At 44.9% G+C, this 144,179-nt stretch overlaps 5 protein-coding genes across 10 annotated transcripts; 3 read left to right on the top strand and 2 right to left on the bottom strand.

Moving 5' to 3' along the window:
- Positions 1–47,323: 47,323 nt before the first annotated feature.
- On the top strand, positions 47,324–63,039 carry KDF1 (keratinocyte differentiation factor 1). Of its 3 annotated transcripts, none has more exons than XM_069971539.1 (4): positions 47,324–47,647; positions 51,809–52,765; positions 54,816–54,893; positions 61,048–63,039. In XM_069971539.1, the coding sequence occupies exons 2-4, from the start codon at positions 51,826–51,828 to the stop codon at positions 61,128–61,130; spliced, it is 1,101 nt and encodes a 366-aa protein (XP_069827640.1). In that variant the 5' UTR covers positions 47,324–47,647; positions 51,809–51,825; the 3' UTR covers positions 61,131–63,039. The 3 variants fall into 3 exon arrangements, with proteins under 3 accessions (XP_069827640.1, XP_069827639.1, XP_069827641.1); XM_069971538.1 differs by having other exon boundaries at positions 47,324–47,860; XM_069971540.1 differs by having other exon boundaries at positions 47,325–47,860; positions 54,819–54,893.
- A 294-nt stretch (positions 63,040–63,333) lies between these two features.
- NUDC (nuclear distribution C, dynein complex regulator) lies at positions 63,334–81,905 on the bottom strand. The gene is made up of 9 exons (XM_069972604.1): positions 81,751–81,905; positions 77,845–77,922; positions 77,561–77,761; positions 76,431–76,490; positions 71,351–71,476; positions 70,661–70,855; positions 67,857–67,940; positions 67,650–67,768; positions 63,334–63,698 (listed from the first exon to the last, which is right to left on the bottom strand). The coding sequence occupies exons 1-9, from the start codon at positions 81,826–81,828 to the stop codon at positions 63,647–63,649; spliced, it is 993 nt and encodes a 330-aa protein (XP_069828705.1). The 5' UTR covers positions 81,829–81,905; the 3' UTR covers positions 63,334–63,646.
- A 329-nt stretch (positions 81,906–82,234) lies between these two features.
- Positions 82,235–91,604, top strand: GPATCH3 (G-patch domain containing 3). The gene is made up of 6 exons (XM_069972603.1): positions 82,235–82,782; positions 85,683–86,101; positions 88,293–88,467; positions 88,828–89,006; positions 90,144–90,271; positions 90,432–91,604. The coding sequence occupies exons 1-6, from the start codon at positions 82,323–82,325 to the stop codon at positions 90,592–90,594; spliced, it is 1,524 nt and encodes a 507-aa protein (XP_069828704.1). The 5' UTR covers positions 82,235–82,322; the 3' UTR covers positions 90,595–91,604.
- A 1,961-nt stretch (positions 91,605–93,565) lies between these two features.
- GPN2 (GPN-loop GTPase 2) lies at positions 93,566–102,218 on the top strand. Its single transcript, XM_069971537.1, has 5 exons — positions 93,566–94,056; positions 95,063–95,219; positions 96,727–96,887; positions 99,660–99,787; positions 101,357–102,218. The coding sequence occupies exons 1-5, from the start codon at positions 93,634–93,636 to the stop codon at positions 101,427–101,429; spliced, it is 942 nt and encodes a 313-aa protein (XP_069827638.1). The 5' UTR covers positions 93,566–93,633; the 3' UTR covers positions 101,430–102,218.
- A 14,379-nt stretch (positions 102,219–116,597) lies between these two features.
- PIGV (phosphatidylinositol glycan anchor biosynthesis class V) lies at positions 116,598–125,251 on the bottom strand. Of its 4 annotated transcripts, none has more exons than XM_069971535.1 (4): positions 124,799–125,251; positions 122,064–122,200; positions 120,891–121,976; positions 116,598–116,906 (listed from the first exon to the last, which is right to left on the bottom strand). In XM_069971535.1, the coding sequence occupies exons 1-4, from the start codon at positions 124,800–124,802 to the stop codon at positions 116,664–116,666; spliced, it is 1,470 nt and encodes a 489-aa protein (XP_069827636.1). In that variant the 5' UTR covers positions 124,803–125,251; the 3' UTR covers positions 116,598–116,663. The 4 variants fall into 4 exon arrangements, with proteins under 4 accessions (XP_069827636.1, XP_069827637.1, XP_069827635.1 ...); XM_069971536.1 differs by having other exon boundaries at positions 124,957–125,251; XM_069971534.1 differs by lacking the exon at positions 124,799–125,251 and adding an exon at positions 124,059–124,427.
- Positions 125,252–144,179: the final 18,928 nt, after the last annotated feature.

The raw sequence follows: 144,179 nt of genomic DNA, 5'->3' as shown, positions 1-144,179 counted from the left end.
TCTGTAAGTTCTTCCGGTGGTGAGAGGATACGACCTTAGTCTTGGGTACGGGGAGAGGGTACACCTCGGCAGAGAAGGCATCCGCCGAGTCTTGGTCTTCTGCCGGTAGGCCGGATAGAGGCTTGGCCGGGACAGGAAATGACATAATACACTTGGTCTGAGGTGACTTGAGACACTGGTGGGAACAGTCCTGACCCCAACTGAGAATCTCCCCGGTTCTCCAGTCCACCTGAGGGGCATGTTTTTGTAGCCACGGGAGTCCCAGGAGGACCGCGGGGGAAGAATGGGGCAGGACGTAGAAGGATATCTCTTCTTGATGTGAAGGACCCACCTGGAGGACTAAAGATGCGGTCTGGTAGTACACGCGGTCGGTAAGAATTTCGCCTGTGACCGAGGAGATAGTCAGGGGCCTGGCTAGTCGGGTCACGGGTAGCCGCCATCTTTGGACCAATGTTGCCGCAATAAAACTGCCTGCTGACCCAGAATCGAGGAAGGCAGTAGTCTGATGATTTTGTCCTGAGGGAGTCCGGATGGAAACTGGCATAGACAGACTTGGAATGGTGGCATTCACACCTAGGGACACCTGTCCCACCGGACCTAGGTGCGAGCATTTTCCGGATGTTTGGGGACGTAGGGGACATCCCAGCCGGAAGTGATCGGAACCACCGCAATAGAGACAGAGATTCTGCTCCAGGCGCCGGATTCTTTCATCAGGCGTCAGGTGAGCCCGTTCCACCTGCATAGGAATCTCAGGAGAGGGTTGGGACATCGAAAGGTCAGGATTCTGGAAAACTGGCGCCAGCTGGGGATGGCGACGGGAACGGGTTAGTAAATGTTCATGCCGAACCTCCTCCTCCCTCTCCGAAAAACGAGTATCAACTCGGGTGGCCAGTAGAATGAGTTCGTTCAGGGAGGTAGGCAGGTCTCGGGCAGCGAGCACGTCTCTCACACGACTAGACAGGCCCTTCTTGAAGGTGGCCAATAGGGCGGCCTCGTTCCAGTCCAATTCGGCTGCCAGGGTGCGGAACTGGATGGCGTAGTCACCAACAGAGGAGCTGCCTTGAGAGAGATTGAGGAGAGCAGTCTCGGCTGAAGAAGCACGGGCAGGTTCCTCAAAGACGGAGCGAAACTCAAATAGGAAGGCCCGGAGATTGGCAGCAACTGGATCATCACGGTCCCACAGTGGCGTGGCCCAGGCCAGGGCTCTACCTTCTAATAGGCTGATGATGAAAGCCACTTTAGAGCGCTCGGTGGAAAACTGACTACTCAAAAGTTCAATGTGCATGGTGCACTGAGTCAGGAATCCTCTGCACAACTTAGAGTCCCCAGAGTACTTGCTTGGGAGAGCCAGTCGGAGTGAAGAAGCAGCGTCAGGAGATGGTGTGCGCTGGGCAGTAGTCTGCTGCTGTAAGGCGGCAGTGAGTTGCTGGATCTGCTGTGACTGTTTCTGGATTTGTTGAGCCTGTTGCGCGACCACTCTGGCGACGTCACGGAGATCTGGCACCTCGCCGGGATCCATGGTTGGAGCCTACTGTAACGCCCGGAGTAGTGGATCCACTGGACCGGCACCAGCGATGGCACAAACCTCACCAGGGAGCGGAGTCTAAGGGGCCGCTGGTTTTCACCAGAGCCCGCCGCAAGGTGGGATGGACTTGCTGCGGCAGGCGACCCCCAGGTCGCTACCCCTGGCTTGGTTGCTGGTGTCGGCAGGCGAGGCGTGGCAGGAGCAGTAGGCAGGAGATGGCACTGGCAATGATCTGCAGGTGAGAGCGCACGTGACAGGCTGAACGCAGGAACAGATGGAGTGACAGGGAAACAGGAACCAGGAACAGGGACTAGGGACCGGGTAACGGATAGGACTCAGGAACAGGGACTGGGACCAGGTAACAGATAGGACTCAGGAACAACAGGGGGCTGGGCCAAACGCTATGGGAAGCATGTAGAGGCTCCAACACTAAGGACAGGGCATGCTGGGATTTATAGGGGAGTGATTGGGTGCAACTACCAATTAGGAGCGCACTGCCCCTTTAAATCTGAGACAGCCGGCGCGCGCGCGCCCTAGGAGGCGGGGACGCGCGCGCCGGCCGGCACAGCGGGAGACAGGAGCGTGGAGAGGTGAGGCGCCCCCCGGGGCCGAGGTGACAGCAGCGCCGGGTCCCCGACTATGGACACCGGCTGCTGCATAGGGCAGGTAGCGGTCGCGGCGGCGGGCCGGAACGCGGGACGCCGCCGCGGCCGTAACAAACATTCAATATATGAGAAACATATACAACATGATGTGTTAGTTGTCACCAACTAGACCCCCGTCTTCCCGGTTTATGATTTTAGGAAAAGTTAGAGGAGGTTCCAAGAGCCACATGAATTTGAGGAAGGCCTCCGAAAGAAATACCAGAAAAAGTGTAGAAAAAAAAAGTAGGAGAGGGGAAAGGGGAGGGCAAGGAAGGCCCACATCTAGAGGCCCAAAATCCCTCAACCCCAAATTTCGTGTGGGTGGCACAGGATGAGGTGAAGAAACCCCTCCCCCTGGGCCCATGGATAGGGTAAGTGCTTACCTCAGATCGGATATAGAAGGGGGATCTCCAAGGTGAGCGAGTGTGGATGGGTCATTTCAGCCTGAGTCCCTGAGAAGGGAAGGGTAATCAGACAAACCATTGAAATCCTTCCAGGCAGACTGAATAAAAGGTTTAGTGAACATGTTAGATCTCTGAAAACTGGATCAGCCACGTAAATGAGAAGCATAATGGTGATGTTGAATCCTTCAAGTTTCTAGGGTTAAAACACATTAAAATAAATAAGGACTCGAATAACAATAAAATATTACTCCAAAGTGAAGCTAAATTCTGGCCAACAAGGCTCAGGTGGTGAATGGCTGAAATGAACGGACTGAATTAAATATGTTCTTACGGCATTGTTGGATTTGTAGTATGTTTTGTAATGTCCTCTGCATACATGCCCATTACTAGGTATTTAACTTAGGATATGTGTGATTGAACGATATCTGAAAAAACACGTGGGAAGCAGCTGTAACTATGTTGCTGGCGTCCTTGCTGCTTCCACAAAATGTTTTTATGATGTACTGAGCAATAATGGGGTCACGAAGATGTCGAGTGCCGTCTTTATTTTTCTGTCTTCCATTTATACATGTTTTCCACACTATGAAGACTGAGCACCGTTTGGCTGAATATTTACTCTGTATGCGTTGCCCTCCAGTGTAGTTCTAAGTAAGACTGTTGTCTCTCTATAGCAGGAGTGCTCAACAAATTTTAGTGAATGTCCACTTACCGGGGTCTATTGTCAGGTGAAGGTCTGAGTTGAACATCAGTAGTAAACGTGTTTTGTTAACGTTTCACAAATGTCGTTGAACTATTTACATGCAGAATTGATGCTTATTAGTGGGGAAACTGCCATTTTTCTCTCTATCACCAGCCCTTATATAGTCCCCCTGTGTTCTCCCCAGTAGTATATAGCCCCCCCTGCGCAGTCCATCAGTAGTATATAGCCCCTCTGAGTGCTCCCCCAGTAGTATATAGCCCCCCGTGCGCTCCCCCAGTAGTATATAGCCCCCCCCCGGTGCGCTCCCCCAGAAGTATATAGCCCCCTTGTGTGCTCCCCCGTAGTATTTTTTTTTTTGCTCAGAGGGGGTGTGGTTTTATGAAGGAACTTGTAGAAGTCGGCACTTGCTGGTAAATTTTTCGTTTATTGATAATCTTGATTAAAAAGTCATCATAAGTCCATGGAAATGCATACAGGACACAGTATGACATGTTTCTGGCCTTACCCTCCCTTAATCATAGTGTGTATGAGGCCAAGCAGGGAATTTGTGAGAATGGGAACCTCCCCTCCTACTCTCACCTGCTGGCTAATTAAAGGACAACTCCGGCGAAAAAATTTTTGGGCTTATTTAACACACATTACAAAGTTATATAACTTTGTAATGTGGTTAAATACCCGGTCTGGCCCCCTTCCCCCACTTTCCGACTCCCGACCCCCCCCCCCCCCCCGGAAGTTAAAGAATGTATACATTACCTATTACGGTCGTCACGGTCCTCTTCTCCCGGGCGGCATCTGGTGACGGGTGACATCAGAGCTGGGGGGCGGTCCGGGTCTTCTTCCTCTTCGGCGTCTTCATTGAGAGTGAATGGGAGAGAAAAGGCTGCTGGTGCACATGCGCACCAGCAGCCTTTTCATTGGCTGGAGCGCATCACATGGCTTCCAGCTTGCTCAGCCCTGATTGGCTGAGCTTGCTGGAAGCCATGTGATCCGCTCCAGCCAATGAAAAGGCTGCCGGTGCGCAAGCGCACTGGCAGCCTTTTCTCTCTCATGGACCCGGAAGCAAGAGACATCGCTGGACGCAGGTGACGGTGAGGCGGACGGCGGGCGAATGGAGTGGCGATCGTCACCGGAGGGATGATGAGTATGGTGTCTGTGTGTTTTTTTTTTTTTTTTTTTGGGGGGGGGGGGGGGGGGGGCGTGGGGGGGGGGGGGGGGTCCCGCCGGAGTCCCGCCGGAGTTGTCCTTTAATGCTTTACATAGATAAACACTGATACAAAACTAGTATAAAATACACATAAATACAAGTATCTAATAGTTTAGTAAAAGATCCATTCTATGATTTAAGCCATTTGGAAAAGCTGTAGCTAGCATAAGTATCCAAAACCCCTCGCAATTAAGTAATTTTTGTCTTCTATCTCCTCCACGGTCGGGGCAGGACACTCTTTCTATGCCAGTGATACTTAGTGCGGACACATCACCTGCGTGAATGGAAGAAAAATGTTTCGAAGCATTTCTGACATTATTGTGGGTTGCTCCATAAATGTGTTCTCTTAATCTGTCTTTCATTTTTCGTTTAGTACAGCCCACATACCGAATCCCTGCAGCCGCCCCGCCTCCGCCGCGTCACAACTGTGCTCAGCCGCGATTGGCTGAGCACAGTTATGCTCAGCCAATCGCGGCTGATGATGCGGCTTTAATTTTACATAAAGACCTTTGTCCAAAAGGACCACTGCCCCACCCTTGTCCGCAGAACGGACAAACAGATCACTGTTCTTTTTTAAAGAATTTATAGCAGTCTGTTCACGCTTAAAAATGTTGGAGCGCTGAGATTGTCTCACCTGAGTCACCTCGCGATTAAAGAGGATGTACCACCAGGTACATCTTTAACCTGAACCCACTGATCGAACGTATGCACCGGAACCGGCCGGTGCTCAAGCACTGGAGGCCGGCCCGCCCGCCCCCAGTGGGAGGGAATTCCCTCCCCTGTATGACGCGGCTCCGTTCATTCTAAGGGAGCCGCGTCATACAGGGGAGGAAATTCCCTCCCACTGGGGGCGGGCGGGCCGGCCTCCAGTGCATAGAACGTCGCCGTGCACGGGAATCGGGCCTCGGTCCGAAAAACGGACTGCGGCACCGGCTTCCCCGTGCCGGTGCCGTTCGATCAGTGGGTTCAGGTTAAAGAGGATGTGCCTGGTGGTACATCCTCTTTAAGTTCAATTAGATCCTCCTGGATAAGGTGTTGAAAAACATCCAAGGAATCAGTTCTTGCTTGTAGTGGATAGAAATGGGGATTTTTCACTGTAGCAGGTATGTGTTTATTGTTATAATCCATATTTTGGTTCTCACATAAACTTTGTAGAGTAGATGTAGCAACACATTCTTCAAAGGTGGTAAACGCCATGGTCATGTTCACACTAGGATCCTCAGTATTTTCTGTGATGAATTCCTGGTTGATTTGCAGTTGGTCCTCATTAGAAAAGTGTTATTTAACCGTGATCAGGCGTGCAAATTTGTTTACATCCATGATAGTATTATAGAGATCAAAGTCATAAGAAAATTCAAAATTCAATCCTCTACTAAGAATTTTTTCTTCTGAAGAGGATATAATGTAGGAAGACAAATTAACCATATTTATTTCTTTTTGGTGTTTGTTTCCCTCTGTGGATAACGCCTTGCGGTGTTTTCTCCCTGCTCTTCTCGGTCGTTTTTTTTTTTGTATTTTTTTGGTTGGTAAGAGGGTGTGTTGCGTTTTTTGTTGTTGCAATAGTATGTGTTGGACTTGGGAAAATCCTTAGCACGTGAATCATCTGACTCACTGGTCGCTCCATCTGTTTCACTATCTTGTTAGTTCTCAGTAGAGCTGAAGCCGACTGTCTTTTTTGGGGTGTGGTTTTCATCCTTTGCGTTTTAATTATTTTTCTTTAGTATAGGCTTAGGGGTATGTACTTCCCATCTTCCCCATTCGTATACCGTATCTGTTTCAAAGTCCGCAGTATCACGTTGGAATTTTATTGTTTTTGTGTTCACAATTATATCTTCTAATTCAGCTAACTTTCCTTTTATTTGTTTGTTCATGTCTTGGAAATCCTGCTGTGTTTTTTATGCTTGTAATTCAGCTTGCGTTTTTTTTTATGTGTGGTTTTATGTTCGCTACTTTTTTTATCCAGATTTATCATGTGTTTTTGCACAGCAATACTCTTATTCAGGGTATGTGCACACTATGGAATCCCAGCGGATCACCCATCGCGGATTCTGCAGCTCACCCCTGCACGCAGGCGCTGGTGGCCGCGCATCTTCGCTGCTCCCATAGGCTTCATTCTATGGTTTGCCAGATTACGCCGTCCGTCGTAAGGGCGTATGGAGGAAGCTGACAAACCATAGAATGAAGCATATGGGACCAGCGGAGATGCTCGCGGGTGCAGGCTGCAGAATCCACAGCGGGTGTTCCGCCGGGATTCCGTAGTGTACTGTAGTGTTCCGTATTATACCCAAGACCCTGGCGTAGTGTTTTTAACCAGACTGTTAGCCAAAAATTGAGTAATATTTATCAAGGCCCGTGCTCTGAATGGGTACTGGTTACGCATGGACAAGAGATTTTTGCCTAGCATGTTAAAAGTGCAATTGTGCAAAAATTCTTGCGCAAATAATAAAAATTCCCCTAAGTTCTATCTTGTATCAGCAATCTATCTATGTATCGTGCATTTTTATTTTATTTCGGTAATTTTTCCTTATACTATACTATGGGACACATATTGTGGTCACAGTCTGTGAAAAATTAGCTTCTTGCCTTTAACCAGATAAGTTTGCTTCCATTCTGTCTGTCAGCAATCTGGAATCATTGCTCAAGTATGATAAATCAGTTATTGATTAACCTGAATATCTGAAGTAACTGTACTGATAAATGGCTGAACAGTGTGATAATACAAGATCTGGTTCAATAAGCTGGTCTTGCCTAATACAAGAAGGGTTAATTAACAAGTTGGTTGTTCCAGACCTCTCCCCCGTTCAGGATTCCTTGCATTGTATCTTAGTGAGTAAGACGATTAATACTGCATATGCGGCGGTGACAGGAGCACAGTGTTTATATTGTGCAGAATGGCCCTTATATGGCCGCTCACGGATCTAATGGACACCAGGTTTGGTATTTAATATGTTCATTTAATATTCATGTGGCGTGATACAGACAGTTAGAAATATATATTTGACAAGACATTTTTCCTCTTTTTATATATTATATCTGTTTAAATATAGAACACTAGTCTGCTTCTGTTTGAGGCTATGTTCACACACAGTATTTTTGCTCAGTATTTAGCAACCCAAACCAGGAGTGGATTGAAAACACATAAAGGATATGTTCACACACACTGCTGAAATTGAGTGGATGGCCATCATTTAATGGCAAATAACTGCTGTTATTATAAAGACGGCCATTATTTGCCATTAAATGATGGCCATTCACTCAATTTCAAGAGTGTATGAACATCTGTGTTTTCAATCCACTCCTGATTTTAGTTGCAAAATACTGAACAAAAATACTGTGTGTGGTGAACATAGCCTAAAAATTTTCCAGTACTTATCCGCTGCTCTATGTTGTGCAGGAGGTGGTGTATTCTTTCCAATCGGACACAGTGCTCTCTGCTGCCACCTCTGTCCATGTCAGGAACTGTCCAAAGCAGTAGCAAATCCCCATAAAAAAACTTTTCTGCTTTGGACAGTTCTTGACATGGACAGAGGTGGCAGCAGAGAGCACTGTGTCACACTGGAAAGAATAAAACACTTCCTGCACAATATACAGCAGCTGATAAGCACAGGAAGACTTAACTTGAAATTTTTATAAATAGAAGTAAATTACGAATCTGTATGACTTTGACACCAATTGATTTGAAATCATTTATTTTTCACCAGAGTACTCATTTAACCCCTTAGCGTCCCATGACGTACCTGGTACGTCATGGTGGCGCAGGGGGAGTTCAGAGAGGGGTCCCGCCGGGACCCCGCTCTGAACGGCACCGCTCCCGGCTGCAACCTGCAGCCGGGCAGTGCCTCTATTAGCCGGCGTGGGTCCCGTTGCCGTGCCGGCTAATTAAGCACTTCAATGCAGCTGTCAAACCTGACAGCTGCATTGAAGTCCTTTGTACTGCACGTCCCTGGTGTCTAGTGGGTCGGATCTCCCCCACCCCCCCCACCCCCGCCGCGATGCGATCGCGGGGGGGGGGGGGGGGAGATCCGTTCTTCTGGGCCAGCACTCAGCATCGGAATGACTCTGATCACGGCTCGGCAATAGATTGCTGTGGCCTGCAGCAGGCCACAGCAATCTATCACCGAGTACAATGACTTTTGCTGTGTATATACACAGCATTGATCTCTATGAGAGATCAGTGCTGTGTATATACATGTCCCCCAGGAGGACTTTAAGTTACAGTAAAAATAAAAGTAAAAAAGTGTTTTTATTAACAAAAAATCCCCTCCCCTAATAAGTCCAACTCGCCCCCTTTTCCCATTTTACAAATATAAATAAATAAATAAAACAATAAACAAACATGTTTGGTATTGCCGCGCGTAATCGCCTGAACTATTAAATTATCACATTCCTGATCTCGCACGGTAAACGGCGTAAGCGCAAGTAAGTGCAAAATTGCACATTTTCGGTTGCATCAAATCCAGAAAAAATGTAATAAGTGATCAAAAAGTCGCATATGCGCAATCAAGGTACCGATAGAAAGAACACATCATGGCGAAAAAATGACACCTCACACAGCCCCATAGACCAAAGGATAAAAGCGATATAAGCCTGGGAATAGAGCAATTTTAAGGAACATATATTTGTTAACAATGGTTTGAATTTTTTACAGGTCATCAGATAAAAGAAAAGTTATACATGTTATATATCGTTTTAATCGTAACAACTTGAGTAACATGCATAACATATCAGTTTTACCCCAGGGTTTACTGCGTAGAAACAAATACCCTCCAAATAAAAGAAATGCGTTTTTTTGTTGTTTGTTTTTTTTCAATTTCACCACATATTAAATTTTTTTCTGGTTTCACAGTGTACTTCATGCAACAATTCAGCCTGTCATTGCAAAGTACAATTAGTGAAGCAAAAAAATAAGGGCTCATGTGAGTTTCTAGGTGAAAAAATGCAAGTGCTATGGCCTTTTAAACATAAAGTGGAAAAAGCAAAAACGAAAATTGGCATTTACCTTAAGGGGTTAATGACTTTTAAGATTATATAACAGCACAATCTGTAGAGATGATTTCAGACTACATACATGTTTTGATTTTTTTTTTGCCAGTGCTGCAATTTCAATGATAGGACTGAATATTGCAAGTTTTTTTTTTTTAAATATAAAACTAACTAAACTATAAAGATAACATAAACTATAAAGATAACATAAACTATAAAGATAAACTATAAAGATAACATAGGTAGTGGTCATCCCAAACTGGTTTTCATCTGCACTGTTCCTGTACATGGCAGACAACAGATAACATGTTAGGAAGTTTTCACTTTTCCTTAGATATTTGCATTTTCTGCTTTGCCCATTTTGTTGCAGGATTACGATTCTAAAGTCTAAAGGCCCTATTCCACCAACCGATCTGACGACAGATTATCTGCCAAAGATTTGAAGCCAAACCCAGGAACAGACTATAAACAGAGAACAGGTCATAAAGGAAAGCCTGAGATTTCTCCTCTTTTCAAATCCACTCCTGGGTTTGGCTTCAAATCTTTGGCAGATAATCTGTCGTCAGATCTGTTGGTGGCCTTAAGGGCCTATTACACGGGTCGTTAGGAGAGGCAAACGAGCGCTTCTCGTTTGCTGCTCGCTGCCGCTGCTATTCAACGCTGCTGCAGCGAGCGGGTGAGTGAGGGAGGGGGCGGCGGGGAGCTGCGGGGGGGGGGGGGGGGCGGCGGGGAGCTGCGGGGGGGCTGCCCGGGTGATCGCTGATCGTCCGGGCAGCCCATAGGATATAGCAGCGTCTGCTGCCGATGCTCCTATTCAATGGAGCGCCGGCAGCAGATCGCTGCTATATCAGTCGCTTGTTTTTCAACATGTTGAAAAACAAGCGACTGCAACGATCAGCCGACATGAACGATGTCGGCTGATCATTGCACTCTATTCCACGGGACGATTATTGTCCGTAGCGGCCAATAGGGCCTTTAGTTGCATTTGTCTGAGCACTGTCTTACTACTCCTGTTTTGCTGATTGATTCACCGGCCACACCCGTCTCTCCTCTGCTAAGTTTCTTCTGGCCACTTCACGGTTAACCTCTTTTTTGGTTAGGTGATTGACATCTGTTTTCTCTACTCTTGCTGGATTCTGGATCTCTGGTCCAATCACATTCAGACCAGACCCCTAACCTCCCCTAATATCCTTAGTCTGTTAACCCCTTGCCAGCTATTAGTCTTCTTTGCTGGTGTATCTTGTCATTATTTCTCTGCCTGCTTTTTCTGGCATATCCTGACCTCAGCTCTGGTACCTGACTATTCTCTTGGACCCTGATTTTGTACCTTGCTGTCATTTTGGTTTTGACCCTGGCCTGTTAACTACCTCTTGTATGTTAGTTTATCTTCTGTGTTTTGGTATCATGTTAACACAGGTTAGAGACTGTTGCCCAGTCACCTAGGGCTGTCCAAAGCAAGTAGGCAGGGACAGTGGGCGGAGACGAGTTCAAGCTTCACTGTCTGCGTCCACTGACTGGCTGAGCGGGCAGTTCATGAACCGGCTTGTGATGTTGGAAGTGGAGATCCTTGAGCCTGGCTGGGGTCCCAGAGTGGCGATCCAGCACTAGAGAAGCATAAGCAGAGGTGGAATGGAAAATTTTTCAAATGGCCGAAATTCTCCATTACGGCAGCGTCTCAGATGCGTTCCTGTGTACAGCTGCTGTCTTTTATTGGCCTTTTGACAGATGTTTTTTGTTTGGCCGCCATTTCACATCCAAATAACGGCTTTCAAACGGCCAAAAAACGTGTGTGTGGTTGTGGCCTAAAAATTCCTGTTGCTGCATACCCCGTGATACCTATAGACTGCTGGCAGCAGCATACATTAGTCAGTAGCAACATTGCGACACTGACCGGCAGGTAATAACAGCCTTGATGCTTTATTCACACATGGAGCAGGAAAGAGATAAGCAACGCCTCTGCATCCTCTCTCCCATGTGTGATAGTCCTGGACATGGAGTGTGTACACATTGTCCTCAGAGGACTTATTCATCCTGGCAGCAGAGAATATATCACCAGAAGGGTGCTCAGACCAAATAACAGAGAATCAGCATATGCACAGTCAATAGCCGCTGGAGGACGATATGTTGGGCTCTTGTCTGATATTGCTTGAATCCTGTGCTTCTGTTCGAGCTATTGACTGTGCATATACAGTAGTCTGTATTCAGCTATTGGGCCCCTGTCTACGTGTTATACCTGCAGTGTCTGCACTTATGCTAATAACCAGGACCTGGGGAGTATCAATACAGGAAGGAACTGTACTGTCTTCTATATCCTATCCAGCTTCATTTCACTGCCAGGTGGACTGATCAAAAAGTGATTTAATGTCAGTTGAAATACAGGTTTGGAAACGCAGAAACACCCATTTAAGACATGCAACAACCTGACAATCTGTTCTGTGTGGACTGGCAGAGCACAGAACATAGTCTTAGGTCTTATGCATATAAGGTCTTAGTATTTGCAGATCTACAAATAGAGTACTTTGTAACCCATTAATTCCTATGGTTCAATTCACACATTCCCTATTCCTGTGGATCCACAATCTACAATGTAGAAAAAAAAAAGGACTGGTTGTAATGCCCACAATTGGGGGACGGACACTCCAATTGAAGTGGGAGCCTCCGCATTTTGCTTTAAAGGACAAGTCTGGTGAAAATGAAAAGTATTGTATTGCCCCCCCAAAAGTTATACAAATTACCAATATACAGTACACTTATTATGGGAAATGTACATAAAGTGCTTTTTTCCCTGCACTTACTGCTGTATCAAGGCTTCACCCCCTGGATACAATGGTGATGTCACTTCCTGGATAACATGGTGATGTCACAACCCGACTCCCAGAGCTGTGCGGGCTGTGGCTGCTGGAGAGGATGATGGCAGAGGGATGCTCAGTGTCCCTCCAGTGCCCTGTGTCCCTCAGTGTCCCCCGGCCATCATCCTCTCCAGCAGCCACAGCCCGCACAGCTCTGGGAGTCGGGTCGTGACATCACCATATTATCCAGGCAGTGAAACCTTGATGCAGTAGTAAGTGCAGGGAAAAAAAGACTTTATAAGCATTCCCCATAATAAGTGTATATTGGGGATTTGTATAACTTTTGGGGGACAATACAATACTTTAATAAAAAGCACTGCCCGGGCTGAAGCACTGGAGGCGAACCAGGCCCCAGCAGAAGGAAAGCCCCGCCCCCTCTATGATGTGGCTCCATTGATTCTAATGGAGCCACCCAGGCCACTATTTAAAAAAGGGACCGCTGTTCTATTCATGTGCAAAACTTAAAGCAAATGTACTAATGGTACATTAAATTAATTTTTTTTATTTCTGCAGGTCCGCAAAATACAGAGCACAATATGGAGCATAATACAGATGATATTTTGCGGATTGCAGAGAAAAAAATACTGATCACGAATTTCATCCTTATTATGACTTGTGACTGTAGCCTTAGATAGCAGGCCCGGATCCTACAGTTGCATTGTGCCCAGATTGTTAGGAATATATTTTTCTGATGTTTTGCTAGTTCACAGTTGTCTTAAAGCGACTCTGTACCCACAATCTGATCCCCCTCCCCCAAACTGATTGTACCTTCAGTTGGTTGCTTTTAATACAAGATCTGTCCTGGGTTCCGTTCAGCAGGTGATGCAGTTATTGTCATAAAAAATAACTTTTAAACTAGCAGCCCCGTGCCATTTGGCTGTGGCTTAGTTTGTGTATGCATTAGGCTGGTACACCCTCTCCGTCCCTCCTCCGCCCCCCTTTTCACCATTTTTCCTATTCCTCTACAGTGAACACTGCACAGGTGCTTAAACAATCCAGTCCATGTGCCGTCCTCTCACAGCTGATGAATAGGAGACAATCTGCCTGGAGCATTCCTAATGATGAGGAGGGACAGAGGGTGTGCCAGCCTAATGCATACACAATCTAGGCCACGGCCAAAGGGCAGGGGGCTGCCAGTTTAAAAGTAGTTTTTTATGACATTAACTGCATCACCTGCCGAACGGACCGCAGGACAGATCTTGGATTAAAAGCAGCTATCCGAAGCTACAAGCGTTCTGGGGGGGGGGGGGGGTCAGATTGTGGGTACAGAGTCACTTTAAAGATACATTATTGTCTAAAACCGATTTTATTCATTTACAAGTCAGTGCAAGTCTGAGAAAGTCCATACGCATTAGCTAGCTGACAACTAACAGCTCTCTCTCCCAACTCCCCTATACACATGCACAATTGGCTTGGCCGAGTGTGCGTATGTTCTGGATTTGGAGTGACCATAGAACAGAAGGAAGAATGTAACCTGCTCTCATAGAGCAGGAGATGCTGAGGTAGCGCATCTTCAGTCCCGTTTTCATGCAGTCCTGCACTTTAATAATATGTAAACTAGTCGGGTTGGTGCTCTGGGGACGGGACTACAGCCCTGGCCACACATATCCTTTTATACAGAGAGATGAGTTGTTGATAAACAAGGATTTTTTTACCTGCTAAAACAAAGCAATTGGCTGACCAATGAGTGTTTTCTCACTGGGCCTATTACACAGGGCAATATCATCCTGTCTGCTCAGTAATGACCCTGTATAATGGGGCCCTGAGAAGCAACAGTGCTTAAAATTTGTAAAATATTTTTGCAGGTAACCCATAACCAAACGGCAGGAAAAAGGTGGTGGATCAAAAAAATCTTGTTACTTGTAAGTAATTAAAGTGCAACTCCAACTATTTTTTTTTCTTTCAAATTAGCTAGTGTGAGAAAGTTACATAGATTAATGTAATTTACTATATAAAAAGTCTTCCAGTATTTATCAACTGCTCCATGTTGTGCAGGAAGTAGTGTGTTTAATAATAATAATAATAATAATAATAATAATAATAATATTATTATTATTATTAATAATGATAATGCTTTTATTTGTATAGCGCACACAGAGTCCACAGCACTTCACATAGTTTGGTTTTTTTTTTCATGTGTTCTTTTCATTCTGACACAGTGCTCTCTGCTGCCACCTCTGTCCATGTCAGGAACTGTCCAGAAGAGTAGCAAATCCCCATAGAAAACCAAATGTTGTACAGTTCTAAGTTGTACAACTGTTTTTATTTGGAAAAGTTTGTTAAAACCTAATAAATATATTGAAACAGAAAACCTCTCCTGCTCTGACAATTCCTCACATGGACAGAGGTGGCAACAGAGAGAACCGTTTTAGACTGGAAAGAATATACCACTTCCTGCAGGACATACAGCAGCTAATAAGTTGTGGAAGACTGTAGATTTTAAATAGAAGTAAATAACAGATCCATACAACTTTCTGACACCAGTCAATTTGAAAGAATTATTTTTTTTGTTACCTGAGTTGCCCTTTAACATTTGTCTTCCACAGTATTAGGGTATGTGCACACCATATCCTGGATATCAACTACCTCTGCGGCAGAACTGCACAAAGACATACTGTATGACATTCAATGTATTTTTTTTTATATAAAATAATATTCCTGGAGTTATGGAGTTCCCCTTTGGTGGGGTTGTACAGCCACAGAACAAGGATTGTTAGAACGGCATCTGTGTGAGATAAAAAAAAAAAAAAAAAATGATTATGCCTTGGTTTTTTATTTTAATGTCGCCCTAAATTCCAGGCTGGACAACCACTTTAACTCTTTTTAGCCACAAAATTGGAGAAATATATTAGGGGATTTGTTCTAACTTATTTCTAGAAGATGAGCGGCTCATGAAACCTCTTGTCTTTTTATATAAGCTAAAGTTGTTGTGTTGTCAGATGTCAATAGGATACTTGACAGCCAAGAATTTCCTCTTCTTTGAGGAATGATCTTTTTCTCAAGATTCCTGAAACACTAGCTGCCCTGGATATGCTGTACACCCCACTAGACTAACATCTATGGTTAGGATTAATTGATCTTGCAAAGACCATTGACATTGTTGCCTACAGTCCCAGTTCTGCCCGGACTGTCCCTATTTTGAAGAAAAAATCCAGGTACGTCCTCTGAACTTTCACCTCCAGTAATGTGAAGAGACTGCTCTCTCTTCCAGGCTCTGCTGCGCATGAGTGATGTCACTTGTTAGATTGCAGTGCAGGGAGAGAATTTCCTGGAAGGTTGCGGTGCTGCAGCCATGTGAGTATGGCTTTTTTTAAATTACACAGGGGGATTCCTATATGGGGGGCAATTTTATACTGGGGGGCTAACATACACTGGAGGCCCTACTACACTGAGGGATACTACGTACTGGGGGGGCTAACTGCTAGGGGGATTGGCTACAGAGGATGCCTATTGGGGAGGGGGATTACACAGGGATGTCTGCATGGGAAAAACTAGATTCCGGGGGTGGGGGTTACCTACTGCGGATGCCTACCTTCCATGGAGACTACATATGAGGGGGGAGTTATGTACATGAATCCACAGATGGGTCTAACTACTATATAGGGGCACAGAGAGCACCTAAAACATATGGAGGTACAGAGAGGCCTAACTGCTATATGGGGGACAGAGGAGGGACTAACTAATATATGGATGCACAGAGGGGTGCTATCTTCTATGCTGAGGTACAGAGGGGACTTATCTAAAAATCTGAGGGCAAAGATGGGGGCCTTTTATACTAAGTGAGTGTGTAGAAGGGGCCTAAGTACTATTTGGGTCTAAATACTTAATGAGAGCATAAATTGGGAACTGTTACAGTATGGAACAATATAGAGCAAGGAGCCTGCCTGGCAGATTCTGCGGGGACGAGTTGTTGCTGGGAGAACTCTTCATGATTGCCGGGCCAGATGAAGAAGAAAAGGAAAAGTGAAACACTTCAGTGAAAACGTCCCCCTGTGAGTCACTGGATGCACCTGCACTGTTATCACTTATATAGTGTGCAGGGCCTGTGTACATTGGTATCTACCTCTATATGGTTCAGTGTATGGGGGATACTGATTTGCGTATACTGGATGTTATTTAGTAATAGTATGATGAAGGTGCTATTGGTCTTGTTGCTGGTAGTTTTGGTCTTGCTATAGTTACATAGTTACATAGTTAATACGGTTGAAAAAAGACACATGTCCATCAAGTTCAACCAAGGGTGGATTTTAGTAATGGTATGGTGATATTAGTGACTATGTGGTGGTATTAATCACTATGTGGTCACAGTGTGGTGATAATGTTTCTTATATACTGATATTACTGGCAATACCAGTCTTGGTTTACTGGATTTGGTTAGTAGTAGTGTGACCAGTAGCGAAAATAGGTGGGGGCAAAGGGGGCGGTCGCCCCCGGGCCCACTCAGGCAGGGGCCCACTGAGGTCTCAGACAGATTAATGCTGTCTGCAAAAGCTATTGCTTTTGCAGACAGCGTTAACACATGTCTGTAGTGGCTGGGGCCCCCAAGAGGAAAACTGCACCTGGGAATAGCGGGCCCCTGCTCCTGAGGGGCCCGCTCAGCTGTCGGATGCCGAGCCCGGCCAGGGCTGGATCTTCTTCCTGCTGCTTCCTTCTACACGCTGCTACAGGCTGCTGCTGCTGGCCCCTCCCCCTCCTCTCCCTCACTGGCTGCAAAACGTTGTGTGAGGAGGGAGGGCGGCAGCTAGAGGGATCCTCACCGTCTATGGCTGCCAGGGGGGAGGGGGCTGTGAAGACGTCCAGCAGCAGCTCTGGACGTTGTCAGGTACAGAATGAGGACTGTGTGAGAGGAGTGAGGGCTGTGTGAGGGGAGTGAGGGCTGTGTGAGGGGAGTGAGGACTGTGTGTGGGGAGTGAGGACTGTGTGAGGAGAGTGAGGGCTGTGTGAGGGGAGTGAGGGGAGTGAGGGCTGTGTGAGGGGAGTGAGGACTGTGTGAGGGGAGTGAGGGGAGTGAGGACTGTGTGAGGGGAGTGAGGACTGTGTGAGGGGAGTGAGGACTGTGTGAGGGGAGTGAGGACTGTGTGAGGGGAGTGAGGACTGTGAGAGGAGTAAGGACTGTGTGAGGGGAGTGAGGACTGTGTGAGGGGAGTGAGGACTGTGTGAGGGGAGTGAGGAGTGAGGACTGTGTGAGGGGAGTGAGGACTGTGTGAGGGGAGTGAGGACTGTGTGAGGGGAGTGAGGAGTGAGGACTGTGTGAGGGGAGTGAGGACTGTGTGTGGGGAGTGAGGACTGTGTGTGGGGAGTGAGGACTGTGTGAGGAGTGACAACACACACACACAACCACAAAAACTTATTACCTATACCACTATTATTTTTAGGCAAAGATAATCTAGTTAAAAGGGTTCTCCAGAATTAAAAAAAAAAACAAAAACATAATTGTTTTCTTCCAAAACAGCGCCACCCCTGCTCTTAGGTTGTGTGTGGTATCACAGCTTGGCTCTATTAACTTTAGTCAAATACCACACACAAACTGAGGACAAGAGTGGTGCTGTCTGTGGAAGAAGGCAGCTATATTCTTCTAATCTTTTTGTGGCTCTATATTCCAGATGTAGAAGCCTCTTACACAGCTCTGTATCCTTATTCACTATAAGTAATGTAGAAGAATATTCCCTTTATTATTCAAAAAGCCTTGCCACCTGCTGAGGTTCCCTATGGGTAATGTTGGTTGGGGGCCCACTCAGACTCACTCGCCCCCCCTAGGCTGAACCCCTAGCTACGCCCCTGAGTGTGACAGTATGGTGATATGGTCTTCCACAAAGAATCCAGTGTACAATGCACCTAGGACCCTCCAACTACAACAGCCGCAAACACTCCCAACATTTACTCAGTCTGCAGCCCAAGGGCTTGTCCTTTCTGAAACTAAAACTCCCAGCATACCCTGAGAGTTGTAGTAAAATCTTGTTATTCACAAGGGAGTTGTGGTCACAGATACAGATCAGGATGGGACTGGGTCAGCATGTGGCTTCTCACTGGTTCTTCATTGGTGGCCCTCAGAATTAGTTCCATTGGTGGGTTCCAGGTATCCTCGTCCCACACTAAATAAGTATCCAGGCTGTGAGTAAGGATAGTCCGACAACACAGCTGGCATGTTTAGAGATTTTATAAAAGGAAGCGTAAGCCCTCTGGCAACAGCTGAATGGCACCAGACACCAGAAAGACTATAAAGGAAGCCTCCAGATACTGAGCCACAGACAGATAGACAGGCATAGATAGACTGACATACACTCCCTAGTGAGACATTAAAATGAAGAAAGGAGTTTCTTCCTTCCCCAGCAGTTCCCCTGTGCTCCTTCTTCTTTTACTCTGCCCCCCTAACTTAGGTATTCCCCCCAAGAGCTAAAGAAATGAAATGCCCCCAAACCTAGATGGTCTTACTCACCAAGTTCCCCTGAGTATTTGAGACACCTCCCGTCTTTCTAGCTACTACCGTTCCTAGTTACAAGTTTTTCTAAAACATGGTCTATATCCAAGATGGGAAACTACATTTCCCATTGTGCATTACTTCTGCCTGATTGGTCCATGATGTAGCAGAGCTGATATCCACATAATACAGCAAGGTTGAGGTAGCAGTGTTGAGGCAGTGACATAGCAGAGTTGAGTTCTACATCACTAACTCAACTCTGCTATGTCACTAAGAGTTGACTTAGTGAGAGAGAAGAGTTGAGGCAGGGGGTCAAAGGGTTATTGGGGGGGCTGTGCAAGGTGAGCGCTGGGGGGGGGGCACAGTGTGGGGGCTTCTCACATAGCGATAGGGCCGGGATACATGTCGGAGGGCCGGGGGAATGTGGGAGAGCACGCGGGGAGGGGCGGGGCCATGGTGCAGTGCCAGGGGGGCCGTGGGAGAGCACACGGGGGTGTTTTACAGTTGGGGGGGTGTCGCGGGTGAGCGCCAGGACAAGGCCACAGTGCAGTGCGGGTAAGCGCCGAGAGGGGTGCCGCAGGTGAGTGCGGGAGGGTGGGTTGGTTATGCAGAGTGCGGGGGAGAGCAGAATGCAGGGGTGCCGCAGATGAGTGCGCGGGGGAAGAGCTGAGTGCGGAGGTGCAGCGAGTGATTGCGGGGGGGGGGGGGGAGCAGAGTGCGGGGCTGCCGCGAGTAGGTGCGGGGGGGGAACAGAGTGCATGGCTGCCGTGGGTGAGCAGAGTGCAGGGGTGTCGTGCGTGAGTGCAGAGGGCAGGAGGGCAGAGTGCGGGGGTGCCGCGGTTGAGAGCGGGGATGCAGCGGGTAAGTTCGGGGTGGGAAGCAGAGTGTTAAGGTGTGCAGGTGAGTGTGTGTGTGTGGGGGGGGGGTCCACAGTGCGGGTGAGCTTTGGGGCTGGGGGGCACACAGTGCAGGTGACCTCAAATTTTTCCAGACATTTCCGTTTTAGGTAGACTCCCCTTTCAAGTCAAATCGATGCATTCATTCTGTTTTTAAATTCGCCGAGCTCAGGCGGGTCAGAATGAGTCCACTTAGAGGCCATAGTTTTCCTGGCCTGGTAAAGGATTCGTTGAATCGTTTCGTTGATCACGGTGTGATCGTCAGGTTGTACATCCCCTATTCGTAGTAAATAGTTACTTGTACTTTTGTATAGACTTAGTCTGACCAGACTTTGAGAATAAAGGGCCTTGTGTAAGTTCCTTCAGCTGGAAATTTGAAAAGATGTGCCTCCAGCCTTGTACAGCGTTTTCTTCCTGTTTCTTACAGGGTTTTGAGAAAAGAATAGTGCCTAAGCAATGGCCCTGGAGTTCCTGGCATGGGCTAGGGTGTTCCATGGCTACTCTCCCTTGCTGTTGCATAATAGGACTAGCTTCTTGCTTAGAATAAATCTTTGTCTTTAGCGGCATCTGAGCTTGGTTCCTATCAGGGGTCCTGGCAGGGGCGTAGCTAATGTCTCTTGGGCCCTGGTGCAAGAGGTCAACTTGGGCCCCCCCCCCCCCTTACCACATACTGACTAACACAACCGCTGCTACTGAATAAAATCCTCTGTACATAGACCAATATCACCTCATCCAGTCATATAGAGGTGGCCCCAGCTCTACACAGGCTCTATACACCATATACATTACAGTGCAAATATATCAGGTGACTCACAGGGGACGTCTTCTCTGATCGGAGTTCTTCCCTTTTCATCTTCTCCATCTGCCCAGGGCCATTATGAGAACTTTTTGGAGCCACGAATCCACAGAATCTGCCAGACAAACATATTAGGCTCCTCACACTGACACCATCCTCATCTCTCTACAAACTGCACATCTGTATTGGCCCCTTTACACCCTCATTTAGTGGGTAGCCTGACTCTATGTGACTCCCTTATAGTACATATCCCCCTATTGTATACACCCCCTGTGTAGTCCACCTTATAGATGGCCCCCCAATGTTTCCCCCTTATAGATGGCCCCCTGTGTTGTCCCTATTATAGATGCCCCCCATGTTATCCCCCATATAGATTGCCCCCATGTTATCAACCATATAGATGCCCCCCATTTTATCCCCCTTACAGATGCCCCCCATGTTGTCCCCTCCTCCTGCCCCTCCATCATCATACTACTACCCCTTTCATCCTCCTGCCCCTCCATCATCATACTACATTCACCTCCACCATAATACTACTACCCCTTCATCCTCCTGCCCTTTCATCATCATACCACTTCACCCCTCATCATCCTCTTGTTCCATCATCATCATACCACTACATCCTCATCATCCTCTTGTTCCTTCATCATCATACCACTACACCCCTCATCATCCTCTTGTTTCATCATCATACCACTACACCCCCCATCATCCTCTTGTTCCATCATCATCATACCACTACATCCTCATCATCTTCTTGTTCCATCATCATACCACTACACCCCTCATCATCCTCTTGTTCCTTCATAATCCTCTTGTTCCTTCATCATCATACCACTACACCCCCCATCATCCTCTTGTTCCATCATCATCATACCACTACATCCTCATCATCCTCTTGTTCCATCATCATACCACTACACCCCTCATCCTCCTCTTGTTCCATCATCATCATACCACTACATTCCCATCATCCTCTTGTTCCATCATCATCATACCACTACACCCCATCATCCTCTTGTTCCTTCATCATCATCATCATCATACCACTACACCCCCCATCATCCTCTTGTTCCATCATCATCATACCACTACATCCTCATCATCTTCTTGTTCCATCATCATACCACTACACCCCTCATCATCCTCTTGTTCCTTCCTAATCCTCTTGTTCCTTCATCATCATACCACTACACCCCCCATCATCCTCTTGTTCCATCATCATCATACCACTACATCCTCATCATCCTCTTGTTCCTTCATCATCATACCACTACACCCCTCATCATCTTCTTGTTCCATCATCATACCACTACACCCCTCATCCTCCTCTTGTTCCATCATCATCATACCACTACATTCCCATCATCCTCTTGTTCCATCATCATCATACCACTACACCCCATCATCCTCTTGTTCCTTCATCATCATCATCATCATACCACTACACCCCTCATCTTCCTCTTGTTCCATCATCATCATCATACCACTACATTCCCATCATCCTCTTATTCCATCATCATCATACCACTACACCCCCATCATCCTCTTGTTCCATCATCATCATACCACTACACCCCTCATCCTCCTCTTGTTCCATCATCATCATACCACTACATTCCCATCATCCTCTTGTTCCATCATCATACCACTACACCCCTCATCATCCTCTTGTTCCATCATCATCATACCACTACACCCCCATCATCCTCTTGTTCCATCATCATCATACCACTACACCCCTCATCCTCCTCTTGTTCCATCATCATCATACCACTACATTCCCATCATCCTCTTGTTCCATCATCATCATACCACTACACCCCTCATCATCCTCTTGTTCCATCATCATACCACTACATCCCCATCATCCTCGTTCCATCATCATCATACCACTACACCCCTCATCATCCTCTTGTTCCATCATCATACCACTACACCCCCATCATCCTCTTGTTCCATCATCATCATCATACCACTACACCCCATCATCCTCTTGTTCCTTCATTATCATCATCATACCACTACACCCCTCATCTTCCTCTTGTTCCATCATCATCATACCACTACACCCCTCATCATTCTCTTGTTCCATCATCATCATACCACTACACCCCCATCATCCTCTTGTTCCATCATCATACCACTACACCCCCATCATCCCCTTAAAAACAAAAAAATCTATACTCACCTGCATGATTTCTGTAGCCACCAGGTCACACGCGCTGGCGGGCTTCCCCCGGCGGGAGGCGGGGCTTAGCGCGGAGGGGGCGGAGCTACGCGGGACCTGTTTTTTTTCATAACGCGATGCTCCCTGCGCTGGAAGTACTCCCCCCCCCCCCCCCCGCCGCACACAGAGCTCCCTGGGGGCCGCAAGACAGCCGGGGGCCCCTGCCTCTTGTGATCGCAAGCAAAACATTGCTTGCGGTCACAAGAGGGAGTGGGAGGCGGGCAGTGCAGTGGTAAGGGGGGGCCTCGCGGGCCCCCCCCTTGGTAGCGGCCCGGTCGCGGCGGCGACCCCTGCGACCGCGGTCGCTACGCCACTGGGTCCTGGCATCTACAGCAGGAGGTCTTTTGTGTCCTCTCTCTGTGAGAATCAGAATAAGACTGAACTGCACTTCCTCCACAATGTAACTCCTCCTACAGTGTTCCTCTCTGTTAGTGGTGGGGATAAGTGTGTACAGAAGAAAAGAGATGAACGGCTAAAAAGGAAAGAGCACCTCCTATTGGTCAGCAATAAACACATGGTACAACAGAAACATTAACCCAATACTGACTTCAGCTGTGCATATTTATAGACATATTAAAGATACTGACATCTAGTGGTAAAACCTCAGAATACCTCATCACCACTTTAACTTGAAGGAAAAGGCTTTTTGACAGGTGCACAGGAGAGAGAAAAATACCTGTGGGACACCACATAACCCCTTAGTGATCCATGATGTACTTGGTACCTCATGGCGCTGCTAGTGGGGTACAGAGCCCTCTCTGTATCTTTTTATATATAACATTAAAAAATATTGTATATGTACGTCTGGTGCCTGTAAGCACAATATTGGTTTAGCAAACCGGACCATTTACCATTTGGATTTCCAACACCTCAGTCCTGGTATTTTTAACCTCTTTTGTGTGTATTAGTTTACTTGTAAAAGTTACGTTTTAGCACTTTTATGGTAATTGCGAAATAAAGGGCTTTGTTTTGTTTTACTTACATTTCATGCCATTTGAGTATGGAATGCCTCATTTGTTTTTATTACATGGCCAAATTGTGTGTAAACCTTGCTTGGAAATTGTAAAATGTTTTTGTTTATAATATTTTAGGCTTATGCTTGTTTATTTTATAAAATTTTTGAAATTTTAGACAACCCTAGTTGCTTTCTCCCAGTAACAGCACTTCTCCTGTTCTCAGTTTGGGCAAGGGTTTAGCAGCTCAGTGCCATTTAAGTGAATGGAGCTGAACTGCAATGCCCCACACAACCTGGGGACAGGGATAGAGCTGTTTTTTTGCAAGAAAGTAGCTGTGTTTTTTCTTATCCTGGATAACCCCTTAAATCTACAATAGTAAATGTAGAAACAAAAAAAACATGTTTAAAACAAACAAACAAACATTCTTTTTCATCAGGAGTACTCTAGCAGCCAAAGGGTTCTAGTTGGAGTGTTTGAGAGTGTAGATCAGGGATGTGAAACTCAGGCCCTCCAGCTGTTGCAAAACGTCCAGGCATGATGGGACTTATAGTTTTGTAGTTTTTGCTGGAGGGCCTGAGTTTGACACCAGTGATGTAGATAGAAACCATCTGTATGTCTAGAAAATGCCCTTTAATGTTTTTATAACTTATTTGTTATGTTATGTTCTGGTTCTTAAGTTCTGTAAATATGTTTAAGGGTCCTGTTTCACCAAATGTTTAGCGGCCATAGTTGGCTGCCTGTTCCGACCAATAATCATTTGGTGTAATAGGACATGTTATAAGACCACGATCAACTGAAGTGCACAGTGTTGGCTACGAGGGATAAGTGAGCGCTGACCTGACAGGCCATCGCTCGCTTCTTCCTCAAAATCGTGCCATGTAATACGGGCTTTATTCTATTACTATCTGATATGCAAGTTTCTATCCTCCACAGGGATGTTACAATGTTTAGTGTTTTTGCTATTCATCAGTGTATCCAAAGAACACCTGCACAAAATTATGTAAGCAGGGTCTTTTCTAGCGCCTACAGCTAGGGGCCGTGCTCAGTTGAGCGTCCATCACAGCGCTCACCACCCGCCCAGGCCACCCGCCATACCCCCGGATCTCATCATGGCACGCATCTTCTCCCTCAGCAAGGCCTGGACATGATCTCTCCCTCCAGCAGGCGCAGTGATATGAAGTCATTGCGCCTGCTGGAAGATCTGTCCCGCTCCTCACAGGCTTTTCTTTTTTTGTGTTGGGCAATGCAGGGGAACATTATTACTATGGGGGCGCAGCATAGGGAACATTATTACTATGGAGGCACAGCACAAGGGGCATTATTATAATGGGGTATTACTATGGGGACACAGAACAGGGGGCATTAGTACCATGGGGACACAGCACAGGGGGAATTATTACTATGGAAACACAATACAGGGGGCATTATTTCTATGGGGACACAGCACAGGGGGCATTATTAATATGGGGAAACTGCACAAAAGGCATTATTACTATGGGTAGACAGCACAGGGGGCATTATTATTATGGGGGCACAGCACAGGGGGGATTTTTACTATGGGGACACAGTAACGGGGCATTATTACTATGGGGGAACAGCACAGGGAGCATTATTACTATGGGGAGACATCACAGGAGGCATTATTACTATTGGGGTACAGCAGGACAGGAGGCTGTTAGTGTGGAGGCACAGTACAGGGGGCATATTACTATGGGGGCACAACACAGGAGGCATTATTATTATGGGGACACAGAACAGGGAACATTATTACTATGGGGACACAGCACAGGGTGCATTATTAATATGGGGACACAGCACAGGGGACATTATAACAATGGGAGACGGCACAGGAGGCATTATTACTATGGGGATACAGCACAGGGAACATTATTACTATATGGGAGCAGAGCACAGGGGGCATTATTATTATGGGGACCCAGCACAGGGGGCATTATTACTATGGGGACACAGCACAGGAAGCATTATTAATATAGGGGCACAGCAGGACAGGGGGCCGGTACTGCGGGGGCACAGCAGGAAAGGGAACATTGACTATGGCGGCACAGCAGGGAAGAGGGCATTATTACTATATGGAAGTACATCAGGGGCGTTTTTACTATATGGGGGCACAGCAGGAGGCATTATTACTATATGGAGGCAAAGCAGGGGGCATTACTACTATATGTTGGGGCACAGCAGAGCAGTGGACATTATTACTATATGGAGGCACAGCAAGGGATCCTACATACAGGGGGGCAACCCATATACCTATTGACTTTTTCTAACACTAGTTTATAGTTTCCTCAGGGCAGCATAAGCCTAGTGACAATGCTGTGTTAAACTGAATTGGCCCTAAAAATGGGGATTACCAAATGTGAGGTCATTAGCTAGAGATATGGTAAATGCTAGTTATTCATTATTTTGTGATGTCTGTGTATTCTTTCCAGCCTGGAAAACAGGAGAGATTTTCTATAGGGATTTGCTACTACTATGCACAGTTCCTGACATGGACAGAGGTGGCAGCAGAGAGCACTGTACCAGACTGGAAAGAATACACCACTTCCTACTGGACATACAGCAGCTGATAAGTACTGGAAGACTAGAGATTTTTTAATAGAAGTTAATTACAAATCTCTGGCACCAGTTGATTTGATTTTTTTTTTTTTGCTGCATTAAGTGTAAAATTGGCTGTGGCAGTAAGGAGTTAAACAGGTTGTCTGGGGATTTAAAAATTTTAATAATGGCTGTGCTAAAAAATGTAAAAACAAAACAGTACTTAACTGCTGCAATCCCACTCCATTCTATTCCAGCAGTGTCCAGCCCCCACTGCTCACCACTTCTTAGTGATGTCCTGACACTCTACCAGTCATCAGAGGCAATGACCAGCAGGACAACCCCTATCAAAAAGTTTCAGAGAAACAAGGAGATCTAAGGCACCTGATAACTTTGGTCCCTGCATCTTCTTCCATCACTGACTCTCAGCCATCTAATAAATATGACCCCCCTGCAAAATAATAACCCTGGGGTCATCAACCTCTGCACTTGTGTCTTGTTATTTGGCTCTTTTTTTTTTTTTTTTAGCCATAGCACATGTAATGTTGCTGGCTCTTCCCATCCAGATGATGCGTATGTAGTTTGCACAAAAAAAAAAAAAAGGTAGTGTCACAATTATCTCAGAATTGACCACTAGTGGCCGCTGTTGTACTGTAAAGGAGATGTGCTGCATTTTTAACCTTGACCACTAGAGGCTGTCCTTATTTATTTATTTTTTTTTACCAGTATAGCCAATGTTTTTTTGCTAATAGCAGCTATCTTGCTTCCTGTTTTGCCCTACTTTGCCACATTAAACTTTTAACAGTGCTTAAGTATCGTGACTTGCTCCAGTCTCCAGAATTTACCTCTGTATTGTGTCCAGCATTCATGCTTTTACTTCAGTCTGTAGGATTCCAGCAATGTTTTACCAGTATAGTGACAGATAAAAATGAAAAATTACTGTAGAGTATCTCTTATACTGAAGTGTGCAGAAAAATAGACTTTACCTGCCAGCGAAGGCAAAATACTTACTCAGGTGAAGATAGAACAAAGGTTTGTATTCAGACATTAGCAGACAACAATAAGGCGGCATGCACAGGTCTCTGATACATGGTCCACAAGCTGACTGGATACCATGGACTGTACTCTTGATCAAGTATGGCATTATGGTGCCGGGAGCTCTGAAACAGCTGAAGTTTTATACTGCTGAACTAATGCGGCTATGTGAATACAGGAGCACAGAGCTTTAAAGGGATTATTCAGCAAAAATCTTTTTCTTTCAAATCAACTGGTGTCAGAACGTTATATAGATTTGTAATTTACTTGTATCAAAAATTCTCAAGTCTTCCCATACTTATCAGCTACTATATGTCATGTAGGAAATGTTGTTCTATTTTTAGTATGAAACATTGCTCTCTGCTGACATCTCTGGCCGAGACAGGAGCTGTCCAGAGTAGGAGAGATTTTCTATGGGGATTAATAGAAAACCGAGACAGAGTTCCTGTCTCGGCCAGAGATGTCAGCAGAGAGCGATGTGTGACTGAAAATAAAACAACATTTCCTGCATGACATACAGCAGCTAAGTATGGGAAGACTTTAGATTTTTTTTTATAGAAGTAAATTATAAATCTATATAACTTTCTGACACCAGTTGACCTGAAAGAAAAAGATTTTCTCTGGACAACCCCTTTAAATGTTTCAGAGCTCCTGAGAGAGTTCCATAAGCGGTCGAGAGTGCAGACTGTGATATACAATTAGCTTGCTAACCCTATATCACGGACATGTGCATGGTGCCTAAGGGTGGGTTCACACTGAGGAATTCTCGCGGATAAATTCAGCGGAATTCCGTCGGCTGTACGCGCGCCTTAGACACCATTCTATGGGACGGCTGATTCCGCTGAAAGAATTGACGTGTCACAGAGACTTTCCCAAACTTCTGGTCTGCTGCAGGCTGTGATCTCCTAACTATCCCTCCTATAACTGACCCTGCCTGGAGCTCAGCTTGCAGCAGACCGCTATCAAGCAAAGTCAGAGATGGGAGGAGAGGAAGCATTGGGGTATAAGCACACTAAGGAATTTGTGCAGAAATTTCAAGTGCTTGAAGTTCCACCTGTCCCATTGTCAAGCTCAGTCTGCCGTCCACCCAAAGAACTCACATGTCAACTCTTTGAGAAGACTGCGGATTGAGCTTCAGAATGGGACAGGCAGAACTTCCAGACTTCGCTTAAAATTTCTGCGCAAATTCCATTGTGTGCGCGTACCGTTAAAGCCTGCAAAAGATCATGAACTTGGGAAAGTCTCTGTGAAAGCATTTTTCTATGTTCTAGAAGCACGAACAGATATATGACCTTGTCCTAACAGCTATTTTAACCCCTTCAAGACCAAGCCTATTTGCACCTAAAAGACCAGGCTCATTTTTCAAAATCTGACCTGTCTCACTTTATGCGCTTATAGCTCAGTGATGCTTTAACGTATGCTAGCGATTCTGAGATTGTTTTTTCGTCACATATGGCACTTTATATTAGTGGCAAAATTTGTGTGTTTTTTGTGAAAAACATTAAAATATCATGAAAAATGAAAAAATTAGCATTTTATGAACTTTGAAATTCTTCTAAAAAAAGAATGTCCTATCACATAAATTAGTTACTAAGTCACATTACCGATATGTCCTCCTTATTCTAGCTTCATTTCATAAACATATTTTACTTTTTTAGGGTGTTACGGGGCTTAGAAATTTATCATCAAATTACCACATTTTCGTGAAAGTTTCCAAAACTGATTTTTTTAGGGACCAGTTCTTTTTTTACGTTGATTTAGGAGGTTTGTATACTGGAAACCCCCATAAGTGACCCCATTTTGAAAACTACACACCTTAAAGAATTAATCTAGGGGTATAATGAGAATTTTAACCCTACAGGGGCTGGAGGAAAGTATTCACCATTAGGCCGTAAAAAAATTAAAAATTAAAATTTCCAATAATATATACGTTTAGATTAAAGTTTCTCATTTTCAAAAGGAACATGAGAAAAAAAGCACCCCAAAATTTGTAACGCAGGTTCTCTTGAGTACTATGGTACCCCATATGTGGGTATAAACCACTGTATGGGCACACAGCCGGGCTCAGAAGGGAAGGAGCGCCAATTAGCTTTTCCATTGCAGATTTTGCTGAAGAAGTTTCTGAGCGCCAGGTGCATTTGCAGAGCCCCTGTAGTGTCAGCAGAGAGTAAACCCCCCATAAGTCACCCCATTTTGGAAAGTGCACCCCTCAAAGAATTCATCTTGGGGTAGGATGAGCATTTTGACCCCACAGGTGTTAGAGGAAAGTATTCAAAATTAGACAGTAAAAATTAAAAACTCTAATTCTTCCAATTATATGTTTGTTTAGTTTGAAATTTCTCAATTTCACGAGGAACAAGAGAAAAAAATTACCCCAAAATGTGTAATGCAGGTTCTCCTGAGTAAAAAGGTACCTCATATGTGGGCATAAACCACTGCATGGGCACACAGCGGGGTTCAGAAGGAAAGGAGCGCCAATTAGCCTTTTCAATGCAGATTTTGCTGAAGAAGTCTCTGTGGCTAGGTGCGTTTGCAGAGTCCCTGTAGTGCCAGTGGACTAAAATCTCGCCATAAGTCACCCCATTTTGGAAAGTGCACCCCTCAATGAATTCATTTTGGGGTGTGGTGAGCATTTTGACCCCACAGGTATTAGAGAAAAGTATTCAAAAGTAAACAGTAAAAATGAAAAACTCGAATTTTTCCAATATGTTCCTTCCTTCAATTTCACAAGGAACAGGAGAGAAAATTCACCCCAAAATCTGTAACGCAGGTTCTCCTGAGTAGAACGGTACCCCATATGTAGGCATAAACCCCTGTATGGGCACATATCCGGGCTCAGAGGCAAGGTGCGGTGGTCAGAGGCGACGTGCGGTGGTCAGAGGCAACCTGCGGTGGTTGCGTGTAATCTGGCATGATTACGGGCAACCTGGGGTGGTTATGCGCAACCTGCGGTCGTTACGAGCAACCTGGAGGGGTTACAGACAATCTAGAATTGTTACAGATAGACTGAAGTGCTTATAGGTAATCTGGGGTGTGTACATGTAATTTGGGGTGGTTACAGGCAATCTGGGGTGATTACAGACAATCTGGAGGGGGTCACTGGCAACGTGCGGTGGTTACGGGCAACGTGCGGTGGTTACGCGCAACGTGCGGTGGTTACGCGCAACGTGCGGTGGTTACGTGTAATCTGGGGGGTTACATGCAATCTGACATGATTACAGACAACTTGGGGTGGTTACGGGCAACCTGCGGTAGTTACGGGTAATCTGGGGGGGTTAGGGGTAATTTGGGAGTAAACTGCAATTATTACTATAATAAAAAGTGTGTGTTTTATTTTTTTTGTATGTTTTTTACTTTTTGCACTTTTACACCTTTATTTTCTCTATAATACTATGATTACTGTGATATTTTCTATCACAGTAATCATAGTTCAGTGACAGAGACCAAATTGGTCTCTGTCACTTTAAATTTTCAGAGTTGGCTGGTTGTGGAGTGCATGCGCACTTCATAACCAGCCAGGACGCCGAGGAGGAAGGAGCTCCAGGATCAGGTGAGTATATGGGAAAGGGGGGGTGGGGCACAGTATCACTTTTTATCCCCTGTCACCAATCATTCATGGTGACAGGGGATAAAAAGTGCCGGGGAGCACATGGCACAAGTGATCAGCGGTATATAGTATATACCGCTGATCACTTGTACTGGGACCCCACAGGGGGGTCCCCGATCACTGCCCCATGCTCTCCGCTACCTCTGGTGGCGGAGAGCATGGGGCTTTCATTCATTTTTACTATTTGATCACTGTGAACAGACATTAGTCTGTTCACAGTGATGGCGGCAGCCATCTTGTATCTGATGGCCGCCTCGGGGAGGGGGGGGTTAGATACTGGGGCACTAGGGGGGCTGATCTGGGGTCTGTTTTCACTTATTTCATCTCCCCCCATTCACGGTGGGGGGAGATGAAATACAGCGGCGGCACCGGCCCATTAGTGACCGCCATATCGGCGGTCACTAAGGGGTTAATGGGGGTCAGCTGCAGGATCACAGCTGATTCTCATTATCTCCGGTGCTGTACTCAGATGAGAGCGGGATTGCTATCTCTGCAGCGATCCCGCTCTCATCATAAAGCCCCGTCAGAGCAGGAACGTATTTATACATTCCTACTGCACTACCCCGTGCAATAGGAACGTATATATACATGTTACTGACGTGAAGGGGTTAAGGTCCGTTAACACAAAAATATTATCTGACAGATTATCTGCCACAAATTTAAAGCCAAAGTCAGGAACAGACTATAAACAGAGACCAGGTCATAAAGAAAAGCCTGAAATCTCTCCTTTTCCAATCCATTCCTGGCTTTGGCTTCAAATCCTGGCAGATAATATTTCTGTGTAAATTCGGCCGATTATCGCTCCGTGTAATAAATACAACAATCAGCCGATGACAACGATCATCGGTTGATCGTTGATATAGGTTAGAACCTATATTTGTCGGGTGCCGACCACGCACTGCTATGTGTAATAGCGGTGCACGGCTGGTGACTGACGATATACATTACCTATCCACGCTCCAGGGCTGCTCCTGCGATCCGCTTCTCCCTGGGTCCCACGCGCTCTAGCTTCGGGTTCCGGCCTGTGATTGGCTGAGCGGCCTGTCAGCTGACAGGCTGCTCTGAAGCTACAGCGCGCGGGACCCGGGGAGAAGCAAACCGCAGGAGCCGCCCTGGAGCGTGGATAACCTCCCGTTCAAACTTGCCAGTAATTCAGTTGTTTTTCGAGGGAGGGGTATGGTGGTTTTATCCAGTGACAGTATGGTGATGTTGTTCAGGTCTGGTGTGGCAGTGTTAAATGTGATGCCTGGAGCCAGGGCCGCCATCAGGAATTTCAGGGCCCCATACAACCAAAGTGTCTGGGCCCCCCACATTAATAAAAAAAAAAATTGTGTGTTCGACCCACGCCTTGCTGGGAGGTATAATTTGGATCAGATCAATTCTAGAGAACTGGCTCATATACCCCATTTTCCCCAGTGGCTTAAAATGTAACCTCTGTTATACAGTTATAAGATTGTAGAAACTAAATGTGAACAAGGTGCAATTTAAATGTCACCATACAGACACTTACTTGTATAGCTGTCTCTTGTGCTCTGTATGCAGTGCATTATATTCACCCCTGCAACGTACAATTTATAGCGTGTCTACAAGCCCAGCGGGGCTCATTATGATGGAGACTAAAACTTATACAAGAGTGGGGTAGGGGTTCCCCTGTATTCAGAATGCTGTTGAGTACTAGGCAATGCCCCGTTTGGGGTTATTGAATTTCGAGGGTCTGGGGGGGCTGTCTGGTTTGTATATGTTCACCAATATCCCCCCCCCCCCCCCGGTATGCTCACTAACATAGAATATGTTGATAAGGCTAATATAATGAGGCTGTTCCATGTTAGTGAGCATATACAAATCGCACCCCCCCCCCCCCAGGCAGACTAGTTTAGCTCACCCAAGACAGTGATAGCGAATACATGGCGGTGAGAACGCTTTCTAGGAGATCCTGTTTGTGCAGCAGAGGTGTCTTTATCCTGCTCTGCATAGACCCTCGAAATTCAATAATCCCAGACGGGGCATCGCCGAGCACTCAACAGCATTCTGAATACAGGGGAACCCCTACCCCACTCTTGTATAAGTTTTAGTCTCCATCATAATGAGCCCTGCTGTGCTTGTAGACACGCTATAAATTGTACGTTGCAGGGGTGAATATAATGCACTGCATACAGAGCACAAGAGACAGCTATACAAGTAAGTGTCTATTTGAATTGCACCTTGTTCACATTTAGGTTCTACAATTTTATAACTGTATAACAGAGGTTACATTTCAAGCCACTGGGGAAAATGGGGTACATGACATGAGCCAGTTCTCTAGAATTGATCTCACACACAGACACCAGCACACATGTATACAGACACCAGCACACATGTATACAGACACCAGCACACATGTATACAGACACCAGCACACATGTATACAGAAACCAGCACACATGTATACAGACACCAGCACACATGTATACACATATACAGACACCAGCACACATGTATACACACATACAGACACCAGCACACATGTATAAAGACACCGGCACACATGTATATATAAACACACAGACACCAGCACACATGTATATATAAACACACAGACACACACTTACTCTGACCAGGGAAGCTCCAGGTCCCAGGTGCTGCAGTCCCTCTCCTCACACAGCGGCTCCCTGCCCCTCCTTCTCTGACATCCCAGCACAAGTGAAAGCAGGAAGAGGAGATAGTGAGGGGCGGGGGCCCTGTGTCTCTACTGCTTCCTGCCTGTGCGGTACAGCTGTCAGTAGCCAGTATGCAGGGAGGCTGGATGGCCAGGCCCCCCTGGATCCTTGTTTGAGCTCGGGCCCCTGACAACTGTACCCAGGGGCGTAGCTAAAGGCTGATGGGCCCTGGTGCACAATGTTAGCTTGGGGCCCCCCCATCTCACCCGATCAGGCAAAGTCATATCTAACGTTATATCCAATTACTCTAATGTGCCACGATGTTCTAATGCACTGTCACTGCCTCCACCTCATGTACTGCACTACTGCCCCCTATAATTAATGGACTGTACTGTGTCATTGTCTAATCATTGTATTCCAATCAATCCAGCTGAAAAACTACAACTCTCATCATAAACTGCCAGTTGGAAACAATGGGGGTTGTAGTGCTGCAACCTGAAGAGCCACATGCTGCAAAACTACAACTCCCATAATAAACTGTCAGCAGGGCACGATGAAGTTTGAACTTCTGCAACCTGGAGAAATCACCTGATATCACCTGCAGTCCTATGTAACACCACATAACACAGTGGTATCTCTGAGTACAGATAATGTAGTAGATTTCACCTGCAGTCCTATGTAACACCACATAACACAGTGGTATCTCTGAGTACAGATAATGTAGTAGATTTCACCTGCAGTCCTATGTAACACCACAGATAACACAGTGATATCTCTGAGTACAGATAATGTAGTAGCTGTCACCTCGGGGCGCCCCTACTAAATGATGTTCTACAAAATAAGAAAAGTGTCATACAGTGACTCACAGGTGACGTCTTCTTTGATCTGAGGTGTCACTTTCCCTTTTCCTCTCCATCCGGCCCAGACCTCCATGATGATTTCTTCCAGATATGTTTCATCTTTTCAGAACCTGCGAGACAAACAATTTAGGCTCCGCACATTTCTAGCAGCTTCCTTTCCTTTCTCCCCCCTGTAGGCTCCCATAGTAACTGCGCTGTTTGGTGTTATGTGCAGTAAAGCGAGTAGGAATGTGGGATGCCCCCTGTATGTAGGATTCCCTGCTGTGCCCCCATGAGCTAATAATGCCCCTAGAGGTGGCCCCCATGAACTAATAATGCCCCCAGAGGTGCCCCCATGAAATAATAATGCCCCCAGAGGTGGCCCCCATAAGCTAATAATGCCCCCAGAGGTGCCCCCATGAGCTAATAATGCCCCCATACACTAATAATGCCCTGAGAGATGCCCCCATGAGTTAATAATGCCCCCAGAGGTGCCCCCATATACTAATAATGCCCCCAGAGGTGCCCCCATGAGCTAATAATGCCCCCAGAGGTGCCCCCATATACTAATAATGCCCCCAGAGGTGCCCCCATGAGCTAATAATGCCCCCAGAGGTGCCCCCATATACTAATAATGCCCCCAGAGGTGCCCCCATGAACTAATAATGCCCCCAGAGGTGCCCCCATGAACTAATAATGCCCCCAGAGGTGCCCCCATGAACTAATAATGCCCCCAGAGGTGCCCCCATGAACTAATAATGCCCCCAGAGGTGCCCCCATGAGCTAATAATGCCCCCAGAGGTGCCCCCATATACTAATAATGCCCCCAGAGGTGCCCCCATACACTAATAATGCCCCCATATACTAATAATGCCCCCATACACTAATAATGCCCCCAGAGGTGCCCCCATACACTAATAATGCCCCCAGAGGTGCCCCCATATACTAATAATGCCCCCAGAGGTGCCCCCCATGAGCTAATAATGCCCCCAGAGGTTCCACCATACACTAATAATGCCCCCAGAGGTTCCACCATACACTAATAATGCCCCCAGAGGTGCCCCCATACACTAATAATGCCCCCAGAGGTTCCACCATACACTAATAATGCCCCCAGAGGTTCCACCATACACTAATAATGCCCCCAGAGGTTCCACCATACACTAATAATGCCCCCAGAGGTGCCCCCATACACTAATAATGCCCCCAGAGGTTCCACCATACACTAATAATGCCCCCAGAGGTTCCACCATACACTAATAATGCCCCCAGAGGTGCCCCCATACACTAATAATGCCCCCAGAGGTTCCCCTATACACTAATAATGCCCCCAGAGGTGCCCCCCCCATGAGCTAATAATGCCCCCAGAGGTGCCCCTAAAATAACAAACATCCTACTCACCTAATTCGCGCTGTGGCTGCAGGCAGCAGCTCTTCCTCCTCTTCGGGCTCCATCTTGCGAGCCGCAGGGACGGGACTTCCGGCAGGCGTGATGACGTCACATCATCACGCCTGCCGGAGAGAGGTCACGTCCCGGCCTCCCATAGGCTGCTGGTATGAAGTGCCAGCAGCCTATGGGAGGGAATACAGGAGTAGGACGCTGACAGGTCCTGCTCCTGTATTCTGATCACTTTAATGTTCCGCCCGCTCACTGTGCTGCGGCCGCAGCTTCTCGGGATGCTCAAAAACAAGTGGCAAGGGGGGCCGGGCGGGCCCCCCCCCCTCTTAGGGTCCGGGCCCCATACGGCAGTACCACTTGTACTGCCCTATCGGCGGCCCTGCCTGGAGCTATTACCTACCAATCCTGTGGTGAGAATTCCTTCAGACAATATGCAGACAGCTCTAATCATTGATTCAATGTGGACATTTGTTTATGTTTTAAGCAGTTAAAAACCATGAAAAACGCGATTCAGACAATGTCTACATGTGGAGAAATGAATGTGGCCAAAACCAGGTTCCCATTTCTTCCCCAGTAGTCATGTGCTGTTACCAGGATTATTGGCCACATGCCTATTGGTTACCGCATGAGGGTCTGGTTTCGGCTGCACGTGCAAGTTAATATGGGAACACGGCCTAAGACTGATCAGATATCAATATGATGTTCAGAAACTAGAAAACTATCCAGGGAATCAAATTTTCTCTATTATCTCTTTATGGAGAACTCTATCAAAGGCTTTGCTGAATTCCAGATAGGCCATATCTACGCCATCACCTTTATTCAACACTTTTGTGACATAATCAAAGAAATCAATGAGATTAGTCTGACATGATCCGCCTATCAAATTGTTGATTCTCAGGTGATCCACCATCTTCTTTTTTAGAAGAGTTTCCATCATTTTTACTACTACAGATGTTAGGCTAACTGGCCTGTAGTTACCTGGCTCTTCTCTATTATCCTTCTTATAGATGGGTATAACATTGGCTGTTCTCCAATCATCAGGAACATCTCCTGTAAGGAGGGATTAGTTACACAGGGGGCAGCATTCACAGATCCGAGTTCTTTTGGGGAGGACCCCATCACGTAATTTAACTTCAAACAGGTAAGTTCCTCTGCAACTTCAACCACTGAAACCATTGGGGCTAAACCCATATAACCGGAGGCTGTGCCCAACCATACTGTGATTGTGAAGGCCTCCTCCTGAAAACACTGAGCAGAAGTAGCTATTCAAATAGTCAGTGACCGCCTAATCTCCATCAACAAACATATTCTCCCCATTACTTATTTTAGCTCTCAGCTATGTCAGCTCTCCATTCATTTTTATATGAGGCTAACTGTGGTGTGAACACTGCCTAAACAGCAGTTTGGAAGGTGAATTGCAGCTGACAGAATAACTTTAGATACACAAAATACACGTCATTACCTCTGCTGAGCATCTAATCTTGTAGCTCAATTTCTTTTTAAAGTAAATGATTTACATACATTACTATAAGAACAAACACTTGTGAGTAGCAAAATAAAACTTTATTGAAGTGAAGACTACAACTCAGGAAAAGCACAAATTTATTATGTCTCCAAATATCCTTTGTACATACATTCATACCAAATAGTTTAGTAGGTTTATTGAGACGATCAGGGAGGTATAAATGCCCCAAGATGTTGCTGACTGACTTGTGATGACTTTCCTAAAAAACAAGTGGTGTAGTATGAACAAGCGGCTAATAACCCAATACAAAAAGCAAACGTGCACCACCATATCCTAGAGGCATGAATGGCTGACTGTCACACCCTACAGAGGACAATAGAAATTGCTTTGGTTTTCATTGAAATTAAGTTGTACAACCTGAATTTCGGTATGCGTCTTGGGTTCCACTTCGAGATCTCACCTTTATATTAGCAGCAGACTGACACTGTCCTACATAATAAAGTATCATAAAGCAATTCATAATGGATATGTATCTGACTGTATCCGATTTCATAGAGGTTGCTGCAATGTGGACAAGCGATTACGAGGAAAGCAACCTAAGATATTACAATGTTTTCTGTTGTGAATACCAAATTCAGGTTTATACTAATACAACATGAATATGGACATCAGCACCATTACTTCTTCAGACCTTCCTATGGTTAGATGGGTTACAGCCTGTATGCTAGTTGCACCCTTTAAAGGAATAATTTAAAATTCTTTTAAATCAACTGATGTCAGAAAGTTATATAGATTTGTAATTTACTTCTATAAAAAAATCTCAAGTCTTCCAGTACTTATCAGCAGCTGTATGTCCTGCATGAAGTAGTGTATTTTTTCCAGTTTGACATGGGGATTTATACTGCTCTGGACAGTTCCTGACATGGACAGAGGTGGCAGCAGAGAGCACTGTGTCAGACTGCAAAGAATACACCACTTCCTGCAGGACATACAACAGCTGATAAGTACTGGAAAACTGGAGATTTTTAAGTAGAAGTAATTTACAAATCTGTCTAACTTTCTGACACCAGTTTATTTGCAAGACAAAAAAAAATCCCCCTTAAATACAGAAGGCAGCCTTTTCCTACGTCTGGGTGTAATGGGTCTGATTCCATTCTTATACAGTATTAGTTTAGACAACAAAGTTCCCTGCACTTTGGGAAAACATTCTGTCTCCTCATTCCCATCAAAATCCCTGAGGTGACACTTTGTCCATGATCCCACAGTTGCGTAAAAAATAGTAGTTTTTGTAAGTGATTTTGGCCTAAAAAGAAAATCTTGTTTTTATTTTATTTATTTTTTAACTCGATGGTGATTCTTGATTTTAGAGAATCATTAGAAGAAAAAAAAAAACTTTTGACATATCACAAACAAGTCAAAAGTATTGATCAGTCAGGAGGGTCTGAGTGTTCAGACAGTGACGGGAAAATGAGCCGGGGGAAGTCCGTGCTTACTTCCGCTGCTACTGCAAATTTTAAGAAGAGCAGCAGTCTATATGATTGGCGGGGGTAAAATTGAATTTACAAATCAGGTGGCAAATTAATCAAATTCATTTCATTAATCACCCAGCCCTAGTGTTAGGTTAGTTTTGTAACAGTAAGCCAATACTAGGAATTAAAAGGGTTTTCCCACCTCGCCTTTTTGCTCTTGGCCCCGCTCTTAGGGTGGGTTTACACTGAGGAATTCTCGCAGATTTTCAGGCGGATTCCACGTCACAATGCGCGCGGAATCGCACGGCATTCTGCCCATAAAGAATGAACATTGTGAATGCACATTGGCTTTAATGGGCTTTCCACTTATTTGTTCACACAGCAGAATTTCTGCGCTGAAAATTCCGCCGCGGATCCGCTTTCCGCCTGAAGAATTGGCATGTCTTATCTTATAGGAGTCAATGGGGCTTTAATTCTGCTTGAAATTCTGCTTGAATTCCGCTTACATTCCGCTCAAATTCTGCTCCTATTCTGCCAGAGCTGAAAAGGCGAGGAATTTCAAGCAGAAACTTTCCTCTACAATTCCTCGAGAATTCCTCAGTGTGAACCCACTCCTACTTCCAGGTACATGCAGGGGGAGCGAGGGCAGGACGCAGCAGTGCTAAGGTGAATGTGCTCGTCTCTGCTGCCTCCCTCTGAATTGTATATTGTCCAATGACAATCCAAGCCCTGGAGACATGTGGGAGAGGGAGATGTAAGTAAACTAAAGGGCCTTTTACACTGGCCGATTATCGTGCAAAAAAATTCGTTGATCGCAGCTGACCTCAAAATCATTGTTAATTGTTTGTAAACTCATTTGTAAACACTCATCGTTCACAGTATATAGATATAAACGCAATTATGACCGTTCACAGTATATATATACGAACGCAATTACGATTGCATTAACAACTTTTCATAGTGATTTATCTTCTCGTCTAAACGCCTATTGTTTAAAAGAATAAAATCACTGATTGCCGTTCGCTAAATAAGAGAGAAAGCGATTTTTCTGTACGTGTAAAAGGACCCTGTAAGTATACAGCTCCCGACCACCAGTCCAATCACTGCTCGGCCACTTCTATCATAGCTGAGTGCAGTGGTCGTGATTCTAGGCAAACGCTGTTAACGCCACAGTGAGACAGAGTGGCCAAACTTCAAAAGAAAGTAATGCATTTGCAAAATTGTTTTGTTTTGCATTTCCCATCACCTAACAAAAGTTTACGTAATGAAATACCCCTTTATGGTGCGTTCACACCTACAGGATCTGCAGCTGATTTTCTGCAGCAGATTTCATTTAAATAACTGAACACAGCATCAAATCTGCTGCAGATCTGCTGCAGATCCTGTAGGTGTGAACGCACCCTTAAACATAAACAGAGAAATAGTTTAATGGAACCTCTTCTGCTTTTGGCAAAGAAATACTCAAAATACTGGTCTACTGCCATGTAAAAGTGGCCTTACTGATACTTAAGGGCATTATGGCAGCAGACACTTACTAAAGCTATCTTTGCATTATAGATTGATGTTTTTGGGACATATTCTTTATTCAAGTTCAACTTCAAGGGAAAAAATTATCAAGAACTGCACCCAGTGTAGACCGGGAAAAGTTGCGAATGTTTGTACAAAAACTCAGAGACTTTGCCCCAGTCTTGAATGTGCTTCTCAATAAATCAAGGGGAAAATTTCAGAGCCGCTCTTAAAGGGGTATTACCACCACCTAAACTTTTGTTAGGTGATGGGAAATGCAAAAGAAAGAAATTTTGCAAATGCACTTCAAAATTGCTTTCTTTTGAAGTTTGGCCCCTCTGTCTCGCTGTCATGTTGACAGCGGTTGCCTTGGATCCTGACCAACACTTTCAGCTATGGTGGTCGGGAGCTGGTAAATATGTTTGCACTTATTTTATGTCTCCCTTTGTCATCCCACATGTCTCCAGGGCTTGGATTGAAGTAATTGGAGATGATCGAACAGCGCTGATGTTCAGGTTTGTACGAACTCGAACCATCAGCATTTGACTCCCGCAGTCTTCCCGTTCCGTGGGGAAGACAGCCCGAGTCCCGCCTGGAAAACAGGAATGCAACCTATGGCCCAGGCTGTATTCCGGTTTTCCAGGCGGGACTCGGGCTGTCTCTACCTTCTCCAAGGTACAGGAAGGCAGCAGGAGTCAAATACCGATGGTTCGAGTTGGTACAAACCTGAACATCAGTGCTGTTCGATCATCTCTACAAGTAATGGCAAAGGGAGACACAGCTGAACCGAGCTCATTCAGCTTAGCGCCACTGAGTGCTCATTCCCCCATGCACCAAACCAAGAAGTGTAGGACACAGTGGGGCCGAGCTGAAAAAGAGATGGGCAACCCCTTTAGTAAATTCCTCTGTAAGCTTATAATGTGACACTCTATGTGCCAAAAAAGTGTCTAGTGAGCTTGGTAAATGTGGCTTAAATAAAGACAATCCTTGGCCATGCTGCTTTTGGTGTGAGAATATGGAAAAAGTGTAGACCGTGGCACGTTTTAACTTTTTTTTTTTCTGGCACAAACATATTAATCTGTCACCCACAATAATGGCTTGTGTGGCACCAAATACCAAACTAAATGTGGGCCCATGTCTTTAGTTTGGCCCAAGCTTCTTCAGGGTGTGAAGCCAAAAAACATGCAGGTAGTGTAGGAGCAAGTCCACATTTCTCATCCTTAACCCCCAAATTATCCCACATCAAATGGGGCAAGTCTTGCTTTGTACAAATTCACTACATGGAATAGCTTTTTTTATTTAAAAAAAGAACACACCTTGAAACTACAGTGTGAAGCTAGATTCCCTTTGTAAGTTAATAAGCGAATAAGTACAATGAGTAACAATGTAAGCTACAGTATATGGTCATCAATAATTCATTCTAAGCATTTTACTGTCATGCAATGGATAAATATCCCACCTACAGTAGAAGCTTACAGAACCCTGAAACATATATTTTCACCTGGTACTGAGAGTGGAAAGGTCAAATCAGTGTATATTGTACATAAAATACAGATCACTTATATAAAGCTTTCATATCCTTCAGAAAGTGCTTAAAGCAGTACTCCGGTAAAAAAAATGTTTTTCAAATTAACTGGTGTCAGAAAGCTATACAGATTTGTAATTTACTTCTATCTCCAGTCTTCCAGTACTTATCAGCTGCTGTATGTCCCACAGGAAGTGGTTTATTCTTTCCAGTGTGACACAGTGCTCTCTGCTGCCACCTCTGTCCATGTCAGGAACTGTCCAGAGCAGCAGTACTGTGTCAGACTGGAAAGTATACACCACTTCCTCCAAGGCATACAGCAGCTGACATCTATAAAAAAAAAAAATCTGAAAAAATCTAAAATCTATATAACTTTCTGACACCAGTGGATTTAATGGAATTTTTTTAACATAATATTACAATACAGCCTTAAAGAAATCCAAGAGTCCTTGTAGCCATCTTTCTGCAGTCTATTCTCTCTATAATCCTCCCTCACTTCTTATATGTGACTTTTGCCTTGCACGTTTCTACATTACTTTGGCCATAGCAAAGGCTGGGAATACATTCAGATTTAGTGTTTCCGCCATACAAATATATCACATTTCCTGTTTAGATAAATATTAAATATTCTGAGCAGAATCACACTGGTTTGTATGTGTATATATATCATCTGTATTATATATAATAGTTATTCTGAAAATAATCTACAATCGAACTACTCTGCATATATCATCTGTCATAGCAGCCAGGCAAGAAAGTACAAAGATCTGACTCTACTGTAATGTATAGTTCACTGTATATACTGAGCGATCAATAAAGCCTGAAAAGCACTTTCCACATTTGTAGTTGCTTAGGTAGCAGCTGGTAAGCGTAATTACTAATATAATGGCTTCCTGTACTAAAAAAAAAACCTTCTTCTTCCTGTTCGGAAACCAGAAATCTTACAATGCCACAATGCACAGTTTTCTATTTTTGCCCTATAATTGTCATGCCCTGTAATGTTCTGCCCGGATGAATCACATACAGGTATCTCCAGTATAATTAACTCCTCATATCCTTATATCATTCTCACAGGGGACTGGAAAGCTGGGATGTGAGAGAGTTGAAAAGCCACGATTAGGGGAACAAAGTGATCAATAGTGATTTTCTTTTCCTTGCTTATTTTTTCACTTGCAGGCCCATCACTTTGCACACATCTGTCACAGGGCTAGTGGGGAAGGGAGCATGACATCTGCCATGTTCCTACCCCATTAGGGTATGTTCACACTGAAATACACCGGTGTATTTGATATATAATGTTGGTCTGTGTAGGATTTATTATATGTTCACACTGAGTAAAATAGGCGGAATTCCGCCTGTCTCAAGTGTGTCATAGCATCTCTATGGGAGAGCGAGCGCTCCTCCGCTACTGCCACTCATGTCACTTGTCATTTCTTTGAGCGGCTTGCAGCGGAGGAGCGCGTGCTCTCCCATAGAGATGCTATGACACACAAAGAAAGGCGGAATTCCGCCTATTTTACTCAGTGTAAACATACCCTTAGAACCATGCAGGAAGCATTGCTGCAGATGTGTTTAATAAAGATGGGCCTGACTCGTGCATGCTCCGGTCCACTCGCATTAGAATACCGGTCACTGACAAAGTTAGATGCAGGGCTGCATTCAACTTTGTCAGTCACCGACATTCAAATGCAGGGCGAGTGGACTAAAGCATGCACAAGTCCCGCTCACCTCAAATGTTTAATCCTAAATCCTTTCCCGATGCTGTAGCTAATGTTGCGCACACTTCACTTTTCTTGCAAACAAGAAAGATGGAAATTACTGTATAGGTGCCAGTTCTTCCTGCTTGTCAGAGAATACGATGCTGCTGCTCTTCTTCTATGACAAAGAAGCCAAGAATCGTTGCGGAGCATGCTAACCATTAGGGATCCCTCCGCCTCTCAAGTGAATGCATTAAAAGGGCAACAGACAGTACTCACATGGCTATTAATAGAGAGTACAGAATGTGGCGGGACTGAAGGTGGGGCAATATAACAACACTGGAATGAGTATACGCTGTATCGGCACAGAAACAAGATAAAATGTACACGCAAGTGTTTTCTGACCTAAAATTCTATGACTTTGTGGGATAACCTCTTTAATGATCACTTGCTTGTGACATGAGACTAGAACAGCTATCCCCTGATAAAATCCAGCCAAACTTCTCAGATCTCTCCAGCATCCTTGTGAGAAGGATTCAAAGCTAAGTTAAAGGTAATATGTCATCAGAAAATGACCTAAGTTTTAAACCAAGTCCTTACGTTAAACATATTTTTTATTTTTTGGTGATTTTTTGCCCTAGTTTTTTATTATACTATCTATATATTTTTTTTTTTAATTCAGTTTTTATTTTAGGCTTAAAGAGGTACTCCAGGCAGGGGTTATTTTCAGTGTACGGCAGGGAAGGGGGTTATATAGAAGCCTCTGGTCACTTACCTCCCAGGTTCTAGCGCCGGGTCCCGGATCGTGCCGCCCTGTTCTCCGTTACGACCACTGAATGGCTGAGCTGCCTTGAGACGTCACGTCTCAAGTCGAAGCTCAGACCAGGAAGCGGCACCGGGACAGGAGAGCGGTGCGGCACAATCCGGGACCCAGCGCTGAAACCGGGGAGGTAAGTGACCAGCGGCTTCTATATCCACCCCCTTCCCGACCGTACACTGAAAATAACCCCAGCCCAGAGCAAAATTGCGCAGCGGAGCTCTCCATTGCGGAATCCCGGAATTGTCTCAGTTTTAAACAGTGTGTCTACAAGAGGGCTCGTGGCTCTCCGCTCAAAGAATTGACATGTCGAACCCTCTGTTAGACAAACTGTTTGACAGTGAGGCAGGCGGCAATTCCGCCAATTTTACTCAGTGTGAACATACCCTAACAAAGAGCACTGTCTTGATTTAAAGATAGAAAACTTTAACTGTCAGTGTCATCATAGAAAACTTTTGACATGTCATAGAGACATGTGAAAAGTTTTGATTGGTCCGCGTCTGAGTGTTCACACCCGTACCAATCGTCAGAACGAGTGGGGAGAGGACGCTTTGCGCAGTCCCTACCACTTGCTCTCCCAAACGGTACAGGTCTGAACACTTTTTCTTGACTAAACTGAGACTTCCAGATCATTTCCCTATAGTACAGTGACTGGTGAAACCAGTATATAGATAACACAGACTGGAGTACAGTGACCAGTGACAGCAGTATACAGATAACACAAACTGGAGTACAGTGACCTGTGACACCAGTATATAGATAACAGACAGAAGTACAGTGACAGGTGACAACAGTATATGGATAACAAAAACAGGAGTACAGTGAGCGGTTACAGCAGTATATAGATAACACAGACAGGAGTACAGTGACCCGTGACACCAGTGTATAGAGAACACCCACACAGGTACACACAATAGCTGCTACTCCCAACTCAGCATCCCCTGCCTATGGCCCACTGTGCTTTACAGCATATACAGCATACTAAATGCTGGAATAATAACTCAGGCAAGACAGCAGCCCCCATAATAATGAACAAAAAAATTACAATCAGAAGATAGAAATAGATTAGAAAAAGAGCAGTAAAAGATTCTAGGTGATACATTACCTTTAACTCTGTTAAAGACATATGTGAGACATTGACAAAGTATCTTGTTACAATCTGCATGCACAAGCCCAGAGCAGAATCGTTCTAGTGAAAAAAATAAGTGCTCAAGTGACCATTTCACTAGTGGACTGTGGAACTGCACAATTCATTCTGGGTAAAGAAGCAGTATCCTACATTCACCAACTATTCCAGGGTTCCTTAAAAGAAGGTCTAGAACGAGCACTGAAGCACAAGCAACACTGAAACGGCCAACCGTCTCTATAAGGAAGGTTCCGAGAAGAAGTCAGCTCCAGTATATATGGTATTCTAGCCCGGGGCAAGGTAATATGATATGTACCGCTATACGTCCTGAGGGCACATCTGAATATTATCTAGTAGCATTAGTGGAATATCTTAATGCCCAGTTATTCCCCACTGATACATGCTCTAAGCACTTGACTTCTACTGGGAAGAAAGGCACAACGTGGATGTCTGGGATGCTGTCCACCACGTCGCTCCTGCTTACTAGGCCATGGGACACACAGTGCACAGGCAAGGAGTCGCGGTTTCTGGTGCCGAAGGGCACGTCTAATTCTCTGCCCATGAACAGTGGTCTGCACCTCTGCCCGACCTGCAGCCTCCACCAGTCTCGCCAATCCTTCTTTTTGCCTTGCCACTCGTAGCTCAGCTTGCAGAAATACACAATGGACCTGTTGTACCCGCATCTCTAATGCGCACAGCGCCCTTCTGCGGCCTTCTACCGCCAGTAACCTGCGCCGAGCCTCTATAAGTTCCGACCACGGTGGACTCGGGGCGACTGGAAAAGGTTCACCTTGAGTAGAGGCTCTTCGGGATGAGGGCGGGAGCGGAGATTTAAGAGGGGACTGAGTAGGAGAGGAAGTATGTGAGGAGCCTGATGATGAACGCTTACAGGGGGTGGTGCAAGATCCATTCGATTTTAGCAAAGATGATGTGGGAGGCGAAGAACTGATGGCTGTATGATCATCAGATGATGGATTCACACGCCGGCTCTTACTGCCTTGTTGTGGCGAGGGCAATTGTGGAGATTTTAAGTCAAAATCAGAAAGAATTGGGAAACTATCGTCTGGGTTCTTAAGGGGCTCCGGGGCTTTTTCTGCAGGAATATCTGAGACAAGGGGACTGGGAGAAGAGGGAGAAGGGGAAATGTCACCCCCTGAAGAAGACAGCGTACTGCTAGATGATGCCTGCTGGAGGGACTGGGGAGCGGCCTCAGGTAACTGAAGGCTATGAGGCTTCAAGGTGAAGGTGTGGGGGACGGACACGGACTTACTGATACTCTTCTCACAGACACAGTCCTCTCTCTTTGAAGATGAAGGATTAGGAGACGGATCATTGCTTGTGCTGGATGAAGGCTTTTCAGGTATATCAGGGATACCGTGGGGGGCAGAGGCTGAACGCTTGGGGGAAGCACAAGGCGCAGAGGAAAGTTTTCGCAGGAAGATGCCGGGGCCGCTGGATGACTTCCAGAAGGAAGAGCCCTGAGAAGGCACAGGTCTGGCTTCTTTGGTCTGAGGCTCTTTGGAAGATCTTGGATGGTTGAAGACCCTCTGGAGACTCCACAGAGCACTGCCCTGCACTAAAGGCATTGCAAGAAACAGACAAGAATGCAAAGGCAAGAAAGAGAAGAGCTATGGGAGTCAATGTGGCAGCTCAGTCAGGATAGTGATGTCACCTTCATAGTCCCAGCACCATGTCTCTCACCCTGGACTCCTCCGGGGATGCAGGCACTCGGGCTCGGGCTGCTGACTCTCTATCTCCCGCTATAACCCGCTCTCATGTGCAGATCATCTCCACTCTCTCCCCATCTTCCTTCTTCTCTGAACATCTGCTGCTCTGCAGGTCTCTATTGGCAACATGTGACGTCATCGCCCGAATAGAAGGGGTGGAGATGACGGTGACCGCTAGAGGTCGTATCGCACCAGTGTGTGCGTATAAAACCATTTTTCACTGCATACAGGTGTAGGGAGCGGCCATTTTCCCGGAGACCACCATATTCGCCGAAGACAAATAGTTTATTTCATAGATGCACATACATTTTTGTGAAAACGAAACGTATCTGTGTCGCCAGAATGAATGTTTCCACTCTCTCTAGTGATACGTTGAAGCATTTGTATCTATTTGGGTGGGACCACTTAAGTATGAGGGGACGTGACTCCGGGGTCTTTATTGCCTGCAGACACTTGTGTAGGGGCGGTAGGGGGCGCGCCAGCCTGCCAGAAGCATGACGTAGTGCGCAGGTAGGGGTGTGGCCGAGGCGCTCACCTGGCCGACAGGTAGAGGCGGTGGTGACCGGAAACGGAAGGTGGCGGCTGCGGGGAACCCGGAAAATTCCGGAACCGACCCCCAAACTCTTTGTGAAGTTGATGAATGTAAGTAAAGTGGCCATATAATGCTGAGAGGAGCGGAGGAGGCTGGAGAGAGAAGCGCCAACCCGGGGACAGAGCGCAGCTGAGGAGAAGCGTCGGCACAAAGGGTGGTGCAGCTGAGGGGGCACTGCCGGGGAACGGACACCGACACCGGGGAGAGAGCAGCCACACCGACAGTGTATGCGGGACGGAAAGGTTTCACCACTTTGAGAACAGGTCGGAAATCTCCTCTATTCTTCCTATATATTATATGATCTGTCTGTGGCAGCAGGGGGGCATGTCAGGTGGGATACAGGTGACCCAGGGAGGGAGTGCAGGGCTGAGGGACACAGAACCTGGGGGAGAGAGAAGCTGGAGTAATATGGGGGACACAGGACCTGGGGGACTAGAGGAAGCTGGGGTAATATGGGGGAGAGAGAACCTGGGGAAGCAGAGGAAGCTGGAGTAATATGGGGGACACAGGACCTGGGGGAGCAGAGGGAGCTGGGGTAATATGGGGGAGAGAGAACCTGGGGGAGCAGAGGAAGCTGGAGTAATATGGGGGACACAGGACCTGAGGGAGCTGGAGTAATATGGGGGACACAGGACCTGGGGGAGCAGAGGGAGCTGGAGTAATATGGGGGAGAGAGAACCTGGGGAAGCAGAGGAAGCTGGAGTAATATGGGGGACACAGGACCTGGGGGAGCAGAGGAAGCTGGGGTAATATGGGGGAGAGAGAACCTGGGGGAGCAGAGGAAGTTGGAGTAATATGGGGGACACAGGACCTGAGGGAGCTGGAGTAATATGGGGGACACAGGACCTGGGGGACCAGAGGAAGCTGGGTTAATATGGGGGAGAGAGAACCTGGGGGAGCAGAGGAAGCTGGAGTAATATGGGGGACACAGAACCTGGGGGAGCAGAGGAAGCTGGAGTAATATGGGGGACACAGGACCTGGGGGACCAGAAGGAGCTGGAGTAATATGGGGGAGAGAGAAGCTGGGGGACCAGAGAAAGCTGGAGTAATATGGGGAACACAGGACCTGGGGGAGCAGAGGGAGCTGGAGTAATATGGGGAACACAGGACCTGAGGGAGCTGGGGTAATATGGGGGACACAGGACCTGGGGGAGCAGAGGGAGCTGGAGTAATATGGGGAACACAGGACCTGGGGGAGCAGAGGGAGCTGGGGTAATATGGGGGACACAGGACCTGGGGGAGCAGAGGAAGCTGGAGTAGTATGGGGGAGAGAGAAGCTGGGGGACCAGGGAAAGCTGGAGTAATATGGGGGACACAGGACCTGGGGGAGCAGAGGAAGCTGAAGTAATATGGGGGACACAGGACCTGGGGGACCAGAGGGAGCTGGGGTAATATGGGGGAGAGAGAAGCTGGGGGAGCAGAGGAAGCTGGGGTAATATGGGGGACACAGAACCTGGGGGACCAGAGGAAGCTGGAGTAATATGGGGGACAGAGAACCTGGGGGACTAGAGGAAGCTGGGGTAATATGGGGGACACAGGGCCTGGGGGAGCAGAGGAAGCTGGAGTAATATGGGGGAGAGAGAAGCTGGGGGACCAGAGAAAGCTGGAGTAATATGGGGGACACAGGACCTGGGGGACCAGAGGGAGCTGGAGTAATATGGGGGACAGAGAACCTGGGGGACTAGAGGAAGCTGGAGTAATATGGGGGACAGAGAACCTGGGGGACTAGAGGAAGCTGGAGTAATATGGGGGACACAGAACGTGGGGGACCAGAGGAAGCTGGAGTTATATGGGGGACAGAGAACCTGGGGGACTAGAGGAAGCTGGAGTAATATGGGGACACAGAACCTGGGGATCAGAGGAAGCTAGAGTAATATGGGGGAGAGAACCTGGGGGACCAGAGGAAGCTGAAGTAATATGGGGACACAGAACCTGGGGGACTAGAGGAAGCTGGAGTAATATGGGGGGCACAGAAACTGGGGGACCAGAGGAAGCTGGAGTTATATGGGGGACCAGAGGAAGCTGGAGTGTTATGGGGGACACAGAACCTGGGGGACCAGAGGAAGCTGGAGTAATATGGGGGGCACAGAACCTGGGGGACCAGAGGAAGCTGGAGTTATATGGGGGACAGAGAACCTGGGGGACTAGAGGAAGCTGGAGTAATATGGGGACACAGAACCTGGGGATCAGAGGAAGCTGGAGTTATATGGGGGGCACAGAACCTGGGAGACCAGAGGAAGCTGGAGTGTTATGGGGGACACAGAACCTGGGGGACCAGAGGAAGCTGGAGTAATATGGGGGGCACAGAACCTGGGGGACCAGAGGAAGCTGGAGTAATATGGGGGACAGAGAACCTGGGGGACTAGAGGCAGCTGGAGTAATATGGGGGGCACTGAACCTGGGGGACCAGATGAAGCTGGAGTAATATGGGGGACCAGATGAAGCTGGAGTAATATGGGGGAGAGAGAACCTGGGGGAGCAAAGGAAGCTGGAGTAATATGGGGGACCAGAGGAAGCTGGAGTAATATGGGGGACAGAGAACCTGGGGGACCAGAGAAAGCTGGAGTAATATGGGGGACACAGAACGTGGGGGACCAGAGGAAGCTGGAGTAAAATGGGGGACAGAGAAGCTGGGGGACCAGAGGAAGCTGGAGTAATATGGGGGACACAACCTGGGGACCAGAGGGATCTGGAGTAATATGGGGGACCAGAGGAAGCTGGAGTAATATGGGGGACCAGAGGAAGCTGGAGTAATATGGGGGACCAGAGGAAGCTGGAGTAATATGGGGGACCAGAGGAAGCTGGAGTAATATGGGGGACCAGAGGAAGCTGGAGTAATATGGGGGACAGAGAACCTGGGGGACCAGTGGAAGCTGGAGTAATACGGGGGACACAGAACCTGGGGGACCAGAGTAAGCTGGAATAATATGGCAGACCAGAGTAAGCTGGAGTAATATGGGGGACAGTGCACCTTGGGGACCACGAATTCCAGAGGAAGCATGAGCTGGAGTAATATGAGGGAACATGGCAGCAGACCACAGGGCACCCTAACAGGTTCCCTATAATCCCTAAACAGTATAAATCTATAGAGATATGTATTAGGGACACACATTAGGGGACTTTTAGGAACTTTTGACATGTCCATACTTCTGTCCGCAATTGTGAATGAAATATAGGACCAATAGATTTCAATAGCCTAATTCACATGTCCGTATGTGTTTACGGGGCTGTGATTCATCCTGTAAAAGAAATGGACAGGTCTCACTGCCAACCCGGCATGGATCACTATCTGCTGTGTAGTGGTCTGTGAATTGTGGACCACTACCACACCAGTATATTTTTGCTGACCATTTTTTGAGCCTACTAAAATTAGTCGGTAGTGCGTCTTATAGCATCGTCTGTATGTTTTAAGAATCCATAAAAGTGGAAAGTACTTGGGGGGAAAATAAAGGAATGGTCAAAATGACACTAGCTAGAATTGCAGATCTGTATTTTTGCAGGTGTTACAGAGGTAACGTCCTCAAGAAATGCAGATCCCATAGACTCTTGGGGGTGTCCGGGCTGCATTTACAGTCCACGCTAGGATATGTTTTTGTTGTTTTGTTTTTTTTTGATGGCACAGATGTGTGTATAGACACTTATAAAGCAATGGTATATACATTTGCCCATAATTGCATATCCGCAGTTACGGACAAATTTTACGGGCGGGTGAATGAAGCCTTACATCAGGGTAGGGAACCTTGGGCCCTCCATCTGTTGCAAAGCTTCAGCTTCAGCTCTCCAGGCATTTGCAACAGCTAGAGGGCCTAAGGTTCCCCACCTGCCTTACAAGCAAAGGGAAGACATCTTGTGTGCCAGGTGTATTAACGCATGGTGTATATGTATGTATGGTGTATGTGCTGTGTCAGGCTGGATTTAGGTCAGTATGTATAGCCTAAGCCGACACAAAATAAAAATACAATGAAAAGATGTTTACCTTTTATGTGTGTTGGACCCACTTCTGGTTTTGATTAAAAACAAACAAAACAAAAAAAAACACTGTTCACGATAATAAGTGTGAACTTACCCTTAGAGAACCAGGATCAAGGCTGTATGTTGCCGAAGAGCAATAAGAGAATAATCACTTGTTGTGTCTCATATGAAAATGTGGTGGGTGTAAGCGTTTTTCATGAGAATGTAAAAATGATTATAGTATTTTGCTTTTCCCATAGGACTTGTTCATGAAGCAATGCCGCGACCCCATCCTGTGGCTGTTTCTCATGGCCGGGTATCCCCCCCTGCCAATCTTCCTTCCCCAAATCGCAATTCCCCACATGAAACATCAGGTCAACCGGGTTCCCGACGTAGGAGTCCACCAGAAGACATCACTCTTATTTCGGGTTCTGCTGAGACCCCACCAGAGGAGCCGCCATGCTGTCCCTCACTTTCCCGGGCCTGGGCAACTTACAAAGCAGTTCTGTGCTACGTGGTGTCTTGTAGCCGCTGTCCACAGAAAGATCCTGAAATCTACCAGCCCTGTCCTGTAGAGAACACAGCTTGTCCACCTGCGAATGGGCATCCTGCCAGTAGCCCCCGTCCTCCTCGAGTTGCTGACAGAGGCAAAAAGACAGCCCTTGGGAATAGTTTTAGTTACCCAGACCTTAAGTTAATGGGTGTGCCTGTGTACAATAAGCAGACGGGTGCCATAGACATAGAACCTATTAGAGAGCCCCCTGCTCCACTGCAACCACCACTGTCCCGCAGTTCTACCAAGGACTACTACTCATTGCGGGAGTCAGATCCAGAGTTGCCCCGCTTGAGTGGCTCCATGTCCAGTGCAGAGATTGATGAACTTATCTGGCACAAGCTCACAGAATTGTTTAGTCTCCATCAGATTGATGAACTGGCAAGATGCACCTCTGAAACGGTTTTTCTGGAAAAGAGCAGCAAAATTACAGAATTGATCAGCAGCCTGACACAGGACTACCAACTGGAGGAGCAAGATGCAGAGTGTCGGCTGGTGCGGGGCATTATACGCATCAGCACGCGGAAGCAACGGAAACGTGGACCTGCCAACCGCAGCGTTGAAAAAGGAGGCACCGGGCAGCAGCACAACAGCCTGAATGGTGGCAAAACACCAGATAGTGGCAATGAAAGCATGCATGAATCTGGACTGACCAGCCAGGATGGTGCGGATCATTGGGAGAAGGGTGGGATGTGTCTTTGAATGTGTAAAGAGTGGACGGATCCACCTCATTCCATTCATATGGTTTCATTTGCATATTTCTTACCTAACTAGGAACAGATCCCAATAAGGAAGAAGAAATATGTGGATGAAACATTGAACTGAAATGTGCCGTATGTTAGTGTCCTTATCATGTATACAGCCCAAAATGTTAGATCATCACATTGATGTGCCTGATGACACCATGAATCCCCATGTGGGGAGAGTGGTTGAGCCCTACTCCACTGAATCTGTTCCACTGCTCCACTTGAGACTGCTGAAATTTACCATTTCTTAAAGATTAAAGAGGAAGTCCCACAAAAACAAAAATGGTCAGGCGGAGGAGAGAAAATAGCAAGTGAACTCACCCATCCTGTGGCCTACGTTGCGCTGCTTTCTTTACAGCAGCCGGCTGTGGTCATCTGCTGGAAACTGGGTACGTCACATACTCAACTCTTCCAGCAGCAGCGTCACGTTCCCGGCTGAGTGATTGCCCGCTCAGCCAGTCAGTGACTGGGGCGATGTCCCACCCCAGTCACTGATTGGCTGAGCGGCCAATCACTTGTTTCAGCTAGCAGAGCTGCAGACTGCTTTGAACAGTACCTGGGAGGGGCACAAGGTGGGGTGAGTTTACCTGTTTGTTATTTTTATCCCCCCTTTCCCTCTGCCTGCCATCCTTAGTATTTGTGGGACTTCTCCTTTAACAATGACACAGATGCAGATTTTTGAGCCAGAAGTGGATTCAGAAGGAATAGGAAATATAAGGAAGGACTAAGGCCCTATTCACACATCCTTATTTCTGTTCACACTTTCAGGCAGAACGTAGGACCAATAGATTTCCATGGCCCCATCCACACTGTTCGGCTGTGATCCATGCCACCCCCCCCCCCCCCCCCCCCCAAAAAAAAAGCACAGGTCTTAGTGCGGACCCAGAAATGCGGCATGGATCACCTTCTGCTATGTAGTGGTCTGTGAAGCATTGAGCACTACAGGTGCACATTTGGACGTGTGAGTGAGGCCTTATACTTTGCATTCACTTCTGGCTTGGCTCAAGAACTAAGGGCCACATGTATCATCCGGCGAACGGATGATTTTCGGCGGAAAGTACCGATTTGCGTATTTTTTTATACGCAAATGGTTGATCTGCGAATAAAATATTCGCAAATCAGCACTTTCCGCCGAGTACGCCAGGGGGGCAGAAAGGGGGCGTGTAGTGGGCGCGGACTCAGAGTCCGTGTGATTTACCATCCGTTCCTCCCAAATGTACGCCGAAAACCTACTCCAGTCCTCAGCTGGCGTAGGTTTTCGGCGGTGCGCACCGGCACGCACAGGATTTATGTAGAGGCAGTCCGCCTCTACATAAATCCCCGTAGCGCCGGAGCTGCGGGGGCATTTATAAGTCTGGCGTAAAAAACGCCGGACCTAATAAATGCCCCCCATAATGTTTACTTCCAGCCATAATGGATTACTGCTGTTAAATGGCTTACATTGAAATATTTATAAGAAAAATAGCTTAGTGCAGTCTGTATTGTGAACCAGACTCGCACACAGCAGAGGCAACAGAATAAAGGGCATCTAACAAACTACTGTAATTGTAGGGCTGAGGTAAAATCCTACTCAAAAGGCCGGTCACTGTGGGGCAAGTGATGCACAGTATACTCGGTAAAGCAGTCACATAGCCGTTTGACCTCATTCATTGGCCTTGTACAGCTCTAGAGTCATTCAGCCATGTTTTTTTGTGACCATATGTCTTCAATGGTTCAGGTTTAGTGATGCACTATACCTGTCCATGAGTTGTTTGGTATAGCAGCTCATCTGGCATGGTGCTGTTATGCAGTTATAGCAACATAGGTTTCTATATTCTTAACTGATCATTGTAAGGAACAATTTTTGGGAGGAATAAAACCTGCTACTCTTAGCAGTGTGAAAGGGCCACTTTCTCATTTAGTGCATAGTAGGTTTGTAATTTTTTTTCTCTTTGTTCACTTTTTTTTTTTTTTTCTTCTTTCTCACAGCAGATCTTGATGTGAAGATTTCACAAGAGACGACTGCAGATCTCATAGCACGAAACATGAGAAGATACAGCGCACCAGGTATATAAATCTTTTATGTGCTGACCATTTACCCTGCCTGTGACTTGTAGAATTTTTGTGATGTGTAAGGGTATGTGCACACTGCTGAAAAGTGATGGAAACTCCATCGCGTAATCTGCTGCTCGCGCCCACACACGGACTGCGGCGGGCGTGCGTGTCTCCGCCCGTGTCATGGACTCCATTCTATGAACGAGCGGATTCCTTCCTCCGTCCAAAGAGTAATCAAGTTCATTCTTTGGATGGAGGAAGGAATTCCCTCAGCGTAGAATGGAGTCTATGACACGGACGGAGACGCGCGTGCCTGCCGCAGTCCGCGAGCGGCGGATTATGCGACGGCATTTCCGTCACTTTTCAGCAGTGTGCAAGTACCCTTAGGATAGAGAAAAAAGGCAGAAAGCGAAGTGGCTCAAAAAAAGCCCCTTGGGGGTAAAATCTGTCGGGTGCCCACTGTAGAACCATAAATAAGAAAGACAAGGGGGAGATTTATCAAACCTTGTACAAATGACCAGCAGAGCAGTTGCCCAAAGTAACCAATCGGATTGCTGCTTTAATATTTCAAGCCTCTTTTAAAGAAAATTTAAGCAGCGATCTGATTGGTTGTGGGCAGCGCAGACCTCTCCCTGCTCGTTCTCATGATGGGTCAGGGTCTAAATACTCAGACTGATTAAAACTTTTGTCATGTCAAAAGTTGTTCATAACGACAGTGACACTTTGTGTTCGTTAAGCGAACGACAAGTGATATTTCCCTACAAAGGAGTCCCTTTAAATAAAATTTATTAGTAATTATTATTATTATTATTTGATCGGTTACGGGGAAGACCTTTTGTGTGCCCCATTTGTTAATGTGTATTGTAAGTGCTGCAGTCAGTCGTTCAAGTTGCGTGTAAGCTGGTCGGCCCACTGTCTAGTGTAAACACTGCCGATAGGGCAGGTCCGCATTTTCTTAGTCCTGGCAAACAAGACATATTTCAGTGGTAGTACAGTTTCCAGAGGAAAAGTGGAATTCGAGTTAATTCTCCCATAATCAGATTTTTAGACATGTTGGCAGGAGATGAAAATAGGGCATCTGTCCTTTTCCACTGATTTTATATAGGACATGAGATGGTAAAAGTATGGCCCAGTGCAGTATTACAACTCCAAGCATGTATGGCCCTGTAAGAGCTGCAAGCATGAGCCTGACAGTGAATACAATCCAGATTAAGAGATGTTTTAGAACATTTGATCTATTGGAAGTAATTTACAGTGGTCTCTTACGTGAGTCAAACAAGATCAGACTACGCAAGAGTCTTCTAGATAGAATTTATACGGTGCAGTAGATCTGAATTTGCCCTTTAGAACCATTCATTGTGATATCATAATGCACATGCATAATTAAAGGGGTACTCCGGCCATGGAAGACTTTTTATATAATGCTGCTGTTCTGTAGAACATATTAAAGATGCTATTCTTGCCTCGCAATGCTCCCTGGGTGTCTTTGCAAGACAGAGCAGCGCTGCTCCTCCTTCCCTCTCGCTTCTGAGACGGCTGATGTAAACAAATTCTTGTCAGGTTGTATCTGCAACTTTGTAGCTTCTCTATATTGCAGGGAGGGTTAATCTGAGGTGAAGTTGCTGACAAACTCACTGAGTTATTACAAAGTTGCAGATAGGGACTTGTTTACGTCGGCCGTGTCGAAAGGGGGGAGAGAAAAGCTCTCACACAGCAGAAAGCAGCTGCTCAGAACTGGAGGAAGGAGACTGAATAGATAACAAGGAGTATGGAATGAATTGTTTGTCTCGCCATGGTCTGCAACTTATGCAAAGTTATGTTTGAGCCGAATACCCCTTTCAAATTTCTGCTATGTATTATGTAAAAGTCAAATTCTGAATTGTTTTTTTCCTCCCCCCCAACAAGAGATGATCGGCCGTCTGTCCCATGTACGTTCTCTATGATGATCGTTCTCTAGGGGGGAAAAAAAGGACAGGTGATAAAGCTTTGTGTGCACACGTCACATGGTGTTTGTAGTAAGGCCTTATGCACACAGCTGTGAAATTTTATTAAGTTTTTTTTTCTGGTTACAATACAAATGAAGCAAATAGCTTATTTCTGCTTATCAGCCTACTGCCTTTACAGTCTGAGCTGCTCTACCCCTGGTGCCTGGAAAAGCTGAATCCAGTCCTGGGAGACGTTTCCCAGTTTTTCCAGGCACCCGGGGTGGAGCAGCACGGAGCGGCGTGGATTTCAAAAGCAGCCGACTGATGAGCAGATCAGGAGGCTTATGAAGCGATTTGCTTTGTTCTATAAATTTGCTTATCTCTAGTCCTATTGGCTACAGACACCTTTTGGTATATTTACTGAAGGGTGTATGCTTTAGAACAGTGCTTCTCAAACTGTGAGGGGGGCCTCATCAGTGAGGGGCCCCCTAGTTGTTGGTGAGGCTCAGCTGGGGAGTCAGTTTTCACAAAAGTAACTATGATCTGCTTAGTCCTTTTGCTGTTTGCAAAAATCTCCATTTTAGCAACATTATTAACTTATTTTGTACTTGTTTTATTAGTATATCGAGCTTGGGAGACTGGTGAAAGGTAGCCCTAGCATTATTATTTTCAGCTTTTAAATGGACTTTCACCACCGATGGTGAAGCCCAGGCTCTATTGGTCAGTCTGGTGAGGCCCTGGCATTGCCTTGGTCTGTTGGGTGAGGCTCCAGTAGAAAAAGTTTGAGAAGCACTGATTTAGAAGAGTAAGCTAGCAAATATGACATGTGGAAGTCTATGGGTTCCTCCAGAATAATGGATTCGCATCTGTAGCTGTCTGGAATTCTGTAGACATTTCTTGGAGATGGCAGGGGCTTTCCCTGGTTGTAGGCCCAAGCCTGGCCGTCGGTACATTTCTGAATTGGAGAATACTGATGCACTATGGGCTGTAATTGCTCACTACAGACTTTCTAAAACATTATGGATCCGGATTTACGTACAGTAGAAAATAGTGGTGTGCATAGGGCCTTCGGTAGCACCTTTCTGAGGCACTTGGTGAGGGGATTCTGGGGTATAATGTTTTGCATTTTCACATTTGGTTAGTTCTGTAGTACGGTGGAAATACTGCAGTTTGCATTGTAAAAATGTCGATTTTGCGGCTCTGTTCCATTTAAGTGAATGGAGCTATATTGCAATACCACACATAATCTGAGGACAGGGGTGGTGCTCTTTCTACAAGATGTGTGTTTCCTTGTCCTGGTGCCTATACTCTGTAATCAGCACTAATGAAAGTCACCAGGCTATATCATTAGCAGTCATTTACTACTTCAACTGAAATGCCCCTTTTATTTTCTGACTAGTCAAAGGAATGAGAGGATACCCTATTTTCAGAATTTAAAAGGTACTTTTGTTTATAATAAAACAATGATGCTGTTATGCAGGATTAGGAAAAAAAACAGCAACTTCAACCCAACCCCTGTCCTCAGGTTGTATGTGGTATTACAATTCAGCTCTATTTGCTGTAGTACCAAACACAAACTCTGGACAAGACTGGTTTCTGGAAGAAAATGGACACGTTTTTCTAAGCCTGGAAAATATCTTCACACGTACCGTATCGCAGCGGGTTTCCTGCTGCGGATCCGCAGCAGATTTGACTAATTGAATGGTCTGGATCAGTGCAGATTTAATGCTGTGGTTATTTGTTTTATGTCAAATCTGCTGCAGATCCGCAGCAGAAAATCCTCTGCGATGCGGTACATGTGAAGCTTCTCAAAGGGTGCCTTTTACACACACCAGATCCGCAGCTGATTTCACTCTGGCTGGAGAATACATCACCTGCTCCGGGGATTCTCAGCTGGACGTCCCGCTCAGCAGTCAGTGGCTGCGGTGGGACAGTGCACTGATTGGCTGAGCAGGAGGAGCAGACACCGGGAACCCCCAAAGCAAGCCGGAGCGTGGAGCAGGTAATATATGCTCCGGCCAGCGGGGGGTTAACTTACATACATAAATAGACCAACAAAACACAACAATCACTGAACTCAGGGAGAACAGTGAAAAATTCCAATGGAGTACTCATTTACGATTCTCCATTGATTGTCCCATACAACTTACATACACCCAGCGGGATGTCAATTCTGCTGCGATTATGTATTCTCATTGGGATGAATAGGCACTGGATCCGTAGTGGATTTCGCTGCATATTCGCGGCGTAAAATCTGCTGCTGATCTGGGTTGTGTGAAGGCACCCTAAGGCCACATTCACATGCTGTATTTCAGCAATGAACAAGGGCACTGCTTAATTGCATAGCAGTGAATAGAACAACAGCATAAGTTTATACATTACAGCCGTACAAAATAATTGACAGGTCTATTTTGTATGGACACTGTTCGCCTGTGCTCACAGTGTACGGTTCACAGCCGTACTTTACACTGTGGTCTATGGTAAATTGGAGTGCGGACACACCCGAATTTGCTCGCATTCCAATTTAAATCAAGGGATGTTCATCTGGCCGGTACTGCATTATTGGCCTGGTGAACGTGTCGGACATCGGCCGCTATTTGACACGGCTGTGTCAAACCGCCTGATATTTATGCCTCGTGTGAATATGGTCTAAGGATAGTTTCACATGTACCACATCGCACCAGATTTCACGCATGTGCTCAGTACTGCCACGGCCTATGGCTGCATTTTTACTGCAGTTTTTCATGCCACTGCCTACTCAATCCATCAGTTGCCGGGCATTACCTAGGCTCCCATCTGCTTCTCTGGCTCACTAGCCCAAAGGAGGTTTTCTAATGTTAAAAAAAAAAACCATGTCCCGGTGGGGGTGGGGGTGGGGGGGTGGGGGGGGCACAGGTCGCAACTCACGATAGCAGAGGGACATTTTGTCATGTTCCTAGGTTTCACATTTGCAAACTTTAGCATGATGAATCATGGGACTCAGTGCAGACAGGCTGGTGTTTTCTGTAGAAGAGGAGGTTGTCATTAGTTAGGTGGAGGCCCTATTGAATGGTTTGTTAATAAGCACCTGGCCTCAATTACCAATATATTCATACTAGTCTCTGGATTGTGCTTCATTGAAATTGAAGATCCTGGCAAACAATGGCACATCTCGCTGGACTTTGAGTGTATATATAGAGAAAGCTGGTAATAGGATTTCTTATCTTGCTTAATATAATATAGAAGTCCAGTGACATTTTTATTAAAGTATTGTATTGCCCCACAAAAATTATACAAATCACCAATATACACTTATTACGGGAAATGCTTCACTTCCTGGATAAAATGGTGATGTCACGACCTGATTCCCAGAGCTGTGTGGGCTGTGGCTGCTGGAGAGGATGATGGCAGGGGGATGCTCCGTATCCCTCCAGTGCCCTGTGTCCCTCTGCCATCATCCTCTCCAGCAGCTACAGCCCACACACCTCTGGGAGTCGGGTTGTGACCTCACCATTTTATCCAGGAAGTGAAGCCTTGATGCAGTAGTAAGTGCAGGGAAAAAAAAGCACTTTATAGGCATTTCCCGTAATAAGTGTATATTGGTGATTTGTATAACTTTTTTGGGGGGAGGGGGGGGCCAATACAATACTTTAATAAAAATTTTCGCTGGACTTCTCCGTTAAAGAGAACCTGTTATCCCTGCCAATCAGTTACTGTGGTATCCTGTGGATCGCTCATCAGTAAATTTTGCCCGGAATACCTCAGGTAGAAAGAATAAACATGGTGCAGAAGCATATAGCATGGTTTACCTAGTTCTATATATTTGCCCATTTGTTGTTTTTTTTTTTTTTTTTAGATCTTCTGTACTCAGCTGTTTCTCAGTACTAAAATTCTTAGAGTGTATTGATCTCCATCATAATCTTCTTCCCACTCATGTTTAACACTCAAAAATGCTTCAGACTGTTGCACTCTATCTGCTCTATATTCTAAGTAAAGATATACTGTATGTGGCGATGTAGGCTGGAGCTCATGAGAGATCCAAACAAGCCTTCTGTGACATGAGTTGTTTACTAAGTGAGAGTATTGCACACAAGCCAATCTGCCACCTCTGTGCTATACACCTGTATGTAGCAGCTAGGCTCCTTACTGTACTGCATTCAGACTCCTAGCCATGATCAGTAGGGTTCCCAGCAATTTAGCAGCTACTACCTATCCAGTGCAATTTTTGATCATGAACACATTTTAATTTTTTTTTTTTTCAGGATCTCCCTTGCAAAAAGATGATTCTTTGCCTGACACAGAAACAGACTCCTCAGGCGCACCATTATTGAAGGTCTACTGTTGACGGAAGACAAGCTCATCACGGTGTTCTTTTGCAAATCCAATATGTGGCCACCTCTAACTTGCCAGCAATGCCATTTCCAGGTTCAAAGTGAATTCCTAGCTGAAAGTAGATTTTATTTTTTTTTTGTTTCCCTTTGACGACTTTGGCCAAGTTTGCATGCTATGTTATGTAAATGGTGACGTTTTTAATAGTCTATGTGGGAATTCATTTAAAGGCTGTGTTCTCATTCCCAAACAGATTTTTTGTATTTTCCGAATTAATGAAAAATGAGTCTGGGTTACGAAAGGTCTGCCTACGGTTTTATTCTAAATCATCTATGCAGACTAAGCATCTTCATGGTAACAGCATAAAAAAAAAAAACACTTGTACTTTATGGGTTCACATTATTATCTGCCTATATGTTTCATGTATACGTCCATATGTTGTGTGTATACTCTCAAAATGGCAATCCAATATAGAGGTGCATGTACAGGGCTGACACATTTGGGCTAAGACTCAAGAAGAGCAGTGAACCATGGTTTTGTGTCCCAAAATCGTAATGAGAACCTACCCTAAACTTCTAAGGTAAGCCAGAAGTAGATAATAAAAGGGAATATGACTAAGATAAAGGTATACAGGGCTTGTTGTCTGTTATCATGAAGATGCAAAGGTACTCTAAAAAAGACTATAGGAAATTTCCAACTTGGGACCTACTAATGGTGCGTTTACACAGAGAGATTTATCTGACCAATTTTGGAAGCCAAAGCCGGGAATGGATTTGAAAAGAGGAGAAATCTCAATCTTTCCTTCATGGCCTGTTCTCTTTTTATAGTCTGTCCCTGGTTTTGGCATAAAAAAATCTGTCAGATAAATCTGTCTGTGTAAACGCAGCATAAGGCCGCGTTCTCACGTTCTGTATGTAACTGCTGCCCGGGCAGCATCAGTAATTAAATGCTCGGAGTGGGGGAACTGTATGCCTAAGCGCTGCTGCTTTATTACAGCATCTAATTACAGATGCTGCCCGGGTGGGGGAGAATTCCGTTACATGCATTCCATGTCCGTGTTCCGTACAGAACACAGAACATGTGAATGCGGCCTTAAGAGTTTAATTTTAGATTTATTTGGGGGGAGAATCTGTTGCTTTTCCATTTTTGAGTTGTTACATGAAAACACCACAAGGTGAAGCTGTGAATTATCAACAGGTGTATATAATTGTATAGAAAGTGTAATTAGGAGATGTCTATCTACATGCTGGTCAGTAAAATGTTAACAGAACTAGGTGGTTAAACCTTAAAGGGGGTGTTCCCCTCTTAACATTGTTCTCAAGTTGAAGATTTCTGCAAATACATTCATATAGCAAACTAATGTCCAGTGTTTTCCTCTTGTTGACACACAAACACTATGTAGATATTAGTCTAACCACTGCTTTTAGAGCAGAATGGTGGTCGATAACCTAGACACGTTTGCTAATTGAATATATTTGCAAAACGTTGATGGGTTAACGTTGGATTAGTTATCCATCTCTTTTCTAAGACAAATAAAAGCCTTTATATTTAGTTCACACCATACTCTCACAATTGCCAAAACACAAGGATGCAGATCATACCATGGCTTACCTTAGTAGTTACAGTAGCAGTGGTCCTCAATTTTAGTCCTATATAGGGGGAAAAACCATTGAGATTGAGCAACATGACTTTTTTTTTTTTTTTTTAAATAGAAACTGTTGCTCAGCACCATTTAAATTACAACCATTTAAGGGTGCATTGGGGGACTAGAACTGAGAAATTCTGCTGCTGAATATACTATAAGAGGATGTGAGGGAGAAAATCAGGCTTGCTGTGTTTTTTTTGTTTTTTATTTCTATGTGTTAATGTGCCTGTTAATATGTAAATGTGGCTCTGAATTCACACAATAAAGTGTCTGTCATGTACAGTCTTGTCCTTCAATTGAATCAGCTTTTCAGGCTACAGCCATGTTCACACTTGTGTATTGTAGTCTTTTATAATCTTTTGTAAACCAAAACTAGGAGTGAAACCTACAGAAAAGTGCAAATGTGTCCATGTTTTTTTGTGCCTGTGTTCTTGGTTTTGGTTTACATATACAGAACGAATACAATAAGTGTGAAATAGGTGGAGGTGAAACCATACTTAGATTAAAAGACTTTTATAGAATATCCCTTTTTACAAAGAATAAGCTTAGACCAAGAAGAAAAAAAGGCAACGAATGATAATGAAATGCATACACCTTTATTTAAAGTGCAGCACCATGCCTCATGTTACATTGAGAAGCTGAAGACATCACTTCCTCGGTCACTTTACCCAAACAGCGGTTACACTTGGGATTTCTCGAAGGCTTCTTCAGACAGTTACCTGTACAGGCAGCACATTATAACTCTATCAATGTGTTGCTGGAAATACTGCACAGGCACAGAGAGAATATATTGCTGCTGTTGGCAAGAAATCGTGCTGTACATTTACTTGCATACAGACAGCCCAAGTAATCATCTGATAAACCGTAAGGACTTCTATATTTAAGGATTAGCTAAATTTGGCTTTAGAGAAATCCATTTCTGGGTGCTGTTCCATGAACCTTAGAGAAAATACAAACATACATTATTGTGGTTAGTGCTCTGGATTATTGATGGAATCTATAAACGTATCTTAGTAATAACACTGTTCAGTTGCAACACAATAAACGAAGACTGTCCCATAAGGATACACACACATGGGGTAGCAGGTATGAAGTTTAAAGGGGTTATCCAGCACTACAAAAACATGGCCACTTCCCCCCACTGTTGTCTTCAGTTTGGGTGGGGTTTTAAAACTCACTTCCATTGGAGTTTAATTACAAACTGCACCTGAACTGGAGACAACAGTAGGGGAAAAAGTGGCCATGTTTTTGTAGTGCTGGATAACCCCTTTTAAAGGGACTTTCAGCTGTAATTCATGCTCCAAATAGCTGAAACTGCTATATGATGGGCACAATGCGTTTCCCAGACCTGTCTGTGGCTCCAGAATATATATTTTTTTTTTTTAAAGTTTTTCTAAGTTCTGGAAGCCCATACAGATCTATAAAGAGTACCAAGTGTTTCCTTGATCTAACAGCATCTAAATGTCAGCAGTTTGGAAAATGAATTGCAATTGACATATTATTTAATCAATTAGTTACATTGATCTCTGCAGCAGATCCTGCGTGTGTGAATGTACCCTTATATCTGAGCTCAGCAGATTTATTTCAACATGTCAGAATTAAGCAATTAGCTGACAAACTAGTGTCTGCTTCTTAGGGTCCATTTACACAGAAAGATTATCTGACAGAATCTGCCAAAGATTTGAAGCCAAAGCCAGAAACAGACTATAAACAGATCAGGTAATAAAGGAATAGCCTGGGATTTCTTCTCTTAAATTCATTCCTGGCTTTGGCTACAAATCTTTGGCAGATAATCTTTCTGTGTAAATGGACCCTTATGATGCGTTTACACAGACAGATTTATCTGACAGATTTTGGAAGCCAAAGCCAGGAATGGATTTGAAAAGAGGATAGATCCCAGTCTTTCCTTTATGACCTGATCCCTATTTATAGTATGTTCCTGGTTTGGGCTTCAAAGATCTGTCAGATAAATCTGTCTGTGTAAACGCACCATTAGTCAGCCCCATTACACAGGGTGATACCTGCCTGATTTGACAAATCAGGCCATGTTATATAGGGAATCTTGGCTCTCCAGCTGTTGTAATTTTACAACTTCCATCATGCCTGAACAGTCAAGGCTTTGTCTGTCCAGGCATGATGGGAGTACTCCCATGTTCCCTACCCCTTGTATAGGGACTTAGAGTATCATCTGCCCTTTAATTAGCAAATGATAAAATCTGCAGCAAAGATAGTACGTGGGAACATACACAAAGAGCGGATCCGCAGTGGATTTCTCACTGTGGATTGATTGCCTGTAGTTTCTATAAGATACTCTGATAAGGAGACTGACCCATTAACCCCCCCGCCGGCCGGAGCATACTGTACCTGCTCCACGATCCGGCTTGCTTCAGAGGTTCTCTGATGGATATCACGCTCAGCCAATCAGTGCACTGCCCCGCTGCAGTGCACTGATTGGCTGAGCAGGACGTCCAGACACCGGGAGCCCCCAAAGCAAGCCGGAGCAGGAAATGTATGCTCCAGCCGGCGGAGGTTGATGGGTTGATCTCATTACCTACTCGCAGCGGATGTGCCCTGTGTTTGTACCCTAAAAATGTTTTCCCTGCTGAAAGGGTTGATGGCCCATCCTCAGGATCCTCAACACCCCTCACCAATCAACTGGTAAAACCACAGAACCTACACTACACAGTGAATGGGGCAGGAAACCATGCATCATTCATTGTCTGTCATCTCTGCAGTGAATAGGAGCTGAGTAGAAATGAGCGAACCTCGAGCATGCTAGAGTCCATCCAAACCCTAGCTTTCGGCATTTGATTAGCGGTGGCTGCTGAACGTGGATAAAGCCCTAAGACTGTGTAGAAAACATGGATATAGTCATTGGCTGTATCCATGTTTTCCAGACAACCTTAGAGCTTTATCCAACTTCAGCAGCGCCAGCTAATCAAATACCGAACGTTCGGGTTCGGATGGACTCAAGCGTGCTCTAGGTTCGCTCATCTCTAGAGCTGAGATTCAGTAACCCAGTGCATTCACTTCACAATGAAGGGCTTCTGACTAGAGACGAGCAAACCTAGAGCATCCTCGAGTCAATCCGAACCCGAACTTTCGGCATTTGATTAGTGGTGGCTGCTGAAGTTGGATCAAGCCCTAAGGCTGTGTGGAAAACATGGATATATAGTCATTGGCGTAATCCATGTTTTCCAGACAAACTTAGAGCTTTATCCAAGTTCAGCAGCCCCAGCTAATCAAATACCGAACGTTCTGGTTCGGATCCACTCGAACCCGGTTCGCTCATCTCTACTTCTGACTCTACTCACCACAGTGACTTCCATTGGCAGGGTCGGACTCCAGGAATCCTTACTGTTATTGGTTTGAAGAAGCTGTGGCATTCTACTGCGCCACTGCTACAAACAGTTTGGTGTTTTCAAGTACTAAGTGACTTGCAGCCAATAAAAACATTGAAAAGAAGGCTTCAGCATTTACATAAGCACCATGGCTTCTTCAAACAGCTGATCTGTGGGGGTGTAAACTAGTAAGTAATATCCAATTATATTTAAAGTCCCACAGTATCTGGAAAGTACCGTATTATTCTTATGGTGCCATTTACACAGAACAGGTCAACAAGGTTTTTCTGTAAAATACTCACATGTAAATCTAAATTGAAAAATCCGCAGATTTGATATGTCAAAGACATAATTGTGGATATGTACACTTAGGAAAAACATTTACATGTGGTTACACAGATTTTCTGCTAGGAAAAAACCAAAACCTTCCTGTGTAAAAGCACAATTTCAAAACACTATGTCGACAATAGGGGTGAAAAGATAAAATATCTGGTAAAATCTGTATATGTCTCCAGCTGTTTCAAAGTGTGTATCTGTGCACCGGCAAAAAGTACCAAGAAAAAGTTTAATTCCCCCTATGTGTCCAGTAACTAGTCTCACACGCTCAGTGGGGTGATTGTGCCGGTACTATGCAGGTCAGCCAGTAGGAATCAGTAGACTCAGACTGTATTCACATGTCCTTGATATACTGGAAGTATATCACCGAATGAACACTTCCTCTCACAGGGAGCTCTGAAACAGCTTAAGAGATACGCTACTGAATTGACATGGCTGCATTAGTTCAGGAGAGCAGAGCTTTAGCTGTTTCTGAGCTCCCTGTATCATAATGGATTATGATGCAGAGTCCCATAGTCCTTCATAGTCAGCATTTAGACGATATAAAACCTGTAGATGTGTGAATGCAGCCTTAGGCTATGTTCACATTTGGTATGAGACCAGCTGTTCTGCGACCTGGCCGGTCTCAGAAAAGATGATCTTTAGCACCATTGAGTTCTGATGCGGGCGAATCCATGCACACCCGCATCAGAACTGCACACTATGGAGCGTGCGGCCGGAGCCACACACTCCGTAGTGTGCACTCAGAGTTCTCAGTGGCAATTATTCAGTGAATAGCGGCCGCAGAAAACTGACATGTCAGTTTTCTACAGCACCGCTAGGGATCCCAGCCGGAGTGTATACCATGTGTATACAGCCCAGCCAGGATTTCCTCGGCCTGCAGTACAAAGTAAGCTCCGTACTAATCAAGGCCGTTGCAACAATGGCCGTGATTAGTACCGAACTTACGTTGTGTGAACATGGCCTTAAAGAGGTTGTCCAAACAATGTATTGCACCCATACTACACTGAGAATGGAGCCAGAAGCTCTGTAGTGTATTGAAGAGAATATAAGCTGTTGCTACAGTAGCCAGTGCCATCTCCTGGCCCTATTCTTGCAGAAAATGCCTTTAATATAACATCTAAACTGGATTATGCTAAACTATATGAATAAAGAATAACTTTTTACCATCTCTGTATAATCATACAAACCATTAGGGTTCAGCGTCACTCACTTTTTCAAGATGTCCTGCTTTTTCTGTTCATCTGAAGTGGGAAGGCCCATAGACTTCTGCCTCTGATCATACATCATTTTTTCTACCATACTGCGAGTTTCTCCATCTAAATCAGAGAGCTGGAATATATATACACATCTGGTGAATGGAGACGTGTAACATAATAGGTGATTGAGTGCACAAATACATGGATGGCTTTATTTTTACCTTAGAGTTTTCAGGATTGATTTTCTTGGTATTAATTTCAGGCTCTGTCTTGATTACACGACTCCACCACTCCATAGTGTTAATCTACAAGAAACTCAGGGTTAGCAATCAAAAAAAAATTGAAAATCTCCAACCAAAAACCATCTTTATAATTATATTATTGGGGACAGCTACATGTTTAGATTTAGTCAGAACGGGAAACTTTCCATGCCATGGCTTGCCACTCATAAAATTACATATTAATTATTCTTTAAACAAGTAAGAACGGTCCTGCTTCCAAGAGCTTACAATCTATGAGGAATGGGGTTAAAACTAAAGGGCAGAAAGTGCTTTATCTGTACTGTTGTGCGGAGAGATCAATGAAACACAGAAGATTGTCGTCAGAAAAAGACCACTTGGTCCATCTAGTCTGCCCTTTTACCATTTTCCTTCTTATTAACTTAGGATAGATAAAGGTTTATTCCAGGCAGATTTACATTCAGGTATTGTGTATTTACCAACCACATCTGCTGGAAGTTTGTTCCAAGCATCAACTACTCTTTTAGTAAAGTAATATTTATTCACATTGCTTCTGATCTTTCCCCCAAATAACCTCTCACTGTCTTCTTGTTCTTGAGTTCAGTTTTTTTTTTCTAAAAACACTTCCCTCCTTAAACCTTATTTAGTCCTTTAACATATTTAAAGGTTTCAATCATGTCTCCCTTTTGTCTTCTTTCCTCCAGACTATACAGATTCAGGCTATATTCATCAGAACTCTGTGGCTGCAAATATTATCCGGCTGGTACTGCAGTTCCAGACAGAATAATCTTTTCAGAGACCGTCTGGGTCCACGTAAAGGCCGGTCGCTTACTATGTATGAACATAGCCTTAGGATGCGTTCACACAAAGAGGTTTATCTGACAGATTTTTGGAGCGAAAGCCAGGGATGGATTTAAAAAGACGAAAAGTCTGTCTTTCCTTTATGACCTGTTCTCTGTTTATAGTCTGTTCCTGGCTTTGGCTTCAAAAATCTGTCAGATAAATCTGTGTAAAAGCACCCTTAGGGAATGTTATAAGCCTCTCTAGAGATGCGTTTTTAGGGCACGCCTAAACTGTGGTTGTTGGGAATGCGTCTTATGGTACGTTTACACAGAGATTTATCTGACAGATTTTTTAAGCCAAAGCCAGGAATGGATTTGAGAAGAGGAGAAATCTCAGGCTTCCTTTATGACCGGTTCCTTCTTTATAGTCCATTCCTGGCTTTGGCTTCCAAGATCTTTCAGATAAATCTCTCTGTGTAAACGCACCATTAGGGTCATTCACATGTTCCAAAATTACTGTCCATGCACAGAATGTGTGCTGTGGACCAGAATTCTGAACTCTTGGTATTTTCGAAACAGTTTAAAGCATATCTGTCATTAAATGTCGTAAATGTCACTTTTCAAAAATCAAAACGATCATAGGTTTTATTAAGCAAAAGAGTTTTTCCTTCTGTACTCAAAAAGCTGTTTTGCAGCCTCCCCCCTCACTTTAGAAGGAGCAGGATTTCTACATTCATTATGCTCTATGGAGGGGGGAGGGGCTGAGGGGGATGAGTGAGCACAAAGGAAAAAAGGCAGCACATCATCCTGCAATCTTCTCTCACCAAGTTTCCATCTGTGACCTTTCTGTCCTGTGAATCCAGCGTTTTATTTGCCCAGTCTCCAAACTGTACAGCTGCCTGTATGCCTCACCTGCTCACTCATCTCCCCCAGCCCCTCCCCCTCATAGGTTATAATGGACACAGAGGAACCAGTCTTCACTTTGCTCCTCTGTATAAAAAAACAGGTTTGCCTGATAATGCACAGATAAGATAAAACCTATTAGAGTTACTTAAAATCGCTTGTACTATTGATTTCTGCAATAAATGACAGTTACACTTTAATTTTCGTGTCCATTCTGTGCACGGAACATATGAATGACCCCTAAACTGTTTTGAGTATCACATTTCAGAAAACGGGCTCAGCACAAAATGCTGAAATGAAACATTTGGATTAAGGAGGATTCAAGAACATAGACACTGGGCAGAATAGTAGACTGGGATAATGTAGAAGATTTCGGCGTCAGCACCCTGTGACAGGTGGTAATAGCTGCTGCCATTCCTGAGTTACAAGATGGCACCGGACAGAAAACTACACTTCCCATCATGCATCTCCTTGATTTTTTCCTGCCCACTGCTGTCATTACTATTGCACAGTAAACATAGGACTGTTTTTTTTTTTACTGATTTTGCATCACATCACCCCAGTATGTATTAGCAGAGCTGATGCACGCATGGTGTAGCTATGTGCTGCATAATGGGCTTCTGTTTACAGGGGGGGGGGTTCTACTGCAGGTTTAGATCTCTGCTTGCTGACTGTGAATGGATGGAACTAGAATGTTTGCAGACTTTAGTTCCATCCAAACCTAGGCTCAGGAATACATGTAAGTCTATAGAAGCAGCACAAGTCAATAGACAGCTGGCCCCCGGCCCCCAGAGAGATTATCACATGTCCTGTGTCTACAATGGGAGGGAGGAACAGCAAGCAGCATGTTGTCAGGGTGGACATAGAAAAGATGAATTTAGACATTCAGAGCGGGTAAATGAGGAAAAAAAAAAAAACAAGGAAAGGGTGAAAGATAGGTTATACATGTATATTCAACATATTGGGAAGGGGGATTGTTTAGAATACTGTTTTTGTTACACCGATAGCCCCTTTAAGAGGTAGATGTATGCCTATGCCGGAAAAGCACATAAGTACTATATGCAGTGCATTCAGAAGAATCAGTTAATTATGTATCCTCACCTTTTCTAGATGCACAGTCACCACCTTGCCATCTTCTATTAACCAGGAACACTCCTCTACCTTGACCTCATTGAAAAGTTCACCATCAAGCACAGGCTTTTGACCCTTAAGTCCAATACTAAGTTTTCTCCGACGAAAATCCACTACCACATCCTTACTTTTGAGGCGGAAGGAAACGGGGAATGGAATAATTAACTGTAAGGAAAAAATAAAAAACAGATGAGCATCAGAAGATAGTAGCTGTGGGGATTCAAGCTGAGACTTTTATTAATAAGGGACTGATATAAGGTTTTTTAATATGGCACTTTTTTGTTATTCATTTATAATGCAAGATAAGCCGAATGGATGATATTACAAAACTGTGGAGGAAAAAACGGACGTGGATTAGCTAAAGGATGGCTTCAGTGAAAATATGGCACGGCGCACATATTAAGTTAAAACGTGAACTTAGATGGGCTAATCTTGACAGGGTAAAGATGCCCCTGAGCCTTTGCCACTTCCAACACTGGGAATTTGCAGGAACAAAATGTAAAATTAAAAAAATAAAATAAACTTTTTTGGGGGGGAAAAAAAAAAGAATTAGAGGCCTTGCCAAAGATAGAATCCCTACCAATTATTAAGTGATGCCATACTATACCATCATACCACCACTTTATAAGAAAAGAATAGATACTGACACCTCATACTTACATCCACTTCAGAAAGGGTCTGGGTCCAGCGATAGTTGGGAAGATCTGCTCCATTGCCTGAATTGGGCTTGAGCTTCCCTTTGTCTTTTTCATCTTCTTCCTCGTCCTCCTCCTCATTATCACCACCCTGTATAGTAAGAGAGTGTAAAAGTCAGACGAGAAACTAAGTTCCATTTTTTAAATATAAAAGCATGGTTATTACACTAAGGTGAGGCAACCCTTGCTTACCACACATGGTAAATCAGATGTCTATCTATGTCAGGGGTGAGGAGCCTCCGGCCCCTGAGACCTCCCGATGCGGCCCGTGGCTCCCCTGTGATGTGCACCTCTCTGGTGGGGAAGGAGTCGGCATACACAGCATCTTTCTGTGTCTGTGACGGCTGCCAGACACAGGAGGATGCTGTCTGTGCCGGCTCCTTCCCCACCTGAGCGGCGCACGTCTTCCTTCTCCTGCGGGCCGCGCGATGACGTCATTTCATCACACGCCACCTGCAGTGGAAGACCACCACAGGCTAGAGGAGAGAGAAGAGGACCTGGGCAGCGTGGGAGCGGAGGAAAGGTGAGTGTGATGTTTATTTTTTTATTGGGGACAGGCACTGGGGGTTGACTAGGCTACCAGGGACATGACTAAGGGAGGGTTAACTGGGCTACTAGGGACATCAGTATTGGGTTAACTACAGCTACCAGGGGCATCACTGGAGGTTAACTCTGGCTACAGGGCATCACTAAGGATTCACATCAGGTACAAGGGGCATTACAGAGGGTTAACTACCATAGCAGGGGCACAAGGGGAACAATACTTTGCCATGCCCAAGTTGCTGCAAACCCACGCTACTAACTGCCACACACAGTATGCGGCCCTCAAATGATTTTATTAATGCCCGACCGGCCCTCAACATGGAAAAGGTTCCCCACCCCTGATCTATGTGATACAGTTAAAGGACAACTCCCATGAAAAACTTTTTTCCAGTAATTGAAGCACATTACAAAGTTATATAACACTGTAATATACTTCAATCACCTGTCTGTCCTCCTTCCCTATCTTTTCCCCCCTCAACCCCCCACCAGGAAGTGTAAGAAACTCCTTCATACCTAATTACTGTCGTCACCAGGCTCCTCTATCAGCTCCTTCTAGTGACGATGTGTCATCAGCAGGAGGGCTGGGCTAACTCCTGTTACACCAGCCTCCCCCTCCCCTGCCTGGTCAGGTGACTCAGCTTGCCCAGCTCCCATTGGCAGAGCAACTGTAAGCCATCTGACATTCTGCAACTCAATAATGACTCGTGACTGACTCCCGGCACATAACCAGCTACAGGACCCCCTCCCCCATACTCCCTCCTAATGCCGAGTGGACTCAGTGAGCGAGTGAGTCATGTCACTTGCTTATCTTTCTCCTCACTCCCGGCATGTCAGCTACACAGACCCCGTCTTATCTCTCCCCTGCTGCCCTGACCTAATTAGGGACGGCGATCCTGCAGAATGTACACTACAGTGAAGTGAAAGTATGTGTGTGCAGCTTCAGTGTGTGTATATAGCAGCCTGACTGAAGAGAGCCAGAGAGGGGGTCATGTTTAGTGTATGATGGGAGTTGTAGTGAATGGAGCGGCAGGCACTTGCAGTGACACAGCAGGGGGCTGGCTTGTCACAGCAGCCAAAGTGCATCATGGGAAGCTGAAACCAGGAAGCAAGGAAGAAATGAAGAACAAGACTAGAAATCAGAAGGTACACAGACGGTGGGAAATTCAAACAGTGACAGCTCAGGAGGGATGATAAGTATAAAAGCTATGTTTCTGATTGGTTTTTTGTTTTTTTTTTCTTAGCACGGGAGTTGTCCTTTAAAGGGGTTGTCCGGCGAAAAAAAATTATTCACAGAATAACACACATTACAAAGTTATACAACTTTGTAATGTATGTTATGTCTGTGAATGGCCCCCTTCCCCGTGTTTCCCCCCACCCACGCTAGACCCGGAAGTGTGGTGCATTATACTCACCGCATGTCGTGTCGTCCACGGTCTCCGATCGTCAGCAGTGACGTCTTCTTCGGGAGCTTGGCGGATCTTCCCGAGTGCCGGCCGCCCTCTGCAGCGTCATCCGAAGCTCAGCCGCGATTGGCTGAGCATAACTGTGCTCAGCCAATTGCGGCTGAGCGGCTGATGACGCGGCCACGTCATCAGCTGCTCAGCCGCGATTGGCTGAGCACAGTTATGCTCAGCCAATCGCGGCTGAGCTTCGGATGACGCTGCAGAGGGCGGCCGGCACTCGGGAAGATCCGCCAAGCTCCCGAAGAAGACGTCACTGCTGACGATCGGAGACCGTGGTCGGCACGCGACAGGTAATGTATAGCGCACCACACTTCCGGGTACACGGGTGGGGGTGGTGGGACACGGGGAAGGGGGCCATTCACAGACATAACATACATTACAAAGTTGTATAACTTTGTAATGTGTGTTATTCTGTGAATAATTTTTTTTCGCTGGACAACCCCTTTAATGGGGTTATGCACAATTAGCTACTTTCCCAAAGAAACAGCGCCTCTCGTACTCAGTTTGTGTATGGTATTGCAGCACAATTTTACTGAAGTGAATAAAGCAGAGTTGTAACGTTACAGGTGTGGCTGTGTTTTTTGGAAAAAATTTAGCTATGTTTTTACAATCCCGGATAACCTTAAAGGAGAAGTCCGGCGAAAATTATTTTTTTATATGTTATTACTGATGGAAAGTTATACAATTTTCTAATGTACATTAATTATTGGAAATGCTCATATACTGCTATTTCCCTTAATTTAGTGTACCAGGAAGTGTTAGAATTCTCTCAGAAGCAGTGACGTCACGACGAAAGGTGTAATTCCTATGGAGTGTCCAGCAGGGGGCGCACTATATATAGAAGTCAATGAGTACCATTGACTTCTATATATAGTGCGCCCCTGCTGGACACTCCATAGGAATTACAATGGATGTGTATGTAATGTAATATACAGTGTTTTTGATTGAATACATTTATGAAATACTTTGGGGAGCAAGTGTCCTTGCTCCCCAAAGTATTCAATAAATGTAAGCAATCAGTACATCACAGTAAGCCCGCCGCTACCGAACGCCCGCCGCTGCCCCCACTGCCGCCGCTGTGGACTACTCTCAACTACTACTCTCCCCACCTGCTCATAGCATGTGCAGGTGATGGGAGAGTAGTAGCCGGGTTATATGGCTGAGATCGCCGCCGCGATGCCGCGCAGGGGAGCCGCACATCACTGCAGCTATCATCCCCCCTCCTGCTGCTTCCTTACTCTATGTGATAGCTGACTTCCTGCCCGGCCACCACTCTCCGTTCACACGTGCCGGCGGCCGGCCAGGAAGTCAGCTATCACATAGAGTAAGGAAGCAGCAGGAGGGGGGAGCGGAGGGGGATGATAGCTGCAGTGATGTGCGGCTCCCCCTGCGCGGCATCGCGGCGCCGATCTCAGCCATATAACCCGGCTACTACTCTCCCATCACCTGCACATGCTATGAGCAGGTGGGGAGAGTAGTAGTTGAGAGTAGTCCACAGCGGTGGCAGTGGCGGGCGTTCGGTAGCGGCGGGCTTACTGTGATGTACTGATTGCTTACATTTATGGAATACTTTGGGGAGCAAGGACACTTGCTCCCCAAAGTATTTCATAAATGTATTCAATCAAAAACACTGTATATTACATTACATACACATCCATTCTAATTCCAATGGAGAGTCCAGCAGGGGCGCACTATATATAGAAGTCAATGGTACTCATTGACTTCTATATATAGTGCGCCCCCTGCTGGACACTCCATAGGAATTACACCTTTCGTCGTGACGTCACTGCTTCTGAGAGAATTCTAACACTTCCTGGTACACTAAATTAAGGGAAATAGCAGTATAGGAGCATTTCCCATAATTAATGTACATTAGAAAATTGTATAACTTTCCATCAGTAATAACATATAAAAAAATTATTTTCGCCGGACTTCTCCTTTAAGGGTGCCTTCACACCTACCGTATCGCAGCAGATTTAACTAAATGAATGAGCATAGCATCAAATCCGCACTTACAAATCCGCTGCGGATCCGCAGCGGATTTGACAGTGCGGATTTAATGCTGTGTTCATTCATTTAGTTAAATCTGCTGCGGATCCGCAGCGGATTTTCTGCTGCAATATGGTAGGTGTGAAGGCACCCTAAAGGAGTATTCCAGGTCCCAATCCACTCCTTACGGTCCCGGTCTGCCTGGCTGAGTGGCAGGCAATAGAGACAGGCGGCAGGGGCATTAAAACAAGGGCTGGAATACCCTTTAATCTGCCATCACTTTCATAAGTTGCCTGCAAAGGAACTCCCATCTCCAGGAACACAGGAATTATGGAAAGGTTTAGCCAATTATATATAAAGGAGAGGAGAAGAGTAAGCTTGAGCTGCATACCTGCTCACCTAATGTAAGCACATCACTATCATCCGGGAGGATCACCATTGTGAATGAAAAGTAAATCAAGGCTTCTAAGTCATCTTCAGTGCCGGTCACTTTACTAAATATGCAAATTATGAGGTTGGTGCACTGGGGGTGGTACAACAGCCCTCAGTGCAATTATCTGTCCCGCTCCTTTTCTTGGATATTCATCCAGCACTCTGCAGTAATGAGTGGACTGGAGTGACATCACAACCTCCATATTCATGAAGAGGGTTGGGCGAATCAGTGCACAGTAGATAGTCCTGACCCTCAGTGCACCAAACCCCCTAGTTTGCATATTAAATAAAGTGAAGATTTTATGCTAGTTGACCGTCTTTAAACAGTTGTTACTTTGACCTAAAATAACCTTTTGATAATATGACAGTCTTCACTGTGACTGCGGCCTAGATTTATTAGTCTGCCACAAAAACCTGTCTCAATTCAGATAAACTTTTATTTCTCAAAATGAGCTGTGATTTATTGCTGGCTGACCAACATGAGACACATGAAATGAGATCGATATATCTGGCGCTGTGTGTTCAATAGACCCACCTACCCCCTGAAACAGAATGAGAAATAACTGCACAAAAGACAGGCAGGGGCTCAATAACGGCAGAGAAAGCCCACCACTTTACCTTCTGTTTCTCTGCATTTTCACCTTGCATTTTCTCTTTTTCTTTCTCTCTTGCTTTGTTCTAGAGAAAAAAAAATCGTTAACAAATAGGAAGTAAACAGCAGAAAACAATAACACCAAATTTAGTAACTAACCAAAACATTTTGAAAAAGTCAGCATTTTCAAAAAATTTGAAATACTCTGCTTGTAAGAAAGACAGTCATTGTACATGATGCATCAGATTTAGGCCACTTTCTCACATCTTTGTACTTTTTCCAGTTCTAGGGCATCCCTAGTACAAATCAGTGCACAACTGAACGGCATACCCAGATGAGGCTGCACCAAAGCTTTAAAAAGGATCATGGGAGTTCCGTTATCAGAATGACAGCAAGGCTCCCATTGTAACTACTCAGAGAAGAAACACGTCTCCTCCAGGTAGTTAAACCCGTTACCATGGTCAAATCATGACTCTGTAACATGTGGAGAAGCCACTAACATCTGTCAGCATTCCGGCGACACGATTGCTGGCTGCTGATGGGTATCCATAACAGCCAGGGCTTTCTGAATGCCCCCAAGCATGCCATGTATTTGCTTCTGTGCTGGAGGCATGCTGTATACACTGCACTACAGTACCAGGTGCACTACTAGAACTAGTGAAAAGTTAAAGCTGCATACCACATTATTTATTTGTCCCCTGGAATCAGGGTGGTGCATATACTTACCAATAGTGATCAGTGTCCCATGGCGCTGCTTCATTCCAGTGCTACGGCGCTTTTTAAATCCCTGCGCACAGTGATGTCAAAGCTCATCTGACCCTCTTCTTTCCTCAGGGCTGTTGAAGGCTGGAAGTCGGAGCCTCCAAGGCATCTCTATGAGAGCGCTCTCGCAGAGATGCATTGAAGACCCTGACTTCAGGTCTCCTTAGCTGCAGGCCAGTCGACGAGGTCAGGTGGGCGCCCGCAGGATTTGAGCTGCGCTGCAGGACCGGAATGAAGCCTCTCTGCAGGACACCAATCATCGGTATATGTGCTAGCCTGCAGTTGGGGCACAAATAAAAAAAACAATGTGGACTGCTTCTGTAATACAAAATGTATTGAAAGGACAATAGGTTAGGATGATCCGTAGTAACTCACAACCTAATGGCCACACTACCTGGTCAATTTCTTTCTGAAGTTTGTCAGCCTCTTCATCCGTGAGTTCTGTGATTCGTGGCTCTCCAGGCTCCATTGCCTTCTGTTTCGCTGCCTGCTCATGTTGCAGTTTCGAAGCATTCCGCTCCTGCTGCTCAGCTGCCTTCTGTTCCTTAGCTGCACAGGCGACTTTATTGTGGTGGTTGAAAGCATCAGTTATTAACTGGAAATACATCAATACAGTTATTGGTGAATATGGAGAAGAGCTAAAAACTCCCCGTGTCCACTAAGTGAAGCATTTTTTACCTTTTCAGCTGCTCCAGAGTCCCCACCTACAAAAAAGTCTGTTTTTCTTCTTAGAAAACTGAAGAACGTATTAACCAACTGAAAAAAGATAAAAGGTGCAAGGTTAAAGGGGAACTCCGGATAAGAAAAACTTGTTTTCTATTAAAAGTACATTAAAAGTTATTTAAATGTGTCTATACAATGTATTACTGTATCTCTACGGTTCTGACACACTGACAGCTGATAGACATCCAGGAAGTGAAAAACATGGCCCCAGTGCCAATTCACAGAGCTTATTACAGGGCCTGGGCCGCCCTGTTACAGAGCTTATTACATGGCCCACGCCGCCCTGTTTCAGAACTTATTACATTGCCCAAGCTCCCCCCATTACAGAGCTTATTACAAGGCCCGAGCCATCCTGTTACAGTGCTTATTACACGGCCCGAGCCGCCCAGTTACACAGCTTATTACACGGCCCAAGATGCCCTGTTACACAACTTATTACATTGCCCAAGCTCCCCCCATTACAGAGCTTATTACAAGGCCCGAGCCATCCTGTTACAGAGCTTATTACAGGGCCTGGACCGCCCTGTTACAGAGCTTATTACACGGCCCCAGATGCCCTGTTACAGAGCTTATTACACGGCCCGCACTGCCCTGTTACAGAGCTTATTACAGGGCCCGAGATGCCCTGTTACAGAGCTTATTACATGGCCCGAGCCGCCCAGTTACACAGCTTATTACACGCCCCGAGATGCCCTGTTACACAGCTTATTACACGGCTCTCGCACTGATCACATATTACACTGGGGATACCTGCCTGACATAATCCTGCATAATAGGACCTTAGTACCTACTTAGCCACTTCTAGTTCTTTTTTTTTATTATCTCTTGACTAGTGTTGAGCTGATCTGTCAAAATGTTCAGGTTTGGCAATGTTATCTGAAACCAAACGCTTTGCATTTAATCCCCCATGGCTGCAGAAACTGGATGCCGCCCTAAGGAGTCCTGGGAAACACGGCATTACCCTGTATTCATGTTTTCCTTGCAGCCCTAGTTAGACATCCAATGTCTTAAAGGGAACCAATCACCCAGAAAATCAATGTAAAGACAAGGATATGTGCTGATAGATCACCCAGCACACTTCCCAAATATGCCCCTGTAACCTCTGTGCCCCCCTCAATTAGACAGTAATCTTACTTTGTTCAGGTCACGCGCTGTATGTAAATTTTTGCTAAGTAGTCCTGGGGGGCGTATCTAGTCACGGTCCGGGGGCGTATCTAGTCACGGTCCGGGGGCGTATCTAGTCACGGTCCGGGGGCGTATCTAGTCACGGTCCGGGGGCGTATCTAGTCACGGTCCGGGGGCGTATCTAGTCACGGTCCGGGGGCGTATCTAGTCACGGTCCGGGGGCGTATCTAGTCACGGTCCGGGGGCGTATCTAGTCACGGTCCGGGGGCGTATCTAGTCACGGTCCGGGGGCGTATCTAGTCACGGTCCGGGGGCGTATCTAGTCACGGTCCGGGGGCGTATCTAGTCACGGTCCGGGGGCGTATCTAGTCACGGTCCGGGGGCGTATCTAGTCACGGTCCGGGGGCGTATCTAGTCACGGTCCGGGGGCGTATCTAGTCACGCCCAGAGGGGCGTGATTCGGAGGCTTGCGGTCCAGTGACGTCATCCGGCGGCTTGCGTTCCGCGTCGCGGCCGCGCCGACGTGTTCGGGAACCCGCGCATGCGCAGTACGTCAGCGTCGTCTCCCGCCGTACTGCGCATGCGCGGGTTCCCGAAAACGTCGGCGCGGCCGCGACGCGGAACGCAAGCCGCCGGATGACGTCCCTGGACCGCAAGCCTCCGAATCACGCCCCTCTGGGCGTGATTACAGCCCCAGACCGTGACTACATACGCCCCCGGACCGTGACTAGATACGCCCCCGGACCGTGACTAGATACGCCCCCGGACCGTGACTAGATACGCCCCCGGACCGTGACTAGATACGCCCCCGGACCGTGACTAGATACGCCCCCGGACCGTGACTAGATACGCCCCCGGACCGTGACTAGATACGCCCCCGGACCGTGACTAGATACGCCCCCGGACCGTGACTAGATACGCCCCCGGACCGTGACTAGATACGCCCCCGGACCGTGACTAGATACGCCCCCCGGCCGTGACTAGATACGCCCACCGTGACTAGATACGCCCACCAGGACTAGATACGCCCACCAGGACTACTTAGCAAAAATTTACATACAGCGCGTGACCTGAACAAAGTAAGATTACTGTCTAATTGAGGGGGGCACAGAGGTTACAGGGGCATATTTGGGAAGTGTGCTGGGTGATCTATCAGCACATATCCTTGTCTTTACATTGATTTTCTGGGTGATTGGTTCCCTTTAAAGGGGTTATCCAGCACTACAAAACCATGGCCACTTTCTTCCAGAGACAGCCCCACTCGTCTCCAGCTTGGGCAGGGTTTTGCTGCTCAGTCCCATTGAAGTGAATGGAGCTTAATTGCAAAGCGCACCTGAACTGGAGACAAGAGTCGTGCTGTCTCTCAAAGTGGCCATGTTTTTGTAGCACTGGATAACCACTTTAAAAGTAACCAAATAAAAACAAATACGTTGAACGGATAGAAAAAACGTAGTGTGAACCCAGCCTAAGGTAGTTAAGTGTCAGGGCCAGCTGTACTTCACCCATCATCGGGGCTGAAGCACTGGAGACGGGCCGCCCCCAGTGGGAGGAATCGCCCGCCCCTCTATGACGCGGCTCCGTTAGTGCTTTAGCTCCGGCCCGGTATCCTTGGATATAACAGCGCCCTACAAGGGAACTGGACCACGGTTCAAAGAATGGACCGCGGCGCCGATCTATCCGTGGGTCATGTTAAAGCGAATGTACCTGATCGTACATTCGCTTTTACTGTACACTGAACTATTTTACTATGGTGAGTGGATTGCAAAGATAATGAAGCGCTTTGTTTCATTGCTGTAAATTAGCTCACCTCTAAATGTGGCGTAATATAGTAGCGGCAGATCATGGGGACCAGCAAGATCTATGGCGCCGCCACTTATGTGTATTGTGACATTGGAAGCTTCCTATATAGGGCTGGGTTCACACTATGTAAGGGCTCGGCCACACTAGCGTTTTTACATGAAACTGACGGATCCGTTCTTTTGTAAACGGATTGCTAAAGACGGATTTGCTAACGGATAGCCAAAAATGTTAGTGTGTCCATTTATTTTAGTAAAATTAGCGGAAGCTTGCCATCCGTTTGCTTCCGTTATCATCCATTTGTAATTCCGCTCGTGTCCGTTTTTCAGTTTGTTCCTTCCCAGAAGAACTTCCTGTCTTCTCTCCCCTTCTGCGCATGCTCCGACTAGAAAACGGAATGGGACGGAAACGGATTAACCTTCCCTTTCGATCCGTCACTATTGACCATCATTATAAGAAAAAAAATGGATTGCATCGAGAGTTCCGTTTTTTGAAAAGGGGGGAAAAAAAATACCGCAAACAATTTTTCGTCCGTTCAGAAAAACGGAACTGGAACGCACTGAATGCTAACGGAGCACTATAAAATATCATTGAAACCTATGGGGATTATAACGGATATGACATTTTCCGTTTCACTTTCTCTAAAACGGAAAAGGATGACGGAATGGTGCCGGAAGGACGAACGCTAATGTGAACGTAGCCTTACATGTCTTCCATCACGCTATTGGCTCAATGACGGCTGTCATTATAAAATACGGCCGTCATTTCTATATAGCGTGACCCTGACTATGAGACACACCAGCAGCTTCAGCACATCCGGGGCCGCCATGGGAGCCCAGGGGTGACTGTTATCCCGCTCCATACACCGCGCTACACTCCCGAACCTTCTATGACCAGTACCGGCTGCAATGAATGAGCTCAGTGCCCGGGGCCGCTCACCTCCTGCACGCCGCCCTCATGCTGCTGAGCCATAGCGAGCAACATCGCATCAAACCGCTCATCCTCCGCCGCAGCCATCCTGCTCTGTCCGCCGCACGCTGCTGCACTGTTTCCGCGTAACGTGAACGCTTTAGCAATCAGCCAATCAGCGTAAGCGATGAGTTACACTGACCTCATTGCTATGGCGACCCAGCCGGTACAGGCGGCGTTCTGTACAAAGGTTTATCTCTCTATGGTTTTAGGTTGGACGGCATTGGTAAAAAAAGATCTGTGTTATCCAATCAGAGAGCAGCTCTAGAAAGTTCTATTGTTGCCGGCTAAACGTTTCCCTGTAAGAGATCTCAGTATGCTGTAGCTGTCAAACTCGCAGCTGTCCAGCTGTTGCAAAACTACAATTCCCATCATGCCTGGACAGCCAAAGCGAAGCTTTGGCTGTCCAGGCATGATGGGAATTGTAGTTTTGCAACAGCTGGACAGCCGCGAGTTTACAACCCCTGGTGTATGTGATTACATAAATGACGCCTCCATGCTAGTTCTGATAATAAGCTTCACTGTAATATAAGTAACATGTAATGAGTCGGCGAGATGGCGGACTGTCACGTGACCCCATTCCCTGGCCTTCCATTAAAATGGTTGAACGTGGTATTGTTCCCCAACCAACATGGCGACGAAACCCTGCCGTCCCCAAGATGGCGGCCGATCACATGACTGAAAACATGGAGGAAGCCAGCTCTCCTGTCTTGTTTCTAGTCTGTGGGATTCCTCGTAGTTTTCGCTCTGCTCAGCTCCGCCATTACTTCAGTCAGTTTACGGAAAGCGATGGCTTCGTGTGTTTCCACTATCGGCACCGACCGGAGCGGAGGGGACCGGCGGCTGAGAGGAGCGCCACTTTCTGCTGTCCGGTAACGGTGAGGCCGGAGAGGGCGGAGAGCTTCATGAAGATGTATCACGGAAAACCATGGCTAGACCCGGCAGGAAACCAAGTGCCCGGGAGGTGTCTCCTCCACAGAGTCCGCTGCTCTCCGGACCAAGGTACAGTCCATCAGCTGTATGTGTGCTGGACATCAGGGGGGTCTATGTGTGGTGGACATCAGGGGGGTCTATAGGTCTATGTGTGCTGGACATCAGGGGGGTCTATGTGTGCTGGACATCAGGGGGGTCTATGTGTGCTGGACATCAGGGGGGTCTATAGGTCTATGTGTGCTGGACATCAGGGGGGTCTATAGGTCTATGTGTGCTGGACATCAGGGGGTCTATAGGTCTATGTGTGCTGGACATCGGGGGGGTCTATAGGTCTATGTGTGCTGGACATCAGGGGAGTCTATGTGTGCTGGACATCAGGGGGGTCTATAGGTCTATGTGTGCTGGACATCAGGGGGGTCTATAGGTCTATGTGTGCTGGACATCAGGGGGGTCTATAGGTCTATGTGTGCTGGACATCAGGGGGGTCTATAGGTCTATGTGTGCTGGACATCCGGGGGGTCTATAGGTCTATGTGTGCTGGACATCAGGGGGGTCTATAGGTCTATGTGTGCTGGACATCAGGGGGGTCTATAGGTCTATGTGTGCTGGACATCAGGGGGGTCTATAGGTCTATGTGTGCTGGACATCAGGGGGGTCTATAGGTCTATGTGTGCTGGACATCGGGGGGGTCTATAGGTCTATGTGTGCTGGACATCAGGGGGGTCTATGTGTGCTGGACATCAGGGGGGTCTATAGGTATAGACCCCCCTGATGTCCAGCACACATAGACCCCCCTGATGTCCAGCACACATAGACCTATAGACCCCCCTGATGTCCAGCACCCATAGACCCCCCTGATGTCCAGCACACATAGGTGTGCTGGACATCAGGGGGGTCTATGTGTGCTGGACATCAGGGGGGTCTATAGGTCTATGTGTGCTGGACATCAGGGGGGTCTATGTGTGCTGGACATCAGGGGGGTCTATAGGTCTATGTGTGCTGGACATCCGGGGGGTCTATAGGTCTATGTGTGCTGGACATCAGGGGGGTCTATGTGTGCTGGACATCAGGGGGGTCTATGTGTGCTGGACATCAGGGGGGTCTATGTGTGCTGGACATCAGGGGGGTCTATGTGTGCTGGACATCAGGGGGGTCTATGTGTGCTGGACATCAGGGGGGTCTATGTGTGCTGGACATCAGGGGGGTCTATGTGTGCTGGACATCAGGGGGGTCTATGTGTGCTGGACATCAGGGGGGTCTATGTGTGCTGGACATCAGGGGGGTCTATGGGTGCTGGACATCAGGGGGGTCTATGGGTGCTGGACATCAGGGGGGTCTATGGGTGCTGGACATCAGGGGGGTCTATGGGTGCTGGACATCAGGGGGGTCTATGGGTGCTGGACATCAGGGGGGTCTATGGGTGCTGGACATCAGGGGGGTCTATGGGTGCTGGACATCAGGGGGGTCTATAGGTCTATGTGTGCTGGACATCAGGGGGGTCTATAGGTCTATGTGTGCTGGACATCAGGGGGGTCTATAGGTCTATGTGTGCTGGACATCAGGGGGGTCTATAGGTCTATGTGTGCTGGACATCAGGGGGGTCTATAGGTCTATGTGTGCTGGACATCAGGGGGGTCTATGTGTGCTGGACATCAGGGGGGTCTATAGGTCTATGTGTGTGCTGGACATCAGGGGGGTCTATAGGTCTATGCGTGCTGGACATCAGGGGGGTCTATAGGTCTATGTGTGCTGGACATCAGGGGGGTCTATGTGTGCTGGACATCAGGGGGGTTCTATAGGTCTATGCGTGCTGGACATCAGGGGGGGTTCTATAGGTCTATGCGTGCTGGACATCAGGGGGGGTTCTATAGGTCTATGCGTGCTGGACATCAGGGGGGTCTATGTGTGTGCTGGACATCAGGGGGGTTCTATAGGTCTATGCGTGCTGGACATCAGGGGGGGTTCTATAGGTCTATGCGTGCTGGACATCAGGGGGGGTTCTATAGGTCTATGCGTGCTGGACATCAGAGGGGTTCTATAGGTCTATGATCATGATTTTCTAGTTTCTGAACATCATATTGATATCTGATCAGTTCTAGGCCGCATTCCCACATTTACTGTACCTCACCACAGGATTGGTCGGCAATAGCTCTAGGCGTAACATTTAACACTGTCACATCAGACCAGACAAATACACCATGTTTTCCAATACAGTGGTACCTTGGTTTAAGAGTAACTTGGTTTAATAGTGTTTTGGTGTAAGAGCTCCCTGTACTGGGTGGGAGTGCGAGTGGAGGAAGGGCATGGTCTGCATAGCGGGGTCTACAGCACTGTACTCTGACCCAGGAAGTCTCCCTCACCTTCCAAATCATAGCAGATCCACTTCAGGCTGGGGCTTATATCAGGGGACAGGACTATGGAGGTAATCTCTCCATAGCTGTAACACCTCTCTCCCCAGACAGAGAGTGCTGCTATACCCTGCCCATTCCTTCATGCTCCCTGCAGTCTGTCAGCCCTTCCTCTCCATTACTGTACAGTAACTTATAATATTTCATTTTCTTCTGTTTCTGAATGTTTGTTTCATTTGTTTTACATGTTGTTCAGAATAATAAATCATTATTTTTGGGGTGTGGAGCCAATTGTCTGCATTTTTATGTTTTCTTATGGGAAAATTTGTTTTGTTTAAGAGTGGACTTGGATTACAAGCACGGTCCTGGAATGAATTATGCTCGTAATCCAAGGCACCGCTGTACCACCATTTTCCAATACCATGGAAAGTTTAGTTTTCTGTAAATTACAGTGAAGCTTGATTTTCACACTTCCCCATCCTGTGTATTATCCTTCCATATCCTAAAGGGCCATATTCTGTGATATACTTCAGAAAACCATCAAGTAGGTGTCCTGATTATAAACCTAATTGAAGTGCCCTTCACATTATATTATGTTGATTGTATATATTGTCTGTTTAGACCTTCAGGATTTTCCCTACAAGACTCGACGTGAACTGTTGGGATCCCGATGTTCGGAGGATGCAGAGAAGCAGGTGACGTCAGCAGAGTTGCTCAGAATGTCAGAGCTTAATCCTCCAGCACTAATGCCCCAAGGAAATGTTGGGACCCCCGTGGGGGTGTTCCTGCAGCTGATTCGATCGTGCCGCTTGCCACCCAAGCTCATAACTCGACTGGGTCTGCAGTTTCCTCGCTCAGGGCGGCATTACAGCAGAGTCCCCTATGTTTATGCTGGAACAGAGACCTCAGAAAAAGAAGAGGGTGTGTACACTGCTAACGGACATGAGATCAGGGAAGAAGGCAGCATTGGATCAGATGTGCTGGGATCAGATATTCCTAAAGAGGAGGATGACCCCGAGGAGCAATCCAACTCAGAAGATGTGAGTTCTGGTGCCGCACAGCATGGCATTTTTCTTACTGTACCTATTGCACGGCTCTTTCTATTGAAATGAATGAGACAGGGAGCTGTACCAGCCGTGAGAGCGGTCCTTCCTTTTGCCAGTGGTAGGAACTCCAAGACTGCGTTTCCAAATTTGCCTTTGCAGTAAGTTCTGAATGCAGACTAAAGCAACTCCCCATTTCTTGCCAGAATTATCGACAATAATGCACATGGCTATTGGTTGAAATAGGGCGGCCTGGTTTTGGCCCCATTCAGAGTGCATTCTGAATGCAAATGTGGAAACAGCCTAAAATGTTGGACCTGAAACAGCTTAAAAAAAATTGTGCGACTTTTTTTTTTTTTTTTCGGTCACTCAATATTACAGTAGTAAAACTCAGCGAACTATGTTTTAAATTGTCATCACAATCTCAAACAAGGCAAGCAAAAACACATATAGATGCACCCACGTATATTCAAATATGTATAAATTTTATTTAACATGATTCACATAATACACAAAATAAAAACTAGTCAAAAAACATAAAAAACTTTTAAAAACACCCCAAAGGGGGTGAATCCATCACAGAAGTAATCATGATGAAATATACTTCTACACCGGGTAACTATACCTTTTAATAAGGAACTGACAGGGTCCACAATATTATTGAATAACCTCCATTAAATTCTCACATGATTTTATAAAGTGCACGTGCTATCCAAAATATCACAATAAAGTGCTAGTGCTCAAAAAACTTACTTCAAATCTGTGCAACATGATAACCCATGAATAAAAACAATAACTGGTATAAAATTGTATCACACTATCCAAAATATAAAAATAAAGAAAAAACACCACCAGCATAAATGGATAAGTCAGATGAAATAATAGTCACCCAGGACCCTGTGAGCTACACCGGACCCAACCCTTCGTGTATCGTCACTCTGGAATGGTAACTTTGTCAGGTATAGCTAACCAGTGTAGAAGTATATTTTATCATGATTACTTCTGTGATGGATTCACCCCCTTTGGGGTGTTTTTAAGTGTTTTTGTGTCTTTTGTCTAGTTTTTCTTTTGTGTATTATGTGAATCATGTGAAATAAAATTTTATACACAATATCACTGTCACGCTACGCCGCAGCATAACACTATTTAATATTACATGCCACATCACAGTGCAACACTGTAGCTTTAGGGCCCCATTACACGGGACGTTTATCGTGCGGAAAATCGCTGTATCATTCAAATTTAAATGATCGCCCTGTGTAATTGAAGGGCAATGATCGAAAAATCATTTGTGTGTGGTTGAACGTTTATTTAGATCTGACCCTTAAATTGTTAATGGTTTGCTGTAAATCTGCATTTAAAAAAACAGATGCAACAGCACAAACAGGTGCAACAGCAACCCACAGGTGCAAGGGCTTACCGTATATACTTCTCCCAGCGTACACACGGTAAACACCTGCTCTGTAGATATTAAAAAGTGAGGATCTTAGCAAACTATTTGATCAAACCGAGTGTACCTTGTCGCTACGTTAAGGCGTTCTCTGAGACATGGTCCCTACTCTAGCATTTTCACACTAGCAATGGCCTCTCTTGGGCTGAATAAGCCTACAACTGGGCAGATAGGAGCCAAATGATCTATTTTTATAGCACCCTTGGGACATGGGTGGAGTGCAAGTCAACAGGAGGTAGCCACCCCCCCACATTCAAAAGAAAAAAAGGAAAAATTGGCAGCACATCTATGACTGCAGGTTGCACGCTGCTTGTGGCTTAAGTACAGACAAAAAAACAGAAGGTGCAACAGCAACCCACATGTGCAAGGGCTCACCATATATACTCCTCCCAGCGTACACACGGTAAACACCTGCTCTGTAGATATTAAAGTAATTCTGCATTTGTTAACTAATCGTTGAGTGTAATTGCATATCATTCCTCCTTTTGCTGGGATCAGATGGAGTAAACAATCGTAGTAACAATTGTAACTAACGACTATCATTCGGTTTAATATGGCAAACAATTTTAGGTTAACGATAAACGATTGCAAACTAGATTGTTTATCGCTAATCGCTAAAAATCGCTATGTCTAATAGGACCCTGACTCTGCATGCTTCAGACAATTGGAACAGAAGACCCCGCCCCCCTTTCTTGACCGTAAAATGAAGTAGTTCACATAATGTATTTGTATTTTAAGGACAATGACACTTGTGAAGAATGGGAGCGACATGAAGCTTTACATGAAGATGTAACCTCACAAGAACGGTCCAAAGAACGTTTGTATGAAGAAAAGATTGAATTAAAGTGGGAAAAGGGTGGATCAGGATTGGTGTTTTATACAGATGCCCAGCTATGGAACGAACAGGAAGGAGGTATGTTTCATGTACTAAACAAAAATAAAGGGTACCTATAAAAAATGATGTCCTGGTGAGCAGAGCTGAGTAGTGCTGAGCACAAACAAACCGCCACAGCGTACGAATCCCAAGCCATGGCACTAGGTGAAGTTCTGGGACAGTTTAACTGGCTTCTCCCTGTCTAGTTTGTGTTGATTAATGGGTCTCCCCTCAGACCAGACCTGTCAACCAAGAAGAGCTGGACAGGGAACTGGGGGCTTTACAATTTGGCTTTTGGGTCATTGGGGCAGATTTATTACAACAATCGAGCAATAAAACTGGCCTTGTTGCCAATAGCTACTGTACTACTGTCTATTTTATTTTTGGTCATCTTTCCAGATTTTGATGAACAGACAGCTGATGACTGGGATGTGGACATGAGTGAGTATTATGAGCCAGGTACTGGAGATAAAGATGCCAAAGATCTTTTGAAGATGCGACTAGAGACAAGAAGGCGAGAAGGACTGAACACAGCTGGAAAGAAACACGACTTGGGTAGTTTTGAACAACATACAAAGGTTAGAACAGTTTTGTCTTTATGATAATTAAGGCTGGATTCACACATGCAGTATTTCATTCAGGTTTAGTTTTCTTGGTAGCCAAATATAGGAATGGAAACAAAAGGAAGTAACTGCTGGTACCGTCTGTGTAATGAGAGTAAGGGCCCTATTACACCAACAGATTTATCTGACATATTTCTGCAGCCAAAGCCAGGAATGGATTTGGAAAGAGGAGAAATCTCAGTCTTTTCTTTATGATATGTTCTCTGTTTATAGTCTGTTCCTGGTTTTAGCTGCAAAAATCAGTCAGATGAATCTGTTGGTCCTAAGGGCCCTATTACACAAACAGATTATCTGACAGATTTTTTTTAGTCAGGAGTGAAAAGATGAGAATTGTCAATCTTTCCTTCAGTACCTGTTCTCTGTTTATAGTTCATTCCCGGCTTTGGCTCAAAAAAATCTGTCAGATAGTCTGTTGGTGTAATAAGTCCTTCTCATTTTATTTTTTCTTTTAAAATGCTCCCTTTGTCTTTTTAGAGTAAAAAATTCTCTTTTAATCTGCATCAGCCAAGTCAATAAGGCGTGGCACTGTTTAGACAACTGATGACTAGGAGAAATTTGGGGGTGTTCCTAATAATAAGCAGGGTGGCGAGGAAGAAAGGAGAGGCGTCACAGGCCTAAGGCATAGCCCCTTTAGGTCACACCTCATTGACTCAGCTGCTGCAGATTAAAAGATAATTTTTTACCCTAACCAATGCATTGGGAGCATTTTAATAGACATGGCTGGGAAGGACTTACTTTCAACAAACTGACGGTACCAGTGGTTTGGGGGATGCGGGTGGATACAGTGTCGCTTTAAATGCCACTGCCAGTAGTTAAAGTGACATCTGAGGGTCTAAACAGTGGGAGGGACTCAACCCAATGCTTTTAGGGTCCATGTAACTAAATAGCTGAACACAGAATAAAATCTGCTTTAGATCCTGTATGTGTGAATTGACCCCAAATCAATATCTAGTGCAAAATTGCTCCATCTTTCATTTGGTTTGTATTTACATTTAATCTACATCTTCACTCCAATACTTTTTGTTTTAAAACAAATGCAGGAATGGTAAATAATTATCCCCCCCCCCCCCAATACTATGTATCTATTTTCAGGGATTTGGCAGAAAATTAATGGAACGTCAAGGCTGGACTGATGGAACAGGACTTGGCTCAAGTGGAGCAGGTATACCGGAGGCATTGGAGAATGACGGACAAAATCCCAAATGCAAATATGGCTTGGGGTAAGGGTCGCTTTACTTCCCCTTACTTTATTACTCCTGGTTTATTGTGTCTGTACATAATGAATTCCCTAATATTATTTAATGAAATAAAATAGAGTATGTAATGGATTGAGAATGAATTGCTGATTTTTAGTTGGTAAATTTTTTCTTATTCTCCTAGGTATCATGGAGAAAAATTGTCAACTTTCTGTCCAAAAAAGAAGCCAAAATATTACATCTCTACCGTTTACGATGAACCAAGAGAGGAAGATGTGGGGGACACATTATTGCGTCGTCAGCCTTCTACGACTCTGAAACACCGTAACAATCAGTGCTCTCTTTAGACATTTTTGGACCACGAACATTACAAAATCAGATCCTACTATACAGCCTGATATGTGAAACGTGTTTAGGATGGCCATTTCTAACAGGAGCATCCAGATGTTTGAATAAAACAAACCTGATCTATCCAAGGGCAACTTGTATAGGAACAACTACACTCTGTTAGGATAAATGGTGCAAAGAAATATTGTGCAATTTGGATTCTTATGTGGATTCTTAATAATGGGTCTGCTTGATTCCCAAGGGAATTGAACCTCCTGGCCTTAAAGGCGTTATTCCACAATTCATCTCTTATCCATTGGATAGGAGATAGGTAGCTGATCGTGGAGGTTGAGTATCCAAGACCCCCACCAATCACAAGAACTGAGGTGAAATGTGCTCCAAAATGAGCATAGAATACTGCGCATGCGCACCCAATGCTACATTCATTGTCGATGAGCTTCCAGACATGCTGGGGTTTGTGGATAGGGGATGACTTTTAATTGTGAGATAAGCCCTTTAAAGAATCTAATATCAGTATTATGTATACTAACACACTTGTATGATCTATTATGGTTATAGTTAAAAATATGGGATGTAAATGAGCTGCTTCTGTGCACTGGGGGTGGTCCCAAGAACCCAAGGGCTCTGATCATCCCACTTCCCCCAGTGCATGTGTAAACTATAAGGGTGGGTTCAAACAACGGAATTAGTGTACTAAATACTGAAGCTAGACTCCCTTTAAATGAAAACAGCCCCTGTCCATATGCCATGCTAGGGTATACTGACAACATGGAGGAGGTCTCCGGGAGCCCATCACAACTGATCTGCATTTGGCAGACTCAAACTATCCTAACATTTTATGGATAGTAAATGGCTACATTCTGAAAGATGAGCAGTCCTCTGTAATCTATGCCTCATCACTACTGTTTCCTTTATTCTTTGTATATTTTATTTATACTGTGATGTCATTTGTAATGTATTTTTGCAGCAGATTTACATATTTTACTAATTTGTGCAATTTACTGCATTTGTTTTTATCAAAATACAGTATCTATTCTATGCAGTAGTGATTATTTTTCATATAAAGTCCATATACTTATTTTTCAGAATACTGCTACAGCTGTTAGGGAACCCATCACCATAAAAAGCTGATCTATCTACAAGCATCATGTTATAGAGCAGTAGGAGATCAGAAAGAAAAAGGACAAAAGAAGGCACAGGTGCCTCATGTGATACCAGAGGCAAAAAGTCGTGAATAAAGGAGCGGTTAGTGTGCTCACCTTGTAGCCACTTGGGCTAGTAGCATATCACCCTAAACAAGGTAGGAATCCTGCATGGGTCTACAATAGAGATGAGCAAACCGGGTTCGAGTCGATCCAAACCCGAACGTTCGGCATTTGATTAGCTGGGGCTGCTGAACTTGGATAAAGCTGTAAGGTTGTCTGGAAAACATGGATACAGCCAATGACTATATCCATGATTTCCACATAGCCTTAGGGCTTTATCCAAGTTCAGCAGCCACCGCTAATCAAATGCTGAACGTTCGGGTTCGGATCGACTCTGGTTCGGTTCACTCATCTCTAAATATGACGTTTTGACTCGACGTCGTATTTGCTTGTGAGCACAATAAAGTTTTGAAGATTTTCTAGAAGATTGGATGCTGTTGGATCCGTTTTTTCCTGTTCATACACCCACTTACTGAGATAGAGGGCCCCAGCGTGCATCCGCACACTGCTTCTTAAAGGGCCTCTTTAGTGCTACTGGACCCTATCGTCTACTGATTGTGTTAGCAGTCTATGGGATTATTTTCCGTATAGCGGAGATGAAGGGGCAGAGTGTGTGTTTGACAATCGCTGCTGAGTACGGCGGGGGTCTCAGCACCCGGACCCTGACCGATGCAAATTTCTGACATATGTCAGAACTTTTTTGAAATCATACATTTTAACAAATCCAGGTGCAGTGGAGGCCAAGCCTCCTCCCCCTCTTGCCGTGGATACAAACAAGCAATGATACCGTAATGTGTACAACGTCTGTTGGATCGGAATGGGGGTCACTTGCATCATTGTTATCATTGCGTGTTTGTATCCATGGAGAACCCAACTTTCGGATGAAGAGAGGAAATCACTGCTGATCCGGCAGGTACAAGACCATGTTCACACAACATAAGTTTCGAACTAATCAAGGCTGTTGTTGCAACGGCAGTGATTGGTACAGAAATTACGCTGTGCTGCAGGCCGAGGGAATCCCGGACGGAATGTATACACTCCGGCAGAGATCCCTAGCAGCGCCGTAGAAAACTGAAACCCTGTCAGTGCACACTATTGAGCATATGGCTCCGGCCGAACGATCTATGTGTGCAGTGGGCAGTTCTGAAGCGGGCGCACGCGGATACACCCGCATCAGAACTCTGCGGCGCTAAAGATCATCCGCCCGGTACTGCAGTACCGGCCAGAATGATCTTTTATGAGACCGGCCGTTCTGTGACCCTAAGAAACCGGGTCACGGAACGGCTGGTCTCATACTAAGTGTGCACACTGCCTAAAGCAGGGATGCAAAATTACAATTACCATCATGCCTGGACAGATAAGCATTAGCTTTGGCTGTCCAGGCATGATGGGAATTGTAGTTTTGCAGCAGCTGGAGGGCTGAAGGTTCCCCATACCTGCCTTAAAGCTTAGCTGTCACTAGGTGAGTTCATGCAGTGATAGTTTGACTTCACCCATATGAGGTTGTGCTACCATGCAGCAACCCCAGACGTACATGTATGTCAATTTAGGTTAAGGGGGGACATTACATAGATATTTATTTGTACTCCAAATTACATCAAAAAGTAACATTTCTGCCGCATAAAACAAGTCAAAATAAAATGGCAAGACAACTGCAAAAAAAATAAAATTAAAATGCAACGAGGTAGCCCTCACAGCGCCCCATGCGGCACATAACCCGTACTACACAGAGCCGAGTTGTTGCAATATCCCGCTGCCTTACGGCATCAGCCGTCTGCTCCCTGTGACGTCATCAGCCGGCGCCGTACAGGAAGCATCTTTGTAGCTGACAGCATGGAGTCGGCCAGCGGTGGTAGTAAGCTGCCGCTGCTTGGCTTTGGGCAGGCGGTGATCGGTCCCCCCGGCTCGGGGAAGACTACCTATGTCCGCGCCATGTATGCTCTCCTCACCAGCATGGGCCGCCGGGCCGCCATCATCAACCTGGACCCGGCCGGGGAGGACGAGCCCGGGGCTGCGGTCACCCTGCAGGAGCTGCTGGCTCTCACCGAAGTGATGGCGGAGCTGCACCTGGGACCCAATGGCGCCTTGCTGTACTGTATGGAGTATTTACAGGGGAACCTGGACTGGTTACGGGAGCGGCTGCTCAGCCTCCGGGGCTCATACCTGCTCATTGACTGCCCGGGGCAAGTGGAGCTCTATACCCATCACCCTGCCCTGCCCAACATCCTGCGGCAGCTGCAGAGCTGGGGGCTGAGGGTGAGGACATGACAGGCGCCCACATATACACGTCATATACACCAGCCATGCAGTCTGAGCTGTCACTGGTGCCATGGAGCCCCCCCCTCCCCCTTATTGGGGTCTTTCTCCAACCTGTTATATTAAAGGGGTACCCCAGCAAAAAACAAACCTTTCAAATCAACTGGTGCCAGAGATTTGTAATTTATTTCTATTAAAACAACTCCTGGAGCAGGAGAGGTTTTCTATGGGGATTTGCTGCTGGTATTGACAATTCCTGACATGGAAAAAGGTGGCAGCAGAGAGCGCTGTGTCAGACTGAAAAGAATACACCACTTCCTGTGGGACATACAGCACAGATTATTTAATAAATATAAATCCCAAATCTATGTAACTTTCTGGCATCAGGTAATGTGAAAGAAAATATTTTTTCGCTGAAGAAAAATGTGTACTTTGTAGTTTACTTCATATGCTAATGAGGTGTTTTGGTGCATTGGGGGCGGGACTTTCATCACCAGTGCACCAGTCTGCCCCGACCACCCCTTGAAATTAGTATAAGGGGTGGCTCTTTACTTTCTCACTGTAGAGCACCAGATGAATATTCATTAGGAGTGGAGGGCCGGTGCGCTGAATGTTGTGGCCCCGCCCCCAGTGCACTAAACTGCCTCATTCACATATAATAAATACGTCACTGTCATAATGCGATTCCCGGTGCACTCTACAGTTCAACTAAGGGATCTGGTTCCCAGCATGTTGCATGCATGAGCCCTATTCTGTTTTATAGGGCTTGTGCATGGGACTGTTGGCTTGTGCCGCGTCTCTCCACATTAAACTGTGGAAAGCACGTGGGATGGCATCATGGCAGTGGCCCTGTAAATTCCCCCAAAATGTGCTCAGCATTTTAATTTCTAATTTTTACTATGAAACATGGCAGCTGGAATGATGTTAGTACTGGCGCCAGCTGCCTCCGTGCAGGGTGCCATGTTGGTTGCATTATGGTTATTTTTATTTTTACCTTCTCTTGTAGTTATGTGCCGTGCACCTCGTGGATTCCCATTACTGTACAGACCCGGCCAAGTTTATCTCTGTCCTCTGTACCTCATTGAGCACCATGCTTCATATAGAGCTGCCTCACATCAATATCCTCTCCAAGGTGGACCTCATTGAGCAGTATGGTAGACTGGGTGAGTATTGTGGGAAGTGAGGACAAGACCTGGTCCCATTAAGGGTTTATCATCCAATTGTGGCTGGCCTCACACTGCCTTAAAATCTTGGAAAAACACCAATAAAAATGCTAGCAGCCAAATGTTAGCTAGAGGTCAGTGAAAGTTTATGATCTGCCTTACACACATGTGGGGAGATTTATCAAACTGGTGTAAAGTAGAACTGGCTCAGTTGCCCCTAGCAACCAATCAGCATCCACCTTTCATTTTCCAAAGAGTCTGTGAGAAAAGAAAAGTGGAATCTGGTTGCCAGTCTGGGCATCTTTTACTTTATACCGGTTTGATAAATATCCCCCATGGTGTTTTTCTCTCCTCTCTGTTGTTTTTGAGGCTGTTTGGTAGTTTTTCCAAAAGCAGCATGCTGAGGAGGTGGTGTTTTTTTTTAACCATAGACTTCAGTGGGATTGATTTGTTCTTTCACATTGTCTGATGTTTTTGCCAGCAGCAAGGTCATGTGATGGCAGAGGAAATAAAAAAAAAATACAACACACAAAAATGCCTAAACCTCAAAAAAGATCATTCACACAAAGTCAGAAATGCCAGAAAAAAAACACAAATGCATGAAAAAAATACTCTGTGCCACATTGGTGTATCTTTCTGGTTTTTTTTATTTATTTATTTTATTTTATTTTTTTCAAATGCATGGGAAAAAAAACATTTAGCAGTTTCTCTGACTTTTTTTTTTTGGATGCCATAAAAACGCCACTCAAAAAGTATGTGTGAGGACATCCTAAAGCTGCATCCAACTCCAGAAGCCACCGCACACTGAAAAATTTTAACAGAGCTGAGTGAAGCTATTTTTTTTTTTTTTTGAGCCGTTTTAAAAAAAAAAAAAAGTTCAGCACACAAAAACACCTAAACCATTCACAAATAAAGTCAAAAACACTAGAAAAAAATACAAGCACATGATAAAAAAAAGCCATGTGTCGCATTGGTGTTGTTTTTTTTTACTAAAATTCTGTGTCAAGGTTGTGTAGTTAATGGGGGTTAATGGGTGCAGGTATGTGTGGAATAACTTCGTCTTGCTGACCTGCACCACAGGTGTAACATGTACAGGGGCTTTTGGGGCACTTTAAAGGGGTTATCCAGCGCTACAAAAACATGGCCCCTTTTCCCCCTACTGTTGTCTCCTGTTCAGGTGCGGTTTGCAATTAAGCTCCATTTACTTCAATGGAACTGAGTTTCAAAACCCCACCCAAACTGGAGACAACAGTAGGGGGAAAGTGGCCATGTATTTGTAGCGCTGGATAACCCCTTTAATAGTAAAAAATCACATGCTATCTGTATTCTCTGCTGGGCTGTGATGTGTGTAAGCCTCAGCTCTGATTCCTGTATTTTAAATGTTTTTTTTTTACTTATTTTTTTTATTTTAAAGTGACAGAGCCCATGTAACAAATGTTAGGCACCCTTGATTTGAATTGTGGTTATCTCGTGAATAAAAAATGTCATTTGTTTCTTTCCATTGTAGCTTTTAACATTGATTACTACACCGAGGTCATGGACCTATCTTATTTGGTGGAACATTTGACTTCTGACCCATTTTTCCGGCGCCACCGAAGTCTTCATGAGAAACTGGCAGAGGTCATTCAGGATTATGGGCTGGTGTCTTTCATGCCGCTTAGCGTCAAGGTCAGGAAAGACTGGAGCCATAACGATTTCATGATTTCATTGGTATAGTAAATGTATGCGTTTCATGCATTTGCTGGAAAGAGACTTTTTTTTTTTTCCAGTTCATACTCTGGGACTATTGCTTTGTAATATATAAAGGTAAAGTTAGTTATTAAGGGTGCCTTCACACGTACTGACTTGCAGCTTATTATCCGCAGAAAATCCACATGGTACATTGAGAATACATTGCCATTGTGTTACATAGTAATCATTATCGCAGCGGATTTAATTGCAATAAACTGGCAGCGTGAAATCTGCTGCGATACGGTACATGTGAAGGCACCCTAAAGCTGAGAAGTTGCAATGCAAATTGAAATGTGTGATTTGAAATCACAAAAGTTTTCTTCTCTATTTCCATGCATAAAAATTCATTGCTAACTGCAGCCGGCAGTTTATTAAGAATTTATTTGCTGCGTTGTATTCTTCAAGAAAAGCTACACTGTAATAGTATAATGGTGTCATACTCAGTTGTATTAGATGTACTCTGCTGTGTGTGCGCACATTGATGTAAATACTTAAAGGGGTTCTTCCTAGAAGAATCTGTCGGTAAGTATCCCTTTTCTGAAATCTGTGGGGAGACCTGACAGTCAGCCTTCAGTATCCCCACAATGTCACCATAGTGGGGAAAAAAAAAAAGCTTCACACAGTTTCGATGACTGGTCCCCTGAGCCTGAGGTGATTCTGTTCCCATTCTGTATTCTGGCCAAAAGACGTGGATACTGAATGGGGGGCCCCTTTTTTATGTATTTTTTACTATAAAACTCATTTAGGCTTTTACATTTTTTTTTAATCTACTTTGAAGATGCTTTTCCTTACTGTAAGGTCTCTTAGGGCCCTATTACAAAGACAGATATTGCGCAGTGCAATAAAGACAACGATCAGCCGAGGAGCAGGCAATCATTCACTCGCCAGCTGATCATTGTCCTTCAAACTGTATAAAAAAAATCATCTGCTGCGCATCGCTCGGGGTGATGCCCGATGCACAGCTGGTGATTGATAAAAGCTGCACGGACATCACTAACAATGTGCCTGCTGTCTAATACGGCCTTTAAATTACGTCTACCATTCCAGCTTTCTCCACACATTCTGTGAATGGCAGCACTCTTTTCCCAATCCCACTAGTCTGCTCTGTTATTTATATGATACATCTAGAACCTTACCATCTCCACCTCAAAAACTATTCCCAAATACCTCCTTCCTTAACTTTGACCTTGTGTAGAGGACAGGATAAAATAAGATATATATATATACACACACAATGGTGCCTTGGATTACGAGCATAATTCGTTCTGGGACCGTGCTTGTAATCCAAATCCACTCTTAAACCAAAGCACATTTTTTCCATAAGAAATCATTGAAATGCAGACAATTGGTTCCACACCCCAAAAATAGTAATTTTATATTCTGAATAACATGTAGAACAGATGAGACAAACTTTTAGAAACAGCTAAATATGTGATTTAATAGGTTACTGTACAGTATAGCAATCAGCATGTGGCATATGATGTATAGTAAGTGCATAAACCTAAAAAACAGCCGCAGTTTGTAGATACAGGATGGACCAACCAGGGCTGATAGAGACTGCAGGGAGCATGAAGGAATGAGCAGGGCAGGTGTGGGCACATACATGCAGCACTCCCTGACCAGGAGAGAGGGGTTACAGTTAGGGTGCCTTCACACATACCGTATTTATCGCATGAAACTCGCACGAAAGTAGCTGCGTTTTTTGTGGTGGTAAACTCTCCAGTAAAAATAATGTGAAAATCAAAACTCGCATGTAAAAATCGCACCAAACATGCAGCGAGAATACACATACACTTAAACATAAGAGTCACAGCGCCTGCACAGATACACTCTGGTGAAATGGAGTATGGACAGGACTCGCGTGGTGGATCAGGGGGTCGTGGTGCTGCTCACAATAGCCATAGTTCATGCTATAACAACCATAATAAGAAGAAAAGGAGCGCACTCACCCCGTAAAATTGAATACTTCTTTATTCTTTCATCAAAGATTAAAAGCCATCCATGAGTACATCGGGTGGTAGGAACGCCAAAACACTCAAATCACTGAAGACGTGCTGTTTTTAACATGGTTGTTGTTTTTTAATATGCTTTGGAATAAAGATTTTTGGACATTTTAACTCCTTCACGTTTTTTTTGAGCTGTGATTTCCTTCTACTTTTATGGACTGCATACCTGGGTGAACGGCCCATTTCTTATCACCTGCTCCTTACCAAGAAGGTTGCCGTCAATATTGGGACATATTCACACGGTGAGCTGACCTTGTTCTATAATTTTTTTGAAAGAATAAAGAAGTATTAAATTTTACAGGGCGAGTGCGCTCCTTCTCTTCTTCTTACTGTTGTTAGAGAATACACATACATTGACTATATAGCAATCAGTATCACTGTAGATTTATGTGCGAGAAACTCACATCGATAAATACGCAGTGTGAAGGCATCCTTATGGAAAGATTACCTCCACAGTCCTGTCCTCTGATGTAAGCCCCAGCCTGAAGTGGATCTGCTATGATTTGGAAGTTGATGGAGACTTCCTAGGTCAGAGTACAGGGCTGTAGACCCAGCTATGCAGACCATGCCCCTCCCCCACTCCGCCTCCCACCCAGTACAGGGAGCTCTTAAACCAAGTTACTCTTAAACCAAGGTACCACTGTATATAATTTAAAGACTGGATGATTGTATTGAGGCTAATAACCACCTTGCTCTTACCTAGGATGAAGAAAGTTTGAAGAGAGTCTTGGCAGCTGTGGACAAAGCCAGTGGCTTCTGCTTTGGGGAGGACTATAGATCACTTGGCAACCTCATGTCTGTAGCCGTGGGAGCAGATTTCCACTTCACATCGTATCCTTTTCTTACAAAAAAAAAAAATGACCGTAAACAAAAGATTTCACCTGATAAGAATAAAATGTCCCTGCAGCCTGTGCCCAGTCTTCCTTTAGTCTCACCCTTGGGCTTTTTGTTTTATGCTTAAGGATAGCTTCACACGTACCGGATGCACAGCGGATTTCACGCTGCAAGTTTTCTGCGGATCCTGGTAGTGTGAAGTTGATGGGTCACATACCGGCAGCGGAATTTTCATTCCGCTGCCAGTATGTGACCCGGCCCCTTTAACCCTCCGCAGCCCCCAGTTCAGAGCATACCTTACAGGCGCCGAGCAGGTAATGTATGCTCCGGGCCGGGGGGTTAAAGGGGCCGAGTCACATACTGGCAGTGGAATGAAAATTTCGCTGCGGATATGTAACTCCATAGACCTTCATACTACATGGATCCGCAGCGGATTTCGCTGCAAACACGCAGCGTGAAATCCGCTGGGGATCCGGTACGTGTGACGCTACCGTAAAAGGTACCTACTACTTCGTTTGTGTGGCAGGATACCTTTTCCAGACTCCTGGGGCTCTGCACTCTGTTCTAAAGCGAGTAAACTTACAACGCAGCCTGTGGAGCTTCCAGCAGGTCCGTACTATGCTTTCATTAGAACAGAGTGCAGAGCCGCAGGAGTTTTAATAAGGTATCTACTAACGCAATGGTAGTTATCTATTGTAAGATAAAGCGTTAGTCATTTGTAGTAACTAGAGATGAGCGACTATATCCATGTTTTCCAGATAGCCTTAGGGCTTTATCCAACTTCAGCAGCCCCAGCTAATCAAATGCCGAAAGTTCGGGTTCGGAACGACTCGAGCATGCTCGAGGTTCGCTCATCTCTAGTAGTAACCAATCAGTAGTATAATGCATATAAGACACTCTACAGGGATGAATGACAGGCAGAGAGGCCACTAACGTGCTTCTTTGCCTGCCAATTATCCTTGAAAGAGTGCACGGACACTCACAGAGCCGTGAGTTCTGGCCTTTCTCCCTGCAGCACGCCGGAATAAAACATTTCCTCCCATATACCCCCTAGGTGGACAGCACACCAAGTATGGTAAGAGAATGCTTAAGGGGCTGCTAACAAAGTTATATGGGTTATAGCTGTGGTTGGTTTCCTTTAATGTTGCTGTAGACCAAATGTTATCCACTTATTGATGACTTTCTTCACTGTGTTCAATAATACGTCTAATTCCTTGGAAACTTTTTTTTTAGTACCCTTTGATGTGTTTACAGACCATGTAAAATGAAACTAGAACAGCTGAACTTGTACTATAATATGACTATAATATATATAATGTGACTATATATAATATAATACTATGACTGTACGATATATAATATGACTATATATAGTGTAATAATACTATAATATGACTAAATGATGATTCTGAACACAACCCCCATTATGTTACTTTTAGCAATTTTATTTAAAAGCCCTGGAGCCATAAGCTTTTACTGTGTCATACTTTACTATAATGACTTACTATGTAAATATGGCGTATGTTTCACAGTTTTCTGTTAAATAAACCTTAACCCATCCTGCAGAACGCTGGCATTTCAGGAGAAATATGTTGAAGACGAAAAAAGAACAGTAGAAGAAGAAGCTTTAGACTTGTGACACAGCTACCTGTGAAAGTTCTTTGTGTGAACTTAAATTCTCTCCTTCAAACGTATCTTGATGCTGAAGTTAGAGTTCTCAAACAAAGGCCCAATACACCAGTCTTAAGTAAAGCTCTACAATGCAAAGATTGTAGACTATAGTGTCACAATACACCAAGACATCCAGGATACTACACACAGACCCGGGTAGAGGTGCAGATAAGTGTTTTCTAGTAGGTTGGACTAAAGGCCCTAATACAATAAACTGTTATCACCCTAACTTACTGATCATTAAGGCCCATAATCATTTAGTGTGATACACTGTATGAATGATGTCAGCTAATCGTGGTCTTTCAACATGCTGAAAGATCACGATTATGTCAGGGACAGTCTGATGCATGTCGCTCCGTGTAATAGGAGCAGCGGTCACAAACTTGCACTGACTTTAATGGGCCGCCCGAATGATTGGAGCCGCTCCTCCCCACTCACTGTCTGTGCGTCTAATAGTACAGAGCTCACTTCCCCCTCGCTGCCTGGACTAACTGGTTGACACTCGCTTCCCCTGGAAAATTGTGCCATGTAACACATCCTTAAGTTTGTGTCTGATTTTTGTCTCTAAGTTGCGATTGGTTGCTATCACGAGGCCACTCTGCTTAGTAGACACTGGGATCACAAAGCCTTGTTTTCTCTTTTCTATTCTATTTTGAATGCTTATTGATTTGAGTCTATGTTCTAAACAAGCCATAGAGGTGAGTTTTTGTTGTAAATTATTTATTTTTTTGTATAAAGAAAATGGATAAACCAAAAATGTTGTGTGCTGTTTTCTTCCTACACAGTCCTATAAAGAAGGCATGTCCAAAGTCCGGCCCGCGGGCCCGAACTTTTACGGCCCCCCAGGTATCCGGCAGCCACAGATACCTTGCGCCACGCCACTCTAGTGCACAGAAAAGGAAAGCCGAAATCTCGCGATGTCCGAGATTTCGGCTTTCCTTTCCCGTGCACTAGAGCAGTGTTTTTCAACCAGTGTGCCGCGGGCGCCGTCCCCCTCACCTACTGGCCCGAACGTGCTCCTCCAATCAGGGGAGACCAGGAGGGGTCTCCCCTGATTGGAGGAGCACGTCCGGGCCAGTAGGTGAGGGGGACGGCGCCCGCGGCGAGCATCTCAAGGAAGGTGAGCAGAGATGGGGGAGAAACAGGAGAGAAGCAGGGGGGAGAGAAACATGGGGATGGGGGAGAAGCAGGGGGGAGAGAAACATGGGGATGGGGAGAAGCAGGGGGGAGAGAAACATGGGGATGGGGGAGAAGCAGGGGAGAGAGAAACATGGGGATGGGGGAGAAACAGGGGAGAGAAGCATGGGGGAGAAAAACATGGGGATGGGGGAGAGAAACAGGGATATCCCTTTTGTGTTTATCGAAACAGGCCCAGGTTTCACACTGAGTGAGTATAAATACATTTAGAATCTTTATTATTAACTATATGTATAATATGTACTGTTTTAGTGTCATTTTGTGGCATTTTGGTTGGTGGTGTGCCCTGGGATTTTTTAAGTATAAAAAGTGTGCCGTTTTCAATAAACTTTGTAAAAAAAAGTTTATTTGCATTCATTTTAATGGTCCAAAGAATGTCAAGCAAAATAGTCGGCCCTCGCACATGTTCACTTCATCAAATTTGGCACTCTTCGAAAAAAGTTTGGACATGCCTGCTATAAAGTAATGTTTTAATATAGGGATGCTGTTCAAGGGGTTGTAAAAGGAGTTGTAGAAATATGGTGAAGCAGCAGCTGTAAATAGACATGTTCTCATGGATTTGTATCCGCATTGGGTATGAGTTGACTGTTAAAGGAGAAGTCCAGTCCAAATTATTTTTTAATAAGTTATTACTTATGGAAAATTAGACAAATTTCTAATGTACATTAATTATGGAAAATGCACATATAGGGCTATTTCCCTTAATTTTATAGATCATGGAGGTTTTAGAATTCTCTCAGATACAGTGACGTCACAACCCAGGGTGTAATTCCTATGGAGTGTCCAGCAGGGGGCGTTCTATATGTAGAAGTCTATGGGGCTTTATTGTTTCTATGGATGTCTATGTAAACTAATGTACAGTGTGTTTTATTAAATGAATATAGTATGTACATAGTATGAGCAGATGATGGGGGAGTAGTACCGGGGCCAATCTCCATCACCGGTAAGCCCGCCGAACCCCCACCGCACTGCACTTTGTACACTGAACTACTACTCCCATCATCTGCTCATAGTATAAGCAGGTGATGGGAGTAGTAGCTGGGTTATCCCTATCACATGCTTGCCAGGCACAGGGGGGAGCCGCTCATCACAGTGCAGTGCAGCCATCATGCCCTCTCTGCTCCCCCCTCCTCCTCCTTCAGGAATCTGGGCAAACTTCCCCCTATCCCATGGCTGTCTCCCCGCCTGGCCGCCGCTCTCCGCTCACACATACTGGCTCCCGGTGCTTTCCGGTGTCCACACTGACCGTCCTCTCCCACACGTGCTCACACATACCGGATCCCGATGTCCACGGCCGACACGTGTGGGAGAGGGCGGTCAGTGCGGACACCGGAAAGCATCGGGAGCCAGTATGTGAGAGCGGCGGCCAGGCGGGGAGTCAGCCATGGGATAGGGGGAAGTTTGCCCAGATCCCGGAAGAAGGAGGAGGGGTCATGATGGCTGCGCTGTGATGAGCGGCTCCCCCCTGTCAGCGGCGGCAAGCATGTGATAAGGATAACCCAGCTACTACTCCCATCACCTGCTTATACTATGAGCAGATGATGGGAGTAGTAGTTCAGTGTATATAGTCCAGTGCACCGGCGGTTTGGCGGGCTTACCCGTGATGGAGATCGGCCCTGATACTGCTTCCCCATCATCTGCTCATACTATGAGCAGATGATGGGAGGAGTAGTACTGTTTATATGTGACAGCAGCATCGGGGAGGGAGGGGGGGAGGTAGATGCACAGGCACCTCTCTCCCTCCCTGCTCGGTGCCCTCCTAATGTACTGATTAAATACATTTATGGAATACTTTGGGGAGCAAGGACTCTTGCTCACCAAAGTATTCCATGAATGTATTCATTCAATAAAGCACACTGTACATTACATTCCATTAGTTTACATAGGCATCTATAGAAACAATAAAGTCCCATAGACTTCTACATATAGAGCACCCCCTGCTGGACACTCCATAGGAATTACACCCTGGGTCGTGACGTCACTGTATCTGAGAGAATTCTAACACTCCATGATCTACTAAATTAAGGGAAATAGCTCTATATGTGCATTTCCCATAATTAATGTACATTAGAAATTTGTCTAACTTTCCATAGGTAATCAACAATCAAACAGTAATAACAATCAAATAATAATTAATAATTTTGCCCGGACTTTTCCTTTAAGGTGCCACAATGCTGTAAGCAAAATACAATCCTCCCAGGCATTCTTTAGCTGCAAATGGTTTAGCACTAGAGGTTAGTGCATGGGTCTCCAAACTGCGGCCCTCCAGCTGTTGCAAAACCACAATTCCCATCATGCCCGGACAGCTAAAGCTTTGGATTTGGCTGTCTAGACATGATGGGAAATGTAGTATTGCAACAGCTGGAGGGCTGCAGTTTGGAGACCCATGGGTTAGTGAATCTGCAATTCGTCAGTAGTGAACCTGACATTTCTGCTGGCACACACAGTATTTTACCCTAACGCCCTATGACCGCACCCCTGGAGAGCACCTCTCACCACAGGACAGAAAACCTGAGAAGATAAAAGCTTGACACGACTCTCCACACCTCAGTTCAGGTTTCCTGTCCTGCGGATGGGAGCCTGGGAAGAGTGCTCCCGTTGGGGAGTGAAGCAAATACTTCTCCGAGGCTGCAGGTCCTCCGATTGCTGTGGAGGGAGTGGGGCTCCCTGGCGGCGTAAGTCTCCGCTGCAGAGTCTGCTGGGGGTCTCATCGGGCGCTGCTTCGCTGCTGGGCAGTGTTTCTGGCCGGCTCGCTGGTCAGGAGTGTGGGGATCCCAGCCGTCTGTGTACACTGTCCTGGCTTCACGGAGCTCTGACGTTGGCGTGCGCATGCGCACTGACGTGTTACGCATTTTTGGCGCCGTCTGATGACATTCCTGGCCCGGTTGCGTCACTTCCGGCGCAGAGCCCGGGAAAATCTATTTGAGGCTTCCGGAAGCAGCGGTCAGGCACCCGAAGCCTGACTAGTGGTTGGGTGAGAGGTTCTTATGTCTCTGTTCTGTGAGTAATGGGAATTTTCTTCTTGTTGTTTATTGTAGAAATCCCCTCCCAGCTCTAAATCTTCCAGGAAGTCGTCTGAAAAACAACATCATAAAAGTTGTGCAGAATGTGGAAGAAATCTTAAAGACGATTACCCTAAAAATGTTTGCCCTAAATGCATTGATGCTCTGGTGGCAAGTGAAACTGCAGCTCTAGCAGATACCATCAAAAAAATTGTCAGAGAGGAGGTTCAATCTTCCATTAGCAAGCTAGCTATACCGGTCCAATCAGACGCTCCGCAGCCGGGTCCAATGCCGTCAGGCAGAGTCAGAAACTGCCGTATTAAATTGGATGGAAGATTTAGAGGAAGGGGAAGTATGTACTATCTCATCTCCTGATGAAGAAGGGGAATCTTCGAGTAGACTATTATTTCCTGTAGAAGATACGGACCAACTTATTAAGGCAATTAGAGCTTCCATGAGAATTGAAGACCCTAAACAGACAAAAACAGCAGAAGATGCATTATATGATGGGTTAGGGCCAAAGAAAACCAGTACTTTTTCCTTACACCAAAACATAAAATCTCTTATAAGGAAAGAATAGGATAATCCTGATAGGAAATTCTATGTTCCCCGCTTCTTCAAGAGGAAGTATCCCTTTGAGGAGCCTGAATTTAAACATTGGGATAGAACACCATCATTAGATGCCCCTGTAGCAAAAATCACCAAAAAGAATACAATACCATTTGATGACTTGGGGTCACTTACAGATCCGATGGATCAGAAAGCCGACTATTTCAACCGTAAAACCTGGGAAGCCAGCACAGCAGCTCTAAGAACAAACATAGCTTTCACATGTGTGGCAAGGGTTTGGTTGGGAGATCTAAAAACTCAGTTCCCTTTACGTCCTCAGCAGCAGCACAAATGGGGGAAGATCCTATCTTCCTGCAATGGTAGGACAGATGGTACTAATAAAAGATTGATTAGGAGCCCTATAAGAAGGCCATACAGACCCCTCCTCCTTGTGTTTTTTTCTGTCCTCCTGTGGGACAGGTGGTAGGAGAGGGAAGCAGGCTCAGGCCTATGTTTGTGTCTGACTTTCCTTTCCAAAGATTCTTCCTTTCCACATGGTCGTGTGGAGAGGGGAAATTTATAAAAATGTTGTTTTTCCTGCTCTGCTGTATCAGAGAGGAGATTATTTACTTTTTAGTAGAGTTATCACTCAGCTTCTCTGCTGTATGGAGCCGCTGTGTGAGGAAAGCCAGGAAGCTGCTGCAGTAAGTATCATGGTGCTGCCAGACCTGTGTCCTCACCTGGGCGGCTGCTGCAGTAAGTATCATGGTGCTGCCAGACCTGTGTCCTCACCTGGGCGGCTGCTAATTTTCTTGATACTTCAGCAAGGTAAGATATGCTGCTTTTTCTTTTGAGCTGGAAGCCTGGCCTGTGTGTCAGGAGGATTATTTGATATATATGTTGTATTCGGCTTTTACGCCTCAAATGTTTTGTTTCAATGTCTTTCACTTTTTTTAACATTGGTTGTGCAAGTCCTGTTAGACTGCTTCACTATATGAGTGACCTATGTGACTATAGTGTGTATACATGAACACAGCTTTAAAGCTGCTAGTTGGGTATTTAGTACACCTGCTGTCTCATTATTTTCTCCAGTACTGCTACAATGAAGCTATGAAACTGTGTATGTGTGTGAACACAGCCCTAGAGCTGCTAATTGTGCACACCTATTGCCTCATTACTTTCTATAGTACTGCCATCAGATGATGCAGTGAAGCTATAAAACTGTGTGTGTGCACACAACCCTAGAGCTGCTAGTTGTGCAGTGTGCACACCTGCAGCCTGATTACTTTCTATAGTACTGCTACCAGATGATGCAGTGAAGCTCTGAAACTGTATGTGAACACAGCCCTAGAGATGCTAATTGTGTACACCTGTTGCCTCATTACTTTCCATAGTACTGCCATCGGATGATGTGGTGAGGCTATAAAACTGTGTGTTTGTGTGTGCACACAACCCTAGAGCTGCTATTTGTGCATTGTGAACACCTGCTGCCTAATTACTTTCTATAGTACTGCTACCACATGATGCAGTGAAATTGTGTGTGTGAACACAGCCTTAGAATTGTAGTTGTGTAATGTGTATACCTGCGGTCTGATTACTTTCCAGTATTTCTATCAGATGATACAATGAAGCTATAAAACTGTGTATGAACACAGCCTTAGAGTTATTGTGTAGTGGTAGATACACCTCCTGTGTAATAACTTTCACTAATACTGCTAACAGATGACGCAGTCACCCTATGGAGCGTCTGTGTGCTACTCCAGTGCTGCCATTTAAGAATGCAGTGAAGCTACTGTGTGTGAACACGGCCTTAGAATTGTTAGTTGTATACTATACACCTGCTGTCTATTTATTTTCACTATACTGCTATCAGATGATACAGTGATCATGTGGACCTTCTGTGTGCTAACATTTAAGAATGCAGTGAAGCTACTGTGTGTGAACACTGCCTTAGAATTTAGTTGTGTACTATGTACACCTGCTGGTTAATTACCTTCGCTAATACTGCTATCAGATGATGGTTATCATGTGGACCTTCTGTGTGCTGCTATTTAAGAATGCAGTGAAGTTATGAAGCCACTATGTGTGAACATTGCCTTAGAATTGTAGTGTACTGTGTAACACCTGCTGTCTGATTTCTTTCACTATACTGCTATCAGATGATGCAGTGCCCTGTGAAGCTGCTGTGTGTGAACACAGCCTTAGAGTTGCTAGTTGTGTACTGGATACATCTATCTAATTACTTCCCTAATACTGCTATCAGATTATATAGTGACCGTATGGAGCTATGTGTGTGAGCAGATGCTTAGAGCTGCTGGATGTGTACTGGATACACCTGCTATCTGATTACTTTCCATAATACAGCCATCAGATGATGCAGTGATTCTATGGAGTTTTTTTTGCGCTGCTCCAGTGCTGCTATTTAAGAATGCAGTAAAGCTACTGTGTGTGAACATGGCCTTAGGATTGTAGACATGTACATCTGTGTACTATCTGATTAGTACTGTTATCAGATAATGCAGTGACCTATGAAGCTACATCTTAGAGATGCTGGATGTGTACTGTGTATACCTACAGTCTAATTACTCTGTAATACTGTGTACACCTGCTGTCTAGTTACACTCTGTAATACTGATATCAGATGATGCAGTGACCCTATGGAGCTTCTGTGTACTGAAGGATGCAGTAAAGCTATGAAGCTGCTATGTGTGAACACCGCCTTAGGATTGTTGGTTGCATATTCAGTGCACCTGTGTGTCTGATTCCAGGCACTCTGCACTAGTCTGTTAGTCGGCCGGTCAGTCTGGCACAACTTCCATCCTTGGATGTAGCAGGATTCTGGTAACAGAACTTCTGGAGGCGTACAGATCCTGCAAGATTCCACTTTCAGGTGGCAGGGAATTCATTTGTAGATTGCAACTTTTTCTCAGAGACAATGACTGCTTAAGATTTTACATCTGAATGATAATCTACAGGCTGAACTGGATGGAGTCCGAGGTCATGGCTCCTTCAGACGCACAAAGACCTTGTTCAGAAAATAATAATAATAATAATAATAATTAATGAATAAAATAAATGTCTATATTACTATAGCTGAGCAGTATACTTGGCTGCCCGATCCCCACGGTTTGGAGACTGGTCCTTTGTTGTAAGGGGGCAGATGTTCACTCCAATATAAAGAGAGTTGGATCTGTATTAGACATTCTCATGAAAGTTCTTTTTTTCTTATGATCAGGTCCATTATCTGCCCCAGTCTAATAAGAAGAGAAGGAACTTCTACTTTTGTTCCCCATTCCGTAGGAATTCTAGTACGGAAGGTAAAGGAAAGAATCCTGCACAAGAAGGACCAGATGTCTCGGAGGCCTTGGGGATGGGAACAAGAACTTGTGACTACGTCTTTTCTGATAATTTATTTCCATAATGAGAGAGGTCTGTACCAGTGTTATATGATAGGAAAGGCTACCATATTGAATTTTGATCTGTGGGTCCCTCCTAGAGCGATGTTATCTGACCGTGTATACCTGTATGCGGCCTCCTCTGAGGAAGGTGCTGTATGTGGGATCTATGATCTGTAGGTCCCTCCTAGAAGAAGGATGTTATGTGACCAGGTATACCTGCATGTACCTGTATACGGCCTTCTCTGAGGAGGCGGTTGTATGGAGGATTTATGCTCTAGTTCCCTCCTAGAAGAAGGACGTTATCTGGCCATGTATACCCACATGTACCTGTCTACAGACAAAAGCTGCATATTCCTTTACATCAAGACCCTTTGTACAAGGCAATTGGAATTCTTTTCAATTTACAGCCCTTCTGTCTGGAATCATCTTGGCTCCATCTACAGTCACCAAGGTGATGTCTATTGTACTTTGACTGTCTGAGAAAATTGAAGCTCATCATTGTTTCTGGCATGGAACAATTCCTAGGGAGGAGAATAGATCCCCAGTCTGTGACTCTCTCTTCCTCCAGAGAGATTACAGAAGTTGACACAAGTCTGGGTTCTCGGCACTCCCCAGTTGCTGTCACTTCATCTGATACCCTTGGGTCTTATGTCTACACTGGAAATAACACCCAGAGACAAGGATAGCTTTCCCTGCTCAATGGCAACAGTCTCCCAATAAAGTGGGTAGAGAAAACCATTGATGTATCAAGCACACAGTGGGGCGCTTGTATGCAGGAGCAACGAGCAAAGGAGCCTTAATCCCCATTAGAGATGTTGCTGGCATCCAACATATGAAGGGAATACTAGTCCACTCCAGCACATCAATCTATGGTAAGCTATCACTATAAGATCAAAACCGCATCTAGGATGGCGCATATCGATCTTTTTAGGGGCACTAAATCAGTAGCATTACCACTGGAGGCAGGGGCATTTTGTCTGCTGGCAATCTATGCTGCGATGTAATCCTGTCGGAAGAACGGTCTCTGGACCAGAAGCTTTCTGGTAAATCGCATGGAGAATAGACCTATTCCTATTGAAGGTTCAAATTGGAAAACCTTTTTTCCTCACTCCTATAAAGCCCAGAGTCTTGCAGAATCTCAGACAAGGTTGGGCCTTGGTCAGCCTCATTTGCCCCTATTGACCCAAGAGGGCATGGTTCACAATGGTGAGCCCCCTGCCTAAGAATCTTCTGGGAACTCTCCCAGTCTCCCCAGCTACTGACACAGAGTAGCAGAGATTACCCCCAGCGTCCCTGCCAGGTGTGGGCAGAGTCTAAAAATCTTGCAAGTAGCAAGTCTCGGTTTTCATGATGGCCTCTTATGGCGCTAATTCCATAGGAATAATCTGGAGGCTTCTGTATACCCTCAGTTAATAACTCAAGAGGGTAGGCTTGTCCGAAGCTTGACTGCCGTCAACAAGGTGGGAATTGATATGCTGTCAAAGTGGTAACCACTCTTCTGCAGTCCAGAGCCACAACTGCCTACAGAACCTACCTGAAGGTAAAGAAGATGTTTGAAGCCTGGTGGGTGAGTCTCTTCCACATCTCCATTGTTACAATCCATTACTCCTGCCAACACGGGAGAGAAGGAGCTTCATCCCTTAGATGTGGGAAGGGCTTGGAGCATGTATATTGAACGGGCAAACTCCTTCAGGAAATCTAACCACTTATTTTTATCCTTTGCAGGGAAAAACAAAGGATGCGAGTCATCCAAAGCTTCTCTGTCCAGATGGATAAGGGAAGTCATCTCCATATGCTACCAAGAAGCTGGATTACAGGTACCTGGTGCAATCAAGGCATATTCAACGAGGGCAATATCATCCACATGGGCTGAAAAAAGATCTGTACCCTTGGAACAAATATGCAGGACTGCCTCATGGTCGTCCGTCATTACCTTTGTCAAGCACTATAGACTAGATATTCACGAGTTAACCAGTTTTTGGCTCAGCCATTCTGTCTTCTGTAATGTAATGGCCCTCCCTAGTCTGTTTTCATAGCTTGCTATATCCCCATTTGTGCTGCTGCTGAGGACGTAAAGGGAAAGGATAATTTTTTACTCACCGTAAATTTTCTTTCCTGTAGTCCGAAGCAGCAGCACAGACTTCCCGCCCTGATTTAAACAAACTATTTATGCAGTGTACCTTGATTGTTTTAATGCCTTATTAACTAAGATTTTATTATGAATTTTAAATTTTTTTGTCGTTAGAATTGACACAAGGAGGAGGGGTCTGTATGGCCTTCTTATAGGGCTCCTAATCAATCTTTTATTAGTACCATCTGTCCTACCATTGCAGGAAGATAGGATCTTCCCCCATTTGTGCTGCTGCTTCGGACTACAGGAAAGAAAATTTACGGTGAGTAAAAAATTATCCTTTATCTAAAGATAAGTGCAAAGATAAGTTCAAATGCAAAAATTATAGAAGACTTCCCAATTATCACTAAAGCTGCAGATTATCTCGCAGATGCGTCTGTAGACTCCCTTAAGATGACAGCAAGATCTGCGGCATTATCAAACTCCGCTTGAAGAGCGGTCTGGCTAAAATCATGGAAGGGGGATGCAGCATGCAAGGGAAAATTATGTGCCTTACCTTGTGATGGGGAATTCCTCTTTGGGCCAGTTCTAGACACTCTGCTTGAGAAGGCCTGTGACAATAAGAAAGACTTCCCTGCTCTGTCAAAACCTCATGACAAAGGCAAGGCAAAAGGCAGTTTAAGAGATCATTCAGACCTCGCCAAGATACAAATAAAAAGTTTAAAGGACAAACCCAAAGACGCTCAACAATGATGGTTGCCCGGTGGGGGGGGCGTCTGTCCCTTTTTGCCCAAGCCTGGAGGGAAATTTCCTCCAGTCCGTGGGTCCAAAATACTATTGCGGAGGGGTTGCTGTTGGAATTCAGCAGCCTTCCAAGGGACAGATATCTTCCCACCAGGCGGCTATCAGACAAAAAGAAGCAGTTGGCACTGGAGTTGGAAGTGCTAACGCTGCTAAACAAAAATGTACTAATACCAGTTCCACCTCCAGAACAAGGGAAGGGATTTTATTCCCCCCTATTCTTGGTTACGAAACCAAACGGTTCCTTTCGAGTGATTATCAACCTGAAAGGACTGAACCTCTACCTGAAATACAAGAAAGAAAATAACAAGAAGAGGCTTCTCAGATGCAGCCATTAACACCTTACTCTCCAGCAGGAAAGACACTACGTCAAATATCTACTTCAGCGTGTGGCAAGTATTCATCAAATTTTCTCAGGGTAAGCAAGACCCTTTAGATAAACCAAATATTCCATTAATTTTAGAATTTTTACAAGCAGGTTTGGACATGGAGTTAAAACCCAGTACCTTAAAAGTTCAGGTGTCTGCCCTCAGCTCCTTCCTAAACTATAAACTAGCAGACAACACTCTTGTAAAAAGGTTTATTACAGCAGCCTCACGGTTAAATCCTCCCAAGAGAGTAACAGCACCACCCTGAGACTTAAACCTAGAATTAGAGGCATTAACTTCTGCCCCCTTTGAACCATTGGAAGATCTGCCGATCAAAATCCTTACGATAAAAATTACCTTTCTTCTAGCAATCACTACGGCCAGAAGAGTTAGCGAAATCCAGGTCTATCGGCCTTCCCTCCATACACGCAATTGTTAGATTAAGAGTCGTAATGAAGACCTTACCTTCCTTTCTTCCAAAAGTAGTCTCAGAATTCCATAAACATCAAGAAATAATTCTACCTTTATTCTGAAGCAATCCAAAAAATCAGAAAGAATCCACCTTTCATACCTTAGATGTTAGAAGGTGTCTCCTAAAATACTTAGAAGTAACCAAAGATTTCATAGCAGCTGAGAATCTTCTTTTGCAGTTTTCTGGACCAAACAAAGGGAAGGCTGCATCCAAAACATCCGTAAGTAGATGGATTAAGCAAGCTATCTCACTAGCACACTCCAGTCAGGGAAAAGAATCCCCTTCCTTCTTCAGGGTATAAACACACACACCGTATATGCAGCGTATTTACTGCTGCGATACGCAGCAAACACGCAAAACATACGCAGCAGATTAGATCTAAATAACTGAACACGGCATCAAATCTGCTGCAGATCTGCTGCGTATACGGTGTGTGTGTTTGTACAGCTCATTCCACTAGGTCTGTGGCAACATCCTGGGCTGAGCGAGCAGACACCTCCTTGGACCAAATATGTAAGGCAGCTACTTGGAGCTCATGTCATACCTTTCTAAGACACTATAGATTACAGTTAAGGCCACTGTCTGATTTAGCATTTGGCCGAAAAGTTCCTCCCTAAACTAGTTATTTACTATTCTAGTCCTCCAGGGGTGCTGTCATAGGGTGTTAGGATAAAAGCAGGATTACTTACGGGTAATCTTGTTTTCGGTAGCCCATGACAGCACCCCTCCTAAATACCCTACCCTATTCATAGCCGGATGTTGCTTTATTTTGAGTGAAGTTCTTTATAGTATATATATATATATATATATATATATATATATATATATGGCTCCACTGGAGTACTTTTATTAGAACTGAGGTGTGGAGAGGTGTGTCAAGCTTTTATCTTCTCAGGTTTCCTGTCCTGCGGTGGGAGGTGCTCTCCAGGGGTGCTGTCATGGGCTACCGAAAACAAGATTATCCTTCTTTTTGCTCAGTTTTTTGGTCCTCATATTGCAACCAAAACCAGGAGTGGATTGAAAACACAGGCTATGTTCACTGTTGAAATTGAGTGGATGGCCATAATTTACTGGCAAATAATTGGTGTTATTTTAAAACATTAGCCATTGTTATGAAATAACTGCCATTATTTGCCATTAAATGATGGCCATTCACTCAATTTTAACAGTGTGTGCACATAGTTTTTCTGTGTTTTAAATCCACCCCTGGTATTGGTTGCAATATGAGGACCAAAATACTGAGCTGTGTGAACCCAGCCTTAGGCCATGTTCACATGGTGTATTGTACAGGCCATTTCGTGACCCGGCCAGGTCACGGAACGGCCATCTCTGCAGAGTTCATCCGGGCCGGTACCTGCAGTACCGGCCGGATAATCATTCCGGCTGCAGAGTTTTGATACGCGTGCATCCTTACGCGCACGCATCAGAACTCCCCACAGCACACTATGAAGCTTGCGGCCGGAGCAGTTCGCTTCAGAGTGTGCACTGACATACTTTTCTACGCTTGCTATTCAATGAATTGCGGCCGCAGAAAACTGACATGTCTGTTATTTGCGGGACCAGGACAGATCCCAGCCAGAGCGTATACCATGTGTATATGCGCCGGCCGGGATCCCATAAAAAACTATGCAACATAGCTTTTAGTAAAAAGTACGACCATTGTTGCCGATTGCAACAACGGTCTTACTTTTATGTTGTGTGAACATAGCCTTACAATGTAACAATTGCCCAGAATAGTCATTTGTAACTCTGCGGACTCCTAGTAGCCTTCAGAGGGTGTAGAGACAAGCAAAGTCCCTTCTTGACTGTAATACTTATAAGTAGAGATTAGCGAATTTACAAAAATAATGAAGGGAAGGGCTTTGTTATCTCTGCAATCCGCTCATCAGCCAACTGACTGCTGCTCCGTGCCGCTCCTCCCCAGTAGAGATGATCGAACAGCAGAAAATCTTAGGTTCTATAGAACTCGAACCTTGCCGAACCTTCCGCATTTGATTCCAGATGCCTTCCCGGGCCGTGGGGAAGGAGGAGACAGCCTGGGTACCGCCTGGAATTCCGAAATTCAACTTAGGTAATAGGCTGTATACTGGAATTCCAGGTGGTACCCAGGCTGTCTCCTCCTTCCCCACGGACCGGGAAGGCATCGGGAATAAAATGCGGAAGGTTCGAGTTCTAAAGAATATAAGTTGCCACTTTCTATGTTCTTTTGCTACCTTCAGTTACGTCATTAATGGCGTAATACAATTATTAGAGTAGAGAAAGGGGTAAAACAAGAAACACAAGGCCATGTCTAAGTTTGAGACAATATGAGGCCTTTGGTTGGATTGTCAGGTCTGCCATCTTCTCAGATTCGCTGTCAGCCCATGGAGGCTTTTTCGCTCCTGGTTAATCAGTGTAGACAAGCCCACTGGTGGCTCTGGGACAACCTGATAATATAGGAAGGGTCCTTCTACCGATTCCAAATGTTTAAGTAGGATGGTTCATATTGATCTAGTCAATCGTTCTTGGGGTGGGTACTCTGTTAGTAGTTCAGGATAAGAGATGAGAACGTTTACAGTAGGAATGAAAAAAAAAAAAAAAAGGAATCTGCATTCTGCTCATCAGGCTGCGGGTTTTTAAGCCTGTGCAGCTCTGTGCTGCTCATTTCTGGTTGTTGGGTAAGGTTAGATCCAGGTCCTGGGAATGTGGGAGAAGTTTCCCAGGACCGGATCCATCTTTTACCAGGACCCAGGGAGGGCCATCATGGAGCGAAGCAGACTTTAAAGCCCGCAGCCTGATGAGCAGAATGCAGATAGGAACAAAGCGATTCGCACCGTTCCTAATGTAAATTTGCTCATCTCTGCCTCAGGATTGGTGCTTTTTTACAACTCCCTGTAATTTCTTTACATTATATTGTTCAAAACACTTAAAGGGCAAGACTGTAGGTAGTTTTACTTTTCTTGAGACCATAGATCCACTGCACTATGGTTTTGTGAGGGAAACAGTAAGTGGGGCTGGGGAGGTGGGATTTTATTTTTGTGGGGTGGGGATGAAAAAGAAAGACTGTACTTTTGTGTCTAAACATGTTTAATAAAAAAAGAGAAATAAAAAATCCCCAAAACTATCTAACTAGACTGAGAGAAGCAGAACTTGTCTGGAGTAACCTTGTCCGCGTCCTACTGAATTAGCTCAGCCCTGGTGATAATGTTAGCTTTCTTGTGGCAGCAGCCTATACCTATGGTACTCATGTTCCCCAATAAGAAGCCAGAGAAAATAGTAATTAATAAGAATATATACACATTTATTTACAATTTAGTTACAGAGTACAGACCAAATAATTTATAAGGTTTCAAACACCCACACTTTTATGTCCAGGGGAGAAAATTTACATGTAAGGCTGTTCCAATCACCCAGTATCCTAAGAAATAAATAAGAATAATCTGTGTCCCTCGCTGGAGTGAAGTCCAGGACAAAAGCACTTGAAGGGCTGGATTGTAGGTAGTTTTACTTTTCTTGAGACCATAGATCCATGGTTCATTCTTGTGCAGTACATGAGAACAGAACCAATAGAGCACAGGGCATGATGAAAAGAGAAATCTTGTCAGCACCTACAATGAAAACAAAGAGGTTAAGTTACATTTCATTTCCCAGTTTCAAAATAATATTTAGTATAGTATCAAATAGCTCTGTATAACACTGAAACCTCTGAGATGACCACCCAAAATTGCACTGAGAAAGGTCACAGAATATGGCCAATATACAGAGTGACAGGAAATCTGGTCTCGATAAAGCGATGGGTCTTCTCGAAGATGCAAAAATATTACATGTTTCTCATGTAATATGAGGGGGGGGGGATTCTCCAGTCAAGGAAACCACTTTCCGACAAGCATGACGTGGCTTGGGAAATACCCACAGACAGCCGTTTTAGGGTATTTGCCCCTCCTTAGGGTGGAGAAGGATTCTAGCAAGTGGCAGCAAAGCCTAGTAGTGCATTTAAAGGGATTGGCCACTTTATAGTAAAATAGTTCGGTGTACAGTATTAGTAAGTGTACTCACTGACAGCAGCTCCCTGTGTACCTCAGAGCTAAAATCAGACTCCACTCCTCCAGGATGTAAAGCCCTGCTCTGTAGTGAGTCTGTCTATAAGATGGCTGACATGGAGAAGCATGTGACCATGCCCCGCCCCCAAGTATCTACCACAGGGGTGTCTGATTTTAGCTTTATGAGGTACACAGGGAGTTGCTGTCTGTAAGTAATGTGAATACACTTACTTATGCTACACACAAGACAATTTTACAATAAAGTGGCCAACCCCTGTAGTATTTTCTGCATATTTGTGTTCCAAGGGGCAATGTTTCCTGGATTCACTGATGTTGAGAAACACGTGATGGTGTCTCCGCTGTGTTTTGGTTGGTTGGTTGCTTCTCAAATAGCGGTCTTCAGGAGACACATCACTGTACCAATTACTAAAATAAAACTGTTTAGGCTGGGTTCACACTGACGTAAGTACTATAATGTCACATCCACATGCATTGACTTTGCTGGTTGGAAAGAAGTGAATTGGCGACAAGTGTATACTTGTCTTTTCCTGAACTCAAAAATGTGGTGTGCTACATTTTTGAGTCTTGGAAAATACCCAAATATAGTCACTTTGGGGGAAATGTACAAACATGGTGTAAAGTGAAAACTGTCTCAGTTGCCCCTAGCAACCAATCAGATTCCAGTTTACATTCCTCATAGACTCTTTGGAAAATGAAAGGTGGAATCTGATTGGTTGCTAGGGGCAACTGAGCCAGTTTCACTTTACATAAATCTCCCCCTTTGTCTCCAGTTCTCAATTTATTTGAGCATTAATGGGATGTGCTGGAATAATAAGCCCAATCCATCAAGGCCCCACATCAGGATGTAAAGGGTTTAAAGTGTAACTATTATTTTTAAAAACTTCTGACATGTCATAGCAACATGTCAGAAGTGATCAGTTGGGGTTCAGCTGCTTGAGAACCCTGACGACTGCTAGAATGACGGGGCCGCTACACGCTCTGCTGCAGAAGGTGAATTCCAGACTGCTAATATAAGCACACACTGTAACACACTGTTGAAATTTAGTGGATGGCTGCCATTTAAAGGCTAATTGCCATTATTTTAGAACAACCACCGTTTCTTTTGGGAAAATGTTAAATAAATTCTTGTTCTCCCAATGTTTGCATGGATTTTTATCCCACACTCCAAAACACTGTGGTTCATATCTATGGCAGGTCAGTGCTGCCTATGGGTGGGTTCATACTGAGGATTTCTCGCGGATAATATCCGCGGAATTCCGCTGTCTGGCCGCGCCTTTCCACCGCCTCCATAGAAACCATTGTATGGGCCGGCGTATTCCGCTATCCGCCGAAAGTGACATGCGCGGACAGACAGCAGAATTCCGCGGATCTTATCCACGAGAATTCCTCAGTATGAACCCACCCTATCTCTGTAATATAAAGAGGAGAAAGACAACCTTAGCGCGCTTGTGAGTATGAACCCACCCTATCTCTGTAATATAAAGAGGAGAAAGACAACCTTAGCGCGCTCATGAGTGCGCTTGTGTCACTGACAGAATCCTGGGTCATTTAACCCCTTTAACGACCCGTCACCATGAAAATGTTACCTAAGCTATCGGCATCCTATTATAAAGCAGAAGGAGCTAAGCAGATTGATATTTATCTTTATGGGAAAAGTATCATTATAACTTGAAATTTATTGATTGAAATCTCTGATGTTTTCATGCTAAAGAGTCCAGTCCATTGAGTGACACCGCCCACTGGACTCCTTACACAGAATGAGCAGGAATTCAATCAACATGTAACAAGTTATACTGAATCTTTTCCCACAAAGATATATATCAATCTGCTCAGTTCTTCCTGCTCTATAACATGATGGTGAGAGATAAGATAGCACTGTCTTGGTGATGGGTTCCCTTTAACCTCTTAAGGACATAGGACGTATGCGTACGTCATATGTCCTCACTTGCACTTCAAAGCGGGGCCGCGCGGCGGCCCCGCTTTGAAGTGCCGCGATCCCGGGTGCCGCGAGTAGCCCGGGACCGCTGCTATTAGCGGGCACGGTCTGATCGCCGTGCCCGCTAATTAGCTAATCGGAGGCAGCTGTCAAAGTTGACAGCTGCCTCCGATTACCGGAGGCAACGTTTCCCTGGGGTCTAGTGGGGGAGATCGCTCCTCCGGGACCTTGTCCCGGAGGAGCGATCTCCGTTACTGATGCCGGCCGGGGACGCGTCCAAGATGGCGCCGTCCTCGGCTCGGCACTCGTTCGTTTTCGGCTGCAGCAGCCGAAAGCAAACGAGTGCCGATCTCATGGATCTCTGCAGCATATCTATGCTGCAGAGATCTCAATGAGAGATCCAAGTGTATATACTAGAAGTCCCCTAGGGGGGCTTCTAGTATATGTGTAAAAAAAAAAAAAAAAAAGTGTTGTTAATAGTAAAAAGCCCCCTCCCCTAATAAAAGTCTGAATCACCCCCCTTTTCCCAGGTTTTAAATAAAAGTAAACAAATAAATAAATAAATAAACATGTTTGCTATCGCCGCGTGCGTAATCGCCCGAACTATTAATCACATTCCTGATCTCGTACGGTAAACGGCGTCAGCGCAAAAAAATCCCAAAGTGCAAAATTGCGCATTTTTGGTCGCATCAAATCCAGAAAAAATGTAATATAAAGCGATCAAAAAGTCGTATATGCGCAATCAAGGTACCGATAGAAAGATCACATCATGGCGCAAAAAATGACACCTCGCACAGCCCCATAGACCAAAGGATAAAAGTGCTATAAGCCTGGGAATGGAGCGATTTTAAGGAACGTATATTGGTTAACAACGGTTTGAATTTTTTACAGGCCATCAGATACAATATAAGTTATACATGTTATATATCGTTTTAATCGTAACGACTTGAGGAACATGCATAACAAGTCAGTTTTACCCCAGGGCGAATGGCGTAAAAACATATTTCCCCCAAATAAAAGAAATGCGTTTTTTTTTTCAATTTCACCACACTTTGAATTTTTTTCTGGTTTCGCAGTGTACTTTATGCAAAAATTCAGCCTGTAATTGCAAAGTACAATTAGTGACGCAAAAAATAAGGGGTCATGTGGGTTTCTAGGTGGAAAAATGCAAGTGCTATGACCTTTTAAACACAAGGAGGAAAAACCGAAAACGTAAAAACGAAAATGGGCCATGTCCTTAAAGGGTTAAGGAGGTATGGAGAGGGGTTGGGACTTAAGACTGCTACATACACAGCGACTCCTGGCTGTTTTTAGCAGCTGGGGGCCACCGTTTATAGCCAACATGGAGCACTCATTGTGACAGATATTAAACCAGTGGTTTGGATGCAATGATCAGACCTCCCCACCCTGTGCTCAGCTAGTTATCCCCTATCCTGTAGAAAGAACATTTAGTAAAAATTTATGAATACGTCACATGTACAGTACCACAAAATGAATTCACTAATTTACTAAGTTGTGCTGTGACAAAAAGAAAAGTGGTTGTCACTAGGGTCTTCCATAACATTTACTACAATATTGTGGCCAAAACGATTTACCTGAACATGCATACACAGGAATCCGAACCCTGTTAGTGCTGTAAGATGCGCCACGTGGACAAACACTTGGGGTCCATAGAATCCATTTGCATGTTTATGCTGTACTTTACACAGGCCCAGTGTTCTGCATAGTTCTACATTAGAAGATGTGTATTCCAATATTGCAGATATACTCAGAGTTATAACAGGTAAAGCCAACAGAAAGTTGGGCAACTGCTGTAGTTTAAAGTATCGAAACAGTCCAACATCCCAATATTCACCTTGTATATGTGAATATGCTAGTGGAATGCTTAAAAAACACCAGGCAGGTTCCCTGTGCACACGGTATCCCTTTTCCAGTGCTAGTTGTACAAGTTCTTGTGGTATCTCATCATTTTCATCAGACTGAAGGCATAACCTAACATAACAATATCCTTGGAAGAGTGCAAAAGGTAGAATAACCAAAAAAATCCCATAGCCCAACCTCATCATCTGCCCACAATTACTTTTCCTTTGAACCACTGCCTTTATGGCTGAATACAGCAAGAAGCCAGCATTAACCAGCCCATTGGAACGTGCAGCGGAGGCAAGAGACAAAAAGAGAGAGCCGCACAGAGTTCTATACTTCTGAAGCTGCCACAGCCCAGTGAAAGTTGCTAGTGCATAGAGACTCTCAGTGTAGGTAGCAGTCATGAAAATGGAAACTGGACTCATGCAAAAAAGAAGTGCTGCAAGGAATGCCAAACGCCGCGATTGCAAAGTCCCACATCCAAGTAGGTACAAAGACACTGCCGCTAGAGTAGAACACGCACAGTTTACGAAGGCAGAAGAAATCAGCAATCTGCTACGCAGCCTCAACACCACTGCCAGTGGCACAAGTGGTCCTTGTGCCAGACCTCTAATAATAAGCGGGAGAAGAGGGAAGAAAGCCATATTGTGCTCATAGACATATCCATGCTCAGCTATGAACAGGAAGTGTTCGGCATCCCATCGTCCTAAACCACCAAAAAGGAGCTCGACTACATGGTCTCCAAAAGTACTTGGTTCAAGTCTTGGTGGAGAAAAGGCATCAGCGTTGTGATCTGGCATGAAGAGGTTAAATGTAACCTGGTGAAGAAAAAAAACCAAAACATACCAATGAGTAACATGTCCAGTTGATGGCAGATAACCAAGTTTCCTTCTAACTATTCTCACCTGCATTAAAAAAGTTAGGCCGCGACACCAGAGAGAGAAGCTAACAACCTCCTGCAAAAAAGGGTCATGGCTCCACCACATCTTATAGCTGCTCCAGTACCATCCCATGCCAGGACCTAGCTGAAGGACACAAGGAACTTGCAAAGAAAATAAAATAAAAGCATACATGAAGTGAGAATATGTGCATTATATTATATACTATACTTTTATTGTATATATCTACTGTACTTAACTAGTAACCAAACCAACCACAGGAGACATGCTGCAATTTTTGACTTTAGGGTCAGTTCGATTTTGACGATGAATCCGCGCTTAAAATTTTGCCCGAAAAGATTGGTGCAGAACAATTTTTCATTGAGTTTAATGTGATTCCCGCTCTGCTGTTCACACGGCGGAATTTCCGTGCGGAATGTTCTTCGCGGATCCTCTAGAGGAATCCTATAGATGTCAATGGGGCTTGAATTCTGCCAGAGCTGGATAGGCAAAGAATTTCAAGCAAAAATCCTTTCTCTTCAATTCATCGCCTATGGCTCAGTGTGAACAGGCCCTTAGGCTATGTTCACACAACATTAAAGGGGTACTCCGGCAGGGGGGGGGCACTTCTTCTAAACTACTACTGGTACATTGCAAAGCACAGAACAGACCATTAGCTCGTCTATTACTATATTATTTTAGATAACACATTCCCTTTGAGATGGCGGAGTAAGAAAACTTCTGTTATTTTATACAGCAACCGGCGGCCCGCGGAGGCCAGCTGTCCAGACCCCTGCTACGCTCTGCACAGTAACCAGTTACCGTTCAGCAGCACTGACAGAGAGGGAGCCATTGGCTCCCTCCCTGTCAGTCATTCTTTTGGCAGCAGCGGTCACAAGAGGCCGCTCTCTGTCTTTGGTGCCAGCGCTCAAGTGACGTCACTGGCACGCCAGGACAAGGGGAGAGCGGCCTCTTGTGACTGACGCCCGGACCCAAGTGAGTATAAGTGTTTTTTTTTTGTTTTTTTTTTATGTTATATGCTACATGGGAGGGGGAGCACAAGGGAGCTATATACTACTGGGGAGCACAAAGCGGGGGTCTATATACTCCTGGGGGAGTGCACAGGGGGGGGGGGCTATATCTATATACTATTGGGGGAGCGCACAGGAGGACTATATAAAGGCTGGTGAGAGAGAGAAAAAAAATGGCAGGTTTTCCCACTAATAAGCATCAATTCTGTATGTAAATAGTTCAACGTTTGTGAAAAGTTAACAAAACAAGACGTTTACTACTGATGTTCAGCTCGGACCTTCACCTGACAATAGACCCCAGTAAGTGGACCTTTACTAAAAGTTATACACCATTACAGGGTCATTAAAGGACGTCTGGCCTCAGGATTTTCTTTTTTTCAAATGTCAGGGCACGGGGGGAACATAACAAATAATACTAACTTAGGCTGGGTTCACACAGAGAATATTTCAGGCAGTATTTGGTCCTCATGGCAACCAAAACCATGTTCACACAATGTTGAAATTGAGTGGATGGACGCCATATAACGGTAAATAACTGCCATTATTTCAATACAACGGCCGTTGTTTTAAAATAACAGCAAATATTTGCCATTAAATGATGGCCATCCACTTAATTACAACATTATGTGGACATAGCCTTTCTGTGTTTTCAATCCACTCCAGGTTTTGGTTGCCATGAGGACCAAATACTGCCTGAAATATACTGTGTTTGAACCCAGCCTTAGGCTGCATTCACGTTCCGTGTTCCTCACAAAACACGGACGTGGAATGCCTGTAACGGACTCTCCCCCGCCAAGGCAGCATCTGTAATTAGATGCTGAGAGCGGGGGAACTGCACAGAGATGTGCCGCGCTGTAATGACAGTGCTACGCATATGTGTATAGTTCCCCCGCTCCCAGCATCTTATCACAGATGCTGCCTGGGCGGGGGAAAACCAGTTACAGGCATTCCACGTCAGTGTTCTGTGAGGAACATGTGAATTCAGCCTTACCTCTACCCATGTCTCTCCAGCGTCGGATCTTTGCTCCGGGCCCCCGGGGACCCCAGCATTGCCAACTTCAAGACCCGGCTGATGGACTGGCTGCTCCAATCACTGATTGGCTGAGTGGGCTGTCCATCAGATGGGATGGGCATTTTCCCCTAAGTTGTGAGGTCATCAAAACTCAGGGTGTAAAAAGTCTTCCGGGAGAGTTCCTGGGGCCGGTCACGCTGCTCATCGTGGGCACAAGGAAGGGGTAAGCAAAAAATGATTGTTATCTTCTCCCCTGCCACATCCTTGCCAGGGCTGGACATCTCCTTGAACCCCTACGGTATTAGGGTGACCCCAGACACTGTTGTTTTTTTTTTTTTTTTGGGGGGGGGGGGGTGAACATAAGAAATTCCACTGAACTCTCTGGGAGAGAAGTGTCACGGTTTGCAGAGAAAAATGCCAAACCCTCAGCATGCTGCCAAAGAGGCAAAAAGAAAAAACGCCAGAGAGAGAAAAACGCCACAGGGGAAAAAAAGCCAAGTATGTATGGAATTACATAAAATGCCACTGGCTATTTTATGAATCTAGCCTTAAAGGGGTTTTTAAAAATTGGAGCATTAAACATAAAACAATTGTCCATCCCCAGGCTGCAGTTACTGTCATACACCAGAGGGGGCACCCTCATGCCTGCGGCCTGCTATATACAGCGTACAGGCACAGGGTCGGTATGACGTCACAGCGGCTGCTACAAAAGTCCTTACCCATAGATCACCACTAGGGGCCGCTGCAGTAAAAACAAATGTTAATCTTTGTTTCCAGACTCCGTTCACTCGCGGTGTATGACCCGCCACAACCGCATCATTAGCCGCTTAGCGTTAATGTTACGCATCGCGCCCAGCAGCACACGAGGGCGCCTCACCTGAGGTCTACAGCAGCGTACTTCCTCATACGTCATATCCGTCCGCGTCATTCCCACGATTATTCTCCTCTATTCTTGTGCAGTAATGGCCGCGTCCTTATTCCGCAGCAGCCAGTGAAGCCGCAACTAGCTACAAAACCTTATCCCATCAAAGTATTGTATGCAAAAACCGCATAGACAGTATTACCGCCAAACCTGCTATGTGTGGGCAGGTGTGACGCGCCGCGCTGTATCCTTCCGCGGACTCGGGCGCTGCAGCAGCTGTATCCAGGGTCTGAGATGCGGGAAGATAGATGAAGAGTTCGCTTCATGTTGCCCCTTAGTGCGCAGCTTATAACTGCAGCTTTCCTGCTCCCATTCATTTCTATAAGAAACTGCAGAAAAAACTAGTGACGCGTCATTTACGTTACAGGCTGCAATTCCCACTGAAGTCACTAGGAGCAGCAGAGACCATTGCTGGACACTGGGTGGATTCTGGTCATATTCACACACACTCAGACCACTTTCAGCTAAAGAGGTTATCCAGTGCTACAAAAACATGGCTACTTTTACACCAATCTTGTCTCTAGTTTGGGTGTTGGTTTTGAAATGGCGTTTAAAGAGATAGTGAGGCGCTAAACAAATATTCACAAAATAACACACATTACAAAGTTATACAACTTTGTAATGTATGTTATGTATGTTATGTTATGTATGTAAATGCCCCCCCCCCCCCCACACAGTAGACTCGGAAGTGTGGTGCATTAAACTCACCGTATCTCGTGTCAACCCCCATCCACCATCTTGGAACAATGACGTGATAATATAATTCACACTTCTGGGTCTAGCGTGGGTGGGGGCCATTCACATACATTACAAGGTTGTATAACTTTGTAATGTGTGTTATTTTGTGAATAATTGTTTAGCGCCGCACTACCCCTTTAATTACAAACCACACCTGAACTAGAGACGAGAGTGGTGCAAAAGTGTCCGTGTTTTTGTAGCACTGGATAACCCCTTAGTGACCGCCGCACGTATTTTAACGGCGGCCACTAATGGGCTTTATTCCGATACGAACGCCTTTTAACGGCGGACGCATCGGAATAAATTACCGCCCGGCGGCAGATCAGCGGTCAGTGTGACAGCTGACCCCCTCCTGTAACTGCCCGGAGCGGAGGATTCTCCGCTGGGGGCAGTTTAACCCGTTAAATGCCGCTGTCAAAGTATGACAGCGGCATCTAACGGGTCCCGGACGGCGCCGCGGGTATACCCACGCGATCGTGAAGTTCCACGGCGAAGTCCGTTCCCCCGATGTTGTCATGATGATCCAGGGCTCACCATGCATATGACATCCTGCTGACAGGGGTGGCTGTGGCTATTGCCTGTCAGCAGAATGGTCCCATTATACAATACACTGTACTGCAGAAGCAGTACAGTGTATTGTATAATGTAATCTAAGTGTTACACTAGTGTACAGTAATGTACACTAGTGTAAAAGTAAAAAAAGTGCACCAATCACAATCCCCCCTGTAACCACCCCGCATTACCTGTAACCACCTCGGATTACCTGTAACCACCCCAGATTATTCATAACCACTCCAGTTTACCTGTAACCGCTCAGATTACCCATAAACATCCCAGATAGCCAGTAACCACCCCAGATTGCCACAGGCTGCCCATAACCACTACAGATTGCCACAGGCTGCCCATAACCACTACAAATTGCCCCAGGTTGCCTGTAACCACCCCAGATTGCCACAGGCTGCCCATAACCACTACAAATTGCCCCAGGTTGCCTGTAACCACCCCAGATTGCCCATCACCACCCCAGTTTGCCTGTGACCCCCCCCCCCCCCCAGATTGCCCATCACCACCCCAGATAGCAAGTAAAGACTCCCAGGTTGCCCGTCACCACCCTAGATTACCTGTAATCTTATTTTACTTTTTTTTTTTTAGTAACCGCGCTATTCTAATAACCATTACTAGCTGCGGTTTTGCTCCAGCAAAATGACACTCCTTTCCTTCTGAGCCCTGCTGTGTGCCCATACAATGGTTTACACCCACATATGCGTTACCCACATATTGCGTTACAGATTTTGGGGTGCATTTTCTCTCCCATTCCTTGTAAAGTTGAGAAATTTCAAACTAAACAAACATATTGGAAAAATTCTAGTTTTTCATTTTTACTGTCAAATTTTGAATACTTTCCTCAAATACCTGTGGGGTCGAAATGCTCACCACACCCCAAGATGACTTCTTTGAGGGGTGCACTTTCCAAAGTGGGGTGACTTATGGTTTTTTTTCTCTCTGCTGACACTACAGGGACACTTCAAACGCACCTGGCGCGCAGAAACTTCTACAGCAAAATCTGCACTGAAAATGCTAATTGACGCTCCTTTCCTTCTGAGCCCTGCTGTGTGCCCATACAGTGGTCTATGCCCACATTTGGGGTACATTTCTACTCGGGAGAACCTGCGTTACAGATTTTGGGGTGCCTTTTCTCTCCTGTTCCTTGAAATTGAGAAATTTCTAACTAAACAAACATATTATTGGAAAAATTCTAGTTTTAACTGTCTACTTTTGAATACTTTCCTGTAATACCTGTGGGGTCAAAATGGTCACCACACACCAAGATGTATTCTTTGATGGGTGCACTTTCCAAAATGGGGTGACTTTCTGGGGGGGGGGGTTCCCTCTGCTGGCACTACAGGGGCACTGCAAACGCATCTGGTGCTCAGAAACTTCTACAGCAAAATCTGCACTGAAAATGCTAATTGGCGCTCCCTTCCTTCTGAGCCCTGCTGTGTGCCCATACAGTGGTTTATGCCCACATATGGGGTACCTTTCTACTCGGGAGAACCTGCGTTACAGATTTTGGGGTGAACTTTTCTCTCCTGTTCCTTGTGAAATTGAGAAATTTCAAACTAAACTAAATTATTATTGGAAAAATTCTAGTTTTTCATTTTTACTGTCGAATTTTGAATACTTTCCTCTAATACCTGTGGGGTCAAAATGCTCACCAATCACCAAGATGTATTCTTTGAGGGGTGTACTTTCCAAAATGGGGTGACTTTTGAGGGGGGTTCACTTTGCTGGCACTGCAAACACACCTGGCGCCTGAAAACTTGTACAGCAAAATCTGCACTGAAAATGCTAATTGGCGCTCCCTTCCTTCTGAGCCCTGCTGTGTGCCCATACAGTGGTTTGCACCCACATATGGGGTACCATTGTAGTCAGGAGAACCTTTGTTACAAGTTTTGGGGTGCTTTTTCTCTCCTGTTGCTTGTGAAAATGAGATACTGTAATCTGAACAAACATTATTTGAAAATTTCTATTTTCCATCCTAATTGTGAACACTTTCCTCCAGCTCCTGTAGGGTTAAAATGCTCATTATACCCCTAGATTAATTCTTTAAGGTGTGTAGTTTCCAAAATTTCACTTATGGAGATTTCCAGTATACAAGCCTCCTAAATAAACTTAAAAAAAGAATTGGTCTCTAAAAAAAGAATTAGTCTCTAAAAAAATCAGTTTTGGAAATTTCATGAAAACGTGATAATTTGCAGATACATTTCTAAGCCCCATAACACCCTAAAAAAGTAAAATATGAAAAAGTAAAATACGAAATGAAGCCAGAATAAAGAAGACATATTGGTAATGTGACCTAGTAACTAATTTATGTCATACGACTTTCTTTTTTTAGAAGTAGAGAATTTTGTAAAGCGCAAATTTTTCATGATATTTTTATGTTTTTCACAAAAAACACACAAGATAGTGACCAAATTTTGCCACTAACACAAAGTGCCATATGTGACAAAAAAACAATCTCAGAATCGCTAGCATACGTTAAAGCATCACTGAGCTATAAGCGCATAAAATGAGACAGGTCAGATTTTAAAAAATGAGCCTGGTCATTAAGGTCCAAATAGGCTTGGTCCCTAAGGGGTTAAAAAAAACCCTACCCTACATGTGTAACACATTAAAAACCCAGGTGAGCAGTTTGAGCAGTTTACGCCTGAGGAATCTAATGCTTTAGCCATTGCTGTCAAAAAGGAACATTAAGTGCATTTGTGCTACTTATTGTCCTTTTAGACGGAGCGATAATTCGCCCGATTAACGATTTTGAATGAACAATGTGTTTTTATAACGATCAGGATTTAGACGGAACGATACATCGTATGGAAAAAACGTTTTGCGATCACTTAAGCCTATCTCACACATAGGTGAAATCGGTGAAAGACTGTTTACACGGAACGATCTGTGAAATTTTTGCGAACGACCAACGATGATTTGAGAACATGTTGAAAGATCAAAATGAACAACGCTCGTTGTTTGATCGTTCGCTGTGTTTACACGGAACGATTATCGTTCGAAATGCAATAGTTATCGTGCAAATTCGAACGATAATCGTTCCGTGTAAAAAGGACCATAACAAGTGGCCACCTTGTGTCACCACACCTGAAAACAAAAACTACAGACTCAATATCCGTACCAGAGTTGAGTGAAGCCGGAAGAGCAGTGACTGATTAGCGGTGTCGGCTGAAGTTGGATGCAGCTTTTACGGTGTCTTTTTTGTGAAGCGTTTTTCTGCGTTAATGTCAGAAAACCTGCCAGTGAGTTTGTGTTTTCTCTGGCGTTTTTGATGAAAAAAATGACCAAGCTGGTGGACCAAAAAAGGTCATATGCACAGCAATGGCGTTGTGACAGAACAATTCCATTCAAGTCTTATGTGCACACTACGGAATACATGCAGAGAATTCAAACGGATCCCTCTACTAGAAGTTCCGCCAGTCCCATAGACTCAATGATTTTTGCGAGCAAATTCCACTGTCCAATCAAAGAATTAATGTGCCAATTCCTTGGTCTGACAGTGGAATTTGCCGGCAAATGGTATTCCGTCTATCGGACGAGCAGAACTTCAAGCGTATTCCATAGTGTGCACATACTAAAAAAAGGTAGGAAAAACTGCCATGAAAAAAAAACACCACCCCAAAAACACTGTGTGTAAGGGCCCTTTTACACAGAAAGATTATCTGACAGATTATCTGCCAAAGATTTGAAGCCAAAGCCAGGAATGGAATTGAAAAGAGGAGAAATCTCAGGCTTTCCTTTATGACCTGATCTCTGTTTATAGTCTGTACCTGGTTTTGGCTTCAAATCTTTGGCAGATAATGTCAGATAATCTTTCTGTGTAAAAGGGCCCTTAGGCAGATCATAAACGTCCATTGACCTCTAGCTAACATCTGGTCGCTGGCATTTTTCCAAGATTTTAAGGCAGTGTGAAGCCAACCTTTGAGAATCCTGGAAAACGTCCATTCTGCTTAGTGAAATGAATGGAACCGTAAGCTATGCAGTGGTACAACAACCAATCAGATTCCACCTCATTTCCAAAGAGTGTGAGTAGAGATAAGCAAAACAGATTCGGGTTCGAGTCCATCCGAACCCGAACGATCGGCATTTGATTAGCTGGGGCTGCTGAAGTTGGATAAAGCTCTAAGGTTGTCTGGAAAACAAGGATACAGCCAATGACTATATTCATGTTTTCCAGATAATGCGCTAATGCACTTATGGATTTTTGAGAGGGTTTTTTCTTGGGATCCTGTTATTTATACTATTGATTGTACCTGTGCCCTTTATATATGTAATATTTCTTTACTCATTGTCTTTGCCATTCATATTGTGTCTTCCCTGGATTGTTGTACTGTTATCACCTTTTCCCTCATTCTTCATGTTTTTGACATTTCTATTCTATTATTTTTTAATAATAAAGGAATTTTTTTGCATTAAGGAAGTTGTGCTCAATTAGTGTATGTAGTATGTTTTCCAGATAGCCTTAGGGCTTTATCCAACTTCAGCAGCCACAGCTAATCAAATGCCGAAAGTTTTTGTTCGGATGGACTCGAGCATGCTCAAGGTTTGCTCATCTCTATCTGTTAGGAATGAAAGGTGGAATCTGATTCGTTACTAGGGGCAACTGAGCCAGTTTCACTTTACACCATGTTTGATAAATCCCCCTTTAGGCAGCGTTCACACATAACAGATCTGCAGCGGGTTTCTCGGTGCAAATTCGCAGCAAGGCCCGCTGCGGATCCCTGCCCAGTACACCCTATGGGCAGACAAAACTTGCAGCAAGATGCACATCCCGCTGCGAGTTTGTCCGCAGCCCGCCCCGTTAACCCCCCGCCGGCTGGAGCATATACATCACCTGGTCCACGCTTCGGCTTGCTTCAGGGGTTCCCGGCACGTCCCCGCCACAGCACTCTGATTGGCTGAGCGGGATGTGAAGACACCAGGAGCCCCGAAGTGAGGACCAGGTGAAAAATAGGCTCCGGGGGTTAACGGGGCGAGCTGCGGAACTGTTACGTGTGAATGCAGCCTTTAAGAGGATGCACCATTAGGTACAGCCTCTTTAATGCGACCCAGGGATAGAACGGTGCATTCACGGTCAAGCGTCCGTTTTTTGAACCACAACCCGGATCCCGTGTACGGCGCCGTTCTATCCACGGGTACCGGGCTGGGGCTGAAGCACAGGAGGCGTGCCGGCCCAACCCCAGTGGGCGGAATCCCCCGCCCCTGTATGACGCGGCTCCATTAATTGTAATCGAGCTGCGTCAGAGGGGAGGGAATTTCCTCCCACTGGGGTCAGGCCAGCCCGCCTCCTGTGCTGCAGCACGGGTTCGGTAGCCATGGATAAAACGGCACCATACACTGGAACCGTGCTGCGGTTCAAAAAATGGACCGCGGCATCGGCTTGCCCATGACTGCGCCATTCTATCCCTGGGACAGATTAAAGAGGATGTACCCGATGATACATCCTCTTTAAGTAGTCCATTTACACAGAAAAATTATCTGACAGATTATCTGCCAAAGATTTAAAGCCAAAGCCATGAATGGAATTGAAAAGAGGAGAAATCTCAGGCTTTCCTTTATGACCTGATCTCTGTTTATAGTCTGTTCCTGGCTTTGGCTTTAAATCTTTGGCAGATAATCTGTGTAAATGGACCCTAAGTTACCATCAATCAAGCACTAATTTCTGGGGTGTTTTTTTTTGGCCCAGGAGAGGAATCCAATAGGACCCATTCATTTAAATATGCTGAATGAAATCATGTCTGTTTTTTTGTAGAACGGCCATCATTTCATGAACAACAGTCCTTTTTATACAAACTGCTGTGTTAAAATAGCCGCCGTTAAATGACGGCCATCCAACATGGTTACCACGTTTGGCCTATTTACGGTGACTACACTACTCACAAAAAGTTAGGGATATTGATAATTTTAAAACATGAAAGTAGAACATTTAAGTAGAAGTAGCAACTGAGATTCTCATCTCAAACAATTTATTGAAACAAAAGCCAACACCAGTGGTGTGTATACCCCCCAACAACAAAATGTCTATGTCTCGACTTATTGTCTGCTGAGGCATGGCGTCCCACTCTTCTTGAAATGCCCTCAGGTCATTGAGGTCCTAGGGTACAGAGTTGTGATCCTCTATACAGCAGCTCAGCTGTTCTCATAGGTTGTCTATAGGATTCCGGTCTGAAAAAAGTGCAGCCACTCCATGTGGGGTCCCGCAGTCTCCCGCAGCCGTTCTCGATGAACTTGTCACTGTACTATTCACTGTACTATTCACAAAGAATGGTACAGTGACTGTTCATAAATCGTTGTTCGTAGTTCGCAAAAAATTCGCCGATCGTTCCGTGTAAACAGTCATCACGCGATAGTCCGGCCATCTGCGCGCGATCAGGGCGGCTGCGGGGGGGGGGGGGGGGGCGGTGCGATCTGCAGGCGCGCGATCGCAAAACTATTTTACCAAACGATATATCGTACAGTCTAAACGTTGATCGTTATAAAAAAAAATCGTTACTTCAAAATCGTTAATCGTACGATCGGGCCAATAATCGCCTCGTGTAAACTTAGCATAAGGCATAGCTGTTGTCTTTGGTGATGGTACAGTATGTGCAGGTGTGCCTGGTCAATACAGAACTGACCTAGTTTGTGAATGGTACAGTGACTGCCCATACTACTTGAATAGCCGCCTATCATCATCTTCATGGAGGACAATGCTCCAGTTCGTTGAGGTCGCATCATTAGGGTATAGCTGCTGGAGACTGGAGGACCTCACATGGAGCGGCTGGAGACTGGGGGACCTCATGTGGAGTGGCCTGCACTTTCTCCAGACCGGAATCCTAAAGAAAACCTAAAGAGTCACCATGTGGCGGCTTGTAACTGTACCCCAGAACCTGAATTATCTGAGGGCAGCCCATCAAGAAGAGTGGGATGCCATGCCTCAGCAGACAATAAGGAGACTTGTGAATAGCAGTAAACACCATTGTTAGGCTATGTTCACATGCTATACAAACAGCACCCGCTCTTAAAGGGGTAAGGCGGCAGTAAAAAATTATTCACAGAACACACATTACAAAGTTATACAACTTTGTAATGTATGTTATGTCTGTGAATGGCCCCCTTCCCCGTGTCCCACCACCCCCACCCGTGTACCCGGAAATGTAGTGCATTATACATACCTGATCTGTGCCGACACGCTTCCGCCATCTTGTGCCAAACGTCATCTTCGGCCGGCCGGCCCGAACACCTTCGATCTTCCCGAGTGCCGACCGCGTCATCAGCTGCTCAGCAGCGATTGGCTGAGCATAACTGTGCTCGGCCAATCGCGGCTCAGCGGCTGATGACGCGGCTCAGCCGGCCAAAGATGACGTTTGGCACAAGATGGCGGACGCGTGTCGGCACGGATCAGGTATGTATAATGCACTACACTTCCGGGTACACGGGTAGGGGGGGTGGGGGTGGTGGGACACGGGGAAGGGGGCCATTCACAGACATAACATACATTACAAAGTTGAATAACTTTGTAATGTGTGTTATTCTGTGAATAATTTTTTACCGCCGCACTAATCCTTTAATGTTGATGAAAAACTTTGACTCTTTGCACCAGAGAATAAAAGCACTTTTCTACATCCTGGAAGCACAGATGGATATATGAAAGGTACCATGTGTCTTCTTGACCTAACAGTTCACAACCAAATGCTGACAATAATAACTTTTGATGTCTCTATAACCAAGGTTTTTTGTGACCGTGCTTATTTTACATTTTCTATACAAAAAAAATCATAAAATACGTTGTTACTAGAGATGAGCGAACCTGGAGCATGCTCGAGTCGATCCGAACCCGAACTTTCGGCATTTGATTAGCGGTGGCTGCTGAACTTGGATAAAGCCCTAAGGCTATGTGGAAATCATGGATATAGTCATTGGCTGTATCCATGTTTTCCAAAGTTAGAGCTTTAACCAAGTTCAGCAGCCCCAGCTAATCAAATGCCGAATGTTCGGGTTCGAATCGACTCGAACCCGGTTCGCTCATCTCTAGTTGTTACATTTTTCCTTCCATATCCCGAATGATACCCAGTATTATGAAGGCACTCTCTGAAAGTATTTGGACAGAACTATAAATGGAACCAAAAACACCAATGAGTTAAGCCAAGTTAAATCAGTTATCCAGATTTAGGTTAAAAAAAATAAAAAAACTTTTTTGCAAAAACAGCACCACCCGTCTTGTGTGCGGTATTACAATTCAGCTCCATGGGACTAAGTTGCAATTTACTTGCCTTACCACCACTTATGCTGCACCATTTTACTTTCTAAACAATAGGACCCATTGGGTGCTGCAGGAAATAGGTCAGGATTCTGTTTATGAGAGAAGCCACAATGAAGACATGAACAAAGGCTTATATTTTAGGGAAAATATATTTAAGGCCATGTTCACACATGGTTAAGCAGCAGCCGTTCTGTGACACAGCCATTGTCTGAGATGTTCAACCTTGCCAGTACTTTACATTCGGGTGTGTTTGCACTCTGGGGCGTAGCTAATGTCTCTTGGGCCCTGGTGCAAGAAGTCAACTTGGGCCCCCCTTCCTCGACCAAGAGAGATGCTACACACACACACATATATTATATATATATATATATATATATATATATATATATATATATATATATATATATTATATACATACACACAAACACATATATATACACATATATATTTATACACACCCAAAGAACGATATTACCAATACCACCAGTATATGGGAAGGAAATAACATGCATATCACCGCCATACTGTTTCTGACCAAATCCTGTATACTGAGACCAATAATCTAGTATACTAAATCCAATAAAACACAGTACAAGACTACTTCTAACAAATAATACCACCACATAATGACTAACGCCACTGCTGCTACTGAATAAATCCACTGTACAACCACCTCATAGAGTCATACAGAGGTAAACCAAGCTCTACACAGGTTCTGTGCACTATATAAATTACAGTGCAGTTATATGAAATGACTTACAGGGGACATCTTCCCTGATAAGAGTCATTTTTATCTTCATCTGCCCTGGGCAATTATGAAAACGAGCAATGAATCCACAAAATCTGCCAGACAAACATATTAGGTTCCTCAATCTGGCACCATCCTCATCTCTTGCACATTTCTATTGGCCCCTTTATGCCTTCAGTTAGGGGGTAGGCCGACTATGTGATCCCCCTTATTAGTATATTTCCCCCTCTGTGTAGCCACCTTATAGATAGCCCCTTGTTCAGTCTTCCATATAGATGGCCCCATGTGCATCTCCTAGAGAGCCCCCCTCTATGTAGTCCCCCTATAGTAGACGACACCCTCTGTGCATCCCCTATGGTATATGGCCCCCCTCTATAGTCCCCCCTTATAGATGGCCACCCTGCTACTGTCTATATCCCTGCATTGTTTCATGTAAGCAGGGACTGGCCCCTCAGTACAGTGACTGGATGAGTGCGCAGTTCCTACCCATACAAAAACATTACAGAAAACCATCAATGGCAGGGGGATGGCCACATAGATTTCTTTGGGCTTGCAGACTACATAAAGAATATACTCAAAAACCTGACCCCCAAAAAACTTTAACCCCTTAGATGAGAAAAAAAACACCAAAACTAAAATTGGCTCCAAAAGCAATGAATATTCCCATCACTAATCACATTCACTTTACGGATGCTATAAAAAAAAAAAAACTCCTCCCGAAAAAGCCTTAAAGGGATAATTTGGCAAAAAAAATAAAAAATCTATTATATATGCTTTTGTGTGTTGCACAGGTTAAGTGAGCAAAGGGTTACTGCTGTTGTTGTACCATGTGGTCTGTGCTGACCTACAGGAGATACTCTATTCTCTTGCCTATTCCCTGCACTACACACACACACACACACACACACACACACCTCCTGTGGAAGTAACTAGTTAGTCCCTTGTGGACAGGAAGTTCAGTCCAGTCTAGACAGTCTGTTAGTGAGTTAGTAAGACACGTGTATGAAGCAACCAGAGACAGACACTTTCCAGTTTCTCCAGTCTACCCACTATCTACTATACACTACAAGAGGGAGAAGTTGGGGATAAACCCAGCCCACGCCGAGAACGACTCTACAAAGTGCAGAGCAGTATCCTGATACACAAGATGAACGAGCCTAGATAGAACAAAGATACCAGAAGGTCTACATATTGTATCTCGCAGTGCAGGTGACACCGGGACACCCTCGAAACACTTAGCTTCACCCAGGTAACCACAGCTGGAGAATGTACCACCCTATTAGGACAGGAAGCTCGACACTGTAGGGCAGAAGGGGGTCAGACATTAGTCTAAACACAGGTACAAGTTAAGTTCTCACTCTTAAGTCTCAAGTATTTCTTTAAATTTCCGGCACAGCACAAGTACTACATTGGTTTGGGACTCCCTTGACAAACTCCTCTCCTCTACACTATACAAGCACTGCTACAACTACCTCTATTGTATTCCACTCTTAAGTATCTCCGCAGCACAGATCAAGTTAAGCACTAAAGTACATACAAAGATTACTTATCTACTGCCAAAGTGTATTATTTAGAGACTGCACAGTAAAGCTATTCTATTTTTATCACTGGGACTCAGTCTTTTCATCGGCACCAGCATCTATACACATCCGCTACACACCTTGGGTCATTTTTCCCCTTTCTTTGGGTGGCGGTACCAATAGTCCAGGTGGGTCAATTGCCACTTAGGACTCTTGGACTACCATGACAAGAGCCCAAGGGACCCATCACAACCCGGCAGGTCACCAACCATTTAAGGGAACAGTACAAAACGGCCATACACAAAGCTGGTACCAACATCATACTTATGTGCTGGACTAGCACTGGCATCACGACAATCACCATCACTGGCTGTGACCACCGAGTAACAACTACACTGGGAGACTGGAGATTTTTAATCTATATAACACTAACTGACACCAGTTGATTTAAAATAAAAATAAAAATTAGCTGGAGTGCCCCTTTAACTTTACTATGAAATGTACTGAAACAAAATTTGTGGTGTGAAATAAAAATTACTTTAAGGACCCTTGTACACACCATCATAATACTAATGCTATTTTGGCTAATCCCTTATTACACCCTGCCTCTAGCAGGGCATAATAGGAGTGCAAACATGACCGACCCAGAGGGCTTGACTAAATTCCCAGCTGCAAAGACAACAACAATTTCACTGTGGAAAGGGTGATCAGGTTAAAATGAAAATATTAGTTAATGTACACTTACAAGGAACTCTCTTTAGTTGCTTAGACAGATTCCATTTAGCAAGACCTAGGTGGAAAAACACATGCTACAATAGGATACAAAATATGCATTGAAAACTGCATAAGATTTTTTTTTTTTTTATTCAAACTTTATTTGTAAGGCCCCATTCACACAGAGCAAGAGCGGCGGAATGCTGCCAGCCTCTGTGTTATAATGACACTATGGGAGGCTCGCGCGCCGCATCGCTCAGTGCCTCTCCGTGCTAAAGAATAAACATGTTCATTCTTCAGTGCCTAGAGATGCAGCGCACAAGCCTCCCATAGTGTGTCATTATGACACGGAGGCTGGCAGCATTCCGCGGTGGACAATTCCGCTGCTCTTGCTCTGTGTGAATGGGGCCTAAGTAAAACAAGTCAGGCAGGTCCAAAATGTTTGGGTATTTAACCCCTTTAACCCCTTAGCGACCCATGTACCTGGTACGTCATGGTGCCGCGGGGGGAGTTCAGAGAACCGCGCCGCTCCCGGCTGATATCTGCAGCCGGGGAGCGCCTCTATTAGCCGGCATGGGTCCCGTTGCCGCGCCCACTAATTAAGCACTTCAATGCAGCTGTCAAACCTGACAGCTGCATTGAAGTGCTTCAGACCTCACGTCCCTGGTGTCTAGTGGGGGGGGGGGGAATCCGTTCTTCTGGCCCAGCAATGCATTGCATTGGCCAGTGCAATGGATCACAGGTCTGATGGATTTTTGCAGTGTATACACTGCATTGATCTCTATGAGAGATCAAGTCCACCAGGGGGGCTTCTAGTTACAGTGTAAAAATAATTTTTTTTAAATATATTATTATATATTTTATTATATTATTATTATTTATTAATACAAAAATCCCCTCCCATAATAAAAAGTCCAAATCACCCCCCTTTTCCCATTTTATAAATATAAGCAAATAAATAAACATATTTTGTATCGCCACGCACATTATCGCCTGAACTATTAAATACATTACTGATCTCGCACGGTAAATGGCGTCAGTGCAAAAAAATTCCAAAGTGCAAAATTGCGTATTTTTGGTCGCATCAAATCTAGAAAAAATGTAATAAAAAGTGATCAAAAAGTCGAATATGCGCAATCAAGGTACCGATAGAAAGTAAAGATAATGGCGCAAAAAATGACACCTGACACAGCCCCATAGACCAAAGCATAAAAACGCTATAAGCCTGGGAATGGAGCGGTTTTAAGGAACATATATTTGTTAACAATGGTTCGAATTTTTTTTAAAGCCATCACATAAAATAAAAAGTTATACATGTTATATATCGTTGTAATCGTAACGACTTGAGGAACATGCATAACAAGTCAGTTTTACTCCAGGGCGAACGGTGTAAATGCAAAACTCCCCGAAATCCAAATTCCATTTTTTTTTCAATTTGACAGCACAAATGATTTTTTTCCGGTTTCTCAGCATATTTTATGGAAAAATAATGCCTGTCATTGCAAAGTACAATTAGTTTCGCAAAAAATAAGTGCTCATATGGGTCTCTCGGTGAAAAAATGCAAGCGCTATGACCTTTTAAACAAAGTGGAAAAAGCTAAAGTGCAAAAACGAAAATTGGCTTTGACCTTAAGGGGTTAAGGTACAATAATGAAGGACACAAACCAGTGAGACGAAGATGCCATTTATAAAATAAGAAACAAACATAGAATAAAAGGAAAAAGTTAGAAAACCTAAGAAAGAAATGAAGAAATGAGGGAAAAAAGGGGGAGGGGGGTCTTTAGGTCTTTACCTGCAATTATAAAGACATCAGGGCTTTATATTTATCAGTATCTACTGTATATACTGTAACCAATAAAACAAAAATGATGGGGCTAAAACATTGATAGTGGTAATGAAGTTGCAGTTACATCCTCTATACAAGTATTGTCAACTTTGTGTAACCAGAGAGTAATGGAGGGCAGTTCAGACCGTCTCCACAGTGCAGGAATACAAGCATTTACTGCATTGATCAGAAGAAGCAAGGATTGCCCTTTAAAGCGAATGTACCAGCGGTACATCTCTTTTCTCTCTATACCATTAATAGGTCAGCGTAGGTATGTCGCTGCTGCAGTCTTTTATGAACCACAGCCCGGTTCCCATGAATGGCGCTGATGTATTCCCAAGCACCTACCTTCAGTGCTTCAGGCCAGGCCGTTGCACAGGAACTGGGCCGCGGTTTAAAAAAAAAAAAAAAAAAAAAAAAAAAAAAAAAAAGGACCGCAGCATCGGCATCCCCACGTCAGTCTATTAATGGTAAAAATAAAAAAAAAAAGCAATGTACCACTGGTACACTGGCTTTAAGGGGATGTAAGATACATGGAGTAGAAGGAAGGCTGGTATGTACATGAGAAAATGATCCATAAATGTAATTCTCCAGACCCCTTTCCAAAGATTGTTAAGATTCAGACAACGCCAGAAGATAGGGAGAAGGCCACCCTCTTCATCACAGTCTTTAACATGTTGAAGGAACTTCTACGTAAGCGGGAGGGAACACAATGCCAATATTTTAAAGCTCACTTCTTGGGACCGGCTGGATAATGAGGATGTGTAGGTCAAGGAGAGGATACAGGACACCTGAGCATCTGTTAGTAAAACCTCTTGGTCTCCTTCCCAGCCGCCCAAGTATGAAGGACAAAGCATGTCCGGAGGGGAGCCCAATATGGCATAGAGCAGTGCTTCTCAAATCCAGTCCTCGGGCCTCACCAACAGGTCATGTTTTGAGGATATCCCATACAAAGAACACCAGTGATAATACCTGATGCACTGAGTATAATTATATCACCTGTGAAATACTAAGGAAATCCTCAAAACATGACCTGTTGGTGAGGCCTGAGGACTGGAATTGAGAAGCACTGGCATAGAGAATAGAGAGGGGATTCTGGAGTCTGTATAATAAAGATTTAAATGTGGCAAAAGAACGATTAGAGAGAGAGAGTGCAAGAATTCTCCTACAGGATTTAGCTACTTTTATAAACCACTAAGGCTTATATGCCCCTACAATAGTGTTAATAATCTCAGTCAGCAGAGAGTTGCAGCCCCTCCCAGCCTTGTGTAGGTCTACAATTCTGACCTTAGTGTCCTTAGACAGCTCTTTAGTTTTGGTTATGGTGGAGAGGCTGCAAAAAAAGAAAAACACAGACCTGTCCACACACTCAAACAGATGCAGTTAAAACTGAAAAATGCAGAGTAGGAAGAGTTTCTTAAAGAAAAACCAACAGGTCTGTTAGAGACCTCACAGAAAGGACCTGGTCAATGACCTGAAGAAAGCTGGGACTACAGTAGTCCACTACTTTTGAGAATTGTTTAAAAGTTTGCCAATGACCGTCTGGACGATCCAGAGGAGGCATGGGAGGTCAAGTGGTCAGATGACATCTGTTTGGAGAAAACATGACAAGTACAACCCCAACAACAGTCCCAACATTGAAGCATGGGGTGGAATCATCATACTTTGGGGGTGTCTTTCTGCAAAGGGGACAGGAAAACTGCACCATATTAATGAGATCAAGTATTGCGAGATTTTAGCCAACAACCTCCTTCCCTCAGTAAGGGCATTGAAGATAGGTCGCGTCTGGGTTTTCCGGCATGACAATGACTCAAAGCAAAGCCAGGACAACTAAAGATCGGCCCCATAAGAAGCATTTTAAAGGTTCTTGAGTGGCCTAGCCAGTCTCTAGCCCTGGACCCAATAGAAAATCTTTGGAGGGGGGCTGAAACTCAATGTTTCCCAGCAACAGCCCCAAAACCTGTGTGTGTGTAAACCTGGTCAAGAACCAAAGGAAACATCTGACCTCTGTAACTGCAAACAAAGGTTTCTGTGACAGGGCATGGATCACCTAGATTTTCTTTAATCAATTAGAGTCAGATACTAAAAACTTGTTCCTTTATTCTAATCAGTTTCTATATTTTTTTTATTTCACGCTTTATACATTGTTATGGGGGCTGCCATCTTGTCTGAGCTGTTTTTAGGGTGCCTTCACACCTACCGAATCCACAGCGGATCTCACTTCTGCGGATTCGAAGCGAGAACCGCTGGGGATCCGGTATCATTCACCCCTATGATAGCACATATTCGCAGCGGGATTAACATCCCGCTGTGAATATGTGCTTTAACCCCCCGCTGTCCGCAGCCCCACCGCCGCATTAGCCCATCCTCAGCCACATCCCCATCCCCCGCTGCATCCAGCAGCCCGCCGCTGAGAGCATAAAGTACCTGCTTGGCGGTGCGGCTGCAGTGAGGCTCCCGGCTTCCGGTCCTGTATCAAAAATTCTAATTTTTTTTTTTTTTGCGATAAGATTCACTTCGCTTATGAGAAACAAAGATAAAAATTACAGATCTCTTGCAAAATCAGCAGTATCAAACTTTTTAGCCCCACACTGTATATCAATTCTGAATTTATCTGGGGAAGGGAAAAAAAGTGAGAATAAAAGTATGAAGTGTTTCAAATTAGGAAGAACAAATCCGCCATCTCCTATATTTAGACTTTTCTGTACACAACATAAGGATTAGATAGGAATTTATTTGAATTTCTTGAAGAAAGAGGCACAAAAAATGGTTGCATAAAAAAAAATGCTTTATAGAATTTATTAAGGATTTAAGCCATAGGCTAGAATACCCTGCTTGCCCAAAAGGTAAAACTTAGCTTTTATTAGTTATTAATAAAACGGGAAAGACAGAAGAAATATAGTGACTGTGTATATACAGTGTTATTTAAAATAGACACACACTGATGTATCCTCTGTTGGTATGATGGTGCGTTAGTCAGTTTATGAGTCCCTGGGTAGGCAGCCCAATACTGGGATCTTATGGTCACTGACTTTGAGAGATAGAGCGACACTTACAGTTTGTCTCTCTGCTTGTAGGTGGAGATCCTAATGTTAACCGTATGTGCTGTTTTAATGTAAGGATCGAGGGTCCTTCAATTGGTATGCCGCGGGCCCGCGGGGAACGTATATTGGAAGAGGATTATCCCTCTAGATAACGGTTTTTGCACATGTGCTAAGTACATCGGATCATTCACCATTACATCGGTCAACACTTGATTTAGTGTACTTGCTGTACGAAGTGTGTTTTGAATGACAGCTAGTTCAGCAATTACAAGTTTCTATGATGCTTATTTACTGCTGATAGCTTTTTACACGCTGATCGTACAGTAGTCACTATGGTTGCAAGATATATGCTCGTGGGTACAGGGAGAGAGCTTTAGATCCGCAGATCTAAAGCTCTCTCCCTGTACCCACGAGCATATATCTTGCAACCATAGTGACTACTGTACGATCAGCGTGTAAAAAGCTATCAGCAGTAAATAAGCATCATAGAAACTTGTAATTGCTGAACTAGCTGTCATTCAAAACACACTTCGTACAGCAAGTACACTAAATCAAGTGTTGACCGATGTAATGGTGAATGATCCGATGTACTTAGCACATGTGCAAAAAACGTTATCTAGAGGGATAATCCTCTTCCAATATACGTTCCCCGCGGGCCCGCGGCATACCAATTGAAGGACCCTCGATCCTTACATTAAAACAGCACATACGGTTAACATTGTCTCTCTGCTTGTAGGTGGAGATCCTAAACTGTAAGTGTCGCTCTCTCTCTCAAAGTCAGTGACCATAAGATCCCAGTATTGGGCTGCCTACCCAGGGACTCATAAACTGACTAACGCACAATCATACCAACAGAGGATACATCAGTGTGTGTCTATTTTAAATAACACTGTATATACACAGTCACTATATTTCTTCTGTCTTTCCCGTTTTATTAATAACTAATAAAAGCTAAGTTTTACCTTTTGGGCAAGCAGGGTATTCTAGCCTATGGCTTAAATCCTTAATTATATACCAATACCTCCCTTAAGGTTGGGATCACCCACCCCAATTTTATAGAATTTATAACGGTATGGGAAAATGTAATTACTAATCTGAAAGTTAGAAGCAACATGAAATTCACCTCCCTTAAAAAAAAAAAATCACTCTGGAGATTAACATTGGATTGTTTACAAAACAAATTATTGTTAATTGTCTGAATGTATGGGAAACATACCATAATTAAATAAAAAATAGCTTAGGGAGCCCTTATTAGTTAGACACCCTGCTCCACTGTATAGATATGCAAGTTATTAATTTGTCTAATAAGTTAGTTAATAGATTTTTTTTTTTTTTTACCCCTTGACGACCCAGGGAGTATATGTACATCTTGGGGCGGGTTGTTCATGCGGTGACCCTGCTCTGCGGCTATTAGCGGGTACGGGCCAGTGACCACTGCATTTAAAAGGCTGTTTCTTCCACATTGGTGGTGGTATAGTGGCGAGTTTACTACTTCTGGCCGGGCCTCAGCACCACAGTGGTGCTGATCCCAGCTCACCATTTAATTGCTATGGGCTCCATCAGCACCCCAGAACGCTGATCTCATAAATCAATGCAGTTAATATGTATGCATTGATCAATATGAGAGCTCCCCCCCAATGAAAAAAGTAACTTCAGTTTCACTGCACTAATTTTTCCCCGGTTTTGCTACATGTTGTACAGAAAAATTCTGTCAATGCAAAGTACAATTAATGTTGTAAAAAATTAAAAGCTCATGTGAGTCTGTAGCTGAAGAAAATGCAAA

This window comes from Dendropsophus ebraccatus, chromosome 5 (genome assembly GCF_027789765.1).
Source record: "Dendropsophus ebraccatus isolate aDenEbr1 chromosome 5, aDenEbr1.pat, whole genome shotgun sequence".
Classification (NCBI taxonomy): Eukaryota; Metazoa; Chordata; class Amphibia; order Anura; family Hylidae; genus Dendropsophus; species Dendropsophus ebraccatus.
The sequence above is the reverse complement of the archived record's forward strand: the minus strand, read 5'-3'. Positions and strand labels throughout refer to the sequence as shown.

Excerpts from the sequence above, each read along its gene's own strand:
- KDF1 (XM_069971539.1), top strand. The coding sequence starts at position 51,826 with ATGCCGCGACCCCATCCTGTGGCTGTTTCTCATGGCCGGGTATCCCCC. Across the intron at positions 52,766-54,815 it reads TGGACTGACCAGCCAGGATG|CAGATCTTGATGTGAAGATT; the intron begins GTGCGGATCATT and ends TCTTTCTCACAG. Across the intron at positions 54,894-61,047 it reads GAGAAGATACAGCGCACCAG|GATCTCCCTTGCAAAAAGAT; the intron begins GTATATAAATCT and ends TTTTTTTTTCAG.
- NUDC (XM_069972604.1), bottom strand. The coding sequence starts at position 81,828 with ATGGCTGCGGCGGAGGATGAGCGGTTTGATGCGATGTTGCTCGCTATG. Across the intron at positions 77,923-81,750 it reads ATGAGGGCGGCGTGCAGGAG|TTGGTTAATACGTTCTTCAG; the intron begins GTGAGCGGCCCC and ends ATCTTTTTTCAG. Across the intron at positions 70,856-71,350 it reads AGACCCTTTCTGAAGTGGAT|TTAATTATTCCATTCCCCGT; the intron begins GTAAGTATGAGG and ends TTTTCCTTACAG.
- GPATCH3 (XM_069972603.1), top strand. The coding sequence starts at position 82,323 with ATGAGTCGGCGAGATGGCGGACTGTCACGTGACCCCATTCCCTGGCCT. Across the intron at positions 86,102-88,292 it reads AGCAATCCAACTCAGAAGAT|GACAATGACACTTGTGAAGA; the intron begins GTGAGTTCTGGT and ends TTGTATTTTAAG. Across the intron at positions 89,007-90,143 it reads GTTTTGAACAACATACAAAG|GGATTTGGCAGAAAATTAAT; the intron begins GTTAGAACAGTT and ends ATCTATTTTCAG.
- GPN2 (XM_069971537.1), top strand. The coding sequence starts at position 93,634 with ATGGAGTCGGCCAGCGGTGGTAGTAAGCTGCCGCTGCTTGGCTTTGGG. Across the intron at positions 94,057-95,062 it reads TGCAGAGCTGGGGGCTGAGG|TTATGTGCCGTGCACCTCGT; the intron begins GTGAGGACATGA and ends CTTCTCTTGTAG. Across the intron at positions 96,888-99,659 it reads TCATGCCGCTTAGCGTCAAG|GATGAAGAAAGTTTGAAGAG; the intron begins GTCAGGAAAGAC and ends GCTCTTACCTAG.
- PIGV (XM_069971532.1), bottom strand. The coding sequence starts at position 122,231 with ATGTATGCTTTTATTTTATTTTCTTTGCAAGTTCCTTGTGTCCTTCAG. Across the intron at positions 121,977-122,063 it reads GCCTAACTTTTTTAATGCAG|GTTACATTTAACCTCTTCAT; the intron begins GTGAGAATAGTT and ends TTTCTTCACCAG. Across the intron at positions 116,907-120,890 it reads TCCTGTGTATGCATGTTCAG|GTGCTGACAAGATTTCTCTT; the intron begins GTAAATCGTTTT and ends TTTTCATTGTAG.